The sequence below is a fragment of the Aquarana catesbeiana genome, linkage group LG10 (genome assembly GCF_042186555.1).
Source record: "Aquarana catesbeiana isolate 2022-GZ linkage group LG10, ASM4218655v1, whole genome shotgun sequence".
Taxonomy (NCBI): domain Eukaryota; kingdom Metazoa; phylum Chordata; class Amphibia; order Anura; family Ranidae; genus Aquarana; species Aquarana catesbeiana.
Window position 1 is genome coordinate 102,601,270 of NC_133333.1, and position 144,179 is coordinate 102,745,448.

The following is a 144,179-nucleotide window of genomic DNA, read 5'->3' on the forward strand; positions in this document are numbered from 1 at the left end:
TCCTCTCTTCTACTGGTATCTTCCTTCTTCTCTTCCCTCTCACCTTCTACATTGTGTGTGCCCCCTGCCTCTGGAGTCCGGTCTTCGCCTGTGGTACCGTCCCCCTCAATTGGTACGTAATCTTCATGGGGAATCAATTGTTCATCCTCCTATGTATCCAGAGCCACTTCAGCTGACTCGGTAAGCTAATATTTCCATCTTTTACCCGCCCACCATGATTGACATAATATCACTAAATGTGAAAGGCCTCAACTCCAACGCTAAAAGAAGCCTAGCTCTACGGGAATTCAAAAGATCTAAAGCTGACATAGTTTTCATCCAGGAAACTCACCTTACTAAAGCCGACAATATGGCATTTGCTTCCAAGCTCTTTTCCCAAATATACCTAGCCTCCAACCCACGCAAGCGAGCTGGAGTAGCAATTGTTTTTAAAAAAGATTCCCCTTCCAGCTACAATCCACAATTTCAGACCCCCTAGGGCACTATATCATTCTGAGAGGCACATGGAAAGGCACCAATCTCACCCTCTGCAACATTTATGCCCCGAATACTAACCAAACTTCTTTTTCATCTAAAGTGTATAAACGACTATTCGAATCGCCCCACCAGTACCTGGTTATCGGAGGGAATTTCAACCTGACTTTCTCTTCATGTTTAGACAGGCACTCCCTAGGACAGGGGCAAACCCCCAAAGCTCTTGACAGAAGATCAATTCTCTTCTGTCAATTGACTAGGAAATATGCTCTATTTGACTCCTGGCGGACTACCTACCCGACAGCCAAACAATTTACGTTTTACTCTCACCCTCATAAATCTCATTCACGCATAGATTATTTTTTTGTGAATGCCCCGACCTTGAGGGCTTGTACTGGTTCAGATATCCAGGCAATTTCTTGGTCAGACCACGCCCCCATTACATTATCTCTTGAACTGTCCCCAGGGACCTTCCGCAAATGCCACTGGCTCCTGAATGAATTTCTGCTTAAACATGGTCCCTCCAGGGATGAACTGGAAAAAACTCTGAAGCTATATTTTGCAGAAAACAGCTCCCCTGAGGTTTCCGCTTCTTCTCTCTGGGGGGGTCATAAAGCGGTCTTCAGAGGCCAATGTATCTCACTCTCCATGGCATTTAAAAGAAACGCTGATAACGCCCGCAGGGCCTTGTTAGATAAACAAACAGCTGGAAGTGAGCCTACTTTCTTCTCCATCTCTGTGCATTCTTAAAGAGATTACCAGTGTTCGGGCAGGGTTAAGAGATATAGACCTAGGTAAATTTGAAAAGGCGTTGCTACGCTTAAGACAAACCTACTATGATAAGGCTAACAAACCGCATACACTTTTAGCTAGACAGCTACGGGAACGAGCCGCGGCTGCCTCAATACCCCACCTTAAAGACGAGAGTGGCACTCCCCAATCCCACCCCACTAAGATTGCTCAGATCTTTCATGACTACTACTCGTCACTATATAACAACCCGACTGTCCCACATAATCCTCCCTCACATGACATGTCCCAAATGATACACTCATATTTAGCAGACTGTGACTTACCGCAACTTTCCCCTTCTGCCCTGACCACCTTAAACTCCTCTATCACAGAAGAAGAAATTAATGATACGATCAAAACTCTCCCGAATAACAAGGCCCCGATGGACTTCCGTATCAGTACTACAAAACCTTTTCACCATGCCCACTTCCATACATGACAACCCTATTTAATTTGTTCTTGTCTGATACGCCTGTCCCTCGTGACATGCAAAACTCTTTCCTTACGCTGATTCCCAAGCCTGGAAAGGACCACAGCCTACCATCAAACTACAGACCCATTGCGCTACTTAATGCAGATCTAAAAATTTTTACGAAATTATTAGCTAATAGATTGAACAATTTTATGCCGTCTCTGATTCATAAGGATCAGGTAGGTTTCATACCTATGTGCCAAGCAGGAGACAACACCCGCAGGGTCATTGACCTCGTGGAGATTGCAAACAGAACCAAACTAGAAGCACTTTTGCTCAGTCTTGAAGCCGAAAAAGCTTTTGATAGGCTAAGTTGGCCCTTTCTATTTGCGACTCTGCGATGTGCAGGCATTAAAGGTCCCTTTTTACGAGCCATCCTCCATCTGTACTCGTCTCCATCGGCCATGGTACATACCCAACACGCTACACCTTTCCGATATCTAACGGAACACGACAAAGCTGCCCGCTTTCACCGCTCCTTTATGCCCTCTGCATTGAACCTTTGGCGGCCCATATCAGGGAGTATCCAAATATACATGGTATCCCAGTTCGCACCAGAGACTTTAAGATATCGCTGTACGCTGACAATGTTCTTCTTACTCTGACGCAACCCCATATCTCCCTACCGAACTTACACACAGAGTTGGATCGATATAATGCCTTATCGGGGTATAAAATTAATAACTCTAAAACAGAAGCTCTTCCCCTCAATATGCCACCTCAGACGCTAGCTGCTCTATCGCAAACATTTCATTACTCCTGGAAGACCTCCTCTTTAAAATACCTCGGGGTCCATCTTACAGCTACGTATGACTCCCTCTACAAAGCTAATTTTCCCCAATTATTCACCTCTATCAGAGCTTCATTGACCAAATGGAAACCCCTGAAGCTGTCACTCTTTGGTCGTCTTGCGACCCTGAAGATGATGATTTTGCCTCAGCTCCTATACCTATTCGAGACGCTCCCGATACCCACACCTTAAGAGACTACAGGGCGACCTGATAAATCTTTTTTGGAATTATAAAAGACATCGGATTGCAAAATCGATTCTCTACTCCTCCCGCAGTCAAGGAGGTCTAGCTTTCCCTAACATAGCCAAATATTACCTGGCAGCCCAATTACGCCCTGTGGCATCTTGGTGTACCCTTCATGCTTTTAATCGATGGACACAAATTGAGAAGCTATGGTTGGCCCCTATGCATCTGAACTCCATGCTGTGGAGCTCTGATGTGCCGGCAGAAATCTTACAGTTATTAGGCCCAATGTCCCTCCTGCGCCAGTTGTGGCGCCGTGCTAAAACGACATACCCGCTTACCACCCCCTCCTCACCAGTAACGTCCTTCCTATTTACCCCCAACATTCCAGATAGCCTGACTTCACAGATGTCACACTTCTGGTGGGAAAATAACCTATTTCGCTACGGCCAATTGATAGACCCTAGGACCCGAACGCTGAGATCCTTTCAGGATCTGCAAAAAGAATTCGACATTCCTAAACAAGCTTTCTTTAGCTACCTACAAATAAGACATTATGCACAATCCTTAGTCCCTAATCTTAAATTCTCCCCCCTAACTGACTTTGAAAAACTATGCTTAGAAAGTTCGTCCCCTAAGGGTATGATCTCACAAGCCTATCAGCTTTTGACCTTTGCTTCTTCTCCAGCCGGACCCCGTCATGCCTATATGGGAAAGTGGGAGCGAGCCTTGGGAATGGATATCCCCATACATACTTGGCAGCTCATATGGTCCCAGGCCTCTAAGAGCTCTGTATGCACGCTCTACAAAGAGAACCAATATAAGATTTTGTTCCATTGGTATCAAACCCCAGATCTGCTCCACTCCATATATCCATCGGCTGATGCTCGCTGTTGGCGTTGCGGCAAGGATAGAGGGACGCTATTTCATATTTATTGGACATGCCCCCTGATCACTTCGTATTGGCAACTGGTACACTCCTTGCTCCGATCCATCTTTGACACTAAGGTGCCTTTTGATCCGAAGATTTTTGTGTTGGGTCTCCCACCAATTTCTCTCGCAAAAATGTCTAAGAAACTCATGTCACATATATTAACTGCTGCCCGATGTTTAGTGGCCTTGAAATGGAAGCAGGGAGAGCCACCCTCGCTATCGGAGTTACACTCTAGGGTCAGAGATGTTAAGAGAATGGAGTACCTGACAGCCTCCTAGAATGACAATCTTAAGAAGCACAATCGAATATGGGAGCTTTGGGTCCTCTTCGAAAATCCCATAACTTAATTACCCTCATACAGGCATGTGTTTTCGGGTTCCTTTTGCTTCTGGGGGGTCATGGACTTCGGGGGCAGGGCGTTGTACCATCATTCCCACCATGCTCCACTACTTATCTCCCATCTTTACTCATCTCAGCTTACTCTTCCATTTTCCTCTATTCTCATTTCTTCTCTATCTTCTATTCTCTTTCTCCCTTTTAACCTTCTTAACTATGTTTAGTTATACGAGGTATGCAAGCAGTATTATTTGAATACTGGTACGCTATGGCAGCTTCTTCGCGGTTACTTGACTAAATGTCACACAAAGCTTTGCTTCCCTTATCAAGAGTAGTTTGTTTGGATTTTGTTTTGGAAGTACCAAGTAAGTCTTAAACTGTACTACATTGTATTTTATGTTGTCATTCTTTGTTTTATTTGGAAAAACTCAATAAAAATTGTCAATTTTTCAAAAAAAAAAAAATTTTACGTAAGGCCATTCCAGCTCGCTCTCTACCGTCATGTGGAAGGCAATGTTTTGGTCTTGTCAGGGAGGGCGGGCAGCAGCAAGGTTCATATTACTGCTGACTCATGGTACAGCAGGCATGGGCAGGGACGTTACCTTTCCTTCACAGTGCACTGGGTAACTCTGCTGGCAGCTGGGAAGGATAAGGGACAGGGTTCAGTGTTGGAGTTTGTTTCGCCACCACGCCTCCAAAAAACTGGTGGTGAATCTGCCCCATCTCTCTTCTCTACCTCCACCTCTTCTTCTTCCTCTATGGCCTCTTCTGCAGAATTGTCCTCTGAACCAGCAGTGCTCCGTAAGTGTTCAAGGGGCTCTGCAATCAGTCAGGCTAAAAGATGCCATGTGGTGCTTCAATTGGTCTATCTAGGGGACAGGAGCCACACTGGGGCAGGCTCAGCAGTGGTTGACCCCATGGAATGGTTGTATGGGACAATGATACCAACCTTCTCTCCACCTTCTCTGAATCTGCACCAGTATATTCAACCTAACCAGCCTGCATCATCCCTGCATCTGCAGCACCTGGCACCTACCTCATTCCTGCATCCACAGTACACTTGCATCTGCAGCACCCGGCACCTGCCTCATCCCTGCATCTGCAGCACACCTGCATCCTCAGCACCTGGCATCTGCATCATCTCTGCATCTGAGTCAACCATCACCTGCTGCTACTGCTGCTACTGCCTCTCCTATATATCTACTAAGAGATAACACTACAGGCACTTCTACCCCACTGCACTCTCACATCGGCTGTTGCAACCTCAGTGGTCCTTGAACCAGGGCTGTACGAGAGGCCTTCCTCTGCTTGTCAGGCTCTATCTGAAGGTATGTGACACTGACATTCAGATATAAAATGATCCATCTTAGTGAGGTGGTCAACAACTACCAAGGTGGTGGTCATTACTTTTGAGGGAGGTAAATCAACCGCATAGTCCATAGAAATGTCCCCCTATAGTCTTGATGGAAAAGGGAGTGGCTGGAGCAGGCCCAAAGGAGAAGCTTGGAGTGTCTTATTGTGTGCACAGATCAGGCACAAGGCTACATAGCTTTTGACATCTTTCTTGTAACCAGGCCACCAAAAGGAACGTGACAAAAGTTCTTCTGTCTTAGAAATCCCAAAATGCCCTGAACGTTTAGAGTTATGAACTAACCCGAGTGCTGTAGCCTCCCTGGCGGTATGATTATGTCAGATTTTTGCGTCTCAAAGTGGTACAATTATTTTGCATAGAAATTTGGCGTTTTATATTTTAGGCCTGTAATTCTTAGCAATAACACACTTTAACCACTTCAGCCCCGGAAGGTTTTACCCCCTTCCTGACCAGAGCACTTTTTACAATTCGGCACTGCGTCGCTTTAACTGCTAATTGCGCGGTCATGCAATGCTGTACCCAAACGAAATTTGCGTCCTTTTCTTCCCACAAATAGAGCTTTCTTTTGATAGTATTTGATCACCTCTGCCGTTTTTATTTTTTGCGCTATACACGGAAAAAGACCGAAAATTTTGAAAAAAAATGATATTTTCTACTTTTTGTTCTAAAAAAAATCCAATAAACTCAATTTTAGTCATACATTTAGGCCAAAATGTATTCGGCCACATGTCTTTGGTAAAAAAAATGTCAATAAGTGTATATTTATTGGTTTGCGCAAAAGTTATAGCGTCTACAAACTAGGGTACATTTTCTGGAATTTACACAGCCTTTAATTTATGACTGCCTATGTCGTTTCTTGAGGTGCTAAAATGGCAGGGCAGTACAAAACCCCCCCAAATGACCCCATTTTGGAAAGTAGACACCCCAAGGAATTTGCTGAGAGGCATGTTGAGCCCATTGAATATTCATTTTTTTTGTCCCAAGTGATTGAACAATGACAAAAAAAAAAAAAAAAAAAAAAATTACAAAAAGTTGTCACTAAATGATATATTGCTCACACAGGCCATGGGCATATGTGGAATTGCACCCCAAAATACATTTAGCTGCTTCTCCTGAGTATGGGGATACCACATGTGTGAGACTTTTTGGGAGCCTAGCCGCGTACGGGGCCCCGAAAACCAATCACTGCCTTCAGGATTTCTAAGGGCGTACATTTTTGATTTTACTCCTCACTACCTATCACAGTTTTGAAGGCCATAAAATGCCCAGATGACATAAAACCCCCCCAAATGACCCCATTTTGGAAAGTAGACACCCCAAGCTATTTGCTTTGAGGCATGTTGAGTCCATGGAATGTTTTATATTTTGACACAAGTTGCGGGAAAGTGACAAATTTTTTTTTTTTTTTTTTTTTTTTGCACAAAGTTGTCACTAAATGATATATTGCTCACACAGGCCATGGGCATATGTGGAATTGCACCCCAAAATACATTTAGCTGCTTCTCCTGAGTATGGGGATACCACATGTGTGGGACTTTTTGGGAGCCTAGCCGCGTACGGGGCCCCGAAAACCAAGCACCGCCTTCAGGATTTCTAAGGGCGTACATTTTTGATTTTACTCCTCACTGCCTATCACAGTTTCGGAGGCCATGGAATGCCCAGGTGGCACAAACCCCCCCCAAATGACCCCATTTTGGAAAGTAGACACCCCAAGCTATTTGCTGAGAGGCATGGTGAGTATTTTGCAGCTCTCATTTGTTTTTGAAAATAAAGAAAGACGAGAAAAAAAAATTTTTTTTTTTCTTTTTTCAATTTTCAAAACTTTGTGACAAAAAGTGAGGTCTGCAAAATACTCACTATACCTCTCATCAAATAGCTTGGGGTGTCTACTTTCCAAAATGGGGTCATTTGGGGGTTTTTTTTGCCACCTGGGCATTCCATGGCCTCCGAAACTGTGATAGGCAGTGAAGAGTGAAATCAAAAATTTACGGCCTTAGAAAGCCTGAAGGCGGTGCTTGGTTTTCGGGGTCCCGTACGCGGCTAGGCTCCCAAAAAGTCCCACACATGTGGTATCCCCGTACTCAGGAGAAGCAGCAGAAAGTATTTTGGGGTGTAATTTCACATATTCCCATGGCATGTTTGAGCAATATATCATTTAGTGACAACTTTGCGCAAAAAAAAATAAAAAAAATTAAAAATTGTCTCTTTCCCGCAACTTGTGTCACAATATAAATTATTCCATGGACTCAACATGACTCTCAGCAAATAGCTTGGGGTGTCTACTTTCCAAAATGGGGTCATTTGGGGGGGTTTTGAACTGTCCTGGCATTTTATGCACAACATCTAGAAGCTTATGTCACACATCACCCACACTTCTAACCACTTGAAGACAAAGCCCTTTCTGACACTTATTGTTTACATAAAAAAATAATTTTTTTTTGCAAGAAAATTACTTTGAACCCCCAAACATTATATATTTTTTTTAAAGCAAATGCCCTACAGATTAAAATGGTGGGTGTTTCATTTTTTTTTTTCACACAGTATTTGCGCAGCGATTTTTCAAACGCATTTTTTGGGGAAAAAACACACTTTTTTACATTTTAATGCACTAAAACACACTATATTGCCCAAATGTTTGATGAAATAAAAAAGATGATCTTAGGCCGAGTACATGGATACCAAACATGACATGCTTTAAAATTGCGCACAAACGTGCAGTGGCGACAAACTAAATACATTTTTAAAAGCCTTTAAAAGCCTTTACAGGTTACCACTTTAGATTTACAGAGGAGGTCTACTGCTAAACTTACTGCCCTCGATCTGACCTTCGCGGCGATACCTCACATGCATGGTGCAATTGCTGTTTACATTTGACGCCAGACCGACGCTTGCGTTCGCCTTAGCGCGAGAGCAGGGGGGACAGGGGTGCTTTTTTTTTTTTTTTTTTTTTTTCTTTATTATTATTATTTTTTTATCTTATTTTTAAACTGTTCCTTTCATTTTTTTTTTTTTTTTAATCATTTTTATTGTTATCTCAGGGAATGTAAATATCCCCTATCATAGCAATAGGTAGTGACAGGTACTCTTTTTTGCAAAAATTGGGGTCTATTAGACCCTAGATTTCTCCTCTGCCCTCAAAGCATCTGACCACACCAAGATCGGTGTGATAAAATGCTTTCCCAATTTCCCAATGGCGCTGTTTACATCCGGCGAAATCTAAGTCATAAAATGCTCGTAGGTTCCGGTTTCTTAGGCCATAGAGATGTTTGGAGCCACTCTGGTCTCTGATCAGCTCTATGGTCAGCTGGCTGAATCACCGGCTGCATTTTCAGGTTCCCTGTTGAGACAGGAGAGCCAGAGAAAAACACGGAAGACGTTGGGGGGGGGAGGGGCATTCCCTCCCACTGCTTGTAAAAGCAGTCTAGAGGCTAATTAGCCGCTAGGATTGCTTTTACATGAAAGCCGACCGCTGGCTGAAAAGAATGATACCAAGAAGATACCTAAACCTGCAGGCATCATTCTGGTATAACCACTCAAAGTCGTGAATGGCGTACCTGAAGACAAAAAAATGGTTAACAATAAAGCACAGTAAACGGTAAGGTATAAAAAATTGCATACCTGAAAAGCAAACATGATAAAACATAATAACAATAAAACATTGCAGAATATAATACAGTAAAAAAGAACAGAACAATAGAGAGAGAGAATAGAGAGAGAAAGAACAATAAAACGACAACTATTTTTTTTTTATTTTATATTTTTGTATGTGTTTTTTTTTTTTTTTACACTTTTTTTTGTAACTAACTTTTATAACTGTAACCGGTTCCAGGTTCGGGTCTCTCAAAATGCGATGGCATTTTGGGAGACCCTGTGAAAGTGTGCCTAGTCTGTGGAATGCTGTACCCTACGCTAATACTCAGCTAGTGAATGGTAGCGTTCAAAACATTCACCAATGCAAAGACCAGGATTGTCAGGACAGGAGGGACAATAATAGCGGGTGTCACGCCTATATCCGCGCTTGCTGCAGACACGACATCTTTTTTGGGGGGTTCGTTGGGTAGGGGTACTCGGGAGGACATAAAGAAAATGCCTCTCATGCAGCCGACTGCATTTGGTTGGGGATGTGAATGGGGGAAGTACGGGCGCTGCAGAAGTGGTGGGTTCCCAATTAGGATTGGCGAATGCAGCAGGAAGGGCACTATGGGCACGACGGGCCTGTGTTTGTCTTCTTGGTGGCAGCGGGACACTACTTGTGCTTGCCACCTCACCAGCTTGAACTGCACTTATGGGACTCGCCACGTCACCAAGTGTTACTGCAGTGCTGGTTTGACTACGACCGGGCTGTACTAGGCCGCTGGTGCTTGCCAGTTCACCAAAACGCTACCAAAAAAACTGTTAGCGATCGCAAGGATCAGGCCTGACTCTGCGAACGCTGCAGTTATGCGTTAAGTGTTTTGTAAGTGTCAGTGATCGATCGATACTGCACTTGGGTGGGCTGGGCTGGGCCGGGCGGAGGGGCAAAACGCAGGTGCTAGCAGGTATCTGGGCTGATCCCGCTAACACTGGGTTTGTGGGAACCCTAAACTGCTGGGGACGCTAGTATAGATCTGATCAGATCAGATATTGATCCGATCAGATACTATACCACTAAGGGAGGTGTACGGTGCGTGCGTGGGTGTTAGCGGTACTGGCGCTAATCTGACGCTGCCTGGGGCTGGTGCTTGCCAGTTCACCAAAACGCTACCAAAAAAACTGTTAGCGATCGCAGGGATCAGGCCTGACTATGCGAACGCTGCAGTTATGCGTTTAGTGTTTTGTAAGTGACAGTGATCGATCGATACTGCACTTGGGTGGGCCGGGCAGAGGGGCAAAACGCAGGTGCTAGCAGGTATCTGGGCTGATCCCGCTAACACTGCGTTTTCGGGAACCCTAAACTGCTGGGGACGCTAGTATAGATCTGATCGGATCAGATATTGATCCGTACAGATACTATACCACTAAGGGAGGCGTATGCTGCGTGCGAGGGTGTTAGCGGTACTGGCGCTAATCTGACGCTGCCTGGGGCGACGCATATCACCGCCGGGCGATCAGGGGGCTAAACCTTTATTAGGTAATAAACGGCGGGTGCCCTGACACTATAAAAAATAAACAAACTAACCAGCGTCACCCGTAACACTTATATGGTGATCAGTGGTGAAAGGGTTAACTAGGGGGCAATCAAGGGGTTAAAACCTTTATTAGATAGTATATGGGGGTCCCTGTCGCTATAAAACGCTGACGGCGAACCTAAATATTTACGTCTCTAACTAGCGTCATCAGCGACACTAATACAGCGATCAGAAAAATGATCGCTTAGTGACACTGGTGACAGGGGGTGATCAAGGGGTTAAAACTTTATTAGGGGGGGTTAGGGGGGTATCCTAGACCTAAAGGGGGGTAATATTCACTGCCCTAACACTGTAACTGTCACAAACTGACATTATGCAGTAATCAGAAAAAAAAAAAAAAAAAAAAAAAAAAATACTGCTAATGTCAGTTTGTGACGGGGGGGGGGGTGATTGGGGGGGGATCGGGGGGCGATCGGGGGGGGATCGGGGGTGTAAGGTATGCCTGGCATGTTCTACTGTGTGTGTTTGTGTTGTGTGCACTTACATGTCTTCTCTCCTCGGCGCTGGGACGGAAACTGCCAGACCGAGGAGAGATGACATCACATCCTCTGCCTGTGTGAAACTATACACAGGCAGAGGAGGATTCCCATTGGCTGGGAGCGATCGCGAGGGGGGGGCCACGATCGGATGGTCTCCCCCTCGCCTCCCGACGCTCCCAGTCAGATGCCGACCGCCGATGGCACCGGGGGGGGGTCCGATCGGACCCCCCGCCCGCGGGAGGCAGATCACGTACAGGTACGTGATTCTGCCTGCCCGTGCCATTCTGCCGACGTATATATACGTTAGGCGGTCGGCAAGTGGTTAATCTGTCCAAACAAGAGTCTAATAGATATCCTGGGTATGATGAAGTTTGAAACACAAAATCATAAATTATAATATAATAAATAAATATAAATAATTATAAAAAAATAATAATATAATAATAATAAAATTAATTTCCCCACGATTCACTATCACTCAATTCTGCAAGTGTTCTAATTTACTATCCCTGTTTTCTAGCTGGTCTAAAACCACTTTTGATGTAAAGGGACACTTTTTGGTTGCTATGGACAATATCCAGTTTCCAGGCAGAAAGAAGAGTATATATTAAATAAAGTTTAATATAGTTCTTTTGAGGTAGGATTGTACATTCAGAATTGCTTTCCTGGAGAGGCTCAGACAACATCCTTAATAGGGCATCAGCCTTACATTTCTTGATCCAGGTCGATACGAGATAATAAAATTTAACCTGGAAAAGAATAGAGACCAATGTGCTTGTCTAGAAGACAATCTCTTGGCAGAATGGATGAATTCAAATTTTTATGATCAGTGAGAACAGTTACAGGATGATTAGTCCCTTCCAGCAGATGCCTCCATTTAGAAAAGGCTTCCTTAATTGCCAGCAACTCGTTATTCAGAATGTTATAATTCCTTTTGGCTGAAGACATTAAACAAGAGAAGTAAGCGCAAGGATGAAGCTGCATCTCTACTCTGCTGCTCAGAGAAAGGATAGCTCCCACGGCAGTGTCTGAAGCATCCACTTCAATGCAGGGGCGGATCCAGAGCCTAGTCTCGGGAGGGGCAAAAAACAAAAATATGTTTTTTTGGGGGCAATTTGTCAGGGAAATGGCTGGTGTTGGCGCTTCAATCATCCCGGCACCATGGTTGATATGGTGTCAGGATGATTGAAGCACATTATTTCTATTATTACATTGTTTTAAAAAATAAACTAGTTCAACTCACCATAATGCAGAATCAGTGGGAGCCCTGAGCGTGTCACTTGCCACCGTCGCCTGCCACCAGATGCAGATTGTCACTTGCCACATCACCTGCCACACGTTGAGGATTGTCACTTGCCATGTCACCTGATGTGGATTGCCACTTGCCACGTCGCCTGTCACCAGATGCAGATTGTCACTTGCCATGTTGCCTGTCACCAGATGTGGATTGTCACTTGCCGCGTCACCTGTTACCAGATGTGGATTGCCACTTGCCACGTCGCCTGTCACCAGATGCAGATTGTGACTTGCCACGTCACCTGCCACACGTTGCAGATTGTCACTTGCCACGCCACCTACCACACGTTGTCGATTGTCACTTGCCACGTCATGGATTGTCACTTGCCACGTCACCTGCCCACGTTGTGGTTTGTCACTTGCCACATCATGGATTGTCACTTGCCACGTCACCTGCCACACATTGAGGATTGTCACTTGTCACGTCACCTGTCACCAGATGAAGATCATCACTTGCCACGTCACCTGCCAGCGGTTACAGATTGTCACTTGCTACATCACGGATTGTCACTTGCCACGTTGCCTAACACATGTTGTGGATTGTCACTTGCTGGGTCACTTTACTGTGTCCCAGAGTCAGGCAGCAGATTATAAGTCAGGCAGCAGAGAGATGATGTCATCTCTCTGCTTCCCGCAGCTGCCTGCACAGAGAGGACGGAACTGTACTGCAGGGATTCAGGGCGGGCGCCGGGCAGTGAGAGATGTCATCTCTCTGCTCCCCCGCCCATGGCTCCCTCATTGGCCAGCCGTCTGTTCACCCACGAGCCACCCAGCTGTTCACCTTCTCTCCCTCCTACGGAGCCGCCTGACAGCCTGTGGAGGCGCCCGCTCTCTAACCTGCAGAGCCGCCCGGGAAGCCGCCCGCTCTGTCACCTGTGGAGACATCCGCAGAGCTGCCCAGGAAGCCACCCACTCTCTCACCTGATTCTCGGGAGGGGCTATTGCCACGTTGCCCCCCCTGGATCCGCCCCTGCTTCCATGATAAAAGGTAGTTCGGGAACAGGATGTATCAATACTGGTGCAGAAGTGAAGAGTCTTTAGCTTGTCTGTACCTCAGCTGACCACACAAAGGCTACCCCTTTCTTTGTCAGCTGTGTGATTGGTGCTATCACCTTAGAGAATTTTCTTATCAATTTTCTGTAGAAGATTGCAAACCCAACAAATAGTTGTATCTCCTTAACGTTTTATAGGGGAAGGCCAATTCACTACTGCTTTGATCTTCTCGGGATCCATGCTCACTCCTTCTGGAGAAATAATATCCCAAGAACTGGATCTTGGTTCATTCAAATTCATATTCCTCCAGTTTGATCTAAAGGCGATTCTTCCTTAACCGCTTCAGCCCTGGAAGATTTTACCCCCTTCCTGACCAGAGCACTTTTTGCAATTTGCCACTGCATCACTTTAACTAACAATTGCACAGTCGTGGGACACTGTACCCAAATAAAATTTGCGTCCTTTTTTTCCCACAAACTGAGCTTTCTTTTGGTGGTATTTGATTATCTCTGCGGTTTTTATTTTTTGTGCTATAAACAAAAGAAGAGTGACTATTTTTAAAACAACGCAATGGGGTTTATTTACTAAAGGCAAATACACTTTGTACTACAGGTGCACTTGGAAGTGCAGTTACTGTAGATCCAAGGGGGACATGCAAGGAAAATAAAAAACAGCATTTTTGCTTGTACACAATTGGATGATAAAATCAGCAGAGCTTCCCCTCAGTTCAGTTCTTCCCCTCAGATCTAAAGCGACTGCACTTTCAAGCGCACTTGTAGTGCAAAGTGGATTTTATTAGTAAACCAACTCCAATATCTTTTACTTTTTGCTATAATAAATACCCCACTTTTTTTTTTCAAAAAAGCTATTTTTTTCCTCAGTTTAGGTCGATATGTATTCTTCTACATATTTTTGGTAAAAAAATCGCAATAAGCGTATATTGATTGGTTTGCACAAAAGTTATAGCGTCTACAAAATAGGGGGTAGATTTATGGCATTTTTATTATTATTTTTTTTCTATTAGTAATGGTGGCAATGTGCGATTTTTATGGGGACTGCGATATTGCGGCGGACAAATTGGACACTTTTGACACATTTTTGGGACCATTGACAATTATACAGCGATCAGTGCTATAAAAATGCACTGATTGCTGTAAAAATGTCACTGGCAGGGAAGGGGTTAACACTAGGGGGCGATCAGGGGGTTAACTGTGTTTCCTCTCTGTGTTCTAACTGTAGGGGGGATGGGACTTGCTAGGGGAACAGAGAGATCAGTGTTCATACTTTGTATGAACACACGATCAGTCTCTTCTCCCCTCAGAGAACCAGGTTCTGTGTGTTTACACACACAGATCCCGGTTCTCGCTGTGTCACGAGCGTTCGCAGGAGCCCGGCGGTCATCGCACCCACTGGGCACTCGCATTGGCTCCGGGGGCGAGCAGCACGCACCCCTAGTGGCCACAGGGCAAAGCGACATAACATAAGGTCGCTTCACTCAGTAATGCCATTCTGCCGCAGTAAAACTGTGGCACCTGGTCGGCAAGTGGTTAAAGTGGACGTAAACCCGATTTATAACATTTGACCTAGGCACATATATCTGTAGTGTTTACTTATCTTTCTCCAAAGCCCTGAGTCCTGTGTCTTTCTGCTGTTTCATTCCTCTGTTATCAGCATTAAAACTTAAAAATCAGCCTGAGATTTGTGTTGGGGTGGGTGCTATAAATAGATTAGCAGATTCGTTAAAAAAGAACCTCAGGGGCGGGCGACGCAGGCAGAGTTTCACGCATGCACAGTGTATATAAAGCATGTGCCGTACATACAAAAAGGAAAGCAGAACTGAAGTTGCGAGCGTCAGAGATGAAGGTAAATTTTATCAACTTTGTAGCAGCCTATACTGCTTAAAGATTGAGGCCTACGTTGGGATAAGATTATGAGAGTTTAGCCTAACATTAGTGTTTATTGTCTTTTACAGAAAAAATTAATACTAAATTTAAGGACCCTGAATTTCTCACACAATTTATTGAGAAGTACAGGGAGATGAGGAATCTGTGGGAGGTCAAACACCCTCAATATTACATTAAAACAGTAAAGAAGTCAACGCTGTGCAAAATTTATAGTCCATGCTCCCCAATTGATGGAGGGATTGTGAATGGAAAACCAAGGAATGCCCAGGATGACAGGAAATTTGGGTGAGGTAATCAGCTGGAAGCTGATAGTCTCACAATGGTTAGCCTCAAATTGGAGTACCAGAGGAAGCGTTTCATGGGTAACAGATCCTGACGCTAACGGTGAACTAGTAACATTCTCCATATCAATAGGGGCAGATTTATTTGTTGTTTGAATATTATTGCTTTGGGTGAAGTCTATGTCCATAAAGTTCCCCCTGGCCCCGGAGTCCAGCATAGCAGAGCAAGGAATTTCATGGCCCCCAGTTATAAGTTTAATAGTGATGAAAAAATGAGACAGCAAAGAATTAACTTTATTTTATTCATGAATCAATGGGGAGATAGACTGGATAATGGAATTTATTTGTTCAGGCACCATAACATCAGTTGCATCAATTGTTCTTTTAACTTTGTTGGGACAATTAACTGCATAATGCCCAGAGTCCCCACACTGTAGACACAAGTTCTTAGAGTGTCTGCTCTCCTGCTCCTGGGTGGAAATGGATATCTTAATAGCATCAACCTACATGGGTTTAGGAGTGTTAGATTCTGGAAAAACCTTTGGATCCCTCTGAACAAACTGACTAGCAGAGAAATGCATGCCACCATTACTTACAAACATTCCAAGTCTCTCCTTTATTTTTGTAAGTCTCTGATCAATTTTAATACATAATTGAATGAAGGCCTCAAGATCATTAGGAGTCTCCACTCTGGCAAGCTCATCTTTTACCTGTCTAGAGAGCCCTTGGCAGAACTGACTGTTTTGCGCTGCTGGGTTTCAGGTGGTTTCTGTGATACAATGTCTAATTCAGTTGTGTACTCAGCAACATAGTGCCTACCCTATTGCAAACTATGCAACTTCGCTTCAGTGGTAGCGCAGTATTGGGATTGTTAAAAACCTGGTACATTGCGGTTACAAAAGTCTCAAAATTATTCAGAGTGACAGTGCCACCAGGTGTGGAGAAGAGATCCCACACACTCAAAAACATAAGGAGATGCACCTGAGAAAATTTTGGCTAGGCGTGAGGGGACATGGTACCAATGTGTGAATAGTTTTACGCTGGCCTCAATGAGGGAGATGTTCACTATTCCTTTGTAGGATCTTTAAAAAATGTTGTACCAAGTGTCCACCTCCAACAACTATATATTTATTACATAGAAAATAAAAAAATGTATAAAAATGGAAATTTTTGAAAATATCTTTAAGTATCACATCACAAGAACACTGTGTTCTTCAGCAATGAAAAACTTTAAAATAAAACTTATGCTGCGTACACATGAGCAGACTTTTCGACCGCACTAGTCCGATGGACCGAATCCGGGGGACAATCCGACCGTGTGTGGGCTTCATCGGACCTTCAGCTGACTTTTTCTGTCGAAAGTCTGACGGACTTTAGATTTGGAACATGCTTCAAATCTTTACGTCGTAACTCCGTCCAGTTCCTATCGAGAAATCCGCTCGTCTGTATGCTAGTCCGACGGACAAAAAACGACGCATGCTCAGAAGTAAGTAAGAGATGGAAGCGCTCGGTTTGGTAAAACTAGTGTTCATATTGTAGCTAGCACATTCCTCATGCTGCAAATTCTGTGATCGTTGAATGTAGTGCATTAATTGTCTTCTTTATAATGCTAGAAGAACAAAGTTGTTTTGCTGCTCATATTCACACAGAGTTCTCACAAACTAATTTCTGGATTATTTCTCTTGATCTCATGAATGATATTGTATTATTTAAAAGCCTGATCTCCATACTATAATGTTTACACATTTGTTCTTTGGTGTCATCTTTTATTTTTTTTTTTTGATCAAGATCATTTTTTAGGATCATTTTTTTTGTTACAAAAATATTTTCTAGTGATCTCTCTCTCTCTCTCTCTCTCTCTCTCTCTCTCTATACATATATATATATATATATATATATATATATATATATATATATATATATATATATATATATATATATATATTTTTTTTTTTTGGTGTAAATTTACCACAAGAACATTATTTATCTTTATTTTTTTGGAACCTCAAGGAGGTTGTTGTCCCTTGTTAATTTGACATTGTCCTTTAAAAATGTATTTTACTAAAAAAACATAGCCAAGTATTTTCAGAAAATAAAATAACCATTTATTCTGGTTAATAAAATAAAGATGAAGTCAACGCTGGGGAAACTTTAGGAATTTGTGAAGCCTTTTGGCCCCAGGGCACATATCAAGTCTGTGGAAAAGAAAATTGGGATCTGGAGGAGTCCATATAATATAGGGAGCACAATCTGGTCCTGGAATTCCAGAGATCAAGAGCAGCAGCAGATGACATATATGTCCCCAGGCTGTGGTACTACACCAGCCTGCGTCTTCTGTCAGACCAGACTGAACCCAGGCCATCACTTTCTTCTCTTCATTGCAGCCTTCCCTCCATGCTGCCCTACAGCCTTCCCTGCAGACTTCCATCCATGCTGCCCTGCAGCCTTCCTTGGAGGCTGTGGCTCTGGTGGTTGACTTGTGGCAGGAGGAGGAGGAGGAGGAGTGGCTTGCTCATTTATTTGGGTGTTGACAGTTAACTCACCCTTCAGCCCCTTGTGAAAGACATCTGAAAAAAGTTTTTCACTGAGGAGGCGTTGGCCCTTCTCCATTTCGAGCAACCTGCTGGCTAAATAACAGCCGTAGGCCTCTTCAGGTTCAGGGGGGCTCTTGAGAAAATTTGTAGCTTCTCTCACGAGGTGCAGTGATACCTCCTCTTTCACTGTCCCCTTCCTAGGCCTTTTTGTATGAAGGCGGAGGGGAGGCACCTGTGATTGTGTATGGCTCCTACTGGGCCCGGCCACCTCCTGGCTGACACTAACCCCTGCTTCCTCCTGGCTGACACCACTCCCGCCCACCTCCTGGCTGTCACTGGGCCTGGCCTCCTCCTGCCTGCCACTTTCCACAACTTCCTCCTGGCTGAGCTCATGCTGTGTATAAAAAAGGGACATAGCTTTAGTTTTTGGTTCATCAATCACACACAATTTTCAGCTCATGACTTGCAAATTCAATGTGGATTTTATCCAAAAAATGATGTCTACATATCAATTGACAGTAGTGGCCAAAAATTGTTGTCCACGGCTTGAAAAAATGCTGGTGTCAGAATGATACTCTTTTATATGTAATAGAACATCTAGTTAACATCATTAATATTAGGACACTAAATATGTCTAAAAATAATATACCTGGCTCCAGATGGTCACATCCGGTTCTTCCAGGATGGAAGTCCCAGGTTGGTCCTCATCAGCCCCTTGCTGGGGTATAGGGAAGGGTGGACGGAAGGTTCGAAAGAGATTCCCTGGCTTCAGTCTGGTCATCAAGAAAACGTAGTTTATTGTAGTACCACAGCCTGGGTCTATATACATCATCTGCTGATGCTCCTGATCTCAGGGAAGTCTGGATCTTGTTATGCTCCCTCCTGTACATATTCCTCAAGATCCCAATTTTCCTATCCACAATCTCCACGGTTGCTTCTGGGATGAAAGTCTGGACAAATGCCAGAAGTCTCTCCAGCGTTGACTTCTTTACTGTTTTAATGTAATATTGAGGGTGTTTGACCTCCCACGGATTCCTCATCTCCCTGTACTTCTCAATAAATTGTGTGAGAAATTCAGGGTCCTTAAATTTAGTATTAATTTTTTCTGTAAAAGACAATAAACACTAATGTTAGGCTAAACTCTCATAATCTTATCCCAACGTAGGCCTCAATCTTTAAGCAGTATAGGCTGTTACAAAGTTGATAAAATTTACCTTCGTCTCTGATGCTCGCAACTTCAGTTCTGCTTTCCTCTGCGTATGTACGGCACATGCGTGATAGCTTTATATACACTGCGCATGCGTGAAACTCTGCCTGTGTGGCCCGCCCCTGACGTTCTTTTTTAACGAATATTCTCCACCCCCTTCTCTCTACGGTGCACAGTAGGAGCAACGATGCCGGAGACACAGCAGGTGTGTACTAATTCTTCAAGTAACGAGGAAAGCCCAGAGCCCGGAACATCCCGATCCGGGAAGAGGAGATTTAAGGCCTCCAATATGGCCTTTGAAGAGATGGTGGAGATGGTAGCTATTTTGCTAAAAAAAAGATTACGATGGGAAGCATGGACCGTACGCCCAGCCTAATTTAAGAAAGGCAAAAATAATGTTGAAAGTGGTGAAGACCCTGCATCATCATTTTGGGGTACGGTGCTCTAAAGATCAGCTGAGGAAATGATGGTCCGACCTAAAACTCAGGGAGCTGGATCAGTACAGACGAATCCAGTAAGTGCTGAAAAAAAGTAAATACTTGTTGTGTGTTCCTATTCTGATTATTACCTTGCATGCTGCTCCATGTGCTTTTCTTTACTGTACAATTTTAAATCGTTAAACGTTCAGAGGAAACATTGTTCGTACTAAACATCGATTGAAAAATATTTACAATGTGTTTAGTTGATACAGGATTTAAACTACATTTTGGTCTTGGTAATTTGTCTTATTAAGAGAAGTTTAGGACATTGTTGTCTAACTGTCTTTGAAACTAGAATGAATAGCAAACTTCATTCAGTGGAATGTAAGGAGAGGACACTCAGCAGCTGTTTACACATCTGGACTCAGGAGCACTAGTGTGGGACACCAGAATACATTTTTTTGGGTAACCCACACAGGTGCTCCAGTGGATATTTGCTAGGGTGTCTCTATCTGTGAAACATGGCCAAAAAAGGTAAGTATTCCAGCTTGTTTCAAAGGGTATTTTAAACATGTCTTTAACTTGGAGCTCTGCCCAAAAATTCAATACAATGTTTCATATTCCTATTCCTGGACTCAAATATCTGTGTGCCTTCTCATAGGGGAGAAAAGACTCAGACAACCTCATCCCAGGGACCCCCGACCTCGCCTGCTGGAATGGGAAATCAGCCCAAGCCCCACGCAGGATGTGGAGGAAGAAGAGGTGGAGGAAATGGGCGACATGTGCACCCCACCAGGTGAGTGTCTGACACCCCAGCTTATGGTAATCTATGTATGCCTGCATATTTCTAAATACATATTTTTTTCATCAATTTTAGGTGATGTGGAAGGGAAACCATTTAGCACGGACAGTGTACAAAGATTAATTGGACAGATCATGGCCCGGAATGGGGATATTGATGCCATGTGCACGAGCCTGGACCTAATGCATAATCGGCTGGACAATATGCAGCAGGAAATGAAGAACATGATCGATGTTTTGGGGAGAATCTAATCCCTTTTTCACAAAAAACATTGATCATGTTCTTCATTTCCTTTTTTGTTGACCCCATTCTGGGCTTTGACTTTGAATAATTTTATGCCTGTTTGTTAAACAACTTTAAAAAAAAAATAGAGGCCTGTTTGTAAAAAAAAAATAAAAAAATATATATAAAAAAAATTGAAGCCTGTTTATTAAAAAAATAAATAAAAGAGAGGCCTGTTTGTTATAAAAAATTATATATATAAAAAAAAGAGGCCTACTAAATAATTTTTAAAAGCAAAAAAATTATATTGTTTGGTATATATTTTAAATAAAAATTTTTTAACAAACGCACATGTGAATGTGCACAGATTAAAAATTCTGTTAATCAACAAGATGTGTGGCTTCTTCTTTCAATACTTAATACCAGTTTTGTAAGTTATTTGGTGTTTACAGTGACAATGGGGCTTATTTACTAAAGGAAAATACACTTGGCACTACAAGTGCACTAGGATAACCTAGGAGACAGCCAAAAAGAAAGGCAAGCAATAAATACATTTATAGATTTTATCTGATCATTATTTTTTATTAAAACAAATTATAGATTGTCTGGCATTGCAATGGCCCCCCTACCCATAAAAAAATCAACATATTTATCCCGAACTTGATGGACGCTTTGGGGGGCCAAGCCAGTACGGCCAGTAACCAGGCCCGTCAGTCCGGGCTCAGGCCCAAGTGATGCAGGATAATTGCTTGAATGTTTGTGTAAGTAATTGTGCAGGATGCAGCACGCTAGGACAAGGTGATTTAGTTTGTAGTCCACCATGTGGGTAGCTGTCTTAAACAGGCAGAACCGGCTGGCCTTTATCCCGAAGGCATTCTCGACAACTCTTCTCGCTCTGGCCAGCCGGAAGTTAAAAACCCTCCTCTCCGGGGTGAGGGTCCTTTGGGGGAATGGCCTCATCAGGTGCTTGCCCAGACCGAAGGCTTCATCTGCAATGAAGACAAAGGGGAGTCCTTCCACGTTATCTGCATCAGGTGGCAATCCCAGGCCACCACTCTGGAGACTCTGGTAGAACTCCGTCTGGGCAAAGACTCCTCCATCTGACATCCAGCCATTCTTCCCCATGTTTACATACAGAAATTCATATTGTGCCGACACCACCGCCATTAAGACAATACTATGAAACCCCTTATAATTAAAATAGTATGACCCTGAATGGGGTGGTGGCATGATGTGGACGTGTTTCCCATCTATAGCCCCTCCACAGTTGGGAAAGTCCCAACAGGTGGCAAAATGGGATGCCACAGTCTGCCATTCCTGTGGCATTGAAGGAAACTGGGGAGTCAAATAAGAAAAAAAAAAATATATAAGTACTTTTGCACATAACATTGCAAGCACATTACACAAAAAAAATTATTGCCCAGCATCAGTATAACATTAATTGTAAGTATTATTTAAATAAAGACTAAAATATAAAGGCCCACTTATCAGATTCCTCACACTCTCTGATGGCCCATTGATAAATTTTAGGGGGGATTCTAAATAAATTTAAGGACACACATACCATTTGGAGACTTTTTTGGGGGGCGGGATTCTAAAGCAATTTAAAGACACACAGACCATTTGGAGACATTTTTTTGGGGGGGAGGGGACTCTAAAGCAATTTAAGGACACACAGACCATTTGGAGACATTTTTTTTTGGGGGGGATTATAAAGCAATTTAAGGACACACAGACCATTTGGAGAGATTTTAGGGGGGATTCTAAAGCAATTTAAGGACACACAGACCATTTGGAGACATTTTGGGGGGGGGATTCTAAAGCAATTTAAGGACACACAGACCATTTGGAGACATTTTAGGGTAAAGCACTACAATGGAGCTGACAAAATACGTTAATTGACTAGACTAGGTGGATAAGGGCCCAGCATAGCATGCTGGGGAGGTTAGTAAATGCAAATATGCATGGAGGACAAAAAAGAGCATTAAAAAATTACAGCATGCATGAGGACAAAGGGGACATTCACACTATATTGCAATCATGGCAATTAGTGTTTGAGTAAAGAATTACATTAGCAAACATTAAATACAATAAAATGTGATGTTAAAGGATAAAATTCTTACCTTAATATAGTCCTTCTGCAGGACCTGGATGATGGCAGAACAGGTCTCTGGGATAATGATCCCCAGAGCCTGGGGGGAGATGCCTGTCGAGAACTTAAGGTCCTTCAGGCTTCTTCCCGTCGCCAAGTACTGTAACATGGTGACTAGCCTCTGCTCCGCAGTGATGGCTTGCCTCATGCAGGTATCCTGCCTGCTGATATAAGGGGTCAGCAAAGCCAACAAACTGTCAAAAATAGGGTCCGTCATCTGGAGAAAATTCCTGAAATGCTCAGGGTTATTCTCATGGATCTCACTGAGCAAAGGCATGTGAGAGAATTGGTCACGCTGGAGCAACCAATTCTGCATCCATGAACTCCTCCTCGCCCTGTTTATGGACTGGGCTTGGGCTGAAGAATGAACTACAGCACCAAGCACATACAGTGCATGAGCTCTATGACGAGTACGTACACGCAACATGGCTTCAAAACGGTCGGCTGGTCAGAACGCACTTAACAGAATGCACTGAAGAATAGCAAGGCCTGTGAAGAACAAGCTGAAAATCAGCAACGAGCGGACAATAACACACTGAATAAATCAATGCGAACTGACTACACGCACTGAAAAGCAGATACAAACCTCACAAGCACAAACTGAACAACAATTAACCTCCCTGGCGGTATGATTAGTTCAGATTTTTGTGTCTCAAAGCGGTACAATTATTTTGCATAGAAATTTGGCGTTTAATATTGTAGGTCTGTAATTCTTAGCAATAACACACTTATATCTGTCCACCAAGAGTCTAGTAGATATCCCAGGTATGATGAAGTTTGAAGCACAAAATCATAAATTATAATATAATAAATAAATATAAATAATTTAAAAAAATAATAATATAATAATAATAAAATACATTTCCCCACGATTCACTATCGCTCAATTCTGCAAGTGTTCTAATTTATTATCACTATTTTCTTTTTTATCAACAAAGTTTATTGAAGTGAAAAAAAATGCAACTATGGAGTCGCAGCTCCATATAAAGAAAAGACATGTATAGAATATACATATGAATCAACTAAGACTTTAACAATGTTTGTATATTTAAATTGTTGTCTATTGCAGGAATTTGCATCCCTGAGTAATTGTATATTTAATAAGTGTCTTAAAGTTTCGCCTTATGTTGATTAACATTTGAGAAGAGAAAGATAGTTTAGAAATGGAAAGAATAGAAAATGATCTGTAGCTTACATGTAAGTAATTGGGTGTAGACCCCTAGAGCTTGTTTTGATAATTCATTTTCCAGATTATAGTTGTATCGTGGCATACATTCAATTAGTATTGAACAGTAACAGAGAATATTTGCTAAGGAAGTAAATAATCTGTGGGTGATCTATCTATGAAGTTTAAACTACCTTAACATGGATTAATTAAGTTTGAATATGTCTGAGAGTATCTGTATAAAAACCAATGATTCCATGTCTTATGAAAGCGCTCTACGTTTTCCCCTGCCTGGGCAATGGTCTCCTCCATCTCGCATATCTCTGATATCTTACTGAGCCAATCAGTAATAGTTGGTATTTTTGTGGATTTCCGATGAAGTGGGATCATTGCTTTTGCAGCATTCAGTAAATGTTTGGAGAGAGAATGTTTGTACTTTTTAATGGGAAATTCTGTGACATGGAGAAGACACCCTGCCACGTCTAGTGTTAATGATGTCTATGTGATTTGGAATATTTTCTCCCTGACCTCTGACCAGTAAGTTTCCAGCACAGGACACTGCCACCAGATGTGTAGCAAGGTTCCTCTTTCTTTTTGACAACGCCAACATGTGTCAGGATAATCTGGAAACCAAGAATGTAGCTTTACTGGTGTGGCATACCATTGAGTAAGCAGTTTGTACGCTGTTTCTTGAGTGCTAGTACTTAGAGAGCATTTATGGGCAAAGATGCATGCATTCCTCCATTGTACGTCTGATAATGACATACCTAATGCTGTCGACCAGCTCTCTCGGAATCCATGGCCATTTGCACTTGCTCCATTTTGAATCCATCTGTAAGCTAATAAGGTCACTTTGGGAATCGGTTCTCCTGTCTTACAGACCGCTTCTAATTCTGTTAGTGGTCTACTAAAGTTGATTTTTTTCGCTGTTTGATTAAAATAGCTTCGACATTGAATGTACGTCCATAAAGGTAGGTCTGGGATGTCATTTTCTGCTTTCAAGTCAGTAAAGTCTCTGAAATCTTGGTTATAAAAGCAATCCATGGCTAGTAGTGGTTTGTTTGTATTTTTTGACCGTAAGGAGTGGTTTCTTAGGCTCCATTCACACTAGCGCGTTTTTTGATGCATTTTGCATTTTGCAGAAATGCATGGGAATTTTTTAACATGGGTTCCTATGGAACATGTTCACATCAATGCTTTTTTGTATCTCTGCGTTTTTGGAAAGGGTCGGGGACTTTTTTTCATGCAAAAAGCAGCGTTTTGCATGTAATGGATTTCAATGGACAAGCATCAAAAACGCAAGTGCACCGTTTTTGCAGCGTTTTTGCAGCGTTTTTGGTGCGTTTTTGGTGCGTTTTTGCCGTTTTTTTTTTTTTTTTTGTAATTTTTTTTTAAGACTGTAAAAAAAAATGAAAAAAAAAAAAAAAAAAAAAAACGCAAAAAGCAAATCGCGGCAAAAACGCCGCAAAAACGCCGCAAAAACGCTACAAAAACGCTGCTCAAAAACGTGCCAAGCATGAAAAAAAAACCTCCAAAAACGCTCAAAAGCAACATGCATAGGTGTGAATCGAGCCTTACTCCTGGTAAAAAGTCAGGGTTATCTTGCAATGGAGTGAGTGGGCTTAAGTGAGAGGAGAAGTTTGCGAGAGTAGTTAGTTTATGAAAGATTGCCAGGGTTGTGCCTATGAAAGGATGTGATTTCATTTCTGCCGTAAGGCTAGTCCATGGAATCCATGGTGAGAACCTAATGGGAGTTTGGTTCATTACCTCCTCCAGTTCTACCCAATCTTTAATTTTGTGATGACAATGCCAGTCAACTATCCTTGTGATATATGCTGCTAGATAATTAGCACGGAAGTCCGGAATACCCATCCCTCCTTTCTCTTTAGATTGTGTGAGTACTGTGCATCGGATTCTGGGTTTTTTGTGGGCCCATATAAATTATATTTGGGTTGCGTTTAAAGCTTTAAAAAAACTTTGGGGGATCTTTATCGGTAGGTTTCTAAATAGGTATAGTCATTTTACAGATAGCAATACGTCCGAACCACGAAAAACCTTTTGTGTGCCAGCTTTGGAGATCCAAGCAAATTGTTTTTAATAAAGGGGTAAAATTACGTTCATAAATTTGGGAGAGCTGGGGAGTCAGCCATATCCCTAGGTATTTAAGCGCTGAGTTTTCCCATTTAAAGGGGCAGTTGGATTTGATAGCTTCTATTTTACTTGTGGGAATGGTAATGTTCATTGCTTCGGACTTGGAATAATTGATTTTTAGGTTGGAGAGATATCCAAATAAAGAAAATTCTTTCAATAAGGTAGGGAGTGAAATATGGGGGTCAGGTATAAAAAATAACAGGTCGTCCGCGTAGGCCGCTACTTTGAACTCCTTTCCAGCTATTTTAAATCCATTTATTGCTTTCTCTGCTACAATCCATCTGATGAATGGTTCTAGTGTTAGAATAAACAAAAGTGGTGAGAGGGGACAACCCTGTCTCGTACCATTATTAATTTTTACAGTTTCTGAAAGTGAACCATTAATCTTGAGTTGTGCAGTGGGGTTGTTGTAGAGTGATGAGATCCATGTCATCATATGATTCCCCAAGCCAATGTACCTGCATGTCTCCAGCATAAAATCCCAGGCCACTCGATCAAAGGCCTTCTCCGCATAAGTTGACAGGAGAAGGCCCTCGATGTTCTCCTTCCGGGCAGCGTGTATCAAGTTAAGAGCTTTTATGATGTTATCTCTGGTTTCTCTGCCCGGCATGATACCTGCTTGCTCAGAGCCTATCAGGTTGTAAAGCAAAGGTTTCAGCCTGTTGGCTATTATTTTTTACATCAATTTCACATCTTAGATTTAATAGTGATATTGGCCTGTAGCTGGCGCATTCTGCCAGGTCTTTATTTGGCTTGGGAAGAATTGTAATGTGTGCAGCCAGAAAGTTTGGCGGGATCTCCCTAGGTTGTGACATGTAGTTCATCGCTCTCAGTAGTGGCCCGAGCAAAGTGGCCTGGAACGTTTTATAGTATATGGCTGTGAAGCCGTCTGGTCCTGGGCTTTTCCCTGGCTTAAGGTCTTTGATCGTTTGTTGTAGTCCTATGGCTTCTATGGGTTTTTCTAATAGGGATACGTCTTCTGCAGTCAGAGTAGGTAAATTGGATTCTTTTAGGTAATGTTGAATAATTAGTTGCCGTGTTCCCTGAATCTCGTTAGGTTTTTGTGAATCTGGCAGATTATATAAGGCCGTGTAATATTCGTGGAAGTGGCGTGCGATATGTTTTGTGATAATGTCCATTTTTCCCTCCTTTTTCGTATGCCTGAGATATTTTGTTGTGTTCTTGTAGTTTTCAGGGCTCTCGCTAAAAATTTGCCTGTTTTGTTACCATGTTCGTAGTAGATTTTTTTTCTAAAGAATAGGAATCTTTTAGACCGTGTGACATAAATCTGTTGCAGTGCTTTCCTGTTCTCTAAAAGTTCTGTTGCTGATTGTTCTGTCAGGGATTGTTTATGTAGAGTTTCCAGGCTATGAATTTTCTCTGTCAGATGTTTAATTTGGTTTTCTCTTTCTTTTTTACGTTGGGAACCTACTCGAATGAGATCTCCTCTTATTGTGCATTTATGGGCCTCCCATATTGTCAGGGGGTTTACCTCAGGTGTGAAATTGTGTGTAAAATAGTCTTTCAGCACTGTGGCAATTTGCGGTAGTAGAATTGGATCTGTCAGTAAGGCCGAATTTAATCTCCATATGTTGGTTTTTGGAAGGGGTTCAGATAAGTTTAAAGTAAGTGATGTAGGAGCGTGGCCTGATAACATTTGAATCCCTATATTTGCTTCCGAAATCTTGTCTAGATCTCTTTGTGAAATAAAGATGTAGTCTATTCTTGAGTATCTGCAATGTGGTATTGAATAAAAAGTGTAGTCTTTATCATCGGGATGCAAAAATCTCCAAGAATCAACTAGTTGTAGGGAGTGAAGTAGTGTTTTGATCCCTTTATGGATTTTGTACGTGATATAAGTTTTACCTGTAGATGTATCAGTTAGAGGATTCAGTGGTACATTGAAGTCTCCTCCTAAAATAAGGCATCCTGAGCTGAATTCTCGGAGTTTGTCAAGTATGCGTTTACAAAAGGTTAAATGTGCTGTGTTGGGAAAATATACGTTGGCAAGTGTCATGGGAGTACCAAAGCAGTTGCCCTTCAGGAATATAAACCTACCCTCTGGGTCAATGAGTTTATCTGTGACTTCAAAGGAAGCATCTCTATTAATAAGTATAGATACTCCCTTGGATTTGGCCAGGTTATTGGTTGCATGATAAGCCTGTGTGAAAAAGGAGTCAGTCAGTTTGGGAATCTTTTGGGTCTGGAAGTGGGTCTCCTGTAAAAATACAAATCTGGGCTTATCTTTTTTGAGTTCTTTTAGTAGAGCAGTGCGTTTTTCAGGGATGTTTAGACCTTTTGTGTTGTGAGAGATCACTGTGGGTGCATGCCCCAGGGATGAGTATGCCATCGTGTGGACTCAGAGAGAGCTGGTAGATCAAGATCTGGAAATAAAGCTTTAATTACCATTAGTATCTTAGCTAGGAATTGCGGTCAGTCAATACTTTTTCAGTTCCTGAAAGAGAAAGAGATAGTGGAGAAAAGTAGGAGTGAGATTGAGAAAGAGTATAGAAAGAGAGAGTAAGATATACTGTAATCTCCCTGTTCACCAAGTAGGTCCAAGGTAAGTAATTTAAATTAGTGCTCCTTTTCAGGATAATTCCTTCCTGCCAAGGAGCACTTGTTGGAAGCAGTGGCCGACCGCTCGGGCTGTCAAATAAACAAGGTTAAATGCATTAGTAAAACAACACTTGCTACGAGAGCGAAAACCGGTAACAGCCTGTGTAAATAGTACTAAAGTTGTATTAGTCATCTCTGCACCTAAGATGCTTAACGATGGAAACTGTGGGCTCCAATTGTGGAGAACTAAACTTGAACAAGAGAAATAATAACTTCATCATGTATGAAAATGTTGCCGTGTTGCATGGAAATCGCGGGTTTCCCCCCCTTAAACGGAGCCAGTCACCCACCAGCCCCACGCATAGATGTACATGGGGAAGGATTAAAGGTGTTATCGATTCCCCATCTTTATCTCTAATATCAATATAGTCCGTACATCTTTGTATGTGAATTCACCTATCATTACCAACTTAAGTCTTCCTATTTCTGCTATCATCTCTACGATTATTATACTCTTTAAACCTCAACTCGTAGGTATCATGGTCCAAATGATTTGTGTAAGTGTTGAGAGTGACAGCTCTCGATCTTTGTCGAGTAAGTCAATAAGGCAGGTCCAAAGATGCATTGGGTTCAAAGTGGGGAGCGAGTCATTTTTTCCAAAGCGACTCCAATCTGGTTTGTTTGAAATCTTTGTGGTGGAATGTGGTATAGCCGGCAAAGGCGGCATTGTCTTGGATAGATGTTACTTACGGTCTTGCCAGATAAATGATGTTCATGAGGAGAGGTCTTCAGACATCTTCAATTCCCCTGGAAGAATGAGGTCTGTTGTTAGGAGTTCCAGCTTGAGAACCACCAGGGCGTGATGATTTCTTTCTTTCTTTTTAAATGACGCTTGTCTGGAGAAGCAAGTGGTGATCTGGGTTGTGACTTCTCCAGGGGAGGCAGCATGAACTCCTTATACCATTCTGGTAATTTCACGAGGTCTAGTTGAAGTGCTTGGCAGAAATCAGGGAGATCTTCTGGCGAGCGAAGCGTATGTTGCCTACCGTTGTGGTTCACCAGGAGTGCAAACGGAAAGCGCCACGTGTAACGAATGTCCTTCTCTCTGAGTTTATCAAGTAGTGGCCAAAGAGCTCTACGGTTTTTTAGAGTTATCTGTGAGAGGTCGTGAAAGAGCATGATGGTCTCACCATTAAAGACAATTTGATCATTTCTGCGGGCTCTACGCATAATGTCCTCTTTTAGAGAAAAATTTTGCAAGCAGCAAATGATATCACTTGGCGGCATGTTATCAGGTCCTCTGGCCTGAGCACTCTGTGAGCTCTCACTAATTCTATGACTGTGTCTTCTTGTCTGTCTAGCAAGCTGTTAAAGACCCTTTGTAGAGCTGGGAGTATTTGTTCAGCCTCCACCGATTCAGGGATCCCCCTCACCCTGATATTGTTCCTCCTTCCTCTGTTGTCTAATGGCCCGTACACACGGTCGGATTTTCCGATGGACAATGTCCGATCGGAGCGTGTTGTCGGAAATTCCAACCGTGTGTGGGCGCCATCGGACATTTTCCATCGGATTTTCCGACACACAAAGTTGGACAGCAGGAGATAAAATTTTCCGACAACAAAATCCGATCGCGTCAATTCCGACCGTGTGTGGCCTGTTCTGACGCACAAAGTGCCACGCATGCTCAGAAGAAATTCCAACACGGGACAGCTCGTTCTGGTAAACTTAGCGTTCGGAATGGATACAGCACTTTCGTCACGCTGCAATGTTAAAAATGGTTTAATACAGCGCACTCTCTTCTTCTTTATAATGTGACAAGAATTAAGTCGTTTTGCTGCTCATATTCACACACACTTCTCACAAAGTTTTATTTGTGTTTTTTTAGTGGGATTCCCTCAATATATTGTTATTAGTTGTCACATCTGACAGTTTTTTATTTTTTTTTTATTTTTTTTTGTTGGATTTCCAGCCTTTTTTTTTCTTTAATGTTTGGATTTTTTCCAAGGCTGATCTTTGTTCAATGTTATTTTTATTTTTACTCCAGAATATTTTTGGGTGTGTTTTGTGTGTCAAGTTACCCCAACACCATTGATATCTTTTATTATTTAATCTCAAGGAGATTGTTTGGTGTTGGTGTCCCTTGTTCATTTCACATTGTATATTTGAAATATACCTGAATCCTCACAAACAAACTGTCCTTTTTGAAGTAAAACACATAGGAGAGTATAATTCAAAACAAAAATCCTTTATTAAGGGATCAGAACCAAACAAAGAGGAAGGCAACACTGGATCAACATGAGAAATTAGCGAAGCCTGGGACCCTCACGGCAGACATCAATTCTTCAACATCAAAATTGGTGGCCTGAGGAGTCCATATGTAAGGGAGGGCAGTCTGGTCCAGAAGTCCCAGAGATCCGGATAGCAGCAGATGACATCTGTGTCCCCAGGTTGTGGTACCACAAGAGGCTGCATCTTTTGGCCGACCAGACTGGATCCAGGGCAATCACTGTCTGGTCTTCCTTCCACACTTCCTTCCGGGCCGTGGCTGTGCAGTTGGAGATGTGGCAGGAGGAGGAGTAGGACCTGGAGGAGGACTGGGGGGACCTGGAGGAGGACTGGGAGGACCTAGAGGAGAGGGAGGAGGAGGAGGAGGACCTGCAGGAGAAGGAGGAGGAGGACCATCCCAAAGCTGTGTGTGAGGTGTAATTTGGCCCCTCATACCTTTCTCCAGAGCCTCTGATATGAGGGCCTCACACATGGCTTTTTGGCCCTCCTCCATCCTCTGCATTTTATATGCTATGAATGCAGCAATGTTCTCCTGCCTGGTGTGGGATGCTCCCAGGACCTCTGTAGCCCTCCAAAAGAATGCTATAGCCGCCTCCTCTAGGCTACTTGTCCTACTGCCACTTTCTGTTTTCAGGTGTGGTGGAGGGACCTTGATATCAGCCAGCCGGCTCGGCCCAGCCACCTCCTGGCTGAGACTTCCCTGTGTATGAAAAAGGGACATGGTTTTAGTTGTTGCTTCATCAATCACAATCCTAAATTAGTACTCCAAACTAACATCTAGTTAACATCATTGATTGGACAAGCAGAAATATTTAGAGGAATGCTATACCTGGCTCAATCTGGGCTCCTCCATGTGTTGTTGCCTGGAAGGCCCAGGTTGGGTGTCAGAAGCCTCAGCCGGGGGGGAAGGAAGCGTGGAAGGAAGACTGGAGAGGGATGGCCTGGGTTCAGTCTGGCCTGCCAGAAAGTGCAGCCTGTCGTAGTACAACATCCTGGGGACATAGATGTCATCTGCTGCTCCGGATCTCTGTGAATCCAGGACCTTCTTGCGCTCCCTTAGATATGTGCTCCTCAGGCCACCAATTAATATCTTTAAATAGGTGATGTCTGCCGTGGGGATCACCTGCTTCACAATTTCACACAATTGCTCCAGTGCTGCCTTCCTCTTTGCTTGGTTCTTGAAATGGGGGTGGGTAATCTCCCACAGACATGGCAGCTCACTTAGCATATCTATGAATACTGACATGAAGTCATTATCTTTCATTAAGATATCCATGTTCACTGCAAGACACAACACAAGACAAAGCCTAATGTCAGACAAAACTCTCCTAATCTTGTTACAATATAGGCCTCAATCTAGAAGCAGTATAGGCACAAGTTTGTCTCTTACCTTCGTTCTTACGATCGGCGCGTCCAATGCTCCTTCCTCCGCTCACAGATCGTACGTAATACGCACGCGTGTTACGCTTTATACACACTGCGCATGCGTGTAACTCTGCCCGCCCCTGACGTTCTTTCTAGTGTATTCCCCGCCCCTTTTCGTTCGGCGCAGTGGGGGAAGAGCATGATGGCGGAGTTACAACAGGTGCGTGATAATAATTCTAACAACGAGGAGGAGGAGGAGGAAAGCCCGGATCCAGGCACGTCCCGATCCAGAAGGAGACGTTTTAAGGCCACAAATATGTCGTTTGGGGAGATGTTGGAGATGGTCGACATCATGAAGAAGTCCGACTATGACGGAAAATATGGGCCTTACCCCAACCCCAACATCCGAAAGGCCAAGATCATGGCGAAAGTGGTCAGGAGTCTTGAGAGGAATTTCGGGGTACGACGATCGAAAGATCAGCTCAGGAAGTGGTGGTCGGACCTGAAGTTAAGAGAGCCAGAGCAGTACCGAAAGATCCGGAGAGTGCTGCAAAAAAGTAAGTAGTTGTGCTGTGTTCCTATTCTTTCTGTCTTTATTCCGTTCGTTCTGCTCCATATGCTTTTAGTAATTGTAACGTTTCAAAAGGTCAACTTTAATGTTCATGGGCCCATTATTCGTTCGTATCAAACATTTTTCTTTCGGCCTCTAGAACACCATTGCATTTTCACACATTTTTGGGGGCCTACTTGGATGCCAAATATTTGTTTGTGTAGATGGGTTTGTTACTAGAATGAAATACTAACTAGATTGTGTGTAAGGAGAGGACACTGAGCAGCTGGTTTCACATCTGGACACTGGAGCACTAGTGTGGGACCCCAGAACACCCTTTTTTATTAGGGGGGCCACACAGGTGCTCCAGTGTATACTATAGGGGGGGCTACATCTGTGAAGCTTGTACCAAACAGGTAAAGTATTGCAGCTTGACAAAGGGCAATAAAAAATATACATCTTGGAACTCGGCTAAAATAGACAATTGTACCCCACTTCCAAGCAATGTTTCCTATTTCTAGTTCTGCCATCAAATATCTGTGTGCTAATTATACCATTTTTGTTTTACATAGGGGAGAAAAGACTCGGAGGACACCCCTCATCCGAGGAGACCAGAGACCCCCCCCCTCTGGAAGAAGGGGAAATACCAACCCAAGAAGCTGAGCAGGAGGAAGAAGAAGACGTGGTGGAGATTGGCACCACAACAGGTGAGTGTCTGCGACCACAGACTCAGGTAAAAGAGATGGATGGTGGCATATTTTTGAGACCTTTTTTTTGTTCTTTATCTCTTCTAGGTGATCGTGATCCAGAACGCTTTACATCTGAAAGTGCCCAGATATTCATCGGGGAGATCATGGGGTGTAATCTCCAATTGCAAAACATCCAGCAACAAATCACTGATGTTATTAAAAAAAATAATAACATCATTGATGTTTTGGGGTGAATTTAAACCCCACAAAATCACCTGTTTTATGTTACTAAAATTTTTACAATGTTTAGAAAAGCCAAATTTGGAGGATGCACACAGTGTGCCAACATGTGCTATCTGCCATCACGGGAGATCAATGGACGCGTTTTGGGGGTGCAACCCCTTCCTCAATTATAAAGTCGCATTGAGGAAGGGCTTGCTCCCCCAAAACACGTCCCTTGATCCCCCCTGATGGCAGATAGCACATGTTGACATTCGTAAATTGGTGTGCATCTTCCAAATTTGACTTTTCCAGGGGTGATTTCCCCCCATCTGAACGCTATATTAAACACAGTTCCTAAATACTCATGTCTGATATAGATTCAGGTTTTACCATATGTGAACTTTGTAAGTTCAAGTTTTTTGGCTTTCTTGTTGGTTTTACACAGGCCTGTTTTATCTGAAATGGATATTTCGATTTTTGATAATGCTACTGCAAACATTGTTATACAACAAACATGTTGGTTTGTTTTAAAAACCTTGCGTAAATGCACATGTGATTGTGCAGGTATAAAAAAGTGCCTTACTCAAGAATGTGTGGATTATTGTCTCAACACTACAACACTTTTGGGGTGATGTAATTGCTGTTTTATGCACAAATGGGGGTTATTTCCTAAGGGCTATTACACTTTGCACTACAAGTGCAGGTTCAGTGCAGTTGCAAGTGCACTTGTAGTGAAATGTGTTTTGGCATTTAGGAAGTACCAGCCAACACTGTTTTTTATAAGGTTACCCAATCACGACATTTTCTGCACTCAAAACATTTCTGTCAGGGTCAGCTAAAACAAACACAAGCAGTAAATGTCCACAAAGAATTTCTTTTGTTTGTTTTTTATTTGAAAAAGGGGTCACAGATTCTCTGGCATATTGATAGCCCCCCTACCCGCAAAGAACTCCAGGTAGCGTAACCGGACATCACGGGCATTCAGGGAGGGCAAGCCAGGACGGCCACTTTCAAGCGCCGTCAGTGTTGATGGATTTGGGATTCCGGCCTCAGGCCCAACTGAGCCAACATAGTTGGCTGAATGTTTTCGTAAAAAATTATGGAGAACACAGCAGGCAAGTATTATATGGGTCAGTTTATACTCCGCCACATGGATGGGTGTCAGAAATAATCGGAACCGGCTGGCAAGGATTCCAAATGTGTTCTCCACCACTCTTCGGGCTCTGGCCAGCCGGTAATTAAAAACCCTCTGTTCCGGGGTGAGGGTCCTCATCGGGAATGGCCGCATCAGGTGGTCCCCCAGCGCAAATGCTTCATCAGCAACGAACACAAATGGGAGACCTTCAACATTGTCCTCTGGAGGTGGCAAGTCCAAGCTGCCATTCTGGAGATGCCTGTAGAACTCCGTCTGGGCGATCACTCCACCATCGGACATCCGGCCATTTTTCCCCACGTCCACATACAAGAAGTCGTAATTAGCCGACACCACCGCCAACATCACTATACTATTAAACCCTTTGTAATTATAATAGTACGACCCCGAGTTGGGTGGTGGGACGATGTGGACGTGTTTCCCATCAATTGCCCCTCCGCAGTTAGGAAAGTCCCACCGCTGGGCAAAGTGGGAGGCCACAGTCTGCCATTCCTGTGGCGTGGAAGGAAACTGTGGAGGAAAAAACAATAAACATTACTATTTTTTCACAGAAACATGGCAAGCAGATTATACACAAACATTATGGGGCAACCTCCAGATAGCATTTAATAAGGGGAATTTAACAACACCAAAGTATAAGGTACACCTATCATATTCCCCCTCCCCCCCTCTCATGGGCCATTTCTAACATTATAGGGGGGGGAACTCTTGGACAGGTAACCCTCTTTACTTCATTGAGAGATGAATGCCTAAATACAGGGTATTACTTGGAACAGCCCCTCCTTAGTTACACTATTAGCAGACCACTGGACAGGTAAGAAGTGTCTGAATACAAAGATATAAATACACACTGTACACATTTGAGGACATTTGGACATTCTGCTATTACCTATCAAGATAATAATAGGATACAAAAACTTTAAACAGTTCCATTGGAAAGTATACAGGCAGGCCCTTGCACTACATGCTTTGGGGAATTCATCCATAAATCTGACCAGTAAAGAGATGGGTATAGTGTGTATGGGTCTGGCAAAGTCAGCAGATAGATGATTGAGGATAGAGAATTGGGATCAGCTGACTTAGCAGTTGGGGGGAGGGACGGTTACCCAAAATTTGTGGACACCACAAAAAAAGCCTCTGGCACTCTGCCTGAATTTAAAGCTAAAATAACATTAACAAACATTTTAGGGGGTGTTTGTGGTAAAGCACTACCATGGAGCTGATAAAATACATTGTTAAGTGACTACAGGAGGTGAATATAGGGCAGGAGACACCATGCTGGAGAGGTTATTGAAGGGCAAATATGTATGAAGGACATAAAATAATAATTACATAAAAATCCAGCATGCATGAGGACAAAGGGGACATTCACAGCATATTACAATCATGGTAATTAGGGAATGAGGAAAGAAATACAAGATATTATCAAACATTCAATACAATAAAATGTGATATAAAAGGAAAAAAATCTTACCTTCATATACTCCTTCTGCAGGACCTGGATGATGGCAGAACAGGTCTATGGGATGATGATACCCAGAGCCTGGGGGGAGATGCCTGTCGAGAACTTCAAGTCCTGCAGACTTCTCCCTGTGGCCAAATACCGCAAGGTAGCGACCAACCTCTGCTCCGGAGTGATGGCTTGCCTCATGCAGATATCCTGCCTGCTGATATAGGGGGTCAGCGAAGCCAACAGACGGTGAAACATGGGGTCCGTCATCCTGAGAAAGTTCCTGAAATCATCAGGATTATTCTCATGGATCTCACGGAGCAAAGGCATATGAGAGAACTGGTCGCGCTGAAGCAACCAATTCTTGGTCCATGAACTCCTCCCTACCCTGTTCATGGACTGGACTTGTGTCAAGGTCAGGACCCCAACACCAAGCCCCCGCACAGCACGAACTCTACGAGGAGTACGCATACGAAACATGGCTACAAAACGGTCGGCTGCTCAGAACGAAGTAACAGAACGCACTGAAGAACAGCAAGGCCTGTGAAGAGCGACCTGAAAAACAGCAACGAGCGGGCAAGATCGCACAGAAAACTCCGATACGAACTGACTGCACGCACTGAAGAGCAGATACAAACCCACAAGCACAAACTGAACGGCAGAAAACGATCTGAAAGCCACGAGTCTGAAAAAGCGCGAATCGTCTCTCACCAAACTTTTACTAACACGAGATTAGCAAAAGGAGCCCAAAGGGTGCCGCGCTTGGTTCTGAACCGGCCTTTTCTAGTCTCGTCGTATGTGGTGTACGTCACTGCGTTGTTGTCGATCGGAAATTCCGACAACTTTGTGCGACCGTGTGTAGGCAAAACAAGTTTGAGCCAACATCCGTCGGAAAAAATCCTAGGATTTTGTTGTCGGAATGTCCGAACAAAGTCCGACCGTGTGTACGGGGCATTAGTCCTCTAAATGTTTATTTATTTCAATAAGATGTTGGGCTTGTGTGGAGGTCACTCTCTCTAGGCGATGTATTGCCTTGTCCCTGCCTCTGCCTGCAGCTTCTGCAGTGGCCATCTTGTCTGTGAGGACCATCATGCTGGACTTTAAGTCTGTGATTGCTGCAGAAAATGTTGCTTTAATGTCGGCTGCAAAGCCTGACATGCCAGCGTAAGTGAGTGGTAGGTCAGGGTGAGGGGTGTTCCTACCATTGTCGTCCGCTGTGGATTGAGAGTCCTCACTGTAGTCTTCCTCTACACGTGGCTTCGCCATCTTGGATCCCGACATGCTGATCCGTTCTGCCGGGGGATTTCGGAAAAGGTCCGATATATTCCTGCCTTTATAAGCTGCCGCTAAGCGGCGGGTTCTTGTGCGGGGTGTCCCCAGATTCCTCCTGCTCATTATCAGGTGCTGTCGGTGCGAAGAGACGGGCTCAGGCTGCTGTATTACTGGAGCTCCTGTGTTAAGCGTCCATCTCTGCTGCGTGCCAAGCCACGCCCCTATTATTGCTATTTTCTAGCTGGTCTAAAGCTAGTTTTGATGTAAAGGGACACTTTTTGGTAGCTATGGACAATCTCAAGTTTCCAGGCAGAAAGAACAGTATATATAATATAAAACTGCATGCAGGGCATGGGCCAAAGCACTGGGGACAAAAGGGAAATGAAATGATTTCATACAGTACTGTAATCTGTAAGATTACAGTACTGTATGTGTTAGGATTTTGACTTTTTTTTAATTTGCCGCCAGGCTCCACTCCCGTGCGTCGCTTCGGGCAGAGGACGAGCCCACAGATAGCGCGGGGGGACATCGCAGGATTCTGGGGACAGGGTAAGTAACAAGCACCAGGATCCTGAGATGTAATTCCGAGTGTGGCTCGGGGTTACAGCTAATGGTGCTAAAATTTAACCTAGAGCCACACTCTAGAATACCATCAGGGAGGTTAAACGATCTGAAAAATACGAGTCTCACAAGCGCGAATTGTCTCTCACCGAACTTCTACTAACACGAGATAAACACAAGATTAGCAGAAGGGGCCCAACGGGTGGCGCACAAGCTATTGAACTTCCATTTTATAGTCTCGTCAGACCTGGTGTACGTCACCGCGTACTAGACGGTCGGACTTTGCTGTGAGCGTGTGTGCGCAAGTCCGTTAGTTTGAAAGTCCATCGGAAGTCTGTCAAAAGTTCGATGAAAGTCCGCCTGAATGACCGTCGGACTTTTGTTGCAGAAAAGTCTGCTCGTGTGTACGCGGCATTAGTTTTCTCATAAAATGCAATATAATGAACTAGCTGGTGCGCTAATGGTAAACACGAACCTGTGGAGTTAGTCCAAAGGCCTAATAAATGTCTATTAGCAGCATTATGCACATTATTCCATCTTCAGGTCATACAGCTCTTTATACCAGCGGGAACCGGTAAATGTTGAAAAAAAAAAAGAGAGAGAGAGAGAGCACGTCAACCCTGGTGCAATTAAACCTTTTATTATTGGATAAAAACATAGATGCCAATGCACTTACAACTAAAGCTCATTGAAAAAGTCCTTAAAAAGGGAGCCATGCCCCTGAAATGCATAGTCATGGCAACTGTGACAGACTCACCCGGGATAGAGGCTTTTGGAGGGGACTGAATGCAAGCCTCTTGCCGACCGATTATGGGCCCTGGCATTTGGGGGAACTGTGCTCTTTGTGAGCTGTATTCCTGGGGACTCTTGAGGTGGTACTACTGTGGATTCGGATCCTGGTCCCCCAGGACACACAGACTCTGGGGACCCTGTGTATGCCATATGGGAAATGGTGACTTGGAGGGTATGTCTTGGATTGCTTAAAATGGGACAGTAATATTTATCCCCAATATCTCCCAGGATATATATGTAAAGACTATTATTGGTTTGTTTGATTCTGAACTCAACATGTTAATTGAGTGAGCTGATCACATTGGCCTCCAGAACTGGATAGGAGACGAACAGTCTACTCCTACTATAGTTTGTTGATGACTAGGCTGAGGAGGGGGGATTCCTCCAGCAGCCCCCACTGATAAGACTGATTCATACTGTTGGGACACATACTGTGAGGAGATGCTGGTGTCATCAACTCCAACTACCTGTCTTGTTGTCTGCTATAATGTGTTTAATGTAAATGAGTCTAGTCTGGCTTACCACAGGTTCTAAGGGTATTCCACACATTGTTGTTTGTTCTAAATAACTCTGTGTTGATGTTTATGGTAATGTGTATTTAATAGTCACCTAGTCTGGGTAAATGATTTAGTAAACTAGCTCATGTTAATTAGGTTACAGTTGTATTGTCAGAGGAGGTTCCAACGGCATATAAAGTCTTGTAATTTTGATTCTAAATAAAGTCAGTCCATGTTAGCAGTGAAACAAGTGTTGCCTTGTTTTGTGCTTATGAGCGGTTGGAATATTGGATATCTGTATCCAGACTGGGAGGAAGTGTTATACTGATGGAAGCACTCAAGTGGAGTGTGGTACGTTCCATTACATTGGTGGCAAGCAGCGGGCGCTTCCTGCAGTCTGGGACATCCAAGCTTCCACCTACATCCAAGGTCCGGATAGCAGGAGAAGAGTGGAGAGGTACAGATACCAGCCGCCATCGAAGTGGAATTCGGAAGGAGGTTGCGAGAGATGCAGATACAGCACAGAAGACCAGTATCAAGGCAGGTCCTGCTGGTATGGTTTGTTTCTATCCGCTGTGAACTCTGGAAGGAAGCGTTAGCCCGTGAGCAGCGACACCAGGGAAAAGTTCTCCCCTCCATCGAGGAAAGGTACTGTATGGATTGCGGTTTCTGTTTTTGGGAGAAAAACCGAACAAGGAGCAGACAGCGGAATTAAGCAGGCTGGTCTGGACGAAATAATGGATTACAGAGAACAGCTACTGAACGTCTCGGAAGTGCACTGGGCACTGGAAGATATAGAGTTTCTGGCCCTTCAGGAATGGGAGCTGGAGATCGCCTACAGACGGCTGCTAGACTCTGCTCAGCACCAGGGCTGGGCTCCCTTTGCCTGGGACTATCAGGAAATACCAGGTGACAACTCTGAAATCCTGGCTGAAGAGTCGGCAATGTGGCAGAGTAACAGTGTGCTTTGGCAACCTGCTCCCACAGCTAGGGAGGCGGAGGTCTTATGGCGGATGCAGCAAGTGCTGACTGACCTTGATGATCCTGTTTCTGCATGGGATGATCTTGGATGGAGGAATGTGCCTGTCCAGCAGCATGCCAGAGAATCGACAGTGGAAAATCTGAAGATTGCCGTCCCCAAACCTGAAGTTCTGACAACAGGGCAGAGCTCTGCTAACTTCTGCCCAGCACTGATAGCATCTTCTGGGTTCCACGGACAGGAGATGGTGAACCTCTACCCCCAGACACCAGTTGCAGAGACTTTTCTGCTGAGGAAGAACAATCGGGAGAGCCCCCAGCAGAAGAGCTGGTATTAGGGCCAAACTTCACTGTGCTCTGCTCAGCACCAATAGCAGTATCTGTGGAGTTACAAGGAACTTTCCCAGCTGAAGTGCTGGTCACCAGACAGAGGGTCCAAGACCTCTGCCCCACACCTGTGGCAGTTTCGGAGGCTCAGGGTGGGAAGGTGGCAATCACTTCCCAGCAGCAGATACAGGGGGAGAAGGGAGAGGAGGTATTCTTCGTCCCTCCCCAATAGGGATGAGCCGAACACCCCCCTGTTCGGTTCGCACCAGAACATGCGAACAGGAAAAAAGTTTGCTTGAACACGCGAACACCGTTAAAGTCTATGGGACACGAACATGAATAATCAAAAGTGCTAATTTTAAAGGCTTATATGCAAGTTATTGTCATAAAAAGTGTTTGGGGACCCGGGTCCTGCCCCAGGGGACATGGATCAATGCAAAAAAGTTTTAAAAACTGCCGTTTTTTCAGGAGCAGTGATTTTAATAATGCTTAAAGTCAAACAATAAAAGTGTAATATCCCTTTAAATTTCGTACCTGGGGGGTGTCTATAGTATGCCTGTAAAGGGGTGCATGTTTCCCGTGTTTAGAACAGTCTGACAGCAAAATGACATTTGGAAGGAAAAAACCCATTTAAAACTACCCGCGGCCATTGCATTGCCGACAATACACATAGAAGTTCATTGATAAAAACGGCATGGGAATTCCCCACAGGGAAACCCCGAACCAAAATTTAAAAAAAAAATGACGTGGGAGTCCCCCTAAATTCCATACCAGGCCCTTCAGGTCTGGTATGGATATTAAGGGGAACCCCGGCCAAAATTAAAAAAAAAAATGATGTGGGGTTCCCCCTAAATTCCATACCAGACCCTTCAGGTCTGGTATGGATTTTAAGGGGAACCCCGCGCCAAAAAAAAAAAAAAAAAAACGGCGTGGGGTCCCCCCAAAAATCCATACCAGACCCTTATCCGAGCACGCAACCTGGCAGGTCGCAGGAAAAGAGGGGGGGATGAGAGTGCCCCCCCTCCTGAACCGTACCAGGCCACATGCCCTCAACATTGGGAGGGTGCTTTGGGGTAGCCCCCCAAAACACCTTGTCCCCATGTTGATGAGGACAAGGGCCTCATCCCCACAACCCTGGCCGGTGGTTGTGGGGGTCTGCGGGCGGGGGGCTTATTGGAATCTGGAAGCCCCCTTTAACAAGGGGACCCCCAGATCCCGGCCCCCCCCTGTGTGAAATGGTAAGGGGATACTTACACCTACCATTTCACTAAAAAACTGTCAAAAATGTTAAAAATGACAAGAGACAGTTTTTGACAATTCCTTTATTTAAATGCTTCTTCTTTCTTCTATCTTCCTTCATCTTCTTCTTCTTCTGGTTCTTCTGGCTCTTCTGATTCTTCCTCCGGCGTTCTCGTCCAGCATCTCCTCCGCGGCGTCTTCTATCTTCTTCTCCTCATGCCACTCCGCACCCATGGCATGGGGGGAGGCTCCCGCTCTTCTCTTCATCTTCTTCTTCATCCTCTTCTCTTCTTCCTTCTTCTCTTCTTCTCTTCTTCATTTTCTTCTCCGGGCCGCTCCGCACGCATGCTGGCATGGAGGGAGGCTCCCGCTGTGTGATGGCGTCTCCTCGTCTGACGGTTCTTAAATAACGGGGGGCGGGGCCACCCAGTGACCACGCCCCCTCTGACGCACGGTGACTTGATGGGACTTCCCTGTGACGTCACGGGGAATGCCACAGGGAAGTCCCGTCATGAACCACCCTCACCTCACCGCTTTATGGTCCATACCCTAGATGACGGCTCTTTAGCTGAAACATGTCGGGTGGACCCCTCACGATCACCGCTATTTGATATTTGAGCTCTTTTTCGTTCTTCCAAATGTGAGTTTGTTTTTTATTATTTTAATAAACTAGTGTTTTAAAACGTTATTACGCTATGTGAGTTTTGTTTGCTCCTTGCATGGCATATGAAACTACACGTTTGGCTTATGCTGGATTACCTATGGGAGAGGAAGCCGTGTGGACCCCCCCTTTTTTCTTTCTACCATCTGTTGATGACATCTGACAAGACGCATTTCCCAGAACCAGTGGTTATTATGCTTTTTTGACTTGTCTGGCGTACGCCATTTCAGGTCAATTTTTTCCGGTAAGCCTCCTCTACTCCTGGTGTTGGCCCCTGCACTGATGTACAATCTATGCACACTTGTGGTTTCCCTTCTGCCCACTCACCAGATTTGGTGCAACTTTGGTGCGACTTCTGCCCACTCGCCAGATTTGGTGCGACTAAAATTCTGTGAATACCATCTGGCCCTGCATCACCCCCTTTGAACTCTGTTGATGTTTTCTTCACTATTTTTCTACACATTTTTTATGGACTTTTAAAGTTTTATGTTTTTTTATGTTTGGTGTCTGGCTCATGGAACCAGCACGGGTTTCTACTAATCACTGGAACATCTGATGATTAAGCATTATTGTGTATTTACTTTATATGTGATCAACACTGATTAATTATTTGACACTATCCATTTTATGATCATACATTTTTTGGTAGTATTCACTATTTTTATATGTTTTTATTGTAATACACACGGCTGTGGATGTGATATATAGCGCCACACTTTTGTTTCTATTGCATCCTGAGTAGAAGTATATACCATATATATTATTTGAGAATGGACATTAGAGGGGTTCAAGGATAACAATGCACATTTATTAAAATGTCAACAAAGTTTGATACAAAAATATAAAAAACGTGTTTCAGATGGCAAATATGTACTAAAAGCTTCCTGTCACCAATTAGGCCAATTAGGCAAAGAAAATCCATCAGATCCCTTAGTAAAAACAGCACACAGTATACAAAAATACTGGTTAGGCACACATTTAACCCTTTGATCGCCTTAGATATTTAACCCCTTCCCTGCCAGTGTCATTAGTACAGTAAGAATGCTTATTTTTAGCGCTGATCACCGTATTAGTGTCACTGGTTTCCACAAAGTGCCAAAAATGTCAGTTAGTGTCCAAATTGTCTGCCACAATATGGCAGTCCCGCTATAGGTTGCTGATCCACGTGATCGTTTATTTCTGGGTAGGGAGCGCGTGCACTCTGGCTGACCCAGCTGTGCTGTCACTGGCTCCAGCACATACGGATTGGCAGGTCCAGGCCAATGATTCGTGGCTGGGACCCACTAATCAGTGGAGCATATGAGAGCTCTGTGTTGATAAACAGCTCAGATGTCCCTACTGACAGTGGGGATGTGTTTGTGTCTCACTGTAAATCACATAGTAAACACTTTACACATACACAATTAACCCTTTGACTGCCCCAGATGTTGACCCCTTCCTGTTTAGTGTCATTAATACAGTGATAGTGCATATTATTAGCACTGATCACTGTATTGGTGTCACTGGACATGTCAGTAGCAGTTAGTCAGTTCCCACTCTGTGTCAGTTTTAGATTGCCCGCCACACTATCACAGTCTCACTATAAGTCGCTCATCGCCACCATTACGAGTGTAAAAAAATAATAATAATCCTGTATACAGTAGATACCATCATTTGTAGATGCTATGACTTTCATGCAAACCAATTAATATACACTTATTGGATTTTTTTTCAAAGCTATGTAGCACAATACATTTTGGCCTAAATTTATAAAGAAATTTTTATTTTTTTAATAGATATGTTTTATAGCAGAAAGTAAAAACAAAATTCCGTGTTTTTCATTTAGAGCGCAAAAAAACCCAAAAAAAACAGTGATGATCAAATACCACCAAAAAAAAGCTCTATTTGTGTGAAAAAAAAAATAATAAAAGTAAATTGTGTACAGTGTTGCATGACCACTTAATTGTCAGTTAAAATAGTGCATTGCTGAATAACAAAAAATGGCCTGGTCATGAAGGGGGGAAAATCTTCCGGAAGTCGAGTGGTTAATAGGAGTTGAAGCATAATGATGAAAAACTGTATGGTACCTTAAAGAGGAGCTTCACCCTTATCTTATCTGCAACCATCCCTGTCAGTAAGTTGTCTGGGATTTATGAAAGATCATTCATGCCAGACCAATCTGTTAACATTCTATGAGGAAGTGAGCTGTCATCAAGATAAAGGAAGGCCTGTGGATGTGGTATATCTCAATTTTGCCAAAGCATTCAAAATAGTTCCACAGCACTTAATTTACAAACTGAGGTCTGTTGGCATTGACGTTAGTGTATGATGCAAATGACAATGCACAATATTCAGCAGCAATGGGTTGTTGGAACAGCAACCTGTGAAGCTGGCATATTGTGCTTAAAAACTAGAAAAGGTTCCTGCAAACAAGTGGGGGTTCTTAATTATAGGGAGAGCAACAGGGGATGGAGACTTTATTGCTTAATCATGAATCATGAGAAGGTGTGAATTGTGTGTGTTATGTAAAGAGAGTGATGCTGTGAATAGTGAACTTGTTGGACATTTGGTGATGTGTGGGACAAACAGTAGACTGAAGTCTTTCTAGAATAACTGTAGAATAACCAAGAGCTCACTGAAAATCAGGAAGGTGGGGTTTGATGTGACATATGGAAAAGATAGAAAGGGTGTGCATGTTGGGTTTAACTTTACTAGTGTGGAAGGTGAAGTTTGGTATAACTAATGTGTTAGTGGTGACTTACTGTAGTGAAGCGGAATGACAAGGGAGAGGGATTGGCAAGATTAAAGAAAATTGTATTGACAGCAGGAAATCCCATCCAAATCATTGAAAAGGGATAAATATAATAATAGCCACTTTCCTTTCAACTCCAAGCTGACTGGTCCTTTTTGATGCAGAGCTTGCCAATGATGCAGAACATGTTAACTTTTGGCATTCTATGCCTCAAATTGGCTATGTGAATGAACCCTTATACCTTTAAGCCCCTGATCTAGAGAAATATCACAAATGAGGCCACAAAGCCAAATTCTGCAGTCACTGTATAAATCAGGGATATGCGATTAGCGGACCTCCAGCTGTTGCAAAACTACAAGTCCCATCATGCCTCTGCCTCTGGGTGTCATGCTTGTGGCTGTCAGAGTCTTGCTATGCCTCATGGGACTTGTAGTTCTGCAACAGCTGGAGGTCCACTAATTGCATATCCCTGGTATAAATAAACACCCATTCTACAGTTATGTGTGAATCTGGACATAAGTATGATTGTTTGAATTTAACATATGGGGTTATTTACTAAAGGAAAATCTACTTTGCACTGCAAGTGCACTTGGAAGTAAAGTCGCTGTAGATCTGAGGGGGACATGAAAGGAAAATAAAAAACAGCATTTTAGCTTGCACATGATTGGATGATAAAATCAGCAGAGCTTCCACTCATTTCAGATCTACCCCTTAGATTTAAAGCGACTGCACTTCCAAGTGCACTTGTAGTGCAAAGTGGAGTTGCCTTTCGTAAATAACCCCCACTGAATGCATTTATGTGAGAACACAGAAAAGATCTTTGCATAGGCACATACAGGTCTGAGACATTTAGAAATACAGCACTCAGATAAAATAATTAAAAATAGTAATCTAAATGACTTCCTCTGTCTATTTGGTAGCATAAGAAAAATAATTATGTAAGTAAATTACCAGACAAAATTCCCTAAGCCCACTTCCAGATTGCTTGTTTAAAGCTCTAGTTAGTAGCAAGAAAAGTGAATAATTATATAAAGTCAAATCCCCTTGATCTCTAGAGTGTTAGGATCCTGATGTTTAATGAGATCCTGTACTAAATAGAATTTATAAGATTTATGCCTAAAAGGAGCAATATATTGATTAAAAGAAATCTATGGCAGATGTTGTGTCTGTTTCTAACACAAATTTTTTTAATAAGTTCTTAGAAAACTGTTTTATAACCCATAGTGACCATGTAGAAATCATTATCTCTTAGTCTGGCTACAGCAAGTTACAGACTTGCTTTGGGTTACATACAGTAGATTACAGATTTGTTCCGCTATGAATTATATGTAAGAAGGTTTAAAGCATATATAAGTGTATTTCTGGGCAAAATAAAAATACAAACATATTTATTACAACCAGGGCCACCAACAAGGGGGTACAGTTGGCCCTCTGGCACTGAGCCGTGGGTGGGGTGGGGGGGTATAGGCTGGCAGGGGAAGAAAGCCATTTAATGTCTTTTGGGTTGAGGTTAGGTAATCTCCTGTTCTGCAGTTCCTGTTAATTAACCACTTGCCGACCGCGCTATAGCCGAATGACGTCTACAGCGGGGCCGTCTAGTTCTGGGAGGGCGTCATGTCCGGTTCAGATCCTTTTTTCACACCGATGCAGCATGTGAAGAGAGAAGGAGAAGCTACAGCAACGTGACTCTTTATTTTTATGTGCACACAGTGTCCTTAGTGCCACATCAGTGCTTTTAGTGCCATCACAGTGCAACATCAGTGCCCTAATGTTCCATCAGTGCCACATTAGTGCCTCTGCAGTGCCATCAGTGCCCATCAGTGCCACTACAGTGTCCTACAGTGCCACATCATAGTTACATAGTTACATAGTTGGTAAGGTTGAAAAAAGACACAAGTCCAACCTGTGTGTGTGTGCGCTTTTTTGTCAATATTACATTATATATTCCTGTATGTTGTGGTCATTTAGGTGCCTATCTAATAGTTTTTTTTAATTATCTATGCTCCCTGCTGAAACCACTGCTTGTGGAAGAGAATTCTGCATCCTTACCGCTCTTACAGTAAAGAACCTTCTATGCAGTTTAAGGTTAAACCGCTTTTCTTCAAGTTTTAGTGAATGGCCTTGTGTCTTTTTAAATTTCCTTTAGCAGAAAAGTTTTATCCCTATTGTGGGGTCACCAGTACAGTATTTGTACATTGAAATCATATCCTCCCAAGCGTCTCATCTCCAGAGCAAAAAAGAAGAAAAGGGGGTTTGTCGGGACTTTAAATGAAGCACAGGGTTAAGAATAGAGTACAATGGTGGCTGTTTAAAAGATTTAATTGTTCTGTAAAAACATGGTTCCAAACATTTAATCCATATACATAGAAATACATACTATTTACAATGTCAATTTCTACAACAGTGGTAACTGATAATAACATGGTGGTGAATGCATATCGCAGTTAGATACAGAAACCACCAATGATAATAATGGGGTAAACAATTAATACAATTTAGCAACTGCATGACCTATGACCTTCTTGATCCTCACACAAATAAAAGATCTATGTATAATATAATCTATTTTGTTGGTATGTAATGTTGAAGCTGAAGTGCTAGGGTACACAGCAACTGGTAGCTCGATGTGTTTCGTGGCTTGGTGCCGCTCATCGGGAGCAAGCATGTGATTGGTCTGAAAGTAAAGAGTGATATCTGATTAAACTTTAAAGCAAATGAGAAGAAAGGGGGATTGAAGTATCCACCTGACAATCACTGACATATGGGTATGCAGTCGTGAGCATGGTATCAAGGATCACCAGCCACCCCAAACATCGGGGCGGGAGCTGAGGAGGCACATCCAGCAGCAACAGAACTCACGGGGTACAACACAAATGGACACCGGGGCACCCAGAACGCTCCTAAAGTGAAAATGTGACAGCAAATGAGTGTTTGACCTGATGAATTGTGTGAGTCAGAGCATATATAAGGGCTATGTGAAGGGAAGTATGGTGAAAAATGAAAATGTGCTGGATGGTGAGGATGCTGTGAGTGCATGGGTGGGAGGGAAGGGGGAGGGGGGGCGGAAAGGGGGGGGGGAGGGGGAGTGAAAAAAGGGGGGAGTAACAAGGGAGGGAAACAACAGGGAATTACCTAGTGTAGGTGTGTGTATGGGGGTCGACTGGAGTGAGGGTAGACAGCCATGGTGAAAGGTCGCCATCCAGACCCCTGAAGATAAAGTTTAGTGTAAAAAAACAACCAAAATAAAACCAAATAGTGATACATGTGGAGTAATACCTGGTGCTGGGAAAAGGAATCATGATCCAAGATCACAAAGGATCGGTTGTGTGTGAGAGCCCCGAGTGTCCCAGTCCTGCCAGTGCTGCCACCCATAAGTACCCATGTGCTGCTGTCAGACCACCTCCAACATCACACGCATGAGCGCCATGAGGGAAGGAGGGCATCGGTGTCTGGGAGAAACACCGCCCGGCGCTGGCGTCCACACAAACACGCTCAGGCCTTGTGGGTTTCCAGAAAGCCTGCCGGGAAAGCAGTACCCAGAGGAGGACGCCGCACAACCAGCAGGGCAGTGCATGACGTCGACACACAGCGGGTGGGCGTGAACCCCTCGACCTTCACAAAGGGCGGAGGGAGTGGAGGACACCTCCCGGTGCATGTCGCAGCTCCTGACCATGATTGAACACGGGCAGTACACTGAGTGACTGAGTCATACTGTTGGGACTCATACTGTGAGAAGTATATCATCAACTCAGCTCACCTGTCTGATGTCTGCTATAATGTGTTTAATGTAAATGAGTCTAGTCTGGCTTACCACAGCTTCTAAGGGTATTCAACTCATTGTTGTTTGTTCTAATTAACCCTGTGTTGATGTTTATGGTAATGTGTATTGAATAGTCAGTGAGCTAGGAGATGTAAAGTCTTAAACCCAAAGGTCATGTATCTGAGTCACCTAGTCTGGGTAAATCAGTACACACGCCACAAACTGCGCAGGCGTAACAAGGGCTTTATTGTTGTGCAGGCGTAACAATAAAGGTTATCTGGTAAAAAGATGATTGTTCTACCAGAGGATATGAAGGTAATAATAATAATAGCTGATAAAGGGAATAAAACAATATGATCAAGTTGGTAAAACATTAGGTCAAAAAGGCGCAGAGTTGATTGGAAAGATTAATCTGATACCTCCTTGATCATATTGTTTTATTCCCTTCATCAGCTATTATTATTATTATTACCTTGATATACTCTGGTAGAACAATTATCATTTTACCAGATAACCCTTATTGTTATGCCTGCGCAGTTTGTGGCATGTGTACTGATCGCCTTGCCGCCCGTGTTCAATCATGGTCGGGAGCTGCGACGCACAACGGGAGGCGTCCTCCACTCCCTCCGCCCTTTGTGATGGTGCACGCCCACCCACTACGTGTCGATGTCACACACTGCGCTGCTGGTTGTGCGGTGTTTTCCTCCGGGTGCTGCTTTCCCAGCGGGCTTTCTCGATCTCCTCAAGGCCTGAGCATGTTTGTGTGGACGCCGGTACTGGGCGGTGTTTCCCCCAGACGCCGATGCCCCCCTTCCCTCAAGGCACTCATGCATGTGATGTTGGGGGTGGTCTGACGGCGGCACATGGGTACTTATGGGTGGTGGCACTGTAGGGACCGGGACACTCGGGGCTCTCACACACAACCGATCCTTTGTGGTCTCGGATCATGATTCCTTTTCCCAGCACCAGGTATTACTCCACATGTATCACTATTTGGTTTTATTCTGGTTGTTTTTTGACACTAAATTCTATCTTCAGGGGTCTGGATGGCGACCTTTCACCATGGCCGTCCACCCTCACCCCAATCGACCCCAGCCTCCTCAGCTCCCGTCCTGATATTTGGGGTGGCCGGTGATCCTCGATACCATGCTCACGACTGCATACCCATATGTAAGTGATTGTCAGGTGGATTCTCCAATTTCCCTTTCTTCTCATTTGCTTTAAAGTTTAATCAGATATCACTCTTTACTTTCAGACCAATCACGTGCTTGCTCCTGATAAGCAGCACCAAGCTGCAAAACGCGTCAAGCTACCAGTTGCCGTGTACCCTAGCACTTCAGCTTCAACATTACATACCAACAAAATAGATTATATTATAGGTCATGCAGTTGCTATATTGTATCAATTGTTTACCCAATTTTATTATCATTGGTGGTTTCTGTATCTAACTGCGGTATGCATTCACAACCATGTTATTATCAGTTACTACTGTTGTAGAAATTGACATTGTAAATGTATGTATTTCTATGTATATGGATTAAATGTTTGTAACCAGGCTTTTACAGAACAATTAAATCTTAATCTTGAAGTCCCAATTTTCCCCATCCCTCTTCTCCAGAGACAATAAGTTTAGTGCTTGTAATCTTTCCTCATAACTAAGGTCCTCCGGTCCCTTTATTAACTTTGTTGCCCTTCTCTGGACTCTCTCCAGTTCCAGCACATCCTTCCTGAGGACTAGAACCCATAACTAGACAGCATACTCCAGGTGCAGCCGGACCAGTGTCTTGTAGAGTGGGAGAATTATCGTTTTATCTCTGGAGTTAATTCCTGTCACGGAACGTCCCACACTCCGCTTGAGTGCTTCCGTCAGTATACCACTTCCTCCCAGTCTGGATATAAATATCAGATATTCCAACCACTCATAAGCACAAAACAAGGCGACATTTGCTTAGATGTTAACATGGCATGGGCGTCCACAGAACTTTTTTCGGGGGGGGCATCATTTAAAAAAAAAACATACTCTGCCCCTTTTCGACAATGTCATGAAGGGTAAGTAGCTTAGACATTATCACATAAAGCGCAGGCACGTGCCCATTATATGCAGCCTTACTGTGCCCATCAATTGCAGCCTCATTGTGCCCATCAAATGTGGCCTGTACAGTACGGAGGGTTACAGTATGTGTATATAGAGGGGGTGGATGGTATTAGTATATACAGGAAGGAAGGTGGGTGGGTGTATATAGCTGTATACAGCACAGATGATGCATATCTGCAGTCAGTGATGATGAGGGAAGGTCTCTATATACAGGAAGGAAGGTGGGTATATACAGCTACCTGTATATAGAGACCTTCCTCCATCATCACAGCTATATATACAGGACAGGTGATGTATATCTGCAGTCATTGATGATGGAGGAATACAGGAAGGAAGATGGGTGTGTATAGCTGTATACAGAACAGGACAGATGATATGATCTTTCCTAAATCTGACACCCCCCTTCACTGATCATACCTGTATTCACTCAGCTGCTCCTCTCATCTGTATATACCGGTATGTCAGGCCCCCATACACACAGCTCCGCCCCCCTGTACACAAACAACCTCCTCCCTTCCCTCCCTCCCTTCACTTGTACTCATAGCCCCCAGGGAAGGAACCCCCCTTCCTTCCCGAGTCCTGTCTCCACATGTCCCTGTGAAAATACAGGCAGCAAGGCAAACATGAGGGCACACATACAGGAAGCAGCCAGAGGGGGCAGTGAAGAGCTCTGTAAGCTCAATGACACAGATCTGCAGCAGCTATGGAGCCGACTCGCACAAACACAGAGAGCCAACACAGCTACAGATGCGGCCGCGGCAGACCCTTGCCGATTCCTGGGTGGGTCACTTGCCCCCCCTTGCCCCTACCTGTGGACGCCCATGTAACATGGACTGTTTTATTAGAACCAAAATTACAAGTCTTTATATACTGTTAGAGGAGGTTCCCCCCTCATGCTCATATTACTCTAACAATACAACTGTAACCTAATTAACATGAGCTAGGTGGCGGCAGGGGAGGGATTATTTCCTCTATTTCGGGCGCAGAAGAATGCCTCTTCCGAGCCCGCTCCACATGCTGGCTCAAGTCCCAGCCAGCGCTTCCTCTACAGTGCTGTCCCCCTGGCGCCGCAGAGTGATTCCTCTCCCTCCTGTGAGAGAAGTATCAGCATGGTGAGCGGCTGCGGCGACAGAAGAAAAAAAAGCAGCTGGCATCATCGACATCACATCTGATTGGAATCGTTTGTGGACACTCCAGTCCAGGCAGCAGCAGGATCAGGGTAGAAGTGCCTCGTGGGGCCCGGCTAAAAATTACACAGGTGTGTGCTTGCTTGTGGGGGAGAGAATTCAAGATCTACTACTACTGCAGCAGCATCTATACATTATGGCATTGGTGGCATGGGTGGCACTGTCTGCAGCAGAATATGGCATTGGCGGCATGGGTAGCAATGTCTGCAGGCAGCACATGCGTTATGGCCCATAACGCATGTGCTGCGTGCAGACAATGCCACCCATGCCACCAATGCCATATTCTGCTGCAGACAGTGTCACCCATGCCGCCAATGCCATATTCTGCTGCAGACAGTGCCACCCATGACGCTAATGCCATAACGCATGTGCTGCCTGCACAGACAGTGCCACCCATGCTGCCAATGGCATTATGCCATTGGCAGCATGGGTGGCACTGTCTGCAGCACAATATGGCATTGGTGGCATGGGTGGGACTGTCAGCAGGTAGCACATGCGTTATGGCATTAGCGTCATGGCTGGCACTGTCTGCAGCACATTACGGCATTGGCAGCATGGCATGGGTGACTGTCTGCAGCACAATATGGTATTGGCAGCATGGGTGGCACTGTCTGCAGGTAGCACATGCATTAGGGCCCATAACGCGTGCTGCCTTCAGAGACAGTGCCACCCGTGCCGCCGATGCCGGAATGTGCTACAGACAGTGCCATGCCACCAATGCCATAATGTGCTGCAGACAGTGCTGCCAATGCCCTAATGTGCTGTAGACAATGCCACCCATGCCGCCAATGCCGTAATGTGCTGCAGACAGTGCCACACATGCCTATCATTAGTAGACAAACCTGCACATTGTTTCAAGGTGGGGTCTGGGGAGGGACCAGGGGCGGGACCAGGGGTGGAGCTGAAGGGGGCCCCCTCAGGTAGGCTGTATGGGTCCCCATGATTTCTATCAGCGGCCCTGTCTCTGCGCATTATTCCAAAAGTTCTTTGGTGTGGACCTTTTTTGAGATGAGTGCATCAGATCCAAACACTGCTATTTGCAACATATGTCTCAAGCGTATCTCGCGTGGCCAAAACATCTCCCGCTTGGGTACCACATGCTTGACCAGACATATGTTGCCCTGCCATGCAGTTCGTTGGCAAGCGTACCTAAAAGACCCACACCAAAGAACAAAGAGGACCTCTCCTTGCTCCTCATCAGCTGGGATTTCCAACCCCACTATACCTTCAGTCCTCTCTGAGACCTGCACTGAGAGGAATGAAGGTGTAGAATTAGGTGTGTCACAGCCAAGTACTTGTGGGCAATCTGCTATCGGTACACCGACGTCAGATTGTACCAGGCAAATTTCCCTGCCCCAGCTGCTGCACCGCCAAAAGAAGTTCGCTCCCAGCCATCCATATGCCCAGTGGTTGAATGCTAGCTTGGCAAAATTGCTAGCACCTCAACTGCTACCTTTTCAGTTGGTAGACTCTGCCCCCTTCCGTGAGTTTGTGGAATGTGCGGTTCCTCAGTGGCAGGTTCCCAAACGCCACTTTTTCTCACCGAAGGCGATTCCGGCTCTCTACCGGCATGTGGAAGGCAATCTCTTGGCCTCACTGGACAGGGCGGTCAGCGTAAGGTGCAAATTACCGCTGACTCATGGTCCAGCAGTCATGGACAGGGATGTTACCTAAGTTTCACGGTGCATTGGGTGACTCTGCTGGCAGCTGGGAAGGATGCATGACAAGGTGCAGTAATGTTGGAGGTTGTTCCACCACCACGCTTCCAAAATGCCAGTACTGGTGATTCTGACATACCTCTCTCCTCCACCCCCTCCTCTTCTTCTTCCTCCATGGCCTCTTCCTGTGCTTTGTCCTCGGAACCAGCGGTGCTCTGTAGGCGTTCAAGGGGCTACGCAAGTACGCAGGCCAAAAGATGCCATGCGGTGCTTGAGCTGGTATGCTTGGGGGACAAGAGCCACACTGGGGCAGAGATTCTGTCAGCTCTGCAGGGCCAGGTTCAGAGGTGGTTGATGCCATGCCAGCTTAAGGCAGGAATGGTGGTTTGTGACAATGGCACCAACCTCCTCTCCGCCCTCCGACAGGGACAACTGACCCATGTGCCCTGTTTGGCTCATGTCCTTAACTTGGTGGTGCAGCGGTTCCTGGGCTGGTACCCAGGCTTACGGGATGTCCTGAGTCAGGCCAGGAAAGTCTGTGTGCATTTCCGCAGGTCATATAATGCCAGTGCTCAGCTGGCAGACCTCCAAAAGGAATTTAACCTGGCCAAGAACCGCCTAATCTGTGACATGCCCACCAGGTGGAACTTAACGTTGGCCTTGCTGCACACGCAGCAGAGGGCCACCAATGAGTACCTGTGTGACTATGGCATCAGGACAGGGTCAGGGGAGCTTGTTTTTTTCCCCACGCCAGTGGGCCATGATCAGGGATGCATGCACTGTCATGTCACCATTTGAGGATGGTGAGCAGTGACAGTGCATGCATCAGTGACACTGTCCCCCTTGTCCACCTGTTGGAGCACACGCTGCATGGAATAATTTTTTAGGGCACTTGAGGCAGGAAGAGGAGGACTTCCTTAGCTCTCAAGGCCCCCTTTATCCAGACAGTGTTCCTGTGTGCCTGCTGATCACACAGGAAGAGGAGGAGGAGGAGGAGGAGGATTGTGTCAGCATGGAGGTGGAGCTTGGCACTCAGCATCAGCAGCAGTCTTTAAGGGATGGACTAAGCAAGGAACTCCTGCGCTGCTTGCGGACTCCTAAACTGAGAGGGGGACACTGCTGCAACTCCTATAAGACTGCTCCGAACAGACAAAAAAACGCATATATACTAGGGGGGTGGTAGTTGCGCTGTGATAGGGAAGGGGATAGGGAAGGGGGGAAACTACACTAAAGTGCAAATGGCAAACATGCCAGGTGACCTAAAAGAAATAAATAATAATAATATATATAAAAAAAAAAAAACGACAGAAAGATATAAATAAACAGCACACAGGTGAGTGTATGTAGTGAATGACTGGAAAAAACACACTAATCAGTACATATAATAGATAAATGAATAAAAACCACTAAATAGTGTAAACTTGGAGACAAAGTGGTATTAAATCACATGGAGATGAACAGTGCACATGATGAAAGGGGCAGTTAAGCTGATAACATATAAAGAATAAATAAATGCATATAGCACTAAGTGCACAAAAAACCAGTAGATGAGGGATAGCAAATGGTCCTAATATGAATCAAAAACACTTGACCAATAAAATCGAAAAAACAAAAATGCAACATAAAGGTGTATCAAAATGGATACAATAATAATGGCAGAAGGAAATATATTCCCAAAAATCTGAAAAAACATATAAATATATAAAAGTGGTGTTGAATATAAACGACAGTCCCACCACCAAGTGTAATGATGCTGGATCACAGTCCAAGGAAACAGCCAACAAACAACAGGTGAAAAAAAGGGGGGGGGGGGTTGTCTTCGATGGGGGCACCTCAGTGAACACAGGCCCCTTACCTTACGGCTGTAAGGTATACAGCATATATATTAAACGCCCAGTAAGATATGGAATCCAGAAACGTTGCAGCAGATAATATAACTCGTAAATGCAGTGGTATCACATGCGAAAAAAACATAGACAGCATATAGTGTGATACCGTATGGGAATGAGGGGATAAGCGAGCTATAGGAGGAAAGGGGGAGGGGTTGCACTCACTTGTGACAGATGAGCGCAAGCCTCAATCCGCAAGTGCCGAACTCGTAAAGTCCACACCGCTGGCCGTAGGACCTTCTACCATCTCACATCTCCTGTAGCTCACCACCCGTCATACGTAGTATATGTGATGTGGTAACAAGACAAGAACCGCATATAGCGTAATCCCGTACAAAAAACACTTTATTGTATAAAAACACTTATAAACTTACAAAAGTGGACAGCTGGGGGGTAAAACTCCGCGAGCGCCGTGCTCGTAACATCAGCTGTGTGTGTGGCAACGTCCCGTGCTCCTAACGCGTGTCGTCACGTCACGTGACTTCTTCAGAGGATGTTTGCCATTTGCACTTTAGTGTAGTTTCCCCCCTTCCCTATCCCCTTCCCTATCACAGCGCAACTACCACCCCCCTAGTATATATGAGTCTTTAAGGGATCATTTACAGTCCCAAGAAACCCATGGATTTGTACGTGGCTGGGAGGAGGTGGCTGCGGATCATGTCGTCCTTAGTGACCCAGAGGACTCCGGACCAAATGCCTCAGCAAACCTATGCTGCATGGCCTCCCTGATCCTGCAAAGCCTGTGGGAGGATCCTCGTATTCGTGGTATCAAGGAGAGGGATCAATACTGGCTGGCAACCCTCCTTGATCCCCATTACAAGGGTAAGGTTGCAGACCTTATCTTGCCGTCACAGAGGGAGCAGAGGATGAAACATCTTCGGGAGGCCTTGCAGAAAGGTCTGTGCAATGCGTTCCCAGAGACTGGGAGGTTACAAACTCCTGTTCCTGGACAATGTGTTGCTGAGGCTTCGGTCAGTCAAAGAAGGAGCGGTGGAGAAGGTGGCCGTCTGATGATGCATTCAGACAGCTTTTTAGTCCACAGCCCCAAGGTATGATCGGTTCCAGCAACCATTGCCAGCGTCTGTTTTACATGGTGCAGGAATACCTAGGGGCAAGATCTGACTTGGACACCTTTCCCACTGAAAATCCTCTGGGTTACTGGGTCTTGAGGATGGATCACTGGCCAGAGCTTGCACAGTATACAATTGAGCTACTGGCCTAACCTGCATCCAGCGTTCTTTTGGAACGCACATTCAGTGCTGCTGGAGGCTTTGTAACCGATCACACGGTGCGTCTGTCCACCGACTCGGTCGATTGACTGACCTTCATAAACATGAATCAGTCTTGGATCACCACCAGCTACCAAACACCTGATGCTGATGTAACCGAATAATTTTTTATTGAAATGTCAGATCCCTTCAAGACTGCCTATGCTGATGCTGAGTGACTATCCTGTTATGCTGAGTGATTATCCTCCTCCTCCTCAATGATCATGCTGATAGCTTGTAAGAACATTTTTGGTTCTGTGCGAAGCCACCAGTGGCTAAGGCCTAATTTTTCAGCCTCTGTTTAACAGGGGTGTGTAGTTACAATTTTTGATGCAATATTTTGCAGGAGGGTTTGTTGCTGCGCTCAACTAGAGTATCTGTGAGGGGTTGCAGTGTTGTGGCACCAGCACCAGTGCCTAAGGCCCAATTTTTCTGTCCCTGTTTAACAGGGGCGTGTAATTACAATTTTTGATGCAATACTTTGCAGCAGGGCTCGTTCCTGAGCTCCAACTAGAGTATCTGTGAGGGGTTGCAGTGTTGTGGCACCAGCACCAGTGCCTAAGGTCCAATTTTTCTGCCCCTGTTTAACAGGGGCGTGTAATTACAATTTTTTGATGCAATATTTTGCAGCAGGGCTCGTGCCTGCGCTCCAACTAGAGTATCTGTGAGGGGTTGCAGTGTTGTGGCACCAGCACCAGTGCCTAGGGGCCAATTTTTCTGCCCCTGTTCAACAGGGACATGTAATTACAATTCTTGATCTAACATTTCACAGCAGGGCCCTTTCCAGCGCTCACCAAATGTAACTGTGAGGACTTACAGTGTTGTGGCACCAGCACCACCACCATCACCAAAGGCCCAATTTTTCTGCCCCTATTCAACAGGGGCATGTAATTACAATTCTTGATCTAATATTTCACAGCAGGGCCCTGTGAGAGCTTACAGTGTTGTGGCAACACCAACACCTAAGGCCCCAATTTCTGCAGAGTCTTTAGGGCAGGCCCCTACTTTCAAACAGCCAACTTACAAACGACTCCTACTTGCAAACGGAAGGAGACAAAAGGAAGTGAGATGAAATCTACCCCTAGGAAGGGAAATTCTCTCCTCTAAGAGTTGATATGGGAAAAATGTTTCTCCTTTCCACTGATGCTTTATCACCAATCCTTGTTTCACTAAAAAACCCACATTTTCTAAAAACATTTGTCATTAGGACAGAAAGTTAGGTGAAATCTTCTGAAGAGGAGCACAGACAGCAAAACAAATGTCAGAGGGGTGATAACCCTTCCCTATGTTTTCCAAAAAGCTTAAAATAGATTTTTTGGCTGGAGCTAAACACGTTAAAAATGTACCAGTTCAAAATTACAAACAGATTCTACTTAACAACAAACCTACAGTCCCTGTCTTGTTTGCACCTCCTGTATACTGCTGTTCAGAGTATATAGAGCCTGGTGGCCCTATGCCTTTCCTTTTTTTAATTTGGGTGTGGGGTTCCCCTTAATATCTGACTCGGTTAAATTGATGATAGGCAACTCCTATCCTCATATTGATTAGTGGTTCCAAATTAATAACTACTGCAGTAGGGAACAGACACAAAAGATACACTCAGCATCTTTCCAAATTACTGTTCTTCTTTGTTATGACGCAATTGAAGGTTTTTATGCACACGATTACGTAGTTATCACATTAATATTACAATTGTACGTTTATGGTAACAAGGGGCGTTACATAGGCAGGCTAATTCTAATCAGGACTCAAAAGAATGTAAACATGTACTGAAAACATTATTAGTGGTGTGTGCACAGTGAGGGCAGTGTGCGATACATACAAAATACAATACAATTATATACAGAACTTACAAATTTCCATTACAGTCTCCCCTCTTTTGATCAATATTTTGATCACTATCCATACCTGCTATCACCTTTAACCTGGAACCTCCACACGCTTAGGTGGAGGTAGTCCTGGCCAAAGAGGCAAAAACTCCATTGTGGAGAAAATAATAGCTGAGCAACTTTTTCATTACCAAATGACTTTTCATTGTGAAAAACAAATGATTGATAAGACATATTTACTGAGTACTGGCTGTACACTCCTGTGGCCAGAATGGCCTTCTAGCTGAATTGTTGGCATGCTGACTTATCAGCATATGTAAACACAGACAATTCTACATAAAATGGAAGACGTACAAAAGACAAATATGACTTCAACATGGCTGAACTACTTTTCAAATATATATATATATATTGCTTACAATTAAAGTAATTGAATCAAAAAGTACCCTAGACTGTGATCACAAGAGGGAAACAAATCAAACAGAGATTTCTTTAATTTTTTTTTTAAATCAAAAAGGTTTTATTGAACATTCACATGTTTTCCAACAATAATCAGTGTTCAGGTTGCACCTACAGTTACATCATTAATACCAATTAGGTTCACTTACATGTATACAGTAATTTTTCCCCCCCAGCTAATTTGTCAATCCGTTGCATTTCTCCAGGCATCTACAATACAGCTCTCCCTGTTTTCACCGTCACCGCCCACATTGTTATTCTTATCCAGACTATTTCGCCCCCCCTCATCTTGTTTAAAGAGATTGCAGGAGTCTAGACATCACCAGCTCTCTCGGGCTCAATCCCGGTGTGTCTAGCCATTTTGACCAGATACGCTCAAACCTACTTGGGCATCCCCTATGTTGGTATATATATTTTTCCCTGATAAGGGTTTGTCCCATGTGTTCCACCCAGGTGCCCCTGGTGGGTGGCAGTGTGGATTTCCACCCCATTAGGATAAGTTTCCTGGCCTGAAATAGAGCCCTGGAGAAAGCAACCCTATCCATTTCCTCCGAGATCTCCTCCTCCAGGACTCCCAGCAAGCAACACTTAGGATCGGTGGGAACCTTTGTCTGAAATACTCCATTGAGCGTGCCCATCACCTCATTCCAGTACCGATGGAGCTTCGGGCAGCACCATAGAAGGTGAATAAGGTCCCCGTCATGCTGTTGACAGCGAGAACATAAAGGGTCTGCCACTCTGCCCATCTTGTGCAACTTTTTTGGGGTGTAATGCACTCTCAATACTATAAATAGTTGGGAAACCTTTTGTGCAACATTAAGGGAGCAGGTAGATATAGACTGAAGAGCTTCCTCCCACTGTTCATCTGTGATCTGGCCAAGGTCCCTCTCCCAGGCAGAAGCCGCCTTGCATGGATAAGCCCGCAAGTGTCTCACTAACAGTATCTGGTAGCATTGGGATATGATTCCTTTGGTTTCACTACTAGACTGCAGCACATGGAATACCGGAGTGGATGACAATATCCACTCAACGGCATCTCCCTGCGCAGCGACAGCATGTCGCAATTGAAGGTACGAGTAAAACATATTATTCGGTAGGTTAAATTTGGCTTGTAGTTCTGTAAAAGAAAGCAGTTTACCATCCCTAAATATATGGGAGAGTAGTTTTACCCCATGCTTACACCATCTAGACCTTTGCTGTAATTTTCCCAGTTCACTATAGGAGCGGTTGTCACATATTGGACTGAAATCCGTGAACCCTTGCACCCCCTGGATTTGTCTGACCTTATTCCATATTTTCTGTACAAGTGACAGGGTTGGGGCCTTTTCATTGGATTTCGCAAACAGCTGAGCCTCAAGACCCATAGGGATGGTCTCCACTCCAGAGGCAATCAGCATCATCCGTGCTGCTGAGTCCTGTGGTTCTGGAGTCATAGAGCCAACCAACTGCTGCAGTTGGGACGCTATGTAGTACAACCAGGGGTTGGGAACCGCCAGCCCCCCGTTGTCCTTAGACTGCTGCAACTGTTCTAGCTTAATTCTGGGATGTTTGGTATTCCATAGTAATTTACGAAAAAGGGTATTTACTATTCTGAAAATTTTTAGGGGAATTACTACCGGTGTATTGTGCAGGAAGTATAATAATTGGGGCATTAAAATCATTTTAATTAAGTTGGCCTTGCCTGCCAGGGACATTTTTAAGTTATTCCACGTGTTTATTTTATCACGAAAACGTGAAAGCAAGGGGTATATGTTTAGGGAGCAGTAGTCTCCAATCCTGGGCGCTATTTGTATGCCCAGATATTTGAAACTAGTGACCAGAGGGATGGGGCAATGGTTGGGAAGCTCAACCCCATGATCTCCATCTAGCATCATCAGGGCTGACTTGGACCAGTTTATGGTTAACCCGGAGTGGTGACCAAACAGTTTTATTATAGACATCGCCTCTGACAGTGAATTGCTCGGGTCCCCCAGAAAGAGTAACATGTCGTCTGCGTACAACATTATTTTTTCATGCAGAGTTCCATACTGAAACCCTTGAATCTGAGCACTGTCCCTTATAAGGGCTGCTAGTGGCTCTATCGCGATCACAAAGAGCAGAGGGGACAGAGGGCAACCTTGCCTCGTCCCCCTGCCCAGAGCAAAGGCTTGCGAGACTCTATCTGTCATTCGAATATTGGCCTGAGGGGATGCATACAGCAGCTTGACCCATGCTATAAAACGTTCCCCAAATCCGAATTTGTCTAATACTGCCCAGAGATATTTCCAGCTAACGCTGTCAAAGGCCTTGTTGGCGTCAAGGGACAACAGTGCTCTTTGACCCCCGTTATCTGCCTGCAGTTGCATATTGAGGAACAATCTCCTCAAATTTGTGGCTGTGGACTTTTGGGGCATAAAGCCCGCCTGGTCTTGGTGTATAATGGAGGAGATGACCCCATTGACCCGGAGCGCCAGGACCTTTGCAAGGATCTTTACATCACTCTGGAGCAATGAAATAGGTCTATAGGAGCCGGGGTCAACCGGATCCTTCCCCTGTTTAAGAAGTAAAATCACATTTGCCCTTGCCATAGATTCAGGAAGTCTGCCTGCGTTTAGGCAAGCGTTAAATACTTTTAATAGTTCAGGAAGTATCTGTTCGCCATATTGAGTAAATACCTCCATAGGGAGGCCATCCCCACCCGGTGCCTTACATGTGGGAAAAGAGCAGGCCGCCATCTGAAGCTCCTCCAAAGTTATTGGGGCATCCAATTGTTTTTATACTGCTGCCGATAATGAAGGTAAATTAATTTTGGACATATATTCAGCTAGTTCTGCATCCGAGTAAGCATCCCTCGGCCTATATAGGTCTTCATAGAAGGATGCCAGCTCGGATATGACAATTTCCGGGGAATTGACTACTTTCCCATTGGCAGCTCGAATAGCTCCAATGGCTGTTGATTGCTGTTGTGATCGTGCAATTTTTGCGAGTAGGCGGCCCGTCTTCTCCCCCTCCTCATAAAATGCTAACTTCGTGAAGAACCTTTTACGTTCCGTAGTGGAGGATCTCAGCCGGTCCAGGGAATCCTGGGCCGACATCCATGCCTCCCTGGCGGAATCAGTAGGATCAATTATGTAGGTCATTTCTAGTTGCCTCACCAAGTCCCCAGCCTGTTCCAACAGGACCGAGGAGTTGTGTTTAACCTGTTGTATTTCCTGAATAAAAATCCCTCTCAGATGTGCCTTAAAAGTCTCCCATTTCAAATGGGCATCATTTAAATGTCGGTGTGTTTTGAAGAAAACCTTGATCTGAGTTGATATTCCCTCCTGTGAGACAAAGAGTTTTAACCAGAAAGCATTCAGCTTCCACGGGGCTTTAGGTAAGTTGCTGGGGGGTCTAGTAATTAACCATAAAGTCAGTGGGGAGTGGTCTGACACTCCTCGTGGGAAATATTCCACTTTGGATATGTTGGGGTACCTATGCATAAGTCAATACGAGATAGCGACCCATGGGTCTTGGAAAAACAGGAAAATTGTTTGCATTCTGGGTTACGATTGCGCCATATATCTATCCATCCTACTTCTGCAAGTAGACGACTGAGAGCAGTGCCCCGTCCACCCCCAGGGGGCTGTACAGGTGGATGTCTGTCCAGTTTAGGGTCTAGGTAGCAATTAAAGTCACCCATTATTAATACCGGAATATCTGGTTTGTTAGCTAAATAAGAAATTAACAATTGTAATACCTCTCTGGAGAATGGAGGGGGCACATATACAAAGGCTAATATCAAAGTAATTGTATACAATTTACAGTGCAAAAACACAAATCTACCAGATATGTCTATTAAGGAGTCTAACTCCTGGTACACTAGGGCTTTGTGTATCAGTACACTTACTCCGCGTGAAAAAGCGGAGTAGGTGGAGTGATAGGCTTTGCCGACCCAGGCTTATTGTAAGAAGCCAACCATATCATCCCGCAGGTGGGTTTCCTGCAGGCCAATTACGGCCGGATGGAACTTCCGCAGTCCAGTTGAGATCATAGACCTTTTCAGTGGATCGTTCACTCCCCTAACGTTCCAGGTCACTATGGGTGTATCAGACATTGCATAAATTCAATCCAGTTCCTATTCGTGTAGCAAGGTCCCGTATTGTCGTGCAGCACTTCCGGGGATCTCCAGTCAGCAATCCATACATAAGCTGAATTGGCCAGCCGGCCACCTGGATCACAGGGTATGACGGTGATGCAGTTCAAGCAGTGGAGAAGCAACAGAATGTCACAGAAAAGCTGTATAATCATATGTAGATTGAGGTGAACCAGGTAATAGGTCCAGGAAGAAAAAAGAACCTGTGAAGCAACCCCCGCTGACTGTGCCACGCGGAGGGGTATCAGATTTTGTGGGGCTCTATAGGCCCTAACCGTGCCAACAGGGCACAACACCTCAAGCCATAATAACAGTGGCAACATGAAAAGTTCAGGTGCGGAGCACAATCGCCATCCAATTAAGTGGTTATTCAACACTTGCAGTGAGCTCATAAAGTTGAGATTCCTTCGCTGGTACTTAGTGGTAAGGAAAAGTCCTCTGTAAAAGGAGTAATAGCGACGGTAGAATGTGGGCGCCCTTTACTCCTGCAGCGAGCAGATTAAGTGAAGTCATCCATCCTCGTTTTCGCGTCTGCGACGACGCAGGTCTTGCTCGTTTCCATCCAGCCATCCTGCAGCATCTTGCGCGTTTTCAAAGAAGTGATTCTGATCTCCAGCTGTAATTCGCAACTTGGCAGGGAATAACATCGCATTTTTTAAGCTGTAGGCGTTGCAGCCGTTTTTTAACATCTGCAAATTTGGATCTTCTGCGCTGCACTTCGGCTGAGAAATCGGGGTAAAAGGAGATTTTGGTTCCATTAAACTGCACAGCCCCTTTTTCTCTGGCTAGTCGTAGCACTACTTCATGGTCACGATAATTAAGGAGCCTGGCCAGCATCGCTCTAGGGGGATTTCCGGGTGGGAGAGGTCTTGGCGGCACTCTACCGCATACAGGGGAGAGAAGGCCTCTTTACCAAATATTTCCTGCAGCCACTCTTCGACGAACACCGTGGGGTCCCTGCCCTCCACCTTCTCCGGGAGCCCCACTATGCGAACGTTATTGCGTTTCAGGCGGTTCTCGATATCGTCAGTCTTTTCAAAGGCCTGGTGTGCATGTTGTGCAGCCCCCCTCACATCTCTGTTTAAATGAGGCATCTGATCTTCTATGTCACTTACTCTCCCCTCCACTGCCGTGGTTCTCTCCCTAATTTTTTGAATGTCCTGGCGGAGGAGAGAGACAGTCTCCTTCAGTCCCCCAAATTTTTCTTTAAGATCATCCACTGAAGCAGTGCATCTATGGACTGCATGTAAAATTTCACTGAGCGTAGGCTGGGGGCTGTCTTCCACTTGTAAATCAAACAGGCCTGGCATGGGATCTGGAACAGAGTCCATAATGTCTGTGTCCTCTGGCCTGTCTGTGTCTCCCCTGCCTGCCTGCTCCACGGACACTGCTGGGGTCTGTGTGCTGGTCTGTGTGGATTCTGCAGAGCCTGCCAGTTTCTGTGCATAGTATAGCATATCCCTGGTTTGGTCTTTGGTCTTAGGGGGTTTCTGTGACTTACCCCCCTGGTCTGCTTTCTTGTCCTGGCCTCGTGGCGTTCTCTGCGGCTGAGATGTCCAGGCGCCATCTTGGAGGTCCGGGGCGGCCGAGGCCGTGGCTTCACCGCGGTTCCCACGGGTCATCATTCCCACACACTGCAGCTGTATCTGTGTCCTGGGGCATCAGGGAGGCTGTAGGTACCGAACACTTCGGTTTTTGGGCGCCGGAAACAGCGAGGAAAGGATCGTTCAGAGGATCAACAGCGGGAGCTCTGGTGAACATGTCTGTTCACATGCAGCGCTAGGCCATGCCCCCGAGATTTCTTTAATTTAGTCATTTTTGCAGTGTCTGGTGTGGATCCAGGTGACTTTTCCTTCAAGTTTTGCAAAAACTGTACATGAAATAGATGCTGTATTGAGTCTCCAAACATTTCCTTATATATAAATGTCTCTTAACAATCCACAAGTCACCTGGCTTTAGTTTTAGATCCTTCCAAACTTTTAGGATCTGGAATTGGGGAGAAAACACATAAATGAGTTCGTCAAAAAACCTTAAAAGATCAGCAACTTTCTCTGTGAGATCCGAATGGAGGACTTCAGCTGCTGAGACAAAATATAAGCAAGTGAGTAACACGCTCCCAAACAAAATCCCATAGGGAGAGAGTCCAACATCCCCCTTACGGGCTTCATAAAATATAAGAAAACATTCAGGCAAAAGTTTTCTAGTTTCTTACTCTACTTTGTCCACTACATTGTAGACAGTAGGGGGTGTAAAAATAAAACCTCAAAACTTCTAGTAAGGACTTTCCTATAAAGAATTATTTCCTCTGTTACTCCCTGTACTTTCTGGCACTCTGTACTTACAAACTACTTCTGATAACACTTTTTACTGTGGCCTTTGCAGTAGCATTTGCCACTGGACATCCAAAAAACATGTCCATACAGACAAAATGCATACTTGTAAGATCCTGACTTGGGCATCTGGATATATGTTTTTTGTGATCTCTGGAAGGGATGTTCAGCTTTTGGTAACACCTTTGGTAACAGGTAAAACAAGAAGTGGTATGTTATAAAAACAACTATGGTGAACCCTGGCTCTATCCCATGCTCATTTACTAAGGCAGCCATAACTTCTTGTGACTGATGACACGGTCCATGTGTCAAGCTGGAGGGAAAAGAGTGGCTGGCAGACATAAATGATCACCTTTTCCAAAGTCCTGTTTCATAAGAAGTTGCCCCCTGTGGACCACTTGTTCTTCTCATTCTGGGGTCCTTAAAGTTGAATTATTAATCCCAGCTATACTGGGCCAGAACTGGGGTGGAATCTGTGAGTTGCACAGACCCATCAAGTGTCCGGGGCTGTAAATGCAGCATCCTTAGTCACCTGGTCTGCTTCCATGTGTGAGTTTTAAAGTTAATATGGCTACCTCAGCAAGAACCTGGAGGGCTGAAAACAGCCGATCAAATTAACTTGGCATGCTTGGTTGGTTTACCTGCCGAAGTAAAAACAAACTTCTGGCCCTTTAAAATGGAACCAAAAGCTCTCTATATCTTGACTATCTATATAAATATACACTCTTTTTATAGCTCACAGGCTTTGCTAAAACATGGAGCTCTGCTTCTTGAGCTGGGGCAAAAGGATCCAATGACTTTGAATACAGAGTATCCTTCTGGGTGATAAACTGCATACTCAAATCTACAAAAAATGTAATATCTGGGTCTTCAGGGAGTGTGTCCCGCACTGGGCTCACAGCAGCTGATTCCTACACCATCAATTTAACACATGTGTCTTCCTTTGTCTCCAGCCTCCTCCAATAGAGGCAATAAGGTGTCTGGATTCAAATGTACGCATTTTTCATAGTTAGATTTGTACATAAACAAACTCATATTTTAAACCTTTCATTAGACAGACATTTAGTTAGCTGTATATTTGCTGCGCAGAATGTCGGACCATTACAAATTAAATGTTTGACCAAAACAATATCTAACTTTGTCTAATAGCACCTTTGCATAAAAGCTACAGCTCTGATATATCGGGTGAACCCTTCATTACTGGGTCCAGCTTGCATAAATATATTACAATGGCTTGTTTTCTATCATGCTATTTGTGTAAGAACTCCAGTTTCATGTTTCAAAAGACAACTTTTTCCTGGCAAAATTATAATAAATGATAACAATACCCTGTGGTCATGCAGAGATGCCCATAAATCCAAAATATTCTTCTGCTTATACAACTGTACTTACAAGAAAAAGGGGCACATCATTTCACAATCCACACATTCTGCTTTGGATTTCAAAAATAAAAATAAATAAAAACAAAAGGACCAACAATCTGTATGATGGACCAGAAAGCATCAAAAACTATAAAACAACTGGCTGCAGGTGGCATCTATCCTAACAGGGTGTGTGGACTTGATGTGATGGGTCTGTTATATTTAAATTTTATTTATTATTACTCTCACATCTTGGACCACACATCAAGTTATTATCAAGAACCTTGAAATTTCATTTTTGTAGAACAACTTCTTATGTATCCCATTCATCTTGGCTTTGTTAAATATTATGGCAGCTTTATTCCAAATAACAACCTCATCTTAATCGTTTTTTCTCTCAATAAGGGCTTATTGTATAAATGTAAAATTAAAAAATTGTTGTTATCTTAATCTAAACTAATCCCATTCATTACAAATTTCCCCAATAACCTGGATTTCATTTCCAACCAAAGGTTGTCTAAACCAGTGTCAATATATCTATATTAATAAAATTGTTAAACTCATATTAGAAATGAATACTCATTTTTACCTAATTTTACTTAATTTCCCTTTTTTTTTAAATGCACTGTTTCCACTATCAAAGGATATTCAATTTGTGTAATACACGGTTAAATGTAACCTTCATTTTACCATGTTTGGAAAACAGATTCAAAAAATAATTGTGATCACATTGTTTACCATTAGATTCGTTAACCCGGCACATGTTTTGTCTAAAAAACTGGAATTGGCATGGTGTCCTTCCAGCTTATCACTGACCTCTCAGGGACATTCTTTCAGGAGAGCACAAAGGAGGGGGTCACATCTGCGTACATGACACACACAAGCAATAGAACTAAAGGTCCCAGCATTCGCACACACATACACCAATATCTCTCTAAAATCGCACTATTTTCCCAGTTGTACACAACACATGCATATCATTCTCTCACTTTCTTTTAACTCTTTAATATTTCCCTGCATAAATTCTGCATTCCTTATTTTGTTCAGATATCTTTTATATCTAGCTTCTATGATCAGATGGGCAGCCAGAGTGCTCATCCCATCTTCCCTCTCTGACAACATATAAAGTATTCTGTTTTAATTCTCGTTTCTGATTCTAATAGTTGTAGTGCCTGACCCCAAATTCATCCCACAACTTAACAAAAAATGTCCCTTTCTGTCTAGTGTTAATGTCACCCTTTATCCATCCTGCTCACATAGATAGCTATTTCTCTAGCTGTTTACTCTGCATGATTCTTAGTCCCTATTGCCTTTGGTAACCCAGTTACCCATTGTGGATCCATGTCCACTCTAACCAATAATCTAGGGGCTCAGTACAGGCGGAACCACACCTTTGGTTCATATATAGCGCTCCTCTTGCGCTGGACATTTTTGAGGGTCTCTTATCCTTCATTCCCTTACTTAATTCAATGCCCATAATGACTGGCCAGTCTTCTCTCTTCTCTACTTGTGCCTATACCCTCTTGCCTCTAAACTACTTTATCTAGCAGATTTACTACATATACCTGTGAACAGCACTATTCTTCCCTTTCTTATCTATAACACTCCGATGGACAATAGACAGGGAAAACATAACATATAACCACCAATCAATACAGTTCGATTAAGGGGAGTAAAATAGGTACCCTTTGTCCCGAAAATGCCTTACCGATCAAGGAAGTCTGATAACTCAAATGTAAGCAAAAGGCTTACCTCAGCCGGCTGATTATCAGAAATTCCCGGATCGTCTCAAGCTCCTTGTTTCGGATACTCAGGGTCACCTGGAATCCCCTCCTAAGGCAAAGCTCGCCATGCTGACTCGGTTAAATTGATGATAGGCAACTCCTATCCTCATATTGATTAGTGGTTCCAAATTAATAACTACTGCAGTAGGGAACAGACACAAAAGATACACTCAGCATCTTTCCAAATTACTGTTCTTCTTTATTATGACGCAATTGAAGGTTTTTATGCACATGATTACGTAGGTATCACATTAATATTACAATTGTATGTTTATGGTAACAAGGGGCGTTACATAGGCAGGCTAATTCTAATCAGGACTCAAAAGAATGTAAACATGTACTGAAAACATTATTAGTGGTGTGTGCACAGTGAGGGCAGTGTGCGATACATACAAAATACAATACAATTATATACAGAACTTACAAATTTCCATTACATATCCATACAAGACCCAAAGGGCCTGGTAATGGACTGGGGGTACCCATGCCATTTGTCTCACTGATTTTCATCCATATTGCCCGGACCCAACATTACATTAAAGCCACAAGCAGTTTTAAATGACTTGTATTCCTTTAAAAATGTCATTTTGTGCACGGACTTTTCTAAGCACGGGAAACATGCGCCACTTTACAGGCATACTATAGACACCCCCCAGGTACGATATTTAAAGGAATATTTCACTATTTTTTTTTTTACTTTAAGCATCATTAAAATCACTGCTCCTGAAAAAACGGCCGTTTTTAAAACTTTTTTTTGCATTGACACATGTCCCCTGGGGCAGGACCCGGATCCCCAAACTCTTTTTAGGACAATACCATGCAAATTAGCCTTTAAAATTAGCACTTTTGATTTCAAACATTCGAGTCCCATAGACGTCAATGGGGTTCTAACATTCGTGTGAATTTTCGGTCCGTTCGCAGGTTCTGGTGCGAACCGAACCGGGGAGGTGTTCGGCTTATCCCTAGTCCTGGGGGACAAGGACCTGAAGCCAAAGTAATAACAGCTCAAGGGTATCCCAAATGCCAGGGCCCATAATCTGTAGGCAAGAGGCTGACATTCAGTCCCCTCCAAAAGCCTCTGTCCCGGGTGAGTCTGTCACATTTATCCCCCATCAACAGTTGACTAACATGGTCCCAGACCTCCATCTGGTCTGGACATGCGTTAGTCAGGCAGAGTGAACTCACAAAGTCTGTCCACATGATCTCCTTTCTTGGCTGCAAGGAATAGTTGACCTCAGTAGGTGTGGGGCAGAGGTCATTGACTCTCTGTCCGGCTGTCAGCGTTTCAGCTGGGTGGTGTTTACCATTCCATTGCTTGGCCTGTTGCTGGGCAGAGGGGCCCACTGTCCCAGTTCCCTGAAGCTGAGAAGAAACTGTAGGTGCTAGGCAGAGGCCAGCAGCGCTCTGCCCTGTTGCCAGTGATTCAGCTGGGAGTAGCAGCTCCACTACAGCTTCAGCTTGTCGCCGGAGAGAGGGGCCGACTGCCCGGCTCCCTGGATCTCCACATTTGTTGCAGAGGTTGGTAGCACTCTGCCCTGTTGCCAGCACTTCTGTTGGGAACTTCACACCCTCTGCTCTGGCTAACCATTGGGGCAGGAGGCTGGATTCCTCCACTTCCAAACTGTGTAGCTGCCATTGGGGAAGTGAGCCGGCTGCTTCCTATTCCATTCCCTCATCTGGCTGCTGGGATGACATGTCTGTGGTACTGTCTCCCAGGTGCACGGATCTTTGCTGGGGAGGAAAGACCGCCTCCTCCACCCTGGCCAACTGTTGGAGAGGGACGAAGAACACCTCTTCTGCCTTCTCCCCCTGTATCTGCTGCTGGGAAGTGATTGCCACCTTCTCACCCTGAGCCCCCGAAGCTGCCACAGGTGTGGGGCAGAGGTCTTGGACCCTCTGTCTGGTGACCAGCACTTCAGCTGGGGAAGTTCCTTGTAAGTCCACAGATACTGCTATTGGTGTTGGGCAGAGCACAGTAAAGTTTGGCCCTAATACCAGCTCTTCTGCTGGAGGCTCATCAGGTTGTTCTTCCTCAGCAGAAAAGTCTATTAAATCCCCTGTCTCTATAACTGGTGTCTGGGGATAGGGGTTCACCATCTCCTGTCTGTGGAAATGGCGAAACATACACTAAAGCGGCCAGGGCAGCAAAGTGTAGCAAAAGAGGTGGGACTTTATATGAAGCTCGTGGTAACAAAAAGAACAAAATGGTGGAAGGTAAAAATTGTTTAATATTTCATAGAAACATATTTAACTGACATAGAATTGCACATACATGAAGATGCACCCATAACTAGGTGCCAAAATCTATAGTAGCAAAAACTGGTAATAACATGTTTACAATCATGTACAATAATAATAAAATTTAAGGGGTCCACCAGTGTTCATACAATGTAAAAACATTAAAGAGGTAAGAGGTAATCCTGTCCGTGGAACTCAGAAGATGCTATCGGTGCTGAGGAAAGCACAGTGAAGTTTGGCCCTAATACCAGCTCTTCTGCTGGGGGCTCACCAGATTGTTCTTCCTCAGCACAAAAGTCTATCAAATCCCCTGTCTCTGCAACTGGTGTCTGGGGATAGAGGTTCGCCATCTCCTGTCCATGGAACCCAGAAGATGCTATTAGTCCTGGGCAGAGGTTAGCAGAGCTCTGCCCTGTTGTCAGCACTTCAGCTTTGGGGATGGAAATCTCCAGATTTTCCACTGCTGATTCTCTGGCATGCTGCTGAACAGGCACCTTCCTCCATCCAAGATCATCCCATGCAGAAACAGGATCATCAAGGTCAGTCAGCACTTGCTGCATCCGCCATAAGACCTCCACCTCCATAGCTGCAGGAGCCGGTTGGCAAAGCACACTATTACTCTGCCACATTGCTGACTCTTCATCCAGGATTTCAGGGTTGTCAACTGGTATTTCCTGATAGTCCCAGGCAAAGGGAGCCCAGCCCTGGCACTGAGCAACGTCTAGCAGCCATCTGTAGGCGATCTCCAGCTCCCATTCCTGAACGGCCAGAAACTCTATATCTTCCAGTGCCCAGTGCACTTCCGAGATGTTCAGTAGCCCTTCTCTGAAATCCATGATTTCGTCCAACTGCCACTCCAAATCACTCCCAAAGTTAGGGTCTCCTGTCAGCTTCACATACAATGGTTCCAAGCCGCTGTAGCTTAAGCCTTCTTTTGGGCTGTCATCCACTATCCAGGGACATGCTTAGGATACATGCCACCGGAGGGCTCTGTAGCTCTCATCCAGCTTCACCCAGACTAGCCTGCTTAATTCATCTGTCTGCTCCTTGTACGTTTTTTCTCGTAAAAAACGCACCCGCAATCCGTACTGCGACCAGTACCTTTCCTGGATGGAGGGGAGAACTTTTCCCTGGTGTCGCTGCTCATGGGCTAGCACTTCTTTCCAGAGTTTGCAGCGAATAGAATCACACCATTCCAGCAGGACCTGCTCTGATACTGGTCCTCTGTGCTGTATCTGCATCTCTCGCAACCTCCTTCTGAATTCCTCCTCCATGGCAGCTGGTATCTGTACCTCTCCTCTCCTGCTATCCGGACCTTGGATCCAGGTGGAAGTTAGGGTGTCCCAGACTGCAGAAAGCATCCCGCTGCTTGCCACCAATGTCACAGAACGTCCCACACTCCGCTTGAGTGCTTCCGTCACTATACCACTTCCTCCCAGTCTGGATATAGATATCAGATATTCCAACCGCTCATAAGCACAAAACAAGGCGACACTTGCTTAGATGCTAACATGGACTGTTTTATTAGAACTAAAATTACAAGTCCTTATATACCGTTAGAGGAGGTTCCCCCCTCCTGCTCATATTACTCTAACAATACAACTGTAACCTAATTAACATGTTTACTAAATAATTTACCCAGACTAGGTGACTCAGAGACATGACCTTTGGGTTTAAGACTTTACATCTACTAGCTCACTGACTATTCAATACACATTACCATAAACATCAACACAGGGTTAATTAGAACAAACAACAATGAGTTGAATACCCTTAGAAGCTGTGGTAAGCCAGACTAGACTCATTTACATTAAACACATTATAGCAGACATCAGACAGGTGAGTGGAGTTGATGATATTAGCATCTCCTCACAGTATGAGTCCCAACAGTAGGTCACTATTGCTAATATGGCAAATACAGGGTCCCCAGAGTTTGTGTGTCCTGGGGGACAAGGACCCGAAGCCAAAGTAACAACAGCTCAAGGGTACCCCAAATGCCATAATCTGTAGGCAAGAGGCTGACATTCAGTCCCCTCCAAAAGCCTCTGTCCTGGGTGAGTCTGTCACAATTAGGGATGAGCCGAACACCCCCCGGTTCGGTTCACACCAGAACCTGCGAACGGACCGAAATTTCGAAAGAACGTTAGAACCCCATTGACGTCTATGGGACTCGAACATTCAAAATCAAAAGTGCTCATTTTTAAGGCTAATTTGCATGGTATTGTCCTAAAAAGGGTTTGGGGACCCGGGTCCTGCCCCAGGGGACATGTATAAATGCAAAAAAAACTTTTAAAAATGTCCGTTTTTCGGGAGCAGTGATTTTAATGATGCTTAAAGTAAAAAAAAAAGTTAAATATTCCTTTTAATATTGTACCTGGGGGGTGTCTATAGTATGCCTGTAAAGTGGCGTGTGTTTCTCGTGCTTAGAACAGTCCCTGCACAATATGTAATTTTTAAAGGAAAAAAGTCATTTAAAACTGCTTTAATGAAATGTCGGGTCCTGGCAATATGGATGAAAATCAGTGAGACAAATGGCATTGGTACCCCCCAGTCCATTACCAGGCCCTTTGGGTCTTGTATGGATATTAAGGGGAACCCCGCACCCAAATTAAAAAAGGAAAGGTGTGGGGCCCCCAGGCCCTATATACTCTGAACAGCAGTATACAGGCGGTGCAAACAAGACAGGGACTGTAGGTTCGTTGTTAAGTAGAATCTGTTTGTAATTTTGAACTGGTACATTTTTAACGTGTTTAGCTCCAGCCAAAAAATCTATTTCAAGCTTTTTGGAAAACCTAGGGAAGGGTTATCACCCCAATGACAAATGTTTTTTGAAAATTTTTGTGAAACAAGGATTGGTGATAAAGCATCAGTGGAAAGGAGAAAAGTTTTTTCCCATATTAACTCTTACAGGAGAGTATTTCCCTTCCTAGGGGTAGATTTAATCTCACTTCCTGTTGTCTCCTTCCTTTTGCAAGTAGGAGTCGTTTGTAAGTTGGCTGTTTGAAAATAGGGGCCTGTCCTATATACTCAGCAGAAATTTGACCTTGGGTGTTGTTGTGGCCACAACACTGTAAGCCCTCACAGGGCCCTGCTGTGAAATATTAGATCAAGAATTGTAATTACATGCCCCTGTTGAACAAGGGCAGAAAAATTGGGCCTTTGGTGGTGGTGCTGGTGCCACAACACTGTAAGTCCTCACAGATACTCTTGGTGGGTGCAGAAACGGGCCCTGCTGTGAAATATTAGTTTAAGAATTCTAATTACATGTCCCTGTTGAACAGGGGCTGAAAAATTGGGCCTTAGGCACTGGTGCTGGTGCCACAACACTGGAACCCCTCACAAATACTCTAGTTGGAGCACAGGAACTAGCCCTGCTGCAAAGAATTGCATCAAAAATTGTAATTACACGCCCCTATTAAACAGGGGCTGAAAAATTGGGCCTTAGGCGCTGGTGCTGGTGCCACAACACTGCAACCCCTCACAGATACTCTAGTTGGAGCGCAGGAACTAGCCCTGCTGCAAAGAATTGCATGAAAAATTGTAATTACACGCCCCTGTTAAACAGGGGCTGAAAAACTGGGCCTTAGGCACTGGTGCTGGTGCCACAACACTGCAACCCCTCACAGATACTCTAGTTGGAGTGCAGGAACTAGCCGTGCTGCAAAGAATTGCATGAAAAATTGTAATTACATGCCCCTGTTAAAACAGGGGCTGAAAAATTGGGCCTTAGGCACTGGTGGCGGAACTGGCGGTGCCCAGAACCAAAAATGTTCTTACAAGCTATCATCATGATCATTGAGGAGGAAGAGGATAATTACTCAGTATAAGAGGATAGTCACTCAGCATCAGCATAGGCAGTCTTTGAAGGGATCTGACATTTCAAAAAAATGTATTCGGTTACATTAGCATCAGGTGCTTGTTAGCTGGTGGTGATCTAAGGCTGATTCATTTTTATGAAGCTCAGTATATCGACTGAGTCGGTGGACAGATGCACCCTGTGATCGGTTATAAAGCCTCCAGCAGCACTGAATGTGCATTCCAAAAGAACGCTGGATGCAGGACAGGCCAGTAGCTCAATTGCATACTGTGCAAGCTCTGGCCAGTGATCCATCCTCAAGACCCAGTAACCCAGAGGATTTTCGGTGGGAAAGGTGTCCAAGTCAGATCTTGACCCTAGGTATTCCTGCACCATGTAAAACAGACGCTGGCGATGGTTGCTGGAACTGATCATACCTTGGGGCTGCGGACTAAAAAATTGTCTGAACACATCTGTCAGATTTCCACCTTCTACACCGCTCCTTCTTTGACTGACCGAAGCCTCAGCAACACATGTGGATCAAGGAGGATTGCCAGCCAGTATTGTTCCTTTTCCTTGATACCATGAATACGAGGATCCTTCTGCAGGCTTTGCAGGATCAGGGAGGCCATGCAGCGTAGGTTTGCTGAGGCATTCGGTCCGGAGTCCTCTGGGTCACTAAGGACGACATGATCCGCAGCCACCTCCTCCCAGCCACGTACAAGTCCATGGGTTTCTTGGGACTGTAAATGATGCCTTAAAGACTGCTGCTGATGCTGAGTGCCAGGCTCCACCTCCATACTGACACAATCCTCCTCCTCCTCTTCATCCTCTTCCTGTGTGATCGGCGGGCACGCAGGAACACTGTCTGGATAAAGGGGGCCTTGAGAGCTAAGGCAGTCCTCCTCTTCCTGCCTCTGTTCTGCCTCAAGTGCCCTGTCCATTATTCCATGCAGCTTGTGCTCCAACAGGTGGACAAGAGGGACAGTGTCACTGATGCATGCACTGTCACTGCTCACCATCCTCGTGGCCTCCTCAAATGGTGATAGGACAGTGCATGCCATAGACGCACAGGTACTCATTGATGGCCCTCTGCTGCGTGTGCAGCCGCTGCAGCATGGCCAACGCTAAGTTCCACCTGGTGGGCATGTCACAGATTAGGCGGTTCCTGGGCAGGTTAAATTCATTTTGGAGGTCTGCCAGCCGAGCACTGGCGTTATATGGCTGGCGGAAATGTGCACAGACTTTCCTGGCCTGCCTCAGGACAATCCTGTAAGCCCGGGTACCTGCCCAAGAACCGCTGCACCACCAAGTTAAGGATGTGAGCCAAACAGGGCACATGGGTCAGTTGTCCCTGTCGGAGGGCGGAGAGGAGGTTGGTGCCATTGTCGCAAACCACCATTCCTGCCTTAAGTTGGCATGGCGTCAACCACCTCTGAACCTGCCCCATGCAAAGCTGACAGAACCTATGCCCCAGTGTGGCTCCTGTCCCCCAAGCACACCAGCTCAAGCACTGCATGGCATCTTTTGGCCTGCATACTTGAGTAGCATCTTGAACGCCTACGGAGTACTGCTGGTTCCGAGGACAAAGTACAGGAAGAGGCCATGGAGGAAGAAGAAGAGGAGGGGTGGAGGAGAGAGGTGTGTCAGAATCATTAGTAGTGGCATTTTGGAGGCGTGGTGGCGGAACAACCTCCAACACTACTGCACCTTGTCCTGCATCTTTCCCAGCTGCCAGCAGAGTCACCCAATGCTCCGTGAAACTTAGGTAATGTCCCTGTCCATGCCTGCTGGACCATGAGTCAGCGGTAATATGCACCTTACCGCTGACCGCCCTGTCCAGCGAGGCATGGACATTGCCTTCCACATGCTGGTAGAGAGCCGGAAACGCCTTCCGTGAGAAAAAGTGGCGTTTGGGTACCTGCCACTGAGGAACCGCACATTCCACAAACTCACAGAAGGGGGCAGAGTCTACCAACTGAAAAGGTAGCAGTTGAAGTGCTAGCAATTTTGCCAAGCTAGCATTCAACCGCTGGGCATGTGGATGGCTGGGAGCGAACTTCTTTCGGCGGTGCAGCAGCTGGGGCAGGGAAATTTGCCTGGTACAATCTGACGTTGGTGTACCGAAAGCAGATTGCCCACAAGTACTTGGCTGTGACACCTAATTCTATACCTTCATTCCTCTCAGTGCAGGTCTCAGAGAGGACTGAAGGTATAGTGGGGTTGGAGATCTCAGCTGATGAGGAGCAAGGAGAGGTCCTATTTGTTCTTTGGTGTGGGTCCTTTAGATATGCTTGCCAACGAACTGCATGGCAGGTCAACATATGTCCGGTCAAGCATGTGGTGCCCAAGAGGGGAGATGTTTTGGCCATGCGAGATACGCTTGAGACATATGTTGCAAATAGCAGCGGTGCGATCTGATGCACTCGTCTCAAAAAAGGCCCACACCAAAGAACTTTTAGAATAACGCGAAGAGACAGCAGCGCCCTGCACATGCGGAGCGGTGTGATGCAGTCAGTGTGCTGCCCTTAGGCTGGCCCCTGGAGGGCATCCTGCCTCCTTGGTGATGTGCCTTCCCCTCCTCCTCCTCCTCCTCCTCTCTCCTATCAGGCACCCACGTTGAGTCAGTGACCTAATTATCCCCTCCCTCCTCATCACTGGAGCAAACCTGGCAGTATGCTGCAGCAGGGGGAGCATGACTGCCAGATTGCTGTCCTTCTTGGGCACCCCCTCTGTCCATGCTCACGTTACTGCCTTCATCTAGATCAGTATCATCATCAGAGCCTTCTAAACACTGGGCATCCTCCTCGAGCATGTAACCAACACTGTGGTCAAACAGTTCGAGGGACTCCTCAGGAGGACATGGTGGGCTAGGGAAGGAGTCACTGATGCCATTGAGCCGAGGGAAAAGGCTGCGTTGGCAGCTGCTTTGCCAAACAAAGTACCCTGAGCATGGGTGAGAGAGGATGAGGAGGATGAGGACGGCTTGGTCATCCACTCGACCAAGTCTTCCGCATGTTGCGGCTCAACACGTCCAGCTGCCGAAAAAAAGGCCAAGCATGTCCCACGGCCACGTGCCGATGAGGATGTACCGTCACCACGACCAGCACTGTTGCCTCTAGAAACAGAGCCTGCTTGCCCTCTTACATTGGCTTGTGATTGTCTGCCTCTCCTTGTTGGCCTTCCAGACATACTAATGGCCTGCAGTGAGATGTAGCTGCACTAAGCTGGGATATATATATATATATATATATATATATATATATATATATACTGATACTGCAGCTAGCAAAATCAACTGCCTGCCAAAAATCAACTGCCTGCCTGTTGTATGAGAACACCACCAATCTTCTACAGGTAGCTTTAGAAGAACACTTTGCAGAGGTCGCACTACACTAACTTGTAGCTTTAGCTGAACACTGTGCAGAGTTCGCACTACACCAATGTTAAAATAATGTAGCTGCCTGCGGTAGTGATAGGATCAGGAAAACACCACCAACCTTCTACAGTTAGCTTTAGCTGAACACTGTGAGGAGGACGCACTACACTAACTTGTAACTTTAGCTGAACACGGTTCAGAGGATGCACTACACTAACTTGTAGCTTTAGCTGAACAATGTGCAGAGGTCGCACTACACTAACTTGTAGCTTTAGCTGAACACTGTGAGGAGGACGCACTACACTAACTTGTAGCTTTAGCTGAACACTGTGCACTACACTAACTTGTAGCTTTAGGTGAATACTGTTCAGAGGACGCACTACACTAACTTGTAGCTTTAGCTGAACACTGTGCAGAGGTCGCACTACACTAACTTGTAGCTTTAGCTGAACACTGTGCAGAGGTCGCACTACACTAACTTGTAGCTTTAGCTGAACACTGTGCACTATACTAACTTGTAGCTTTAGCTGAACACTGTTCAGAGGAGCACTACACTAACTTGTAGCTTTAGCTGAACACTGTTCAGTGGTCGCACTACACTAACTTGTAGCTTTAGCTGAACACTGTGCAGAGATCACACTAAACTAACTTGTAGCTTTAGCTGAACACTGTTCAGAGGACGCACTACACTAACTTGTAGCTTTAGCTGAACACTGTGCAGAGGTCACACTACACTAACTTGTAGCTTTAGCTGAACACTGTGCACTACACTAAATTGTAGCTTTAGCTGAATACTGTTCAGAGGATGCACTACACCAACTTGTAGCTTTAGCTGAACACTGTGCAGAGGTTGCACTACACTAACTTGTAGCTTTAGCTGAACACTGTGAGGAGGACGCACTACACTAACTTATAGCTTTAGATGAACACTGTGAGGAGGACGCACTACACTAACTTGTAGCTTTAGCTGAACACTGTGCAGAGGTCACACTAAACTAACTTGTAGCTTTAACTGAACACTGATCAGAGGACGCACTACACTAACTTGTAGCTTTAGCTGAACACTGTGCACTAAACTAACTTGTAGCTTTAGCTGAACACTGTTCAGAGGACGTACTACACTAACTTGTAGCTTTAGCTGAACACTGTGCACTACACTAACTTGTAGCTTTAGCTGAACACTGTGCAGAGGTCGCACTACACTAACTTGTAGCTTTAGCAAAACACTGTGCAGAGGTCGCACTACACTAACTTTTAGCTTTAGCTGAACACTGTGAGGAGTATGCACTACACTAACTTGTAGCTTTAGCTGAACACTGTGAGGAGGACGCACTACACTAACTTGTAGCTTTAGCTGAACACTGTGCAGAGGTCGCACTACACTAACTTGTAGCTTTAGCAGAACACTGTGCACTATACTAACTTGTAGCTTTAGCTGAACACTGTTCAGAGGACGCACTACAATAACTTGTAGCTTTAGCAGAACACTGTGCAGAGGTCGCACTACACTAACTTGTAGCTTTAGCTGAACACTGTGAGGAGGACGCACTACACTAACTTGTAGCTTTAACTAAACACTGTGCAGAGGTCGCACTACACTAACTTGTAGCTTTAGCTGAACACTGTGCACTATACTAACTTGTAGCTTTAGCTGAACACTCTTCAGAGGACGCACTACACTAACTTGTAGCTTTAGCTGAACACTGTGCACTACACTAACTTGTAGCTTTAGCTGAACACTGTTCAGAGGACGCACTACACTAACTTCTAGCTTTAGCTGAACACTGTGCAGAGGTCGCACTACACTAACTTGTAGCTTTAGCAAAACACTGTGCAGAGGTCGCACTACACTAACTTTTAGCTTTAGCTGAACACTGTGAGGAGTATGCACTACACTAACTTGTAGCTTTAGCTGAACACTGTGAGGAGGACGCACTACACTAACTTGTAGCTTTAGCTGAACACTGTGCAGAGGTCGCACTACACTAACTTGTAGCTTTAGCAGAACACTGTGCACTATACTAACTTGTAGCTTTAGCTGAACACTGTTCAGAGGACGCACTACAATAACTTGTAGCTTTAGCAGAACACTGTGCAGAGGTCGCACTACACTAACTTGTAGCTTTAGCTGAACACTGTGAGGAGGACGCACTACACTAACTTGTAGCTTTAACTAAACACTGTGCAGAGGTCGCACTACACTAACTTGTAGCTTTAGCTGAACACTGTGCACTATACTAACTTGTAGCTTTAGCTGAACACTCTTCAGAGGACGCACTACACTAACTTGTAGCTTTAGCTGAACACTGTGCAGTGGTCACACTACACTAACTTGTAGCTTTAGCTGAACACTGTGAAGAGATCACACTAAACTAACTTGTAGCTTTAACTGAACACTGTTCAGAGGACGCACTACACTAACTTGTAGCTTTAGCTGAACACTGTGCACTAAACTAACTTGTAGCTTTAGCTGAACACTGTTCAGAGGACGTACTACACTAACTTGTAGCTTTAGCTGAACACTGTGCACTACACTAACTTGTAGCTTTAGCTGAACACTGTTCAGAGGATGCACTACACTAACTTGTAGCTTTAGCTGAACATTGTGCAGAGTTCGCACTACACTAACTTGTAGCTTTAGCTGAACACTGTGCACGACACTAATTTGTAGCTTTAGCTGAACACTGTGAGGAGGACGCAGTACACTAACTTGTAGCTTTAGCTGAACACTGTGCACTACACTAACTTGTAGCTTTAGCTGAACACTGTTCAGAGGACGCACTACACTAACTTGTAGCTTTAGCTGAACACTGTGCACTACACTAACTTGTAGCTTTAGCTGAACACTGTTCAGAGGACTCAATACACTAACTTGTAGCTTTAGCTGAACACTGTGCAGAGGTCGCACTACACTAACTTGTAGCTTTAGTTGAACACTGTGCAGAGGTTGCACAACACTAACTTGTAGCTTTAGCTGAACACTGTGAGGAGGACGCACTACACTAACTTGTAGCTTTAGCTGAACACTGTTCAGAGGACGCACTACACTAACTTGTAGCTTTAGCTGAATACTGTGCACTACACTAACTTGTAGCTTTAGCTGAACACTGTTCAGATGACGCACTACACTAACTTGTAGCTTTAGCTGAACACTGTGCAGAGGTCACACTACACTAACTTGTAGCTTTAGCTGAACACTGTGCACTACACTAAATTGTAGCTTTAGCTGAATACTGTTCAGAGGATGCACTACATTAACTTTTAGCTTTAGCTGAACACTGTGCAGAGGTTGCACTACACTAACTTGTAGCTTTAGCTGAACACTGTGAGGAGGACGCACTACACTAACTTGTAGCTTTAGATGAACACTGTGAGGAGGACGCACTACACTAACTTGTAGCTTTAGCTGAACACGGTGCACTAAACTAACTTGTAGCTTTAGCTAAACACTGTTCAGAGGACGTACTACACTAACTTGTAGCTTTAGCTGAACACTGTGCACTACACTAACTTGTAGCTTTAGCTGAACACTGTGAGGAGGACGCACTACACTAACTTGTAGCTTTAGCTGAACACTGTGTAGAGGTCACACTGCACTAACTTGTAGCTTTAGCTGAACACTGTTCAGAGGACGCACTACACTAACTTGTAGTTTTAGCTGAACACTGTGCACTACACTAACTTGTAGCTTTAGCTGAACACTGTGTAGAGGTTTGCACTACACTAACTTGTAGCTTTAGCTGAACACTGTTCAGAGGACGCACTACACTAACTTGTAGCTTTAGCTGAACACTGTGCACTACACTAACTTGTAGCTTTAGCTGAACACTGTTCAGAGGACGCACTACACTAACTTGTAGCTTTAGCTGAACACTGTGCACTACACTAACTTGTAGCTTTAGCTGAACACTGTGAGGAGGACGCACTACACTAACTTGTAGCTTTAGCTGAACACTGTGTAGAGGTCGCACTGCACTAACTTGTAGCTTTAGCTGAAACCTGTTCAGGGGACGCACTACAATAACTTGTAGTTTTAGCTGAACACTGTGCACTACACTAACTTGTAGCTTTAGCTGAACACTGTTCAGAGGACGCACTACACTAACTTGTAGCTTTAGCTGAACACTGTGAGGAGGACGCACTACACTGACTTGTAGCTTTAGCTGAACACTGTGTAGAGGTTTACACTACACTAACTTGTAGCTTTAGCTGAACACTGTGCACTACACTAACTTGTAGCTTTAGCTGAACACTGTGAGGAGGACGCACTACACTAACTTGTAGCTTTAGCTGAACACTGTGCACTACACTAACTTGTAGCTTTAGCTGAACACTGTGAGGAGGACGCACTACACTAACTTGTAGCTTTAGCTGAACACTGTGCACTACACTAACTTGTAGCTTTAGCTGAACACTGTGAGGAGGACGCACTACACTAACTTGTAGCTTTAGCTGAACACTGTGTAGAGGTCGCACTGCACTAACTTGTAGCTTTAGCTGAACACTATTCAGAGGACGCACTACACTAACTTGTAGTTTTAGCTGAACACTGTGCACTACACTAACTTGTAGCTTTAGCTGAACACTGTTCAGAGGACGCACTACACTAACTTGTAGCTTTAGCTGAACACTGTGAGGAGGACGCACTACACTGACTTGTAGCTTTAGCTGAACACTATGTAGAGGTTTGCACTACACTAACTTGTAGCTTTAGCTGAACACTGTTCAGAGGACGCACTACACTAACTTGTAGCTTTAGCTGAACACTGTGCACTACACTAACTTGTAGCTTTAGCTGAACACTGTGAGGAGGACGCATTACACTAACTTGTAGCTTTAGCTGAACACTGTGAGGAGGACGCATTACACTAACTTGTAGCTTTAGCTGAACACTGTGCACTACACTAACTTGTAGCTTTAGCTGAACACTGTTCAGAGGACTCACTACACTAACTTGTAGCTTTAGCTGAACACTGTTCAGAGGACGCACTACACTAACTTGTAGCTTTAGCTGAACACTGTGCACTAAACTAACTTGTAGCTTTAGCTGAACACTGTTCAGAGGACGTACTACACTAACTTGTAGCTTTAGCTGAACACTGTGCACTACACTAACTTGTAGCTTTAGCTGAACACTGTGCACTACACTAACTTGTAGCTTTAGCTGAACACTGTTCAGAGGACGCACTACACTAACTTGTAGCTTTAGCTGAACACTGTGCAGAGGCCGCAATACACTAACTTGTAGCTTAAGAAAACACTGTGCAGAGGTCGCACTACACTAACTTGTAGCTTTAGCTGAACACTGTGAGGAGTATGCACTACACTAACTTGTATCTTTAGCTGAACACTGTGAGGAGGACGCACTACACTAACTTGTAGCTTTAGCTGAACACTGTGCACTACGCTAACTTGTAGCTTTAGCTAAACACTGTTTAGAGGACACACTACACTAACTTGTAGCTTTAGCTGAACACTGTTCAGAGGAAGCACTAGACTAACTTGTAGCTTTAGCTGAACACTGTGAGGATGACGCATTACACTAACTTGTAGCTTTAGCTGAACACTGTGCACTAAACTAACTTGTAGCTTTAGCTGAACACTGTTCAGAGGACGTACTACACTAACTTGTAGCTTTAGCTGAACACTGTGCACTACACTAACTTGTAGCTTTAGCTGAACACTGTTCAGAGGACGCACTACACTAACTTGTAGCTTTAGCTGAACACTGTGCAGAGGTCGCACTACACTAACTTGTAGCTTTAGCAAAACACTGTGCAGAGGTCGCACTACACTAACTTGTAGCTTTAGCTGAACACTGTGAGGAGTATGCACTACCCTAACTTGTAGCTTTAGCTGAACACTGTTCAGAGGACGCACCACACTAACTTGTAGCTTTAGCTGAACACTGTGCAGAGGTTGCACTACACTAACTTGTAGCTTTAGCTGAACACTGTGCACTATACTAACTTGTAGCTTTAGCTGAACACTGTTTAGAGGACGCACTACAATAACTTGTAGCTTTAGCAGAACACTGTGCAGAGGTCGCACTACACTAACTTGTAGCTTTAGCTGAACACTGTGAGGAGTATGCACTACACTAACTTGTAGCTTTAGCTGAACACTGTGAGGAGGACGCACTACACTAACTTGTAGCTTTAACTGAACACTGTGCAGAGGTCGCACTACACTAACTTGTAGCTTTAGCTGAACACTGTGCACTACACTAACTTGTAGCTTTAGCTGAACACTGTTCAGAGGACGCACTACACTAACTTGTAGCTTTAGCTGAACACTGTGCAGAGGTCAAACTACACTAACTTGTAGCTTTAGCAAAACACTGTGCAGAGGTCGCACTACACTAACTTGTAGCTTTAGCTGAACACTGTGAGGAGTATGCACTACACTAACTTGTAGCTTTAGCTGAACACTGTGAGGAGTATGCACTACACTAACTTGTAGCTTTAGCTGAACACTGTGAGGAGTATGCACTACATTAACTTGTAGCTTTAGCTGAACACTGTGAGAAGAACGCACTACACTAACTTGTAGCTTTAGCTGAACACTGTGCAGAGGTCTCACTACACTAACTTGTAGCTTTAGCAAAACACTGTGCAGAGGTCGCACTACACTAACTTGTAGCTTTAGCTGAACACTGTGCAGAGGTCAAACTACACTAACTTGTAGCTTTAGCAAAACACTGTGCAGAGGTCGCACTACACTAACTTGTAGCTTTAGCTGAACACTGTTCAGAGGACGCACTACACTAACTTGTAGCTTTAGCTGAACACTGTGCAGAGGTCAAACTACACTAACTTGTAGCTTTAGCAAAACACTGTGCAGAGGTCGCACTACACTAACTTGTAGCTTTAGCTGAACACTGTGAGGAGTATGCACTACACTAACTTGTAGCTTTAGCTGAACACTGTGAGGAGTATGCACTACACTAACTTGTAGCTTTAGCTGAACACTGTGAGGAGTATGCACTACATTAACTTGTAGCTTTAGCTGAACACTGTGAGAAGAACGCACTACACTAACTTGTAGCTTTAGCTGAACACTGTGCAGAGGTCTCACTACACTAACTTGTAGCTTTAGCAAAACACTGTGCAGATGTCACACCACATTAACTTGTAGCTTTAGCTGAACACTGTTCAGAGGACGCACTACACTAACTTGTAGCTTTAGCTGAACACTGTGCACTACACTAACATGTAGCTTTAGCTGAACACTGTTCAGAGGACGCACTACACTAACTTGTAGCTTTTGCTGAACACTGTGAGGAGAACGCACTACACTGACTTGTAGCTTTAGCTGAACACTGTGTAGAGGTCGCACTACACTAACTTGTAGCTTTAGCTGAACACTGTTCAGAGGACGTACTACACTAACTTGTAGCTTTAGCTGAACACTGTGAGGAGGACGCACTACACTAACTTGTAGCTTTAGCTGAACACTGTGCACTACACTAACTTGTAGCTTTAGCTGAACACTGTTCAGAGGACGCACTAAACTAACTTGTAGCTTTAGCTGAACACTGTTCAGAGAACGCACTACACTAACTTGTAGCTGTAGCTAAACACTGTGCACTAAACTAACTTGTAGCTTTAGCTGAACACTGTTCAGAGGACGTACTACACTAACTTGTAGCTTTAGCTGAACACTGTGCACTACACTAACTTGTAGCTTTAGCTGAACACTGTGCACTACACTAACTTCTAGCTTTAGCTGAACACTGTTCAGAGGACGCACTACACTAACTTGTAGCTTTAGCTGAACACTGTGCAGAGGTCGCACTACACTAACTTGTAGCTTTAGCAAAACACTGTGCAGAGGTCGCACTACACTAACTTGTAGCTTTAGCTGAACACTGTGAGGAGTATGCACTACACTAACTTGTAGCTTTAGCTGAACACTGTTCAGAGGACGCACTACACTAACTTGTAGCTTTAGCTGAACATTGTGCAGAGTTTGCACTACACTAACTTGTAGCTTTAGCTGAACACTGTGCACTAAACTAACTTGTAGCTTTAGCTAAACACTGTTCAGAGGACGTACTACACTAACTTGTAGCTTTAGCTGAACACTGTGCACTACACTAACTTGTAGCTTTAGCTGAACACTGTTCAGAGGACGCACTATACTAACTTGTAGCTTTAGCTGAACACTGTGCACTAAAATAACTTGTAGCTTTAGCTGAACACTGTTCAGAGGACGTACTACACTAACTTGTAGCTTTAGCTGAACACTGTGAGGAGTATGCACTACACTAACTTGTAGCTTTAGCTGAACACTGTGAGGAGGACGTACCACACTAACTTGTAGCTTTAGCTGAACACTGTGCAGAGGTCGCACTACACTAACTTGTAGCTTTTGCTAAACACTGTGCACTATACTAACTTGTAGCTTTAGCTGAACACTGTTCAGAGGACACACTACAATAACTTGTAGCTTTAGCAGAACACTGTTCAGAGGTCGCACTACACTAACTTGTAGCTTTAGCTGAACACTGTGAGGAGTATGCACTACACTAACTTGTATCTTTAGCTGAACACTGTGAGGAGGACGCACTACATTAACTTGTAGCTTTAACTGAACACTGTTCAGAGGTCGCACTACACTAACTTGTAGCTTTAGCTGAACACTGTGCACTATACTAACTTGTAGCTTTAGCTGAACACTCTTCAGAGGACACACTACACTAACTTGTAGCTTTAGCTGAACACTGTGCAGTGGTCGCACTACACTAACTTGTAGCTTTAGCTGAACACTGTGCAGAGATCACACTAAACTAACTTGTAGCTTTAGCTGAACACTGTTCAGAGGACGCAATACACTAACTTGTAGCTTTATCTGAACTTTGTGCAGAGTTCGCACTACACTAACTTGTAGCTTTAGCTGAACACTGTGCACTACACTAATTTGTAGCTTTAGCTGAACAATGTGATGAGGACGCAGTACACTAACTTGTAGCTTTAGCTGAACACTGTGCACTACACTAACTTGTAGCTTTAGCTGAACACTGTTCAGAGGACGCACTACACTAACTTGTAGCTTTAGCTGAACACTGTGCACTACACTAACTTGTAGCTTTAGCTGAACACTGTTCAGAGGACGCACTACACTAACTTGTAGCTCTAGGTGAACACTGTGCAGAGGTCGCACAAGACTAACTTGTAGCTTTAGGTGAACACTGTGAGGAGGACGCACTACACTAACTTGTAGCTTTAGCTGAACACTGTGCACTACACTAACTTGTAGCTTTAGTTGAACACTGTTCAGAGGACGCACTACAATAACTTGTAGCTTTAGCTGAATACTGTGCACTACACTAACTTGTAGCTTTAGCTGAACACTGTTCAGAGGACGCACTACACTAACTTGTAGCTTTAGCTAAACACTGTGCAGAGGTCACACTACACTAACTTGTAGCTTTAGCTGAACACTGTGCACTACACTAAATTGTAGCTTTAGCTGAATACTGTACAGAGAATGCACAACACTAACTTGTAGCTTTAGCTGAACACTGTGCAGAGGTTGCACTACACTAACTTTTAGCTTTAGCTGAACACTGTGAGGAGGACGCACTACACTAACTTGTAGCTTTAGATGAACACTGTGAGGAGGACGCACTACACTAACTTGTAGCTTTAGCTGAACACTGTGCACAAAACTAACTTGTAGCTTTAGCTAAACACTGTTCAGAGGACGTACTACACTAACTTGTAGCTTTAGCTGAACACTGTGCACTACACTAACTTGAGGCTTTAGCTGAACACTGTGAGGAGGACGCACTACACTAACTTGTAGCTTTAGCTGAACACTGTTCAGAGGACGCACTACACTAACTTGAAGTTTTAGCTGAACACTGTGCACTACACTAACTTGTAGCTTTAGCTAAACACTGTTCAGAGGATGCACTACACTAACTTGTAGCTTTAGCTGAACACTGTGAGGAGGATGCACTACACTGACTTGTAGCTTTAGCTGAACACTGTGTAGAGGTCGCACTACACTAATTTGTAGCTTTAGCTGAACACTGTTCAGAGGACGCACTACACTAACTTGCAGCTTTAGCTGAACACTGTGCACTACACTAACTTGTAGCTTTAGCTGAACACTGTTCAGAGGACGCACTACACTAACTTGTAGCTTTAGCTGAACACTGTTCAGAGGACGCACTACACTAACTTGTAGCTTTAGCTGAACACTGTGCACTACACTAACTTGTAGCTTTAGCTGAACACTGTTCAGAGGACGCACTACACTAACTTGTAGCTTAAGCTGAACACTGTTCAGAGGACACACTACAATAACTTGTAGCTTTAGCAGAACACTGTGCAGAGGTCACACTACACTAACTTGTAGCTTTTGCTGAACACTGTGAGGAGTATGCACTACACTAACTTGTAGCTTTAGCTGAACACTGTGAGGAGGACGCACTACACTAACTTGTAGCTTTAACTGAACACTGTGCAGAGGTCGCACTACACTAACTTGTAGCTTTAGCTGAACACTGTGCACTATACTAACTTGTAGCTTTAGCTGAACACTCTTCAGAGGACACACTACACTAACTTGTAGCTTTAGCTGAACACTGTGCAGTGGTCGCACTACACTAACTTGTAGCTTTAGCTGAACACTGTGCAGAGATCACACTAAACTAACTTGTAGCTTTAGCTGAACACTGTTCAGAGGACGCACTACACTAACTTGTAGCTTTAGCTGAACATTGTGCAGAGTTCGCACTACACTAACTTGTAGCTTTAGCTGGACACTGTGCACTACACTAATTTGTAGCTTTAGCTGAACACTGTGAAAAGGACGCAGTACACTAACTTGTAGCTTTAGCTGAACACTGTGCACTACACTAACTTGTAGCTTTAGCTGAACACTGTTCAGAGGATGCACTATACTAACTTGTAGCTTTAGCTGAACACTGTGCACTACACTAACTTGTAGCTTTAGCTGAACACTGTTCAGGGGACGCAGTACACTAACTTGTAGCTTTAGCTGAACACTGTGCAGAGGTCGCACTACACTAACTTGTAGCTTTAGTTGAACACTGTGCAGAGGTCGCACAACACTAACTTGTAGCTTTAGCTGAACACTGTGAGGAGGACGAACTACACTAACTTGTAGCTTTAGCTGAACACTGTGCACTACACTAACTTGTAGCTTTAGCTGAACAGTGTTCCGAGGACGCACAACAATAACTTGTAGCTTTAGCTGAATACTGTGCACTACACTAACTTGTAGCTTTAGCTGAACACTGTTCAGAGGACGCACTACACTAACTTGTAGCTTTAGCTGAACACTGTGCAGAGGTTGCACTACACTAACTTGTAGCTTTAGCTGAACACTGTGAGGAGGACGAACTACACTAACTTGTAGCTTTAGCTGAACACTGTGCACTACACTAACTTGTAGCTTTAGCTGAACACTGTTCAGAGGAAGCACTACACTAACTTGTAGCTTTAGCGGAACACTGTGCAGAGGTCGCACTACACTAACTTGTAGCATTAGCAGAACACTGTGAGGAGTATGCACTACTATAACTTGTAGCTTTAGCTGAACACTGTGAGGAGGACGCACTACACTAACTTGTACCTTTAGCTGAACACTGTTCAGAGGACGCACTACACTAACTTGTAGCTTTAGCTGAAAACTGTGCACTAAACTAACTTGTAGCTTTAGCTGAACACTGTTCAGAGGACGTACTACACTAACTTGTAGGTTTAGCTGAACACTGTGCACTACACTAACTTGTAGCTTTAGCTGAACACTGTGCACTACACTAACTTGTAGCTTTAGCTGAACACTGTTCAGAGGACGCAATACACTAACTTGTAGCTTTAGCTGAACACTGTGCAGATGTCGCACTACACTAACTTGTAGCTTTAGCTGAACACTGTTCAGAGGACGCACTACACTAACTTGTAGCTTTAGCTGAACACTGTGCACTACACTAACTTGTAGCTTTAGCTGAACACTGTTCAGAGGACGCACTACACTAACTTTTAGCTTTAGCTGTACACTGTGCAGAAGTCGCACTACACTAACTTATAGCTTTAGCTGAACACTGAGAGGAGGACGCACTACACTAGCTTGTAGCTTTAGCTGAACACTTTGCACTACACTAACTTGTAGCTTTAGCTGAACACTGTTCAGAGGACGCAATACACTAACTTGTAGCTTTAGCTGAACACTGTGCAGAGGTCGCTCTACACTAACTTGTAGCTTTAGCAGAACACTGTGCAGAGGTCGCACTACACTAACTTGTAGCTTTAGCTGAACACTGTGAGGAGGACGCACTACACTAACTTGTAGCTTTAGCTGAACACTGTGCACTACACTAACTTGTAGCTTTAGCTGAACAGTGTTCCGAGGATGCACTACACTAACTTGTAGCTTTAGCTGAATACTGTGCACTACACTAACTTGTAGCTTTAGCTGAACACTGTTCAGAGGAAGCACTACACTAACTTGTAGCTTTAGCAGAACACTGTGCAGAGGTCGCACTACACTAACTTGTAGCATTAGCAGAACTCTGTGCAGAGGTCGCACTACACTAACTTGTAGCTTTAGCTGAACACTGTGAGGAGTATGCACTACTATAACTTGTAGCTTTAGCTGAACACTGTGAGGAGGACGCACTACACTAACTTGTACCTTTAGCTGAACACTGTTCAGAGGACGCACTACACTAACTTGTAGCTTTAGCTGAAAACTGTGCACTAAACTAACTTGTAGCTTTAGCTGAAATCTGTTCAGAGGACGTACTACACTAACTTGTAGGTTTAGCTGAACACTGTGCACTACACTAACTTGTAGCTTTAGCTGAACACTGTGCACTACACTAACTTGTAGCTTTAGCTGAACACTGTTCAGAGGACGCACTACACTAACTTGTAGCTTTAGCTGAACACGGTGCAGAGGTCGCACTACACTAACTTGTAGCTTTAGGAAAACACTGTGCAGAAGTCGCACTACACTAACTTGTAGCTTTAGCTGAACACTGTGAGGAGGATGCACTACATAAACTTGTAGCTTTAGCTAAACACTGTTCAGAGGACGCACTACACTAACTTGTAGCTTTAGCTGAACACTGTGCAGAGGTCGCACTACACTAACTTGTAGCTTTAGCAAAACACTGTGCAGAGGTCACACTACACTAACTTTTAGCTTTAGCTGAACACTGTGAGGAGTATGCACTACACTAACTTGTAGCTTTAGCTGAACACTGTGAGGAGGACGCACTACACTAACTTGTAGCTTTAGCTGAACACTGTGCAGAGGTCGCACTACACTATCTTGTAGCTTTAGCTGAACACTGTGCACTTTACTAACTTGTAGCTTTAGCTGAACACTGTTCAGAGGACGCACTACACTAACTTGTAGCTTTAGCAGAACACTGTGCACAATACTAACTTGTAGCTTTAGCTGAACAGTGTTAAGAGGATGCATTACACTAACTTGTAGCTTTAGCTGAACACTGTGCACTACACTAACTTGTAGCTTTAGCTGAATACTGTTCAGAGGATGCACTACACTAACTTGTAGCTTTAGCTGAACACTGTGCACTACACTAACTTGTAGCTTTAGCTGAAAACTGTGCAGAGGTCGTACTACACTAACTTGTAGCTTTAGCTGAACACTGTGAGGAGGATGCACTATACTAACATGTAGCTTTAGCTAAACACTGAGCACTACACTAATTTGTAGCTTTAGCTGAACACTGTTCAGAGGACGCACTACACTAACTTGTAGCTTTAGCTGAACACTCTGCACTACACTAACTTGTAGCTTTAGCTGAACACTGTTCAGAGGACGCACTACACTAACTTGTAGCTTTAGCTGAACACTGCGAGGAGGACGCACTACACTAACTTGTAGCTTTAGCTGAACACTGTGCACTACACTAACTTGTAGCTTTAGCTGAACACTGTTCAGAGGACGCAATACACTAACTTGTAGCTTTAGCTGAACACTGTGCAGAGGTCGCACTACACTAACTTGTTAGCTTTAGCAGAACACTGTGCAGAGGTCGCACTACACTTACTTGTAGCTTTAGCTGAACACTGTGAGGAGTATGCACTACACTAACTTGTAGCTTTAGCTGAACACTGTGAGGAGGACGCACTACACTAACTTGTAGCTTTAGCTGAACACTGTGCAGAGGTCGCACTACACTATCTTGTAGCTTTAGCTGAACACTGTGCACTTTACTAACTTGTAGCTTTAGCTGAACACTGTTCAGAGGACGCACTACACTAACTTGTAGCTTTAGCTGAACACTGTGCAGAGGTCGCACTACACTAACTTGTAGCTTTAGCTGAACACTGCGAGGAGGACGCACTACACTAACTTGTAGCTTTAGCTGAACACTGTGCACTACACTAACTTGTAGCTTTAGCTGAACACTGTTCAGAGGATGTAATACACTAACTTGTAGCTTTAGCTGAACACTGTGCAGAGGTCGCACTACACTAACTTGTAGCTTTAGCAGAACACTGTGCAGACTTCGCACTACACTAACTTGTAGCTTTAGCTGAACACTGTGAGGAGTATGCACTACACTAACTTGTAGCTTTAGCTGAACACTGTGAGGAGGACGCACTACACTAACTTGTAGCTTTAACTGAACACTGTTCAGAGGACACACTCAACAAACTTGTAGCTTTAGCTGAACACTGTGCAGTGGTAGCACTACACTAACTTGTAGCTTTAGCTGAACACTGTGCAGAGATCACACTAAACTAACTTGTAGCTTTAGCTGAACACTGTTCAGAGGACGCACTACACTAACTTGTAGCTTTAGCTGAACACTGTGCAGAGGTCGCACTACACTAACTTGTAGCTTTAGCTGAACACTGTGCACTACAGTAATTTGTAGCTTTAGCTGAACACTGTGAGAAGGACGCAGTACACTAACTTGTAGCTTTAGCTGAACACTGTGCACTACACTAACTTGTAGCTTTAGCTGAACACTGTTCAGAGGACGCACTACACTAACTTGTAGCTTTAAATGAACACTGTGCACTACACTAACTTGTAGCTTTAGCTGAACATTGTTTAGAGGACGCACTACACTAACTTGTAGCTTTAGCTGAACACTGTGCAGAGGTCGCATTACACTAACTTGTAGCTTTAGCTGAACACTGTGAGGAGGACGCACTACACTAACTTGTAGCTTTAGCTGAGCACTGTGCACTACACTAACTTGTAGCTTTAGCTGAACACTGTGAGGAGGACGCATTACACTAACTTGTAGCTTTAGCTGAACACTGTGCAGCGGTTGCACTACACTAACTTGTAGCTTTAGCTGAACACTGTGCACTATACTAACTTGTAGCTTTAGCTGAACACTGTTCAGAGGACGCACTACACTAACTTGTAGCTTTAGCAGAACACTGTGCAGAGGTCGCACTACACTAACTTGTAGCTTTAGCTGAACACTGTGAGCAGTATGCACTACACTAACTTGTAGCTTTAGCTGAACACTGTGCAGAGGTCGCATTACACTAACTTGTAGCTTTAGCTGAACACTGTGAGGAGGACGCACTACACTAACTTGTAGCTTTAGCTGAACACTGTGCACTACACTAACTTGTAGCTTTAGCTGAACACTGTGAGGAGGACGCACTACACTAACTTGTAGCTTTAACTGAACACTGTGCAGAGGTTGCACTACACTAACTTGTAGCTTTAGCTGAACACTGTGCACTACACTAACTTGTAGCTTTAGCTGAACACTGTGCAGAGATCACACTAAACTAACTTGTAGCTTTAGCTGAACACTGTTCAGAGGACGCACTACACTAACTTGTAGCTTTAGCTGAACACTGTTCAGAGGGCACACTACACTAACTTTTAGCTTTAGCTGAACACTGTGCACTACACTAACTTGTAGCTTTAGCTGAACACTGTGAGGAGGACGCACTACACTAACTTGTAGCTTTAACTGAACACTGTGCAGAGGTTGCACTACACTAACTTGTAGCTTTAGCTGAACACTGTGCACTACACTAACTTGTAGCTTTAGCTGAACACTGTGCAGAGATCACACTAAACTAACTTGTAGCTTTAGCTGAACACTGTTCAGAGGACGCACTACACTAACTTGTAGCTTTAGCTGAACACTGTTCAGAGGGCACACTACACTAACTTTTAGCTTTAGCTGAACACTGTGCACTACACTAACTTGTAGCTTTAGCTGAACACTGTTCAGAGGACGCACTACACTAACTTATAGCTTTAGCTAAACACTGTGCAGAGGTCGCACTACACTAACTTGTAGCTTTAGTTGAACACTGTGCAGAGATCTCACAACACTAACTTGTAGCTTTAGCTGAACACTGTTCAGGGGACGCACTACACTAACTTGTAGCTTTAGCTGAACACTGTGCAGAGATCACACTAAACTAACTTGTAGCTTTAGCTGAACACTGTTCAGAGGACCCACTACACTAACTTGTAGCTTTAGCTGAACACTGTGCAGAGGTCGCACTACACTAACTTTTAGCTTTAGCTGAACACTGTGCACTACACTAACTTGTAGCTTTATCTGAACACTGTTCAGAGGACGCACTACACTAACTTGTAGCTTTAGCTAAACACTGTGCAGAGGTCGCACTACACTAACTTGTAGCTTTAGTTGAACACTGTGTAGAGGTCGCACAACACTAACTTATAGCTTTAGCTGAACACTGTGAGGAGGATGCACTACACTAACTTGTAGCTTAAGCTGAACACTGTGCACTACACTAACTTATAGCTTTAGCTGAACACTGTTCAGAGGACACACTACACTAACTTTTAGCTTTAGCTGAACACTGTGCACTACACTAACTTGTAGCTTTAGCTGGACACTGTTCAGAGGACACACTACACTAACTTGTAGCTTTAGCTAAACACTGTGCAGAGGTCGCACTACACTAACTTGTAGCTTTAGTTGAACACTGTGCAGAGGTTGCACAACACTAACTTGTAGCTTTAGCTGAACACTGTTCAGAGGACACACTACTAACTTTTAGCTTTAGCTGAACACTGTGCACTACACTAACTTGTAGCTTTAGCTTAAAACTGTTCAGAGGACGCACTACACTAACTTGTAGCTTTAGCTGAACACTGTGCAGAGGTCGCACTACACTAACTTGTAGCTTTAGCAGAACACTGTGCAGAGGTCGCACTACACTAACTTGTAGCTTTAGCTTAACACTGTGAGGAGTATGCACTACACTAACTTGTAGCTTTAGCTGAACACTGTGAGGAAGAAGCACTACACTAACTTGTAGCTTTAGCTGAACACTGTGCAGAGGTCGCACTACACTATCTTGTAGCTTTAGCATAACACTGTGCACTTTACTAACTTGTAGCTTTAGCTGAACACTGTTCAGAGGACGCACTACACTAACTTGTAGCTTTAGCAGAACACTGTGCAGAGGTCACACTACACTAACTTGTAGCTTGAGCTGAACACTGTGCAGAGGTCGCACTACACTATCTTGTAGCTTTAGCTGAACACTGTGCACTTTACTAACTTGTAGCTTTAGCTGAACACTGTTCAGAGGACGCACTACACTAACTTGTAGCTTTAGCAGAACACTGTGCAGAGGTCACACTACACTAACTTGTAGCTTTAGCTGAACACTGTGAGGAGTATGCACTACACTAACTTGTAGCTTTAGCTGAACACTGTTCAGAGGACGCACTACACTAACTTGTAGCTTTAGCTAAACACTGTGCAGTGGTCACACTACACTAACTTGTAGCTTTAGCTGAACACTGTGCAGAGATCACACTAAACTAACTTGTAGCTTTAGCTGAACACTGTTCAGAGGACGCACTACACTAACTTGTAGCTTTAGCTGAACACTGTGCAGAGGTCGCACTACACTAACTTGTAGCTTTAGCTAAACACTGTGCAGAGGTCGCACTACACTAACTTGTAGCTTTAGTTGAACACTGTGCAGAGGTCGCACAACACTAACTTGTAGCTTTAGCTGAACACTGTGGGGAGGATGCACTACACTAACTTGTAGCTTTAGCTGAACACTGTGAGGAGGACGCACTACACTAACTTGTAGCTTTAGCTGAACATTGTGCAGAGGTTGGACTACACTAATTTGTAGCTTTAGCTGAACACTGTTCAGAGGACGCACTACACTAACTTGTAGCTTTAGCTGAACATTGTGCAGAGGTTGCACTACACTAATTTGTAGCTTTAGCTGAACACTGTTCAGAGGACGCACTACACTAACTTGTAGCTTTAGCTGAACACTGTGCACTACACTAACTTGTAGCTTTAGCTGAACACTGTTCAGAGGACGCACTACACTAACTTGTAGCTTTAGCTGAACACTGTGCAGAGGTCGCACTACACTAACTTGTAGCTTTAGCCTGAACACTGTGAGGAGGACGCACTACACTAACTTGTAGCTTTAGCTGAACACTGTGCACTACACTAACTTGTAGCTTTAGCTGAACACTGTGAGGAGTATGCACTACACTAACTTGTAGCTTTAGCTGAACACTGTGAGGAGGATGCACTACACTAACTTTTAGCTTTAGCTGAACACTGTGCAGAGGTCGCACTACACTAACTTGTAGCTTTAGCTGAACACTGTGCACAGTACTAACTTGTAGCTTTAGCTGAACACTGTGCACTACACTAACTTATAGCTTAATCCGAACACTGTTCAGAGGATGCACTACACTAACTTGTAGCTTTAGCTGAACACTGTCCACTACACTAACTTGTAGCTTTAGCTGAACACTGTGAGGAGGACGCACTACACTAACTTGTAGCTTTAGCTGAACACTGTGCAGAGGTCGCACTACACTAACTTGTAGCTTTAGTTGAACACTGTGCAGAGGTCGTACAACACTAACTTGTAGCTTTAGCTGAACACTGTTCAGAGGACGCACTACACTAACTTGTAGCTTTAGCTGAACACTGTGCAGAGATCACACTAAACTAACTTGTAGCTTTAGCTGAACACTGTTCAGAGGACGCACTACACTAACTTGTAGCTTTAGCTGAACACTGTGCAGAGGTCGCACTACACTAACTTGTAGCTTTAGCTGAACACTGTGCACTACACTAACTTGTAGCTTTAGCTGAACACTGTTCAGAGGACGCACTACACTAACTTGTAGCTTTAGCTAAACACTGTGCAGAGGTCACACTACACTAACTTGTAGCTTTCGTTGAACACTGTGCAGAGGTCGCACAACACTAACTTGAAGCTTTAGCTGAACACTGTGAGGAGGATGCATTACACTAACTTGTAGCTTTAGCTGAACACTGTGCACTACACTAACTTGTAGCTTTAGCTGAACACTGTTCAGAGGACACACTACACTAACTTTTAGCTTTAGCTGAACACTGTGCACTACACTAACTTGTAGCATTAGCTGAACACTGTTCAGAGGACGCACTACACTAACTTGTAGCTTTAGCTAAACACTGTGCAGAGGTCGCACTACACTAACTTGTAGCTTTAGTTGAACACTGTGCAGAGGTCGCATAACACTAACTTGTAGCTTTAGCTGAACACTGTGGGGAGGATGCACTACACTAACTTGTAGCTTTAGCTGAACACTGTGAGGAGGACGCACTACACTAACTTGTAGCTTTAGCTGAACACTGTGCACTACACTAACTTGTAGCTTTAGCCGAACATTGTTTAGAGGATGCACTAAACTAACTTGTAGCTTTAGCTAAACACTGTGCACTACACTAACTTGTAGCTTTAGCTGAATACTGTTCAGTGGATGCACTACACTAACTTGTAGCTTTAGCTGAACATTGTGCAGAGGTTGCACTACACTAATTTGTAGCTTTAGCTGAACACTGTTCAGAGGACGCACTACACTAATTTGTAGCTTTAGCTGAACACTGTGAGGAGGATGCACTACACTAACTTGTAGCTTTAGCTGAACACTGTGTACTACACTAACTTGTAGCTTTAGCTGAATACTGTTCAGAGGACGCACTACACTAACTTGTAGCTTTAGCTGAACACTGTGCAGAGGTTTCACTACACAAACTTGTAGCTTTAGCTGAACACTGTTCAGAGGACGCACTACACTAACTTATAGCTTTAGCTAAATACTGTGCAGAGGTCGCACTACACTAACTTGTAGATTTAGTTGAACCCTGTGCAGAGGTCGCACAACACTAACTTGTAGCTTTAGCTGAACACTGTTCAGAGGACGCACTACACTAACTTGTAGCTTTAGCTGAACACTGTGCACTACACTAACTTCTAGCTTTAGCCGAACATTGTTTAGAGGATGCACTAAACTAACTTGTAGCTTTAGCTAAACACTGTGCACTACACTAACTTGTAGCTATAGCTTAACACTGTTCAGAGGACGCACTACACTAACTTGTAGCTTTAGCTGAACACTGTGCAGAGGTCGCACTACACTAACTTGTAGCTTTAGCTGAACACTGTGAGGAGAACGCACTAAACTAACTTGTAGCTTTAGCTAAACACTGTGCACTACACTAACTTGTAGCTTTAGCTGAATACTGTTCAGTGGATGCACTACACTAACTTGTAGCTTTAGCTGAACATTGTGCAGAGGTTGCACTACACTAATTTGTAGCTTTAGCTGAACACTGTTCAGAGGACGCACTACACTAATTTGTAGCTTTAGCTGAACACTGTGAGGAGGATGCACTACACTAACTTGTAGCTTTAGCTGAACACTGTGTACTACACTAACTTGTAGCTTTAGCTGAATACTGTTCAGAGGACGCACTACACTAACTTGTAGCTTTAGCTGAACACTGTGCAGAGGTTTCACTACACAAACTTGTAGCTTTAGCTGAACACTGTTCAGAGGACGCACTACACTAACTTATAGCTTTAGCTAAATACTGTGCAGAGGTCGCACTACACTAACTTGTAGATTTAGTTGAACACTGTGCAGAGGTCGCACAACACTAACTTGTAGCTTTAGCTGAACACTGTTCAGAGGACGCACTACACTAACTTGTAGCTTTAGCTGAACACTGTGCACTACACTAACTTCTAGCTTTAGCCGAACATTGTTTAGAGGATGCACTAAACTAACTTGTAGCTTTAGCTAAACACTGTGCACTACACTAACTTGTAGCTATAGCTTAACACTGTTCAGAGGACGCACTACACTAACTTGTAGCTTTAGCTGAACACTGTGCAGAGGTCGCACTACACTAACTTGTAGCTTTAGCTGAACACTGTGAGGAGGATGCACTACACTAACTTGTAGCTTTAGTGGAACACTGTGAGGAGGACGCACTACACTAACTTGTAGCTTTAGCTGAACACTGTTCAGAGGACGCACTACACTAACTTGTAGCTTTAGCTGAACACTGTTCAGAGGACACACTACACTAACTTTTAGCTTTAGCTGAACACTGTGCACTACACTAACTTGTAGCTTTAGCTGAACATTGTTCAGAGGACGCACTACACTAACTTATAGCTTTAGCTAAACACTGTGCAGAGGTCGCACTACACTAACTTGTAGCTTTAGTTGAACACTGTGCAGAGGCCGCACTACACTAACTTGTAGCTTTAGTTGAACACTGTGCAGAGGTCGCACAACACTAACTTGTAGCTTTAGCTGAACACTGTGCACTACACTAACTTCTAGCTTTATCCGAACATTGTTTAGAGGATGCACTAAACTAACTTGTAGCTTTAGCTAAACACTGTGCACTACACTAACTTGTAGCTTTAGCTGAACACTGTGAGGAGGATGCCCTACACTAACTTGTAGCTTTAGCTGAACACTGTGTACTACACTAACTTGTAGCTTTAGCTGAATACTGTTCAGAGGACGCACTACACTAACTTGTAGCTTTAGCTGAACACTGTGCAGAGGTCGCACTACACTAACTTGTAGCTTTAGCTGAACACTGTGCAGAGGTCACACTACACTAACTTGTAGCTTTAGTTGAACACTGTGCACTACACTAACTTGTAGCTTTAGCTGAACACTGTTTAGAGGACGCACTACACTAACTTGTAGCTTTAGCTAAACACTGTACAGAGGTCACACTACACTAACTTGTAGCTTTAGCTGAACACTGTGCACTACACAAACTTGTACCTTTAGCTGAATACTGTTCAGAGGACGCACTACACTAACTTTTAGCTTTAGCTGAACACTGTGCAGAGGTTGCACTACACTAACTTGTAGCTTTAGCTGAACACTGTGAGGAGGACGCACTACACTAACTTGAAGCTTTAGCTGAACACTTTGCACTACACTAACTTGTAGCTTTAGCTGAACACTGTTCAGAGAACGCACTACTCTAACTTGTAGCTTTAGCTGAACACTGTGCACTACACAAACTTGTACCTTTAGCTGAATACTGTTCAGAGGACGCACTACACTAACTTGTAGCTTTAGCTGAACACTGTGAGGAGGACGCATTACACTAACTTGTAGCTTTAGCTAAACACTGTGCACTACACTAACTTGTAGATTTAGCTGAACACTGTTCAGAGGACGCACTACACTAACTTGTAGCTTTAGCTGAACACTGTGTAGAGGTCGCACTACACTAGCTTGTAGCTTTAGCTGAACACTGTGAGGAGGACGCACTACACTAACTTGTAGCTTTAGCTGAACACTGTGCTCTTCACTAACTTGTAGCTATAGCTTAACACTGTTCAGAGGACGCACTACACTAACTTGTAGCTTTAGCTGAACACTGTGCAGAGGTCGCACTACACTAACTTGTAGCTTTAGCTGAACACTGTGAGGAGGATGCACTACACTAACTTGTAGCTTTAGTGGAACACTGTGAGGAGGACGCACTACACTAACTTGTAGCTTTAGCTGAACACTGTTCAGAGGACGCACTACACTAACTTGTAGCTTTAGCTGAACACTGTTCAGAGGACACACTACACTAACTTTTAGCTTTAGCTGAACACTGTGCACTAACTAACTTGTAGCTTTAGCTGAACATTGTTCAGAGGACGCACTACACTAACTTATAGCTTTAGCTAAACACTGTGCAGAGGTCGCACTACACTAACTTGTAGCTTTAGTTGAACACTGTGCAGAGGCCGCACTACACTAACTTCTAGCTTTAGTTGAACACTGTGCAGAGGTCGCACAACACTACCTTGTAGCTTTAGCTGAACACTGTGGGGAGGATGCACTACACTAACTTGTAGCTTTAGCTGAACACTGTGAGGAGGACGCACTACACTAACTTGTAGCTTTAGCTGAACACTGTGCATTACACTAACTTGTAGCTTTAGCCGAACATTGTTTAGAGGATGCACTAAACTAACTTGTAGCTTTAGCTAAACACTGTGCACTACACTAACTTGTAGCTTTAGCTGAATACTGTTCAGAGGATGCACTACACTAACTTGTAGCTTTAGCTGAACATTGTGCAGAGGTTGCACTACACTAATTTGTTACTTTAGCTGAACACTGTTCAGAGGACGCACTACACTAACTTGTAGCTTTAGCTGAAAACTGTGAGGAGGATGCCCTACACTAACTTGTAGCTGTAGCTGAACACTGTGTACTACACTAACTTGTAGCTTTAGCTGAATACTGTTCAGAGGACGCACTACACTAACTTGTAGCTTTAGCTGAACACTGTGCAGAGGTCGCACTACACTAACTTGTAGCTTTAGCTGAACACTGTGCAGAGGTCACACTACACTAACTTGTAGCTTTAGTTGAACACTGTGCACTACACTAACTTGTAGCTTTAGCTGAACACTGTTTAGAGGACGCACTACACTAACTTGTAGCTTTAGCTAAACACTGTACAGAGGTCACACTACACTAACTTGTAGCTTTAGCTGAACACTGTGCAGAGGTTGCACTACACTAACTTGTAGCTTTAGCTGAACACTGTGAGGAGGACGCACTACACTAACTTGAAGCTTTAGCTGAACACTGTGCACTACACTAACTTGTAGCTTTAGCTGAACACTGTTCAGAGGATGCATTACACTAACTTGTAGCTTTAGCTGAACACTATGTATAGGTCGCACTACACTAGCTTGTAGCTTTAGTTGAACACTGTGAGGAGGACGCACTACACTAACTTGTAGCTTTAGCTGAACACTGTGCTCTTCACTAACTTGTAGCTTTAGCTGAACACTGTTAATAGGACGCACTACACTAACTTGTAGCTTTAGCTGAACACTGTGCAGAGGTCGCACTACACTAACTTGTAGCTTTAGCTGAACACTGAGCAGAGGTCGCACTACACTAACTTGTAGCTTTAGCTGAACACTGTGAGGAGGATGCACTACACTAACTTGTAGCTTTAGCGGAACACTGTGAGGAGGACGCACTACACTAACTTGTAGCTTTAGCTGAACACTGTAAACTACACTATCTTGTAGCTTTAGCTGAACACTGTTCAGAGGATGCACTACACTAACTTGTAGCTTTAGCTGAACACTGTGAGGAGGACGCACTACACTAACTTGTAGCTTTAGCTGATCACTGTGCACAGTACTAACTTGTAGCTTTAGCTGAACACTGTGCACTACACTAACTTATAGCTTAAGCCGAACACTGTTCAGAGGATGCACTACACTAATTTGTAGCTTTAGCTGAACACTGTGCACTACACTAACTTGTAGCTTTAGCTGAATACTGTTCAGAGGATGCACTACAATAACTTGTAGTTTTAGCTGAACACTGTGCAGAGGTTGCACTACACTAATTTGTAGCTTTAGCTGAACACTGTGAGGAGAACGCACTACACTAACTTGTAGCTTTAGCTGAACACTTTGCACTACACTAACTTGTAGCTTTAGCTGAACACTGTTCAGAGGACGCACTACTCTAACTTGTAGCTTTAGCTGAACACTGTGCACTACACAAACTTGTACCTTTAGCTGAATACTGTTCAGAGGACGCACTACACTAACTTGTAGCTTTAGCTGAACACTGTGTAGAGGTCGCACTACACTAGCTTGTAGCTTTAGCTGAACACTGTGAGGAGGACGCACTACACTAACTTGTAGCTTTAGCTGAACACTGTGCTCTTCACTAACTTGTAGCTTTAACTGAACACTGTTCAGAGGAAGCACTACACTAACTTGTAGCTTTAGCTGAACACTGTGCAGAGGTCGCACTACACTAACTTGTAGCTTTAGCTAAACACTGAGCAGAGGTCGCACTACACTAACTTGTAGCTTTAGCTGAACACTGTGAGGAGGATGCACTACACTAACTTGTAGCTTTAGTGGAACACTGTGAGGAGGACGCACTACACTAACTTGTAGCTTTAGCTGAACACTGTTCAGAGGACGCACTACACTAACTTGTAGCTTTAGCTGAACACTGTTCAGAGGACACACTACACTAACTTTTAGCTTTAGCTGAACACTATGCACTACACTAACTTGTAGCTTTAGCTGAACACTATTCAGAGGACGCACTACACTAACTTATAGCTTTAGCTAAACACTGTGCAGAGGTCGCACTACACTAACTTGTAGCTTTAGTTGAACACTGTGAAGAGGTCGCACAACACTAACTTGTAGCTTTAGCTGAACACTGTTCAGAGGACGCACTACACTAACTTGTAGCTTTAGCTGAACACTGTGCAGAGATCACACTAAACTATCTTGTAGCTTTAGCTGTACACTGTTCAGAGGACACACTACACTAACTTTTAGCTTTAGCTGAACACTATGCACTACACTAACTTGTAGCTTTAGCTGAACACTATTCAGAGGACGCACTACACTAACTTATAGCTTTAGCTAAACACTGTGCAGAGGTCGCACTACACTAACTTGTAGCTTTAGTTGAACACTGTGAAGAGGTCGCACAACACTAACTTGTAGCTTTAGCTGAACACTGTTCAGAGGACGCACTACACTAACTTGTAGCTTTAGCTGAACACTGTGCAGAGATCACACTAAACTATCTTGTAGCTTTAGCTGAACACTGTTCAGAGGACGCACTACACTAACTTGTAGCTTTAGCTGAACACTGTGCAGAGGTTGCACTACACTAATTTGTAACTTTAGCTGAACACTGTGAGGAGAACGCACTACACTAACTTGTAGCTTTAGCTGAACACTTTGCACTACACTAACTTGTAGCTTTAGCTGAACACTGTTCAGAGGATGCACTACTCTAACTTGTAGCTTTAGCTGAACACTGTGCACTACACTAACTTGTAGCTATAGCTGAACACTGTTCAGAGAACGCACTACACTAACTTGTAGCTTTAGCTGAACACTGTGAGGAATATGCACTAAACTGACTTGTAGCTTTAGCTGAACACTGTGAGGAGGATGCACTAAACTAACTTGTAGCTTTAGCTGAACACTGTGCACTACACTAACTTGTAGCTTTAGCTGAATACTGTTCAGAGGATGCACTACACTAACTTGTAGCTTTAGCTGAACATTGTGCAGAGGTTGCACTACACTAATTTGTAGCTTTAGCTGAACACTGTTCAGAGGACGCACTACACTAACTTGTAGCTTTAGCTGAACACTCTGAGGAGGACGCACTACACTAACTTGTAGCTTTAGCTGAACACTGTGCAGAGGTCGCACTACACTAACTTGTAGCTTTAGCTGAACACTGTGAGGAGGATGCACTACACTAACTTGTAGCTTTAGCTGAACACTGTGTACTACACTAACTTGTAGCTTTAGTTGAACAATGTTCAGAGGACGCACTACACTAACTTGTAGCTTTAGCTGAACACTGTGCAGAGGTCACACTACACTAACTTGTAGCTTTAGCTGAACACTGTGCAGAGGTCGCACTACACTAACTTGTAGCTTTAGTTGAACACTGTGCACTACACTAACTTGTAGCTTTAGCTGAACACTGTTCAGAGGACGCACTACACTAACTTGTAGCTTTAGCTGAACACTGTGCAGAGGTCACACTACACTAACTTGTAGCTTTAGCTGAACACTGTGCACTACACTAACTTGTACCTTTAGCTGAATACTGTTCAGAGGATGCACTACACTAACTTGTAGCTTTAGCTGAACACTGTGCAGAGGTTGCACTTCACTAACTTGTAGCTTTAGCTGAACACTGTGAGGAGGACGCACTACACTAACTTGTAGCTTTAGCTGAACACTGTGAGGAGGACGCACTACACTAACTTGTAGCTTTAGCTGAACATTGTGCACTACACTAACTTGTAGCTTTAGCTGAACACTGTGAGGAGGAAGCACTACACAAACTTGTAGCTTTAGCTGAACACTGTGCACTACACTTACTTGTAGCTTTAGCTGAACACTGTGTAGAGGTCGCACTACACTAGCTTGTAGCCTTAGCTGAACACTGTGAGGAGGATGCACTACACTAACTTGTAGCTTTAGCTGAACACTGTGCTCTTCACTAACTTGTAGCTTTAGCTGAACACTGTTCAGAGGACGCACTACACTAACTTGTAGCTTTAGATGAACACTGTGCAGAGGTCGCACTACACTAACTTGTAGCTTTAGCTGAACACTGTGCAGAGGTTTCACTACACTAACTTGTAGCTTTAGCTGAACACTGTGAGGAGGGTGCACTACACTAACTTGTAGCTTTAGCGGAACACTGTGAGAAGGACGCACTACACTAACTTGTAGCTTTAGCTGAACACTGTGCACTACACTATCTTGTAGCTTTAGCTGAACACTGTTCAGAGGATGCACTACACTAACTTGTAGCTTTAGCTGAACACTGTGAGGAGGACTCACTACACTAACATGTAGCTTTAGCTGAACACTGTGCACTACACTAACTTGCAGCTTTAGCTGAACACTGTGAGGAAGATGCACTACACTAACTTGTAGCTTTAGCAGAACAATGTGCAGAGGTTGCACTACACTAATTTGTAGGTTTAGCTGAACACTGTGAGGAGGACGCACTACACTAACTTGTAGCTTTAGCTGAACACTGTGCACTACACTAACTTGTAGCTTTAGCTGAACACTGTTCAGAGGACGCACTACACTAACTTGTAGCTTTAGCTGAACACTGTGCACTACACTAACTTGTAGCTTTAGCTAAATACTGTTCAGAGGACACACTACACTAACTTGTAGCTTTAGCTGAACACTCTGTAGAGGTCGCACTACACTAGCTTGTAGCTTTAGCTGAACACTGTGAGGAGGATGCACTACACTAACTTGTAGCTTTAGCTGAACACTGTGCACTACACTAACTTGTAGCTTTAGCTGAACACTGTTCAGTGGACGCACTGCACTAATTTGTAGCTTTAGCTGAACACTGTGCAGAGGTCGCACTACACTAACTTGTAGCTTTAGCTGAACACTGTGCAGAGGTCGCACTACACTAACTTGTAGCTTTAGCTGAACACTGTGAGGAGGATGCACTACACTAACTTGTAGCTTTAGCTGAACACTGTGAGGAGGACGCACTACACTAACTTGTAGCTTTAGCTGAACACAGTGCACTACACTAACTTGTAGCTTTAGCTGAACACTGTGAACTACACTAACTTGTAGCTTTAGCTGAATACTGTTCAGAGGATGCACTACACTAACTTGAAGCTTTAGCAGAACACTGTGCAGAGGTTGCACTACACTAATTTGTAGCTTTAGCTGAACACTGTGAGGAGGACGCACTACAGTAACTTGTAGCTTTAGCTGAACACTGTGCACTACATTAACTTGTGGCTTTAGCTGATTACTGTTCAGAGAACACACTACACTAACTTGTTGCTTTAGCTGAACACTGTGCAGAGGTCGCACTACACTAACTTGTAGCTTTAGTTGAACACTGTGCACTACACTAACTTGTAGCTTTAGCTGAACACTGTTCAGAGAACACACTGCACTAACTTGTAGCTTTAGCTGAATACTGTGCAGAGGTCACACTACACTAACTTGTAGCTTTAGCTGAACACTGTGCACTACACTAACTTGTGCCTTTAGCTGAATACTGTTCAGAGGACGCACTACACTAACTCGTAGCTTTAGCTGAACACTGTGCAGAGGTTGCACTACACTAACTTGTAGCTTTAGCTGAACACTCTGAGGAGGACGCACTACACTAACTTGTAGCTTTAGCTGAACACTCTGAGGAGGACGCACTACACTAACTTGTAGCTTTAGCTGAACACTGTGCACTACACTAACTTGTAGCTTTAGCTGAACACTGTTCAGAGGACGCACTACACTAACTTGTAACTTTAGCTGAACACTGTGTAGAGGTCCCACTACACTAGCTTGTAGCTTTAGCTGAACACTGTGAGGAGGACGCACTACACTAACTTGTAGCTTTAGCTGAACACTGTGCTCTTCACTAACTTATAGCTTTAGCTGAACACTGTTCAGAGGACACACTACACTAACTTGTAGCTTTAGCTGAACACTGTGCAGAGGTCGCACTACACTAACTTGTAGCTTTAGCTGAACACTGTGCAGAGGTCGCACTACACTAACTTGTAGCTTTAGCTGAACACTGTAAGGAGGATGCACTACACTAACTTGTAGCTTTAGCTGAACACTGTGCAGAGGACGCACTACACTAACTTGTAGCTTTAGCAGAACACTGTGAGGAGGACGCACTACACTAACTTGTAGCTTTAGCTGAACACTGTGCACTACACTATCTTGTAGCTTTAGCTGAACACTGTTCAGAGGATGCACAACACTAACTTGTAGCTTTAGCTGAACACTGTGAGGAGGACGCATTACACTAACTTGTAGCTTTAGCTGAACACTGTGCACTACACTAACTTGTAGCTTTAGCTGAACACTGTGAGGAAGATGCACTACACCAACTTGTAGCTTTAGCTGAACACTGCACTTCACTAACTTGTAGCTTTAGCTGAATACTGTTCAGAGGACGCACTACACTAACCTGTAGCTTTAGCTGAACACTCTGCAGAGGTCGCACTACACTAACTTGTAGCTTTAGCTGAACACTGATCAGAGGTCACACTACATTAACTTGTAGCTTTAGCTGAACACTGTGAGGAGGATGCACTACACTAACTTGTAGCTTTAGCGGAACACTGTGAGGAGGACGCACTACACTAACTTGTAGCTTTAGCTGAACACTGTACATTACACTATCTTGTAGCTTTAGCTGAACACTGTTCAGAGGATGCACTACACTAACTTGTAGCTTTAGCTGAACACTGTGAGGAGGACGCACTACACTAACTTGTAGCTTTAGCTGAACACTGTGCACTACACTAACTTGTAGCTTTAGCTGAATACTGTTCAGAGGATGCACTACACTAACTTGTAGTTTTAGCTGAACACTGTGCAGAGGTTGCACTACACTAATTTGTAGCTTTAGCTGAACACTGTGAGGAGAACGCACTACACTAACTTGTTGCTTTAGCTGAACACTTTGCACTACACAAACTTGTACCTTTAGCTGAATACTGTTCAGAGGACGCACTACACTAACTTGTAGCTTCAGCTGAACACTGTGAGGAGGATGCACTACAATAACTTGTAGTTTTAGCTGAACACTGTGAGGAGGACGCACTACACTAACTTGTAGCTTTAGCTTAACATTGTGCACTACACTAACTTGTAGCTTTAGCTGAACACTGTGAGGAGGAAGCACTACACTAACTTGTAGCTTTAGCTGAACACTGTGCACTACACTAACTTGCAGCTTTAGCTGAACACTGTTCAGAGGACGCACTACACTAACTTGTAGCTTTAGCTGAACACTGTGTAGAGGTCGCACTACACTAGCTTGTAGCTTTAGCTGAACACTGTGAGGAGGACGCACTACACTAACTTGTAGCTTTAGCTTAACACTGTGCTCTTCACTAACTTGTAGCTTTAGCTGAACACTGTTCAGAGGACGCACTACACTAACTTGTAGCTTTAGCTGAACACTGTGCAGAGGTCGCACTACACTAACTTGTAGCTTTAGCTGAACACTGAGCAGAGGTCGCACTACACTAACTTGTAGCTTTAGCTGAACACTGTGAGGAGGATGCACTAAACTAACTTGTAGCTTTAGTGGAACACTGTGAGGAGGACGCAACGCACTACACTAACTTGTAGCTTTAGCTGAACACTGTACACTACACTATCTTGTAGCTTTAGCTGAACACTGTGAGGAGGATGCACTAAACTAACTTGTAGCTTTAGCTGAACACTGTGAGGAGGACGAACTACACTAACTTGTAGCTTTAGCTGAACACTGTGCACTACACTAACTTGTTGCTTTAGCTGAATACTGTCAGAGGATGCACTACACTAACTTGTAGTTTTAGCTGAACACTGTGCAGAGGTTGCACTACACTAATTTGTAACTTTAGCTGAACACTGTGAGGAGAACGCACTACACTAACTTGTAGCTTTAGCTGAACACTTTGCACTACACTAACTTGTAGCTTTAGCTGAACACTGTTCAGAGGACGCAGTACTCTAACTTGTAGCTTTAGCTGAACACTGTGCACTACACTAACTTGTAGCTATAGCTGAACACTGTTCAGAGGACGCACTACACTAACTTGTAGCTTTAGCTGAACACTGTGCAGAGGCCACACTACACTAACTTGTAGCTTTAGTTGAACACTGTGCAGAGGTCGCACAACATTAACTTGTAGCTTTAGCTGAACACTGTGAGGAGGATGCACTACACTAACTTGTAGCTTTAGCTGAACACTGTGAGGAGGAAGCACTAAACTAACTTGTAGCTTTAGCTGAACACTGTGCACTACACTAACTTGTAGCTTTTACTGAACATTGTGCAGAGGTTGCACTACACTAATTTGTAGCTTTAGCTGAACACTGTTCAGAGGATGCACTACACTAACTTGTAGCTTTAGCTGAACACTCTGAGGAGGACGCACTACACTAACTTGTAACTTTAGCTGAACACTGTGAGGAGGACACACTGCACTAACTTGTAAATTTAGCTGAACACTGTTCAGAGAACGCACTACACTAACTTGTAGCTTTAGCTGAACACTGTGCAGAGGTCGCACTACACTAACTTGTAGCTTTAGCTGAACACTGTGAGGAGGATGCACTACACTAACTTGTAGCTTTAGCTGAATACTGTTCAGAGGACGCACTACACTAACCTGTAGCTTTAGCTGAACACTCTGCAGAGGTCGCACTACACTAACTTGTAGCTTTAGCTGAACACTGATCAGAGGTCACACTACATTAACTTGTAGCTTTAGCTGAACACTGTGAGGAGGATGCACTACACTAACTTGTAGCTTTAGCGGAACACTGTGAGGAGGACGCACTACACTAACTTGTAGCTTTAGCTGAACACTGTACATTACACTATCTTGTAGCTTTAGCTGAACACTGTTCAGAGGATGCACTACACTAACTTGTAGCTTTAGCTGAACACTGTGAGGAGGACGCACTACACTAACTTGTAGCTTTAGCTGAACACTGTGCACTACACTAACTTGTAGCTTTAGCTGAATACTGTTCAGAGGATGCACTACACTAACTTGTAGTTTTAGCTGAACACTGTGCAGAGGTTGCACTACACTAATTTGTAGCTTTAGCTGAACACTGTGAGGAGAACGCACTACACTAACTTGTTGCTTTAGCTGAACACTTTGCACTACACAAACTTGTACCTTTAGCTGAATACTGTTCAGAGGACGCACTACACTAACTTGTAGCTTCAGCTGAACACTGTGAGGAGGATGCACTACAATAACTTGTAGTTTTAGCTGAACACTGTGAGGAGGACGCACTACACTAACTTGTAGCTTTAGCTTAACATTGTGCACTACACTAACTTGTAGCTTTAGCTGAACACTGTGAGGAGGAAGCACTACACTAACTTGTAGCTTTAGCTGAACACTGTGCACTACACTAACTTGCAGCTTTAGCTGAACACTGTTCAGAGGACGCACTACACTAACTTGTAGCTTTAGCTGAACACTGTGTAGAGGTCGCACTACACTAGCTTGTAGCTTTAGCTGAACACTGTGAGGAGGACGCACTACACTAACTTGTAGCTTTAGCTTAACACTGTGCTCTTCACTAACTTGTAGCTTTAGCTGAACACTGTTCAGAGGACGCACTACACTAACTTGTAGCTTTAGCTGAACACTGTGCAGAGGTCGCACTACACTAACTTGTAGCTTTAGCTGAACACTGAGCAGAGGTCGCACTACACTAACTTGTAGCTTTAGCTGAACACTGTGAGGAGGATGCACTAAACTAACTTGTAGCTTTAGTGGAACACTGTGAGGAGGACGCAACGCACTACACTAACTTGTAGCTTTAGCTGAACACTGTACACTACACTATCTTGTAGCTTTAGCTGAACACTGTGAGGAGGATGCACTAAACTAACTTGTAGCTTTAGCTGAACACTGTGAGGAGGACGAACTACACTAACTTGTAGCTTTAGCTGAACACTGTGCACTACACTAACTTGTTGCTTTAGCTGAATACTGTCAGAGGATGCACTACACTAACTTGTAGTTTTAGCTGAACACTGTGCAGAGGTTGCACTACACTAATTTGTAACTTTAGCTGAACACTGTGAGGAGAACGCACTACACTAACTTGTAGCTTTAGCTGAACACTTTGCACTACACTAACTTGTAGCTTTAGCTGAACACTGTTCAGAGGACGCAGTACTCTAACTTGTAGCTTTAGCTGAACACTGTGCACTACACTAACTTGTAGCTATAGCTGAACACTGTTCAGAGGACGCACTACACTAACTTGTAGCTTTAGCTGAACACTGTGCAGAGGCCACACTACACTAACTTGTAGCTTTAGTTGAACACTGTGCAGAGGTCGCACAACATTAACTTGTAGCTTTAGCTGAACACTGTGAGGAGGATGCACTACACTAACTTGTAGCTTTAGCTGAACACTGTGAGGAGGAAGCACTAAACTAACTTGTAGCTTTAGCTGAACACTGTGCACTACACTAACTTGTAGCTTTTACTGAACATTGTGCAGAGGTTGCACTACACTAATTTGTAGCTTTAGCTGAACACTGTTCAGAGGATGCACTACACTAACTTGTAGCTTTAGCTGAACACTCTGAGGAGGACGCACTACACTAACTTGTAACTTTAGCTGAACACTGTGAGGAGGACACACTGCACTAACTTGTAAATTTAGCTGAACACTGTTCAGAGAACGCACTACACTAACTTGTAGCTTTAGCTGAACACTGTGCAGAGGTCGCACTACACTAACTTGTAGCTTTAGCTGAACACTGTGAGGAGGATGCACTACACTAACTTGTAGCTTTAGCTGAACACTGTGTACTACACTAACTTGTAGCTTTAGCTGAACACTGTTCAGAGGACGCACTACACTAACTTGTAGCTTTAGCTGAACACTGTGCAGAGGTTGCACTACACTAACTTGAAGCTTTAGTTGAACACTGTGCACTACACTAACTTGTAGCTTTAGCTGAAAACTGTTCAGAGGACGCACTACACTAACTTGTAGCTTTAGCTGAACACTGTGCAGAGGTTGCACTACACTAACCTGTAGCTTTATCTGAACACTGTGAGGAGGACGCACTACACTAACTTGTAGCTTTAGCTGAACACTGTGAGGAGGACGCACTACACTAACTTGTAGCTTTAGCTGAACATTGTGCACTACACTAACTTGTAGCTTTAGCTGAACACTGTGAGGAGGAAGCACTACACTAACTTGTAGCTTTAGCTGAACACTGTGCACTACACTAACTTGTAGCTTTAGCTGAACACTGTTCAGAGGACGCACTACACTAACTTGTAGCTTTAGTTGAACACTGTGAGGAGGATGCACTACACTAACTTGTAGCTTTAGCTGAACACTGTGCTCTTCACTAACTTGTAGCTTTAGCTGAACACTGTTCAGAGGACACACTACACTAACTTGTAGCTTTAGATGAACACTGTGCAGAGGTCGCACTACACTAACTTGTAGCTTTAGCTGAACACTGTGCAGAGGTTGCACTACACTAACTTGTAGCTTTAGCTGAACACTGTGCACTACACTAACTTGTAGCTTTAGCTGAACACTGTGAGGAAGATGCACTACACTAACTTGTAGCTTTAGCAGAACACTGTGCAGAGGTTGCACTACACTAATTTGTAGCTTTAGCTGAACACTGTGCAGAGGTTGCACTACACTAACTTGTAGCTTTAGCTGAACACTGTGAGGAGGACGCACTACACTAACTTGTAGCTTTAGCTGAACACTATGCTCTTCACTAACTTATAGCTTTAGCTGAACACTGTTCAGAGGACGCACTACACTAACTTGTAGCTTTAGCTGAACACTGTGCAGAGGTCGCACTACACTAACTTGTAGCTTTAGCTGAACACTGTGCAGAGGTCGCACTACACTAACTTGTAGCTTTAGCTGAACACTGTGAGGAGGATGCACTACACTAACTTGTAGCTTTAGCGGAACACTGTGAGAAGGACGCACTACACTAACTTGTAGCTTTAGATGAACACTGTGCACTACACTAACTTGTAGCTTTAGCTGAACACTGTGAGGAAGATGCACTACACCAACTTGTAGCTTTAGCTGAACACTGCACTTCACTAACTTGTAGCTTTAGCTGAATACTGTTCAGAGGACGCACTACACTAATTTGTAGCTTTAGCTGAACACTGTGTAGAGGTCACACTACACTAGCTTGTAGCTTTAGCTGAACACTGTGAGGAGGACGCACTACACTAACTTGTAGATTTAGCTGAACACTGTGCACTACACTAACTTGTAGCTTTAGTTGAACACTGTTCAGTGGACGCACTACACTAACTTCTAGCTTTAGCTGAACACTGTGTACTACACTAACTTGTAGCTTTAGCTGAACACTGTTCAGAGGATGCACTACACTAACTTGTAGCTTTAGCTGAACACTGTGCAGAGGTCACACTACACTAACTTGTAGCTTTAGCTGAACACTGTGCAGAGGTCGCACTACACTAACTTGTAGCTTTAGCTGAACACTGTGCACTACACTAACTTGTAGCTTTAGTTGAACACTGTTCAGTGGACGCACTACACTAACTTCTAGCTTTAGCTTAACACAGTGCACTACACTAACTTGTAGCTTTAGCTGAACACTGTTCAGAGGACGCACTACACTAACATGTAGCTTTAGCTGAACACTGTGTACTACACTAACTTGTAGCTTTAGCTGAATACTGTTCAGAGGACGCACTACACTAACTCGTAGCTTTAGCTGAACACTGTGCAGAGGTTGCACTACACTAACTTGTAGCTTTAGCTGAACACTGTTCAGAGGACGCACTACACTAACTTGTAGCTTTAGCTGAACATTGTGCACTACACTAACTTGTAGCTTTAGCTGAACACTGTGAGGAGGAAACACTACACTAACTTGTAGCTTTAGCTGAACACTGTGTAGAGGTCCCACTACACTAGCTTGTAGCTTTAGCTGAACACTGTGAGGAGGCCGCACTACACTAACTTGTAGCTTTAGCTGAACACTGTGCAGAGGTCTCACTACACTAACTTGTAGCTTTAGCTGAACACTGTGCAGAGGTCGAACTACACTAACTTGTAGCTTTAGTTGAACACTCTGCACTAAACTAACTTGTAGCTTTAGCTGAACACTGTGAGGAGGATGCACTACACTAACTTGTAGCTTTAGCTGAACACTGTGCTCTTCACTAACTTGTAGCTTTAGCTGAACACTGTTCAGAGGACACACTACACTAACTTGTAGCTTTAGATGAACACTGTGCAGAGGTCGCACTACACTAACTTGTAGCTTTAGCTGAACACTGTGCAGAGGATGCACTACACTAACTTGTAGCTTTATCTTAACACTGTGAGGAGGATGCACTACACTAACTTGTAGCTTTAGCTGAACACTGTGAGGAGGACGCACTACACTAACTTGTAGCTTTAGCTGAACACTGTGCACTACACTAACTTGTAGCTTTAGCTGAACACTGTGAGGAAGATGCACTACACTAACTTGTAGGTTTAGCAGAACACTGTGCAGAGGTTGCACTACACTAATTTGTAGCTTTAGCTGAACACTGTGAGGAGGACGCACTACACTAACTTGTAGCTTTAGCTGAACACTGTGCACTACACTAACTTATAGCTTTAGCTGAACACTGTTCAGAGGACGCACTACACTAACTTGTAGCTTTAGCTGAACACTGTGCACTACACTAACTTGTAGCTTTAGCTGAACACTGTGAGGAAGATGCACTACACTAACTTGTAGCTTTAGCTGAACACTGTGCACTACACTAACTTGTAGCTTTAGCTGAACACTGTTCAGTGGACGTACTGCACTAATTTGTAGCTTTAGCTGAACACTGTGCAGAGGTCGCACTACACTAACTTGTAGCTTTAGCTGAACACTGTGAGGAGGAAGCACTACACTAACTTGTAGCTTTAGCTGAACACTGTGAGGAGGACGCACTACACTAACTTGTAGCTTTAGCTGAACACAGTGCACTACACTAACTTGTAGCTTTAGCTGAACACTGTTCAGAGGACGCACTACACTAACATGTAGCTTTAGCTGAACACTGTGTACTACACTAACTTGTAGCTTTAGCTGAATACTGTTCAGAGGACGCACTACACTAACTCGTAGCTTTAGCTGAACACTGTGCAGAGGTTGCACTACACTAACTTGTAGCTTTAGCTGAACACTGTTCAGAGGACGCACTACACTAACTTGTAGCTTTAGCTGAACATTGTGCACTACACTAACTTGTAGCTTTAGCTGAACACTGTGAGGAGGAAACACTACACTAACTTGTAGCTTTAGCTGAACACTGTTCAGAGGACGCACTACACTAACTTGTAGCTTTAGCTGAACACTGTGTAGAGGTCCCACTACACTAGCTTGTAGCTTTAGCTGAACACTGTGAGGAGGACACACTACACTAACTTGTAGCTTTAGCTGAACACTGTGCTCTTCACTAACTTATAGCTTTAGCTGAACACTGTTCAGAGGACGCACTACACTAACTTGTAGCTTTAGCTGAACACTGTGCAGAGGTCGCACTACACTAACTTGTAGCTTTAGCTGAACACTGTGCAGAGGTCGCACTACACTAACTTGTAGCTTTAGCTGAACACTGTGAGGAGGATGCACTACACTAACTTGTAGCTTTAGCGGAACACTGTGAGGAGGACGCACTACACTAACTTGTAGCTTTAGCTGAACACTGTGCACTACACTATCTTGTAGCTTTAGCTGAACAGTGTTCAGAGGATGCACAACACTAACTTGTAGCTTTAGCTGAACACTGTGAGGAGGACGCATTACACTAACTTGTAGCTTTAGCTGAACACTGTGCACGACACTAACTTGTAGCTTTAGCTGAACACTGTGAGGAAGATGCACTACACCAACTTGTAGCTTTAGCTGAACACTGCACTTCACTAACTTGTAGCTTTAGCTGAATACTGTTCAGAGGACGCACTACACTAACTTGTAGCTTTAGCTGAACACTGTGTAGAGGTCACACTACACTAGCTTGTAGCTTTAGCTGAACACTGTGAGGAGGACGCACTACACTAACTTGTAGCTTTAGCTGAACACTGTGCACTACACTAACTTGTAGCTTTAGCTGAACACTGTTCAGTGGACGCACTACACTAACTTCTAGCTTTAGCTGAACACTGTGCAGAGGTCGCACTACACTAACTTGTAGCTTTAGCTGAACACTGTGAGGAGGATGCACTACACTAACTTGTAGCTTTAGCTGAACACTGTGAAGAGGACGCACTACACTAACTTGTAGCTTTAGCTGAACACTGTGCACTACACTAACTTGTAGCTTTAGCTGAACACTGTTCAGAGAACACACTACACTAACTTGTAGCTTTAGCTGAACACTGTGCAGAGGTCACACTACACTAACTTGTAGCTTTAGCTGAACACTGTGCACTACAATAACTTGTACCTTTAGCTGAATACTGTTTAGAGGACGCACTACACTAACTCGTAGCTTTAGCTGAACACTGTGCAGAGGTTGCACTACACTAACTTGTAGCTTTAGCTGAACACTCTGAGGAGGACGCACTACACTAACTTGTAGCTTTAGCTGAACATTGTGCATTACACTAACTTGTAGCTTTAGCTGAACACTGTGAGGAGGAAAAACTACACTAACTTGTAGCTTTAGCTGAACACTGTGCACTACACTAACTTGTAGCTTTAGCTGAACACTGTTCAGAGGACGCACTACACTAACTTGTAGCTTTAGCTGAACACTGTGTACAGGTCCCACTACACTAGCTTGTAGCTTTAGCTGAACACTGTGAGGAGGACGCACTACACTAACTTGTAGCTTTAGCTGAATACTGTGAGGAGGACGCATTACACTAACTTGTAGCTTTAGCTGAACACTGTGCACTACACTAACTTGTAGCTTTAGCTGAACACTGCACTTCACTAACTTGTAGCTTTAGCTTAATACTGTTCAGAGGACGCACTACACTAACTTGTAGCTTTAGCTGAACACTGTGTAGAGGTCACACTACACTAGCTTGTAGCTTTAGCTGAACACTGTGAGGAGGACGCACTACTCTAACTTGTAGCTTTAGCTGAATACTGTGCACTACACTAACTTGTAGCTTTAGCTGAACACTGTTCAGTGGACGCACTACACTAACTTCTAGCTTTAGCTGAACACTGTGCAGAGGTCGCACTACACTAACTTGTAGCTTTAGCTGAACACTGTGAGGAGGATGCACTACACTAACTTGTAGCTTTAGCTGAACACTGTGAAGAGGACGCACTACACTAACTTGTAGCTTTAGCTGAACACTGTGCCCTACACTAACTTGTAGCTTTAGCTGAACACTGTTAAGAGGATGCATTACACTAACTTGTAGCTTTAGCTGAACACTGTGCACTACACTAACTTGTAGCTTTAGCTGAATACTGTTCAGAGGATGCACTACACTAACTTGTAGCTTTAGCAGAACACTGTGCAGAGGTTGCACTACACTAATTTGTAGCTTTAGCTGAACACTGTGAGGAGGACGCCCTACACTAACTTGTAGCTTTAGCTGAACACTGTGCACTACACTAACTTGTAGCTTTAGCTGAACACTGTTAAGAGGATGCACTACACTAACTTGTAGCTTTAGCTGAACACTGTGCACTACACTAACTTTTAGCTTTAGCTGAACACTGTGAGGAAGATGCACTACACTAACTTGTAGCTTTAGCTGAACACTGTTCAGATGACGAACTACACTAACTTGTAGCTTTAGCTGAACACTGTGTAGAGGTTGCACTACACTAACTTGTAGCTTTAGCTGAACACTGTGCACTACACTAACTTTTAGCTTTAGCTGAACACTGTGAGGAAGATGCACTACACTAACTTGTAGCTTTAGCTGAATACTGTTCAGATGACGAACTACACTAACTTGTAGCTTTAGCTGAACACTGTGTAGAGGTTGCACTACACTAGCTTGTAGCTTTAGCTGAACACTGTGAGGAGGACGCACTACACTAACTTGTAGCTTTAGCTGAACACTGTGCACTACACTAACTTGTAGCTTTAGCTGAACACTGTTCAGTGGACGCACTACACTAACTTCTAGCTTTAGCTGAACACTGTGCAGAGGTCGCACTACACTAACTTGTAGCTTTAGCTGAACACTGTGCAGAGGTCGCACTACACTAACTCGTAGCTTTAGCTTAACACTGTGAGGAGGATGCACTACACTAACTTGTCGCTTTAGCTGAACACTGTGAGGAGGACACACTACACTAACTTGTAGCTTTAGCTGAACACTGTGCACTACACTAAGTTGTAGCTTTAGCTGAACACTGTGAGGAGGACGCACTACACTAACTTGTAGCTTTAGCTGAACACTGTGCACTAAACTAACTTGTAGCTTTAGCTGAACACTGTTCAGAGGACGCACTACACTAACTTGTAGCTTTAGCTGGACACTGTGCACTACACTAACTTGTAGCTTTAGCTGAACACTGTTCAGAGGGCGCACTACACTAACTTGTAGCTTTTGCTGAACACTGTGCAGAGGTTGTATTACACTAACTTGTAGCTTTAGCTGAACACCGTTCAGTGGACGCACTACACTAACTTGTAGCTTTAGCTGAACCTTGTGCACTACACTAACTTGTAGCTTTAGCTGAACACTGTGAGGAGGATGCACTACACTAACTTGTAGCTTTAGCTGAACACTGTGCAGAGGTCGCACTTCACTAACTTGTAGCTTTAGCAGAACACTGTGCAGAGGTCGCACTACACTAACTTATAGCTTTATCTCAACACTGTGAGGAGGACGCACTACACTAACTTGTAGCTTTAGCTGAACATTGTGCACTACACTAACTTGTAGCTTTAGCTGAACACTGTTCAGAGGATGCACTACACTAACTTGTCGCTTTAGCTGAACACTGTGCAGAGGTCGCACTACACTAACTTGTAGCTTTTGCTGAACACTGTGAGGAGGACGCACTACACTAACTTGTAGCTTTAGCTGAGCACTGTGCACTACACTAACTTGTAACTTTAGCTTAACACTGTTCAGATGACGCACTACACTAACTTGTAGCTTTAGCTGAACACTGTGCAGAGGCCCCATTACACTAACTTGTAGCTTTAGTTGAACACTGTGCAGAGGTCGCACAACATTAACTTGTAGCTTTAGCTGAACACTGTGAGGAGGATGCACTACACTAACTTGTAGCTTTAGCTGAACACTGTGAGGAGGACGCACTACACTAACTTGTAGCTTTAGCTGAACACTGTGCACTACACTAACTTGTAGCTTTAGCCGAACATTGTTTAGAGGATGCACTAAACTAACTTGTAGCTTTAGCTGAAAACTGTGCACTACACTAACTTGTAGCTTTAGCTGAATACTGTTCAGAGGATGCACTACACTAGCTTGTAGCTTTATCGGAACATTGTGTAGAGGTTGCACTACACTAATTTGTAGCTTTAGCTGAACACTGTTCAGAGGACGCACTACACTAACTTGTAGCTTTAGCTGAACACTCTGAGGAGGATGCACTACACTAACTTGTAACTTTAGCTGAACACTGTGAGGAGGACACACTGCACTAACTTGTAAATTTAGCTGAACACTGTTCAGAGAACGCACTACACTAACTTGTAGCTTTAGCTGAACACTGTGCAGAGGTCGCACTACACTAACTTGTAGCTTTAGCTGAACACTGTGAGGAGGATGCACTACACTAACTTGTAGCTTTAGCTGAACACTGTGTACTACACTAACTTGTAGCTTTAGCTGAACACTGTTCAGAGGACGCACTACACTAACTTGTAGCTTTAGCTGAACACTGTGCAGAGGTCACACTACACTAACTTGTAGCTTTAGCTGAACACTGTGCAGAGGTCGCACTACACTAACTTGTAGCTTTAGTTGAACACTGTGCACTACACTAATTTGTAGCTTTAGCTGAACACTGTGCAGAGGTTGCACTACACTAACTTGTAGCTTTAGCTGAACACTGTGAGGAGGACGCACTACACTAACTTGTAGCTTTAGCTGAACACTGTGAGGAGAACGCACTACACTAACTTGCAGCTTTAGCTGAACACTGTGAGGAGGACGTACTACACTAACTTGTAGCTTGAGCTGAACACTGTGCTCTTCACTAACTTGTAGCTTTAGCTGAACACTGTTCAGAGGACGCACTACACTAACTTGTAGCTTTAGATGAACACTGTGCAGAGGTCACACTACACTAACTTGTAGCTTTAGCTGAACACTGTGTAGAGTTCGCACTACACTAACTTGTAGCTTTAGCTGAACACTGTGAGGAGGGTGCACTACACTAACTTGTAGCTTTAGCGGAACACTGTGAGGAGGACGCACTACACTAACTTGTAGCTTTAGCTGAACACTGTGCACTACACTATCTAGTAGCTTTAGCTGAACACTGTTCAGAGGATGCACTACACTAACTTGTAGCTTTAGCTGAACACTGTGAGGAGGACACATTACACTAACTTGTAGCTTTAGCTGAACACTGTGCACTACACTAACCTGTAGCTTTAGCTGAACACTGTGAGGAAGATGCACTACACTAACTTGTAGCTTTAGCTTAACACTGTGTAGAGGTTGCACTACACTAGCTTGTAGCTTTAGCTGAACACTGGGAGGAGGACGCACTACACTAACTTGTAGCTTTAGCTGAACACTGTGCACTACACTAACTTGTAGCTTTAGCTGAACACTGTTCAGTGGACGCACTACACTAACTTCTAGCTTTAGCTGAACACTGTGCAGAAGTCGCACTACACAAACTTGTAGCTTTAGCTGAACACTGTGCAGAGGTCGCACTACACTAACTTGTAGCTTTAGCTGAACACTGTGAGGAAGATGCACTACACTAACTTGTAGCTTTAGTTGAACACTGTGCAGAGGTCGCACAACACTAACTTGTAGCTTTAGCTGAACACTGTGAGGAGGATGAACTACACTAACTTGTAGCTTTAGCTGAACACTGTGAGGAGGACGCACTACACTAACTTGTAGATTTAGCTGAACACTGTGCACTACAGTAACTTGTAGCTTTAGCCGAACATTGTTTAGAGGATGCACTAAACTAACTTGTAGCCTTAGCTGAACACTGTGCACTACACTAACTTGTAGCTTTAGCTGAATACTGTTCAGAGGATACACTACACTAACTTGTAGCTTTAGCTGAACATTGTGCAGAGGTTGCACTACACTAATTTGTAGCTTTAGCTGAACACTGTTCAGAGGACGCACTACACTAACCTGTAGCTTTAGCTGAACACTGTGCAGAGGTCGCACTACACTAACTTGTAGCTTTAGCTGAACACTGTGAGGAGGATGCACTACACTAACTTGTAGCTTTAGCTGAACACTGTGTACTACACTAACTTGTAGCTTTAGCTGAACACTGTTCAGAGGACGCACTACACTAACTTGTAGCTTTAGCTGAACACTGTGCAGAGGTCACACTACACTAACTTGTAGCTTTAGCTGAACACTGTGCAGAGGTCGCACTACACTAACTTGTAGCTTTAGCTGAACACTGTGAGGAGGATGCACTACACTAACTTGTAGCTTTAGCTGAACACTGTGAGGAGGACGCACTACACTAACTTGTAGCTTTAGCTGAACACAGTGCACTACACTAACTTGTAGCTTTAGCTGAACACTGTTAAGTGATGCACTACACTAACTTGTAGCTTTAGCTGAACACTGTGAACTACACTAACTTGTAGCTTTAGCTGAACACTGTGCAGAGGTTGCACTACACTAACTTGTAGCTTTAGCTGAACACTGTGAGGAGGACGCACTACACTAACTTGTAGCTTTAGCTGAACACTGTGAGGAGAACGCACTACACTAACTTGCAGCTTTAGCTGAACACTGTGAGGAGGACGTACTACACTAACTTGTAGCTTTAGCTGAACACTGTGCTCTTCACTAACTTGTAGCTTTAGCTGAACACTGTTCAGAGGACACACTACACTAACTTGTAGCTTTAGCTGAACACTGTGTAGAGATCGCACTACACTAGCTTGTAGCTTTAGCTGAACACTGTGAGGAGGACGCACTACACTAACTTGTAGCTTTAGCTGAACACTGTGCTCTTCACTAACTTGTAGCTTTAGCTGAACACTATTCAGAGGACGCACTACACTAACTTGTAGCTTTAGATGAACACTGTGCCGAGGTCGCACTACACTAACTTGTAGCTTTAGCTGAACACTGTGCAGAGGTCGCACTACACTAACTTGTAGCTTTAGCTGAACACTGTAAGGAGGGTGCACTACACTAACTTGTAGCTTTAGCGGAACACTGTGAGGAGGACGCACTACACTAACTTGTAGCTTTAGCTGAACACTGTGCACTACACTATCTTGTAGCTTTAGCTGAACACTGTTCAGAGGATGCACTACACTAACTTGTAGCTTTAGCTGAACACTGTGAGGAGGACGCACTACACTAACTTTTAGCTTTAGCTGAACACTGTGCACTACACTAACCTGTAGCTTTAGCTGAACACTGTGAGGAAGATGCACTACACTAACTTGTAGCTTTAGCTGAACACTGTGCACTACACTAACTTGTAGCTTTAGCTGAATACTGTTCAGAGAACGCACTACACTAACTTGTAGCTTTAGCTGAACACTGTGTAGAGGTTGCACTACACTAGCTTGTAGCTTTAGCTGAACACTGTGAGGAGGACGCACTACACTAACTTGTAGCTTTAGCTGAACACTGTGCACTACACTAACTTGTAGCTTTAGCTGAACACTGTTAGGAGGATGCATTACACTAACTTGTAGCTTTAGCTGAACACTGTGCACTACACTAACTTGTAGCTTTAGCTGAATACTGTTCAGAGGATGCACTACACTAACTTGTAGCTTTAGCAGAACACTGTGCAGAGGTTGCACTACACTAATTTGTAGTTTTAGCTGAACACTGTGAGGAGGACGCACTACACTAACTTGTAGCTTTAGCTGAACACTGTGCACTACACTAACTTGTAGCTTTAGCTGAACACTGTTCAGAGGACGCACTACACTAACTTGTAGCTTTAGCTGAACACTGTGCACTACACTAACTTGTAGCTTTAGCTGAACACTGTGAGGAAGATGCACTACACTAACTTGTAGCTTTACCTGAACACTGTGCACTACACTAACTTTTAGCTTTAGCTGAATACTGTTCAGAGGACGCACTACACTAACTTGTAGCTTTAGCTGAACACTGTGTAGAGGTCGCACTGCACTAGCTTGTAGCTTTAGCTGAACACTGTGAGGAGGATGCACTACACAAACTTGTAGCTTTAGCTGAACACTGTGCACTACACTAACTTGTAGCTTTAGCTGAACACTGTTCAGTGGACGCACTGCACTAATTTGTAGCTTTAGCTGAACACTGTGCAGAGGTCACACTACACTAACTTGTAGCTTTAGCTGAATACTGTGCAGAGGTCGCACTACACTAACTTGTAGCTTTAGCTGAACACTGTAAGGAGGATGCACTACACTAACTTTTAGCTTTAGCTGAACACTGTGATTAGGACGCACTACACTAACTTGTAGCTTTTGCTGAACACAGTGCACTACACTAACTTGTAGCTTTAGCTGAACACTGTTAAGAGGATGCACTACACTAACTTGTAGCTTTAGCTGAACACTGTGCACTACACTAACTTGTAGCTTTAGCTGAATACTGTTGAGAGGATGCACTACACTAACTTGTAGCTTTAGCAGAACACTGTGCAGAGGTTGCACTACACTAATTTGTAGCTTTAGCTGAATACTGTGAGGAGGACGCACTACACTAACTTGTAGCTTTACCTGAACACTGTACACTACACTAACTTGTAGCTTTAGCTGAACACTGTTCAGAGGACGCACTACACTAACTTGTAGCTTTAGCTGAACACTGTGTACTACAATAACTTGTAGCTTTAGCTGAATACTGTTCAGAGGACGCACTACACTAACTTGTAGCTTTAGCTGAACACTGTGCAGAGGTCGCACTACACTAACTTGTAGCTTTAGTTGAACACTGTGCACTACACTAACTTGTAGCTTTAGCTGAACACTGTTCAGAGAACATACTACACTAACTTGTAGCTTCAGCTGAACACTGTGCAGAGTTCACACTACACTAACTTGTAGCTTTAGCTGAACACTGTGCACTACACTAACTTGTACCTTTAGCTCAATACTGTTCAGAGAACGCACTACACTAACTCGTAGCTTTAGCTGAACACTGTGCAGAGGTTGCACTACACTAACTTGTAGCTTTAGCTGAACAATGTGCTCTTCACTAACTTATAGCTTTAGCTGAACACTGTTCAGAGGATGCACTACACTAACTTGTAGCTTTAGCTGAACACTGTGCAGAGGTCGCACTACACTAACTTGTAGCTTTAGCTGAACACTGTGAGGAGGATGCACTACACTAACTTGTAGCTTTAGCTGAACACTGTGTACTACACTAACTTGTAGCTTTAGCTGAACACTGTTCAGAGGACGCACTACACTAACTTGTAGCTTTAGCTGAACACTGTGCAGAGGTCACACTACACTAACTTGTAGCTTTAGCTGAACACTGTGCAGAGGTCACACTACACTAACTTGTAGCTTTAGTTGAACACTGTGCACTACACTAATTTGTAGCTTTAGCTGAACACTGTGCAGAGGTTGCACTACACTAACTTGTAGCTTTAGCTGAACACTGTGAGGAGGACGCACTACACTAACTTGTAGCTTTAGCTGAACACTGTGAGGAGAACGCACTACACTAACTTGCAGCTTTAGCTGAACACTGTGAGGAGGACGTACTACACTAACTTGTAGCTTTAGCTGAACACTGTGCTCTTCACTAACTTGTAGCTTTAGCTGAACACTGTTCAGAGGACGCACTACACTAACTTGTAGCTTTAGATGAACACTGTGCAGAGGTCGCACTACACTAACTTGTAGCTTTAGCTGAACACTGTGTAGAGTTCGCACTACACTAACTTGTAGCTTTAGCTGAACACTGTGAGGAGGGTGCACTACACTAACTTGTAGCTTTAGCGGAACACTGTGAGGAGGACGCACTACACTAACTTGTAGCTTTAGCTGAACACTGTGCACTACACTATCTAGTAGCTTTAGCTGAACACTGTTCAGAGGATGCACTACACTAACTTGTAGCTTTAGCTGAACACTGTGAGGAGGACACATTACACTAACTTGTAGCTTTAGCTGAACACTGTGCACTACACTAACCTGTAGCTTTAGCTGAACACTGTGAGGAAGATGCACTACACTAACTTGTAGCTTTAGCTGAACACTGTGTAGAGGTTGCACTACACTAGCTTGTAGCTTTAGCTGAACACTGTGAGGAGGACGCACTACACTAACTTGTAGCTTTAGCTGAACACTGTGCACTACACTAACTTGTAGCTTTAGCTGAACACTGTTCAGTGGACGCACTACACTAACTTCTAGCTTTAGCTGAACACTGTGCAGAAGTCGCACTACACAAACTTGTAGCTTTAGCTGAACACTGTGCAGAGGTCGCACTACACTAACTTGTAGCTTTAGCTGAACACTGTGAGGAAGATGCACTACACTAACTTGTAGCTTTAGTTGAACACTGTGCAGTGGTCGCACAACATTAACTTGTAGCTTTAGCTGAACACTGTGAGGAGGATGAACTACACTAACTTGTAGCTTTAGCTGAACACTGTGAGGAGGACGCACTACACTAACTTGTAGATTTAGCTGAACACTGTGCACTACAGTAACTTGTAGCTTTAGCCGAACATTGTTTAGAGGATGCACTAAACTAACTTGTAGCCTTAGCTGAACACTGTGCACTACACTAACTTGTAGCTTTAGCTGAATACTGTTCAGAGGATACACTACACTAACTTGTAGCTTTAGCTGAACATTGTGCAGAGGTTGCACTACACTAATTTGTAGCTTTAGCTGAACACTGTTCAGAGGACGCACTACACTAACCTGTAGCTTTAGCTGAACACTGTGCAGAGGTCGCACTACACTAACTTGTAGCTTTAGCTGAACACTGTGAGGAGGATGCACTACACTAACTTGTAGCTTTAGCTGAACACTGTGTACTACACTAACTTGTAGCTTTAGCTGAACACTGTTCAGAGGACGCACTACACTAACTTGTAGCTTTAGCTGAACACTGTGCAGAGGTCACACTACACTAACTTGTAGCTTTAGCTGAACACTGTGCAGAGGTCGCACTACACTAACTTGTAGCTTTAGCTGAACACTGTGAGGAGGATGCACTACACTAACTTGTAGCTTTAGCTGAACACTGTGAGGAGGACGCACTACACTAACTTGTAGCTTTAGCTGAACACAGTGCACTACACTAACTTGTAGCTTTAGCTGAACACTGTTAAGTGATGCACTACACTAACTTGTAGCTTTAGCTGAACACTGTGAACTACACTAACTTGTAGCTTTAGCTGAACACTGTGCAGAGGTTGCACTACACTAACTTGTAGCTTTAGCTGAACACTGTGAGGAGGACGCACTACACTAACTTGTAGCTTTAGCTGAACACTGTGAGGAGAACGCACTACACTAACTTGCAGCTTTAGCTGAACACTGTGAGGAGGATGTACTACACTAACTTGTAGCTTTAGCTGAACACTGTGCTCTTCACTAACTTGTAGCTTTAGCTGAACACTGTTCAGAGGACACACTACACTAACTTGTAGCTTTAGCTGAACACTGTGTAGAGATCGCACTACACTAGCTTGTAGCTTTAGCTGAACACTGTGAGGAGGACGCACTACACTAACTTGTAGCTTTAGCTGAACACTGTGCTCTTCACTAACTTGTAGCTTTAGCTGAACACTATTCAGAGGACGCACTACACTAACTTGTAGCTTTAGCTGAACACTGTGCAGAGGTCGCACTACACTAACTTGTAGCTTTAGCTGAACACTGTAAGGAGGGTGCACTACACTAACTTGTAGCTTTAGCGGAACACTGTGAGGAGGACGCACTACACTAACTTGTAGCTTTAGCTGAACACTGTGCACTACACTATCTTGTAGCTTTAGCTGAACACTGTTCAGAGGATGCACTACACTAACTTGTAGCTTTAGCTGAACACTGTGAGGAGGACGCACTACACTAACTTTTAGCTTTAGCTGAACACTGTGCACTACACTAACCTGTAGCTTTAGCTGAACACTGTGAGGAAGATGCACTACACTAACTTGTAGCTTTAGCTGAACACTGTGCACTACACTAACTTGTAGCTTTAGCTGAATACTGTTCAGAGAACGCACTACACTAACTTGTAGCTTTAGCTGAACACTGTGTAGAGGTTGCACTACACTAGCTTGTAGCTTTAGCTGAACACTGTGAGGAGGACGCACTACACTAACTTGTAGCTTTAGCTGAACACTGTGCACTACACTAACTTCTAGCTTTAGCTGAACACTGTGCAGAAGTCGCACTACACAAACTTGTAGCTTTAGCTGAACACTGTGCAGAGGTCGCACTACACTAACTTGTAGCTTTAGCTGAACACTGTGAGGAGGATGCACTACACTAACTTGTAGCTTTAGCTGAACACTGTGAGGAGGACGCACTACACTAACTTGTAGCTTTAGCTGAACACTGTGCACTACACTAACTTGTAGCTTTAGCTGAACACTGTTAAGAGGATGCATTACACTAACTTGTAGCTTTAGCTGAACACTGTGCACTACACTAACTTGTAGCTTTAGCTGAATACTGTTCAGAGGATGCACTACACTAACTTGTAGCTTTAGCAGAACACTGTGCAGAGGTTGCACTACACTAATTTGTAGTTTTAGCTGAACACTGTGAGGAGGACGCACTACACTAACTTGTAGCTTTAGCTGAACACTGTGCACTACACTAACTTGTAGCTTTAGCTGAACACTGTTCAGAGGACGCACTACACTAACTTGTAGCTTTAGCTGAACACTGTGCACTACACTAACTTGTAGCTTTAGCTGAACACTGTGAGGAAGATGCACTACACTAACTTGTAGCTTTACCTGAACACTGTGCACTACACTAACTTTTAGCTTTAGCTGAATACTGTTCAGAGGACGCACTACACTAACTTGTAGCTTTAGCTGAACACTGTGTAGAGGTCGCACTGCACTAGCTTGTAGCTTTAGCTGAACACTGTGAGGAGGATGCACTACACAAACTTGTAGCTTTAGCTGAACACTGTGCACTACACTAACTTGTAGCTTTAGCTGAACACTGTTCAGTGGACGCACTGCACTAATTTGTAGCTTTAGCTGAACACTGTGCAGAGGTCACACTACACTAACTTGTAGCGTTAGCTGAACACTGTGCAGAGGTCGCACTACACTAACTTGTAGCTTTAGCTGAACACTGTAAGGAGGATGCACTACACTAACTTTTAGCTTTAGCTGAACACTGTGATTAGGACGCACTACACTAACTTGTAGCTTTTGCTGAACACAGTGCACTACACTAACTTGTAGCTTTAGCTGAACACTGTTAAGAGGATGCACTACACTAACTTGTAGCTTTAGCTGAACACTGTGCACTACACTAACTTGTAGCTTTAGCTGAATACTGTTCAGAGGATGCACTACACTAACTTGTAGCTTTAGCAGAACACTGTGCAGAGGTTGCACTACACTAATTTGTAGCTTTAGCTGAACACTGTGAGGAGGACGCACTACACTAACTTGTAGCTTTACCTGAACACTGTACACTACACTAACTTGTAGCTTTAGCTGAACACTGTTCAGAGGACGCACTACACTAACTTGTAACTTTAGCTGAACACTGTGTACTACAATAACTTGTAGCTTTAGCTGAATACTGTTCAGAGGACGCACTACACTAACTTGTAGCTTTAGCTGAACACTGTTCAGAGGACGCACTACACTAACTTGTAACTTTAGCTGAACACTGTGTACTACAATAACTTGTAGCTTTAGCTGAATACTGTTCAGAGGACGCACTACACTAACTTGTAGCTTTAGCTGAACACTGTGCAGAGGTCGCACTACACTAACTTGTAGCTTTAGTTGAACACTGTGCACTACACTAACTTGTAGCTTTAGCTGAACACTGTTCAGAGAACATACTACACTAACTTGTAGCTTCAGCTGAACACTGTTCAGAGTTCACACTACACTAACTTGTAGCTTTAGCTGAACACTGTGCACTACACTAACTTGTACCTTTAGCTGAATACTGTTCAGAGAACGCACTACACTAACTCGTAGCTTTAGCTGAACACTGTGCAGAGGTTGCACTACACTAACTTGTAGCTTTAGCTGAACAATGTGCTCTTCACTAACTTATAGCTTTAGCTGAACACTGTTCAGAGGATGCACTACACTAACTTGTAGCTTTAGCTGAACACTGTGCAGAGGTCGCACTACACTAACTTGTAGCTTTAGCTGAACACTGTGAGGAGGACGCACTACACTAACTTGTAGCTTTAGCTGAACACTGTGCACTACACTAACTTGTAGCTTTAGCTGAACACTGTGAGGAAGATGCACTACACCAACTTGTAGCTTTAGCTGAACACTGTGCACTTCACTAACTTGTAGCTTTAGCTGAATACTGTTCAGAGGACGCACTACACTAACTTGTAGCTTTAGCTGAACACTGTGTAGAGGTCGCACTACACTAGCTTGTAGCTTTAGCTGAACACTGTGAGGAGGACGCACTACACTAACTTGTAGCTTTAGCTGAACACTGTGCACTACACTAACTTGTAGCTTTAGCTGAACACTGTTCAGTGGACGCACTACACTAACTTCTAGCTTTAGCTGAACACTGTGCAGAGGTCGCACTACACAAACTTGTAGCTTTAGCTGAACACTGTGCAGAGGTCGCACTACACTAACTTGTAGCTTTAGCTGAACACTGTGAGGAGGATGCACTACACTAACTTGTAGCTTTAGCTGAACACTGTGAAGAGGACGCACTACACTAACTTGTAGCTTTAGCTGAACACTGTGCCCTACACTAACTTGTAGCTTTAGCTGAACACTGTTAAGAGGATGCATTACACTAACTTGTAGCTTTAGCTGAACACTGTTCACTACACTAACTTGTAGCTTTAGCTGAATACTGTTCAGAGGATGCACTACACTAACTTGTAGCTTTAGCAGAACACTGTGCAGAGGTTGCACTACACTAATTTGTAGCTTTAGCTGAACACTGTGAGGAGGACACCCTACACTAACTTGTAGCTTTAGCTGAACACTGTGCACTACACTAACTTGTAGCTTTAGCTGAACACTGTTCAGGGGATGCACTACACTAACTTGTAGCTTTAGCTGAACACTGTGCACTACACTAACTTTTAGCTTTAGCTGAACACTGTGAGGAAGATGCACTACACTAACTTGTAGCTTTAGCTGAATACTGTTCAGAGGACGCACTACACTAACTTGTAGCTTTAGCTGAACACTGTGTAGAGGTCACACTACACTAGCTTGTAGCTTTAGCTGAACACTGTGAGGAGGACGCATTACACTAACTTGTAGCTTTAGCTGAACACTGTGCACTACACTAACTTGTAGCTTTAGCTGAACACTGTTCAGTGGACGCACTACACTAACTTCTATCTTTAGCTGAACACTGTGCAGAGGTCGCACTACACTAACTTGTAGCTTTAGCTGAACACTGTGCAGAGGTCGCACTACACTAACTTGTAGCTTTAGCTGAACACTGTGAGGAGGATGCACTACACTAACTTGTAGCTTTAGCTGAACACTGTGAGGAGGACACACTACACTAACTTGTAGCTTTAGCTGAACACTGTGCACTACACTAACTTGTAGCTTTAGCTGAACACTGTTAAGAGGATGCACTACACTAACTTGTAGCTTTAGCAGAACACTGTGCAGAGGTTGCACTACACTAATTTGTAGCTTTAGCTGAACACTGTGAGGAGGACGCACTACACTAACTTGTAGCTTTAGCTGAACACTGTGCACTACACTAACTTGTAGCTTTAGCTGAACACTGTTCAGAGGACGCACTACACTAACTTGTAGCTTTAGCTGAACACTGTGCAGAGGTTGCATTACACTAACTTGTAGCTTTAGCTGAACACCGTTCAGAGGACGCACTACACTAACTTGTAGCTTTAGCTGAACCTTGTGCACTACACTAACTTGTAGCTTTAGCTGAATACTGTTCAGAGGACGCACTACACTAACTTGTAGCTTTAGCTGAACACTGTGTAGAGGTCACACTACACTAGCTTGTAGCTTTAGCTGAACACTGTGAGGAGTACGCACTACACTAACTTGTAGCTTTAGCTGAACACTGTGCACTACACTAACTTGTAGCTTTAGCTGAACACTGTTCAGTGGACGCACTACACTAACTTCTATCTTTAGCTGAACACTGTGCAGAGGTCGCACTACACTAACTTGTAGCTTTAGCTGAACACTGTGCAGAGGTCGCACTACACTAACTTGTAGCTTTAGCTGAACACTGTGAGGAGGATGCACTACACTAACTTGTAGCTTTAGCTGAACACTGTGAGGAGGACGCACTACACTAACTTGTAGCTTTAGCTGAACACTGTGCACTACACTAACTTGTAGCTTTAGCTGAACACTGTTAAGAGGATGCATTACACTAACTTGTAGCTTTAGCTGAACACTGTGCACTACACTAACTTGTAGCTTTAGCTGAATACTGTTCAGAGGATGCACTACACTAACTTGTAGCTTTAGCAGAACACTGTGCAGAGGTTGCACTACACTAATTTGTAGTTTTAGCTGAACACTGTGAGGAGGACGCACTACACTAACTTGTAGCTTTAGCTGAACACTGTGCACTACACTAACTTGTAGCTTTAGCTGAACACTGTTCAGAGGACGCACTACACTAACTTGTAGCTTTAGCTGAACACTGTGCACTACACTAACTTGTAGCTTTAGCTGAACACTGTGAGGAAGATGCACTACACTAACTTGTAGCTTTACCTGAACACTGTGCACTACACTAACTTTTAGCTTTAGCTGAATACTGTTCAGAGGACGCACTACACTAACTTGTAGCTTTAGCTGAACACTGTGTAGAGGTCGCACTGCACTAGCTTGTAGCTTTAGCTGAACACTGTGAGGAGGATGCACTACACAAACTTGTAGCTTTAGCTGAACACTGTGCACTACACTAACTTGTAGCTTTAGCTGAACACTGTTCAGTGGACGCACTGCACTAATTTGTAGCTTTAGCTGAACACTGTGCAGAGGTCACACTACACTAACTTGTAGCGTTAGCTGAACACTGTGCAGAGGTCGCACTACACTAACTTGTAGCTTTAGCTGAACACTGTAAGGAGGATGCACTACACTAACTTTTAGCTTTAGCTGAACACTGTGATTAGGACGCACTACACTAACTTGTAGCTTTTGCTGAACACAGTGCACTACACTAACTTGTAGCTTTAGCTGAACACTGTTAAGAGGATGCACTACACTAACTTGTAGCTTTAGCTGAACACTGTGCACTACACTAACTTGTAGCTTTAGCTGAATACTGTTCAGAGGATGCACTACACTAACTTGTAGCTTTAGCAGAACACTGTGCAGAGGTTGCACTACACTAATTTGTAGCTTTAGCTGAACACTGTGAGGAGGACGCACTACACTAACTTGTAGCTTTACCTGAACACTGTACACTACACTAACTTGTAGCTTTAGCTGAACACTGTTCAGAGGACGCACTACACTAACTTGTAACTTTAGCTGAACACTGTGTACTACAATAACTTGTAGCTTTAGCTGAATACTGTTCAGAGGACGCACTACACTAACTTGTAGCTTTAGCTGAACACTGTTCAGAGGACGCACTACACTAACTTGTAACTTTAGCTGAACACTGTGTACTACAATAACTTGTAGCTTTAGCTGAATACTGTTCAGAGGACGCACTACACTAACTTGTAGCTTTAGCTGAACACTGTGCAGAGGTCGCACTACACTAACTTGTAGCTTTAGTTGAACACTGTGCACTACACTAACTTGTAGCTTTAGCTGAACACTGTTCAGAGAACATACTACACTAACTTGTAGCTTCAGCTGAACACTGTTCAGAGTTCACACTACACTAACTTGTAGCTTTAGCTGAACACTGTGCACTACACTAACTTGTACCTTTAGCTGAATACTGTTCAGAGAACGCACTACACTAACTCGTAGCTTTAGCTGAACACTGTGCAGAGGTTGCACTACACTAACTTGTAGCTTTAGCTGAACAATGTGCTCTTCACTAACTTATAGCTTTAGCTGAACACTGTTCAGAGGATGCACTACACTAACTTGTAGCTTTAGCTGAACACTGTGCAGAGGTCGCACTACACTAACTTGTAGCTTTAGCTGAACACTGTGAGGAGGACGCACTACACTAACTTGTAGCTTTAGCTGAACACTGTGCACTACACTAACTTGTAGCTTTAGCTGAACACTGTGAGGAAGATGCACTACACCAACTTGTAGCTTTAGCTGAACACTGTGCACTTCACTAACTTGTAGCTTTAGCTGAATACTGTTCAGAGGACGCACTACACTAACTTGTAGCTTTAGCTGAACACTGTGTAGAGGTCGCACTACACTAGCTTGTAGCTTTAGCTGAACACTGTGAGGAGGACGCACTACACTAACTTGTAGCTTTAGCTGAACACTGTGCACTACACTAACTTGTAGCTTTAGCTGAACACTGTTCAGTGGACGCACTACACTAACTTCTAGCTTTAGCTGAACACTGTGCAGAGGTCGCACTACACAAACTTGTAGCTTTAGCTGAACACTGTGCAGAGGTCGCACTACACTAACTTGTAGCTTTAGCTGAACACTGTGAGGAGGATGCACTACACTAACTTGTAGCTTTAGCTGAACACTGTGAAGAGGACGCACTACACTAACTTGTAGCTTTAGCTGAACACGGTGCCCTACACTAACTTGTAGCTTTAGCTGAACACTGTTAAGAGGATGCATTACACTAACTTGTAGCTTTAGCTGAACACTGTTCACTACACTAACTTGTAGCTTTAGCTGAATACTGTTCAGAGGATGCACTACACTAACTTGTAGCTTTAGCAGAACACTGTGCAGAGGTTGCACTACACTAATTTGTAGCTTTAGCTGAACACTGTGAGGAGGACACCCTACACTAACTTGTAGCTTTAGCTGAACACTGTGCACTACACTAACTTGTAGCTTTAGCTGAACACTGTTCAGGGGATGCACTACACTAACTTGTAGCTTTAGCTGAACACTGTGCACTACACTAACTTTTAGCTTTAGCTGAACACTGTGAGGAAGATGCACTACACTAACTTGTAGCTTTAGCTGAATACTGTTCAGAGGACGCACTACACTAACTTGTAGCTTTAGCTGAACACTGTGTAGAGGTCACACTACACTAGCTTGTAGCTTTAGCTGAACACTGTGAGGAGGACGCACTACACTAACTTGTAGCTTTAGCTGAACACTGTGCACTACACTAACTTGTAGCTTTAGCTGAACACTGTTCAGTGGACGCACTACACTAACTTCTATCTTTAGCTGAACACTGTGCAGAGGTCGCACTACACTAACTTGTAGCTTTAGCTGAACACTGTGCAGAGGTCGCACTACACTAACTTGTAGCTTTAGCTGAACACTGTGAGGAGGATGCACTACACTAACTTGTAGCTTTAGCTGAACACTGTGAGGAGGACACACTACACTAACTTGTAGCTTTAGCTGAACACTGTGCACTACACTAACTTGTAGCTTTAGCTGAACACTGTTAAGAGGATGCACTACACTAACTTGTAGCTTTAGCAGAACACTGTGCAGAGGTTGCACTACACTAATTTGTAGCTTTAGCTGAACACTGTGAGGAGGACGCACTACACTAACTTGTAGCTTTAGCTGAACACTGTGCACTACACTAACTTGTAGCTTTAGCTGAACACTGTTCAGAGGACGCACTACACTAACTTGTAGCTTTAGCTGAACACTGTGCAGAGGTTGCATTACACTAACTTGTAGCTTTAGCTGAACACCGTTCAGAGGACGCACTACACTAACTTGTAGCTTTAGCTGAACCTTGTGCACTACACTAACTTGTAGCTTTAGCTGAATACTGTTCAGAGGACGCACTACACTAACTTGTAGCTTTAGCTGAACACTGTGTAGAGGTCACACTACACTAGCTTGTAGCTTTAGCTGAACACTGTGAGGAGTACGCACTACACTAACTTGTAGCTTTAGCTGAACACTGTGCACTACACTAACTTGTAGCTTTAGCTGAACACTGTTCAGTGGACGCACTACACTAACTTCTATCTTTAGCTGAACACTGTGCAGAGGTCGCACTACACTAACTTGTAGCTTTAGCTGAACACTGTGCAGAGGTCGCACTACACTAACTTGTAGCTTTAGCTGAACACTGTGAGGAGGATGCACTACACTAACTTGTAGCTTTAGCTGAACACTGTGAGGAGGACACACTACACTAACTTGTAGCTTTAGCTGAACACTGTGCACTACACTAACTTGTAGCTTTAGCTGAACACTGTTAAGAGGATGCACTACACTAACTTGTAGCTTTAGCAGAACACTGTGCAGAGGTTACACTACACTAATTTGTAGCTTTAGCTGAACACTGTGAGTTGGACGCACTACACTAACTTGTAGCTTTAGCTGAACACTGTGCACTACACTAACTTGTAGCTTTAGCTGAACACTGTTCAGAGGACGCACTACACTAACTTGTAGCTTTAGCTGAACACTGTGCAGAGGTTGCATTACACTAACTTGTAGCTTTAGCTGAACACCGTTCAGAGGACGCACTACACTAACTTGTAGCTTTAGCTGAACCTTGTGCACTACACTAACTTGTAGCTTTAGCTGAACACTGTTCAGAGGATGCACTACACTAACTTGTAGCTTTAGCTGAACACTGTGCAGAGGTCGCACTACACTAACTTGTAGCTTTAGCAGAACACTGCGCAGAGGTCGCACTACACTAACTTGTAGCTTTAGCTGAACACTATGAGGAGTATGCACTACACTAACTTGTAGCTTTAGCTCAACACTGTGAGGAGGACGCACTACACTAACTTGTAGCTTTAGCTCAACATTGTGCACTACACTAACTTGTAGCTTTAGCTGAACACTGTTCAGAGGATGCACTACACTAACTTGTAGCTTTAGCTGAACACTGTGCAGAGGTCGCACTACACTAACTTGTAGCTTTTGCTGAACACTGTGAGGAGGACGCACTACACTAACTTGTAGCTTTAGCTGAGCACTGTGCACTACACTAACTTGTAGCTTTAGCTTAACACTGTTCAGAGGATGCACTCCACTAACTTGTAGCTTTAGCTGAACACTGTGCAGAGGTCACACTACACTAACTTGTAGCTTTAGCTGAACACTGTGAGGAGGAAGCACTACACTAACTTGTAGCTTTAGCTGAACACTGTGCACTACACTAACTTGTAGCTTTAGCTGAACACTGTGCAGAGGTCACACTAAACTAACTTGTAGCTTTAGCTGAACACTGTGAGTAAGACGCACTACACTAACTGTAAATAGTCTAGCTGCCTGACTGTGGTACTAATAGAATCAGAAGAACACCAGCAATTTTCTTCAGGTAGCTTTAAATTCTGTAACAACACAAGCCTGCCTTTCAGTAGGAAGATAATAACAGGAACGGAGCTAGCTACACTGAATACAGTGTATATATATATATATATATATATATATATATATATATATATATATATATATATACAAAACACCTGGGATGCATATATATACACAATAAATGCAGCTAACTGACTGACTTTCCTACCTAATCTATCTAACTTAAATCAAATGACACTGTCTCTCTGTCTCTCAACACTGGAACACATTACACAGGGCCGCCGTGTAGGCGGCCTTATACAGTGTGGGACCTGTACTTAACCCCCTGAGTCATAATTAATAGCCATAAATAATAAGCATGCGGGTCATAGCGCATGCTTGGCCAATCATCAGCCAGCAATGCACTGCGATCCCTCCGTGAATTATGGGCCATGACGCGCCACACGAATTCGGCGCGAATGGCCCATATCGTTCTCAATTCGGCAAACGATCGAACAGATGATGTTCGAGTTGAACATGGGTTCAACTCGAACATGAAGCTCATCCCTAGTCACAATCCCCTTTTTAATGCATGCCTATATTCTATTGGCTTTGTTTGCAGCAGCTTGGAATTGCATGCCATTGCTGAGCCTGTCATCTACTAGGACCCCCAGGTCCTTTTCCATCCTAGATTTCCCCAGAGGTTCTCCCCCTAGTGAGTAGATTGCATTCATATTTTTGCCACCTAAATGCATTATTTTACATTTTTCTACATTAAACCTCATTTGCCATATGGTTGCCCACCCCATTAATTTGTTTAGATCCTCTTGCAAGGTTTCTACATCCTGGGGAGAAGCTATTGCCCTGCTTAACTTAGTATCATCTACAAATACTGAGATTGAGCTGTTTATTCCATCCTCCAGGTCATTTATAAATAAATTAAATAGGATTGGTCCGAGCACAGAACCCTGGGGGACCCCACTTTCAATACCGGACCATTCAGAGTAATCCCCATTTATCACTACCCTCTGAAATCGGCCCTGTAGCCAGTTTTCAATCCAAGTGCTCACCCTTTGGTCCATGCTAACAGAGCTTAGTTTGTAAAGTAAACGAATATAGGAAACTGTATCGAATGCCTCCGCAAAACCCAGATACACCATATCTGCAGACCTTCCTTTATCTAGATGGCAGCTCACCTCCTCATAGAAGGTTAATAGATTGGTTTGGCAAGAACAATTTTTCATTAATTCATGCTGATTACTGCTAATGATACCATTTTCATTGCTAAAATCTTGTATTTAGTCCCTTAATATCACCTCCAAGGGCTTTTATACTATAGATGTTAGGCTAACTGGTCTATAGTTCCCAGGGATATATATTGGTCCTTTTTTAAATATTGGTGTTACATTGGCTTTTCCCCAATCAGCTGGTACCATACCAGTCAGTAGACTGTTCATAAAAATTAAGAACAATGGTCTGGCAATTACCTGCCTGAGTTTCTTAAGGACCCTCAGGTGCAAACCATCTGGTCTAATTATTTATGTTACGTTTTTCATGTCTATTCCTAATTCTATCCTCTGTTTGCCATGAGGCTGCTTACTGTGACATATCATGAGGATAAACCTTGCAGTTTTGGTTACTGAAGCCCCCTGTTTTCCTCATGAAGACTGAGGAGAAGAATAAATTCAGTACCTTCGCCATCTCTCCATCCTTTGTAACCAGATTCCCCTCATTATTCTTTATGGGGCAAATACTGTATGTCCTCCTATTACTATTTATGTACTTCTTGGAATTTCTTAGGATTTTTTTTTACTCTCCTCCACTTTTTCCCTTTTGTGTTCTATCTGAGCCGCCCTGATTGCACCCTTACATTTTTTATTGCATTCTTTGTACAGTTGGAATGCTGATGGTGACCCCTCAGCCTTGTATTGTTTGAAGAGATGTGAAGGTAAGTACAGCGCTGCGCCAAAAATTACACAAATGTATATACCAATTAGCAGATAACAAACCTATAGACTTAGGTTGATGTTCAAAGAATAAAAATAAAAAAATGTAGCGCTATATACATTGAACAAAAAACGTGCCTAAAGGCAGTGAAATAAAACCTGAACAACCCTTATAGACAAAGGTATAGATAGTGAAACAAAGTGACACTATATGATTCAACAAATCAATATGAAATACAATATGAAAAATAGTGACCAAAAAATAATGACCAAAAAATACAGTACATCTGAAAAACTGTGAAAGTATGGCAGATCAGCCACTCAAATTCATATATAGAGTCCAAAATAGAAATAAATAATAAACTTGTGAAAAAAAAAAAAGGTAGAAAACCACCACCGAAAGTCTATGGGGGTTATGCGTTTGGAAATGGTGGAAAATTACTTCCAACTTCACACGAAAATGAAATTTGTCACATCCAACAGGTTAGTGGATAACGGAGGGACCACAGGTGCACAAGGGATCTAGATGGGTGGCAGTACCATCACCGAAACATCAGGAGGCTTACTGGAATTTTTTGACTTGAAAAGACCTACGTCTTACAAGTCAAAAAGGCTTGTTGACCAATTTATTATATAAAAAAATGTAAACTATGCACTCACATATTTCGGAGATCAAAACAGCTCAAAAATGGTCAAATAGCGGTAATCGTGAGGGATCCACTCACGATTACCGCTATTTGACCATTTTTGAGCTGTTTTGATCTCCGAAATATGTGAGTGCATAGTTTACATTTTTTTATATAATAAATTGAAGTTTTAAACGTTATCACGCTATGTGAGCCTTATTTCTCGCATGTTATATGAAACTTTCGCTTGGCCCTATTGGATCGTTGGTGGACGCGGAAAGCTTTGCTGATACCCCTCTTTTTATCGCGAGCTGGAGATTGATGACAAAGTACCCTGTCCAGACCGGTTGGTCAACAAGCCTTTTTGACTTGTAAGACGTAGGTCTTTTCAAGTCAAAAAGTTCCGGTAAGCCTCCTGATGTTTTGGTGATGGTACTGCCACCCATCTAGATCCCTTGTGCACCTGTGGTCCCTCCGTTATCCACTAACCTGTTGGATGTGACAAATTTCATTTTCGTGTGAAGTTGGAAGTAATTTTCCACCATTTCCAAACGCATAACCCCCATAGACTTTCGGTGGTGGTTTTCTCCCTTTTTTTTTTTTTTTCACAAGTTTATTATTTATTTCTATTTTGGACTCTATATATGAATTTGAGTGGCTGATCTGCGATACTTTCACAGTTTTTCAGATTTACTGTATTTTTTGGTCATTATTTTTTGGTCACTATTTTTCATATTGTATTTCATATTGATGTGTTGAATCATATAGTGTCACTTTGTTTCACTATCTATACCTTTGTCTATAAGGGTTGTTCAGGTTTTATTTCACTGCCTCTAGGCACGTTTTTTGTATTTTTTGAAGGCCTTCTCCTTTGCTTTTATATGCATTTTTATGTTGGAGTTAAGCCACCCAGGATTTTTATTAGCTCTTTTAAATGTATAACCCATTGGGATGCACTGGCCAGTACTCTTATTTAATATGCTCTTAAAGCATACCCATTTTTCCTCCCATGTTCTTTGTTCTTAGGATTTTATCCCATTTAATACCTTCTAACAAAGAGCGTAGTTTATCGAAGTTGGCTCTTTTGAAATTCAGTGTCTCTGTTTTCTCCTTATGTTTCATTTTTTGTGTGATTTATACTGAAATTAATTGACCTGTGGTCATTGTTTCCGAGTTTGCCTCGTATATTTCCACACCTGTGGTCAGGTCTGTATTGTTGGTGCATCTACCATCTCACCCATTAAATTGTCCTGTAAGACATTTAGGAAATGGTGAGCCTTATGCCCCGTACACACGGTCGGACATTGATCGGACATTCTGACAACAAAGTCCTAGGATTTTTTCCGACGAATGTTGGCTTAAACCTGTCTTGCATACACACGGTCACACAAAGTTGTCGGAAAATCCTATCGTTCTGAACGCAGTGACGTAAAACACATATGTCGGGACTCTAAATGGGGCAGTAGCCAATAGCTTTCATCTCTTTATTTATTCTGAGCATGCGTGGCACTTTGTGCGTTGGATTTGTGCACACACGATCGGAAATTCCGACAACGGATTTTGTTGTCGGAAAATTTTATAGCCTGCTCTCAAACTTTGTGTGTCGGAAAATCCGATGGAAAATGTGTGATGGAGCCTACACATGGTCGGAATTTCCGACAACAAGGTCCTATCACACATTTTCCGTCGGAAAATCCAACCGTGTTTACGGGGCATTAGACAAATGTGCTGTTCCTTTGACCCAGTCTATGTCTGGATAATTAGAATCCCCCATTATAATGACACTTCCCATCCTTGCCGCCATTCCAAACTTGCACTTGCACCACTACAGTGCCATCAGTGCCATCAGTGCCACTACAGTGCCATCAGTGCTTTGCAGTGCCACTACAGTGCCAATCAGTGACCCTTCAGTGCCACTACAGTGCCTTCAGTGCCATCAATGCCTTACAGTGCCACTACAGTGTCTTACAGTTCCCTACAGTGCCCTTTAGAGCCACTATAGTGCCCTTCAGTGCCAATATAGTGCCCTTCAGTGCCACTATAGTGCCCCTACAGTGCCAAATTAGTGCCACTTCAGTGCTCTATGGTGCCACTACAGTGCCCTACAGTGCCCATCAGTGAGTGCTTATCAGTGCTCCTCAGTGCCCTACAGTGGCATCAGTGAGTGTTCATAAGTTCCACTCTATCAGTGGATCCTCATCAGCGCCCATCAGTGCCATAAAAATGTGTAGAAAATGCATAAAAATGCATTTTAATTTTCTTTCCACATTTTCCAAAAACTTTTGAAAAAAAATTGACATGATCAAAAGACTTATAATGCCTCATAGAATATACGTTGGGGTGTTTTCTTTACAAAATGGGGTCATTTTGTGGGCATTTCCATTGTCCTGGTGCTCCAGGGCCTTCAAAAGTGTGATAGGTAGTCAAAAAATTATATATGTAATTTATGCTCTAGAACACCTGACAGCGCTCCCTGCATGTTGGGCCTCTGTATGTGGCCAGGCTGTGAAAAAGTCTCACACATGTGGTATCGTCATACTCAGGAGGAGTAGCAGAATGTGTTTTGGGGTGTAGTAGCAAGTATGCATATGCCATGTGAGAAAAATAACCTGTTATTTGGACAATTTTGTGAAAAAAATCTTCATTTTGCAAAGAATTGTGGGGAAAAATTGCAACTTGAAAAAACTCATAATGCCTCTTACTAAATAGCTTGGAATGTCTACTTTCCAAAAGGGAATATTTGAACTGTCCTGGCTTGTTAGACTCCTTTCACATGGGCTTGTCCGTGTACGGACACCACTTTGCTCAGCAGGGATCGATCAGCTGATCCCCGCTGAGCAGGCAGATGACAGATCCGTCTCCGCTCACTGTGCGGAGATGGACCTGTCAAAGCCCCTCTGTCCTCTAAGGAGATTGAATGAAAATGGACCGTCTGTCTGTTTTCATCCAATTCTCCAGATGGATGGAAAATAGGGTTTCCATCCGTCTGGATTTCACGGATCGGATCGGATAGTGGCGGATGTCAGCAGACAAGTCACCGCTGACATGCGCTGTTCCATAGAGGTGCATGAAGTGTTTGATCAGGTCATCCAGAAAAACTGACAGGCGGACCTGAACGGAAAGCTCGTGTAAAAGGGACCTTAGTGTCTCAAGAAATTAGATTTTCAAAAATTGGCATCATAGCTTGTAGACTCTACGACCTTCACAAAGACCAAATAATATACACTGGTTTTGGTTATCTTTAATAAAGATATGTAGCAGTATAACTTTTGGCAAAAATGTATGAAGAAAAAATACTAATTTGCAATATTTTAGCTCTTTTTTAATTCATTGCGCAAAAAAAAAAGAGTGGCGATTAAATACCACCAAAAGAAAGCACTATTTGTGAGAAAAAAGGAAAAAATGTCATATGAGTTCAGTGTTGCATAATTGAGTAATTGTCGTTCAAAGTGTGACAGCACTGAAAGCTGAAAATTGGCCTGGTTAGGAAGGGGCTATAAGTGTCCTGTGAGCAAGTGGTTAATCACCTCAACACTTTCAGCCCCTCTTGCCCAGACCGATTTTCAGATTTCAGCACTCTCACAATTTGAATGACAATTACTCAGTCACACAATGCTGTACCCAAATTAAATTCATTTTTTTTTTGAGACACATAGAGCTTTCTTTTGGTGGTATTTAATCATCACTGTGTTTTTTATTTTCTGGCCTCAGCCAGCGCTCTCCACTATTTTCTAAGAGGCATAACGAGTCTTTTGAAAACGTCAATTTTTGCAAGTTTTTGAAAAATGCAGAAAAAAATAATTTTTTTTTAAACAAAATTGGAAATGTCTCACTTATAACATGGCATACTTAGAATTACAACCTTAAACACATTTTACTTCTTATGAGAATGGCGATGTTATATGTGTGAGAA